Source organism: Cyprinus carpio, chromosome A24 (genome assembly GCF_018340385.1).
Source record: "Cyprinus carpio isolate SPL01 chromosome A24, ASM1834038v1, whole genome shotgun sequence".
Classification (NCBI taxonomy): Eukaryota; Metazoa; Chordata; class Actinopteri; order Cypriniformes; family Cyprinidae; genus Cyprinus; species Cyprinus carpio.
In genome coordinates this window covers 16,563,841-16,708,019 of record NC_056595.1, presented here as the reverse complement: position 1 = coordinate 16,708,019, position 144,179 = coordinate 16,563,841, and the positions used below count along the sequence as shown (strand labels likewise).

The window sequence follows — 144,179 nt, the reverse complement described above, 5'->3', positions numbered from 1 at the left end:
TCTTGAAGAAAATATGCATGTTGTTACATAGACAGATCCTTTTGTCCATGAAAGAGATAAAAACTCAAGGATTTCAAGAAAAAAGTCAGAATTGTAGTTATAGGGTTCCATACTAAACTGTGTGCGCAGCAGAATCATTCATACTTACACTCTATACTCAGCACACTATAGGCCTCTGTTTGAGTTAGTTGGCAGGGCCCCTTTTTCTCTTGAAACTCAAAAATGATCTAAATGAGCTTATTTATAGCTCAGGCTTCTACAGTATAGCTATGTGCCTGGCCAGCTCAGTGTCCAACCTCTCAGCAGTCAGGCAGTCATAACCAGTGGAAAAACTGACCTATATTAATAGGCACCTTTGGCAGTGGAGCACCATGCATGGGTTTCCCGCCTGAACTGTGGGTGCCTGCCAGATGACTGGGTCTGTCACTGCTGCGATAGCCTACCATCTGCTGTCTACGGCACACAATGGCAGCCAATGTGCACACAGACCCAAGGGAGGGGCTTCACGGAATAGTTCTGTACCACATGCTGCACTGGGACACCTCTAAACACACACACACATACATGCAAAGAGTGCATGGTGCTATATTCCCACTCATGAGATTATATATGGCTCACATATTATTGCATATTACATATTATTACATATATTAGATCATTATTGCAGTTAACTATAAATTTATATTAGGAAAAAGAGAAAATAAATATTCATTCAGGGTGGTTTTGTCAGTTTTCAGAGAATATACTTTGTCATATCAGTCAGTAATGAATGATACTATTTACATTTGATGCTCCTAGTTTGCCCAAATTTCTTTAATCATTTACTCACTCTCATGTGGTTCCAAACCTGTATAACTTTCTTTCCGCTGTGGAACATAAAAGATATTTTAAGAAATGTCTATGTTCTTTTGTCCATACAATGCATGACCAAATCGGTTTGGTTACCAACATTTTTCAGAACTAAGTCAACAGTTATGGAACAACATGAGGGTGAGTAGTGTTACAAATTTTCATTTTGGGTGAACTATCCTATTAAGTACACAAAAATGGCTTTATTCTGGGCAGGACATCACTAATAAAATCACAAAACAACCAGTGAGTTAGATTTTGATTCAGTAACTTGACAAATTCAGTGAGTTCATTTAGTGAAAGATTCATCATAATAATTAATATAAAGCGGGAACTCGCAAGTTTGCCGGTTCTTTTTGAGTGATTCATTACAAGAACCGACTCAGAAGAGTTATTTGTTCGTGATTCGAATGGGACTTCCTGAGCTGTATTATTGATTCACTAAAAAGAACCAGTTCATAAGAGTCGTTTGCCTGTAAATCAGAACACATTTGTTTTCTGGTCATTATATACATATATATATATATATATATATATATATATTGTATACTCATTAATAAAGACTGAAAATTCACATTGACTCTGGTAACTATAAAAAATTTGATAATTATTATTTTTTTTTTAATTGTTGCTCTAGATTCATCATTAAAAGAGGTGGTTAGCGTTTGAATTTCCATGCATTTTTCATTCGTTTATTACTAAAAAAAAATTACAAAAGGTCATTATTCTTAATATAAATTAATAAAATATGAATATAAATTTACAACAAATATTTTAGACCCTTGATTAACTAATGTATTCCATAATATGTTCCCATATTGTATGTTCAGAACTTCTCCTCCTGGAAACACATCAAAAATACATAAAGCCATCAGAAATAGTTCACATAAATATTAGTCATTTTATAAGCCAGCCAGTAATTGCAAAGTAATTTTTTCGGCTCGTAGACCAATAATCACATCAATCAAGGTCAAGGCTTGGATTCAACCTAAAGATTAAAGTTGTTTCTAAATTTACACATCACTGTCAGAGAATACAACAGGTGTTTGTTTCGTGTTGAGCCAAAATGGCTTCAGTAGCCATCAAGCACACAGTGCACTGTACAAAAGCCCAAACCAGCCAACCAATTTATCCCCTTTGACATCTCTCAAGCCTTCATTGACCATCTGAAAAATACAATAGCAAAGTGTTCTCTAAATTTGAAAAAAAAAAAAAAAAACATATAAGAGCACATGTGTTATAGGCTTGTAATGGCCGTCAGCAGCAGAAGGCATGTCAGTGGGGCCTTGTGCCCCTCTATTCAGGGGAAATTGAGTGAATGGGCCTGCAAAACCAACAGACATGCAGAACAATAGAGACAAAAGACATTATTTCATGGGCGAGTGGGCCTCTTTAGAGAGAGCAGCTGACCTGTGGAGAGCTGTGTTGCTCAGGGAGGGTGTGGGTCCACGGACCCCAAGGGCAGAGATTGCGGCACCCCACTGGTCCAGTGACAGCGGCTAGCCGTCAACTCAAGAGACCTCAACTTCCATTACCACTGTAAACACCTGGCCTCCAGAAGAGAACAGGACTCTTTGAGGACTTTTACAGTGTGACATGAATAAGAAGGTGATTATTAGATGAAAAATTTGGTCCTGGGAAGCATGGAAGTGCTGTCAATCAAAAAGTTAAATACTGTTTGAATCAGATTCAGAGAATAAGCCACAGCCTCTAAAGAAAAATACACAAATGGCACATTTTGAAGAGCATATTTTTTATTTTTAGGTATGTGAATGACAACATGGCTATTGGCGAGTTGGTTGTAATATCAAAGAAGCAGGTTATAATTGTTCAGCGGAAAATATTGTCAAATACGTAACACATTGCATGAGAAATGAGTATGTCAGATGAAGTGTGCTGCTTGTTTTCATGCATGTCAGTTTGCTACATATTCTTGCTTCCCTCAAGTCTACAGAGCAACAAACAAGAAAAACATTTTGACAGTAAAATGAAGACATATTAAACAGTTATCTACAATGTTATGTGACCCAAATATAAATTAATCTCTCGGTAACATAGATACGGTGAGGGACACGTATACAGATGGTCAGTTTTTGCATTCCAATATTGGGTTACAATTAGCAAAAATAAACTTTTTACAAAACAATTTCCTCAATTTGAATAAGACACATGTGTTAAAACCCAAAATGCAACTCTAATACTGCCAAATCCTTCAACATCAAGGTTTTTCTTTTGCTCAGACCAACTTATCATTGTGAATAACATGAAACTATTTTACATGGGATCTTCTTAGTGTGAAATAATAAAGCAAGACATTTCATTCAACATTTCACTTCATATGAGAGCAAAGCAATTGTCCTACACTTCCTTCAGCCAATAGTGCTTATGTCCATTCCTACTGTAACTCTCAGTAGCAGCGAGCAAAACCTTACAAACATTTTTCCAGAGTGAGAAAGTGGAAGAGAGAAACTACGTTTACACCATTTTTCCCTTCAGATGACGTCCTGACATGTCAGAGTTAATGATATATTTAAATACATTCAGCCACCAATAAAAATCCCCACATACAACAAAATGTAAACAGAGGGCATAAAACAATAGATATTAATGACGAACCAACATTTATATAATATTTTCAAAAAGTGCAATTTCCCCACATTTTGGAGGCTGAATGCTGCTTGCTGCTACTTTCACAGTCAACCAATTGGTGTAAAGAGGACGGAAACTTTGAAAGGATATTAAACTTACTGTACAGCCCAAAAAATTAGTGGCAGTGTTATTGAAATCAGAAATATGTAATGGAAGGTAGTCAAATCTTTAACAGAAAAGAAATAGAATTATTTTCTTTATATCTTTAAAATAAATAAATTAGTAAAGATTTAATAAATAGAACCTACAGCTCTAAACGAACAAATCTCACCTAAGTATCTGTTCTTGGAACGTGTTATTTATAATGCAACATGTGCATTAATATCAGTACCAAACATGATTCTGGCTAAACTGAGAACATTTTCATAAGCAGCGAAGATGCTGGATTTATACTTCAGTTGCAAACATGCAAATCAGCAGTTTTACGCCTCTCCAAGTACAATTCATTTAAACAACGTTTACTCTGGAGCAAAAAAAAAAAAAAAAAGAAAGAAAAAGAACACAAAAATAAGATGATCTAGGTACCTTCCAGTAGACGTTAATTTAGCAGATTCATGCTATACAATACATTCAGTGAGTGTCCTACTCGTTAAAAAAAAATAAATAAATAAAATAAAGTAATCGGGGTGGAACCTTTGTTATGTTTGGAGCGGAAACGATTACGTTGCAAGTGCTATCCAGTTACTCCTCGACACTGTCTCTGCTCCTCACCCTAACAAACAACCACAGTAGTGCAACACTGCCAGTGCTCCCCTATCCTTAACACCTGAAATCCTCTTAAAAGAGCTTAAAAACTAATCTGGAAATGTCAATTATATGATTTATTCCTTCTTAAAAAGTTCATTGAAAGCAGCCGTTAAAATCAGCACACTAAAAATGGATAAAAATAACTGTTAAAATACTATTAGCTAAATTCTGCAAATCTAGTGCTATTTGTATTTCACTACATATGACTACATTTCCATACATTTTTTTTCTTAAGCGGTATATTGTTATATTAATAGGTGTTTAGCAAACATCATAGTGAGTGTTTTTTGTTTCCTACACCAGATTGTCTGAGAGGTTAAATGTCGGTGTGATAGAGGAAAACAGTGGGGTTGCTGTAGTGCAGTAGTGAAGTTTAAAGGACGAGAGCTCTGGAAATGCAGGTGGTGGGGTTGGTGTTTAAGTAACGCCTGGCCTGCTCGGTCATGATCAGCTGATCCTCCGTTTTCCCAAAAACCACCGCCTCCCACTCGCTGTTGACCTGCTGGATATGTATAAAGGTATTTGAAAGTGAAAGTGACGTGACATTCAGCCAAGTATGGTGACCCATACTCAGAATTAGTGCTCTGCATTTTAACCCATCCGAAGTGCACACACACAGAGCAGTGAACACACACACACACACTGTGAACACACACCCGGAGCAGTGGGCAGTCATTTTTATGCTGCGGCGCCCGGGGGATTGGGGGTTCGATGCCTTGCTCAAGGGCACCTAAGTCATGGTATTGAAGGTGGAGAGAGAACTGTACATGCACAATTCCTGCCGGCCCGAGACTCGAACTCACAACCCTTCGATTGGGAGTCCGACTCTCAAAATAATAAATCAAAATTAACCCTTGTTATGTTATATTATTATAAAATAATAACTGAAATTAAACTAGGGGAAAAAATATATACATGCAACATTTAATGACATTTTATTTTGGGTTAATGAGAGTCAATTATGTGGTGGATATAATGGATATAAATAGATTATTGTCTTATGAGATTCTTTCCTGGGTGAAATGAGTGAATTACCAGAGCGGGTGTTTGGTAAGGTGGGCTCCTTTGGGTCATGTTTCCTCTCTTGTCCTGTGGGCTGAGGGAGTGAACTATGGAAAATGATTCCTTCAGTGACTCAGGAGAGCAAGAGTTCTCCTCTTTCTCTGTCAATGGCATCATGAGCATGGATCTGGTCAGTAGGTCTTCACTGCGAGACTAAAAAAGAGGCGAAGAGGGAAAACAAAAGCATTGCAATCTCAAAAAGGAAATAACAATAATGATGCATCATTAGTTTGTAAAGTACGAAAACAGCCTTACCGCTCCATTGTTGTTAATCTGCTGTTGTGGAAACAGCTGTACATTTAAACAGTCTTTTTCCCAGCTGTCCAATACCAAAGACTTTCTCACTTTCCTTGCAGGAGCTTCCATCTGCTGTGTACCCCAAATGGCAGTTTAAAAATAAAAACTAGTGTTCAGTTTAAGAGTTAACATTAGGTAAAAGCTGTTGAACATTTATGACTGTGAGAACAAATATGTAAGAAAGTGGCCAGTACCTCATAAGATCTGTACTGAGGTTGGTTCTGCACTTGTGTGAAGATGTCAGCCCCGGTTTCCTCTTTCAGAACTTCTCTGATGTCCTCCTCAAGAAGTGCCAGTGGCTGGGGCTGAACACACAAATGTAACATATCAAAAATCAAATTAATGAGCAAAGCACTGATAAACGCATGAATAGCCTTTATAGGTGAATCTTATGTAACCAATCAAGTCAATATTTAACTTAAAAATGAGGCCTGTTTTTGGAACTGTTAAAATATTATATATCATTTATATACAATTTTATTTTGACAAACAGCTGTAGGCCTCTTAATAATGACACAGTTTAAAACTTTTTTTAATTCGGACTTACCACCATTCTTAATGGGCCGTGCATCTTCTCCTGGGCGGCCAGGGCATTTTTGAAAGGAGTGGGTGTTCTTGGAGTGTGGACTATGATGTTCTTATGGAGTTTTGGGGTCCTGAATCTGTGAAGACAATAGTGTTAGTCATTCCTTGATTCTGAGATTGTCAACTCGATATTCTCAAACAGCAAGAGGTGAAGAATAATGCCTGACCCTGCATTCTCCTTCTGGTGTTTTGGAGTGGTCTCTCTATGATGGGGTGTGTTGAGGAGGCATTTCTGTCCACACACTGGAGTGGATGTAAGAGCTGGATTGTCAAGGATCAAGGGCTCACCACCAGACACATTGAAGTACTAAATGGGGGGAAAAAAAGTAAAAAGTTTTGAATGAATTCAAACATTTCTGTGGCCTAAAAGGTGTTTTATGATATAAATATAGCTATACCTGAGAGGGTGAGAATGGCAGGCCTTTGACAGGGGTGTTTTTTGGTGAGTTCCCACTGTTGTCTATGTATGCACAGCTCCTTTCATCTGCAGGTGACTGATCTCCTCTCTCTCTCCTCTTCTTTCTTACGATGGACGGTGGTGGAGAGCTGAATCTGGTGTTAGAAACAGCCACAGACTTGCCCTGGTTCACTGCGGCACACTGCCTGCTCATCGCTGGGACAGTGGGAGCATTTATTGGATAGGCCAGGCTTTCTGTGCACCTCTCCTGGGTCGTACAAACATCAGTGGGGTTAGTGGACTTTGGAGAGGGGCCTCCCTCAGTGAGATCAAAGCTGGTCACATCACTCCAGGCCAAAGGATCCTGAAGCATCAAAACGTATGCAAAACATTTACCTTACTTTTCATTAAGTGGCAAGTAAAAATATGCATCTTTGATATCATTTTACTAAATTGAAATAAATAACTAAATTTATGATGATGAGTAAATTATATGTAACCAGTATTGATATAAGTATACATTACAGTATTTATTCAAAAATATGGTAACAAGGCAACTGGGAAAAACAGAAAATGTGAAATCTATTACATCTGTTATAACTTCATACCTAACCTAAAATAAATACCACCTTGTTTTAAGTTGAACAGGGTGTGACACTTTCAAGACCAAATGCAATTTCAAAAACAATGAATTTATCTATTATTTTTTTTAGGGATGCAAATTATAGATACAGTACTATATCAGATATTTGACAAAATTATTATTATGATTTTTTTGTCAATATTGATATTTAATTGTGCATGCTCATTTCCCCTATTTTTCATCATCTAATGCTCACTTAAAGGTTTTTTTTTTTTAATAATTCAACAACACTGTTAAATGTAATCTTTCTCAAAATAAAAAACCAATAAGGATATATCCAATCATGTAATCTATATATATATATATATATATATATATATATATATATATTCAACTTGTATTAATTACAGAAATATTTAAATATATTTTCATAAATACAACAACATTATATTTGTTAACATTAGTTAACTACATTAGTTAACATGAACTAAGTAAGGGATAATCAACGGCTAGCCGTACTAAACTACAATAAACAACAAGAACTAAGAATGAACAATACTTCTACAGCATTTATTAATCTTAGTTTATATTAATTTCAACATTTACTTATGCATTATTAAAATCAAAAGTTGTTCTTGTTAACATTAGTTAATGCACTGTGAATTAACATGAACTAACAGTGAACAACTGTCTTTTCATTAACTAACATTAACAAAGATTAATAAATACTGTAATAAATGTATGGTTCATCGTTCGTTCATGTTAGTTAATACATTAACTAACATTAACTAATGGAACCTTATTGTAAAGTGTTACCGATTTTTGTAATTCTCTGCTTACAGAGTCAATAAGCTCCATGGTCTCTGCAAACTCTGGGATGGTCTCTAGTGTGGACAGCACAGCACTGGCCTCAGCAGCCAGGAACTTGCTGGGAGAGACAGGCAGAGGCATCGTAGCAGGCTGGCCCTCCTCTAAATGACGCAGCTCGACCCCTCTGTCCTCCACACTCTCTGTGGTGGTGGTGACAGTATCATCGGGCAGGCTGTCTGACCAGCTGGAGTAGCCCTCTGGATTCTGTATACAACCAAACATTCATGTCAGTGAGGAGAGAGAGAGATTATGATAAGAAAATAAAATAAAATGAATAGGATAAAACTGCAGGGATGTGGAGTTTGCACACATCTGAGCCAATAAACCTACACTCCTTAACTTATAATATGTGAATTTTATATTACTTTGTGACCATATCCTAAATTCTCAAAGAACAAAAGAGATCTATTCTCTATGGTAGAGAATATGTATAGTATGATAATATGTAAAATATGTATAGTGAATATAATATGATGAATATATTACGAATAATAAATAAGTGCAAAAAAAAAAACATGCTTTCATGCCTCAAAGCTGTCACTTGCTGTAGTTTTAGCTAATAAAACCACAAAGGAGGGTGTGAGGCAGGGAGGCAGTGAAGGCGGGTAGGATTTACTAAGCAGCACAGCTAGAAATGAGGGTATGGGGGAGTAAGATGGGAATGAGGGAAGGCGATGGGACCTATAGAGCACTATTCTACGCGCACACAGGGTTTCTTACACGAGGGCCCGACTGTCTTCTGACTTCACTCTCAGCTGACATTAGCAACAGCTCTAGTTCCTTAATTCTTTTCTCTTTGTCTGGGTCGTCATGGCAAGGCTGTGAGGAAGAAGAATTGGGGGGAAGAGGCGGAAAGAGAGACCGAGACACAAACTTTACTGACAATTTCACGAGACTTTTATGAGGTCCTGAATTTCACCAAGCAAAACCACTCAGGATTCAAATGCATTTTAAGTCTTTGATATTACATTATATTAATGCCAATATGTTACAAAAGCTATTTTACAATCCATACAAATTCGTAAAATTGCACTGGTGAAATTCAGGTAAGGAGCAGTTTAACACCACACCACACACATGCAGATTAAACAATTAAACAAACATATGAGATTGATTGTTTTTTTTTTTTTATTAATACAGAAGACAAACAGACTTCAGAAAGCAGAAAGTTCAGAGATATAGAGAAGACTGAAGCATGCTGTGAGAACTGCACCATGGGACTTACCGACATAAAGCTAGAGATCTCGACACTAATGTTTTCCATACACTGGCCACTTTGTGAACCATACGGATATCTGGGTGGCTGCCAATCAGAAACAACATGAAAGCTTGTATGTTAAATACTTCACATCTGATATTTATTGAATTAAACATGAATAGAGCTTCAGTTGAAAATTATTGTCAGATTAATGGATGATATTAAAATTCTATAATATTTTGTCTAATTAAATTTAAAATAAAATACCAAAAACTAAAATCAATTATTTTAAATGCTACAAGTGAATTTAGGTATCACAACATTATAATGTACAGTTAATCTAAATATAAAGATAAGGGAAACTAACATGCATAATTAATATTGATCAATAGCTATATATATATATATATATATATATATATATATATATATATATATATATATATATACATAAAAACTCTAATCCCTTAACATAAACTATAATCTATAAAATTACTGGTAATAGATTTCAAGTAAATTAAAATATATATGAATGAATAAGTATGACATATAATACTGATGCAAACACTGTGAGTTTTATCACCTGTGATTGGCCACTCATGATCACTTGATTCTGGTCATGTTGATATTCCACAGCTGGACTGGATTTGGGTCGTTTCTTCTGTCCAAGGTCACTGCTGAAGCTCTTGCTGCCCTCCTGCAAGTAACCCTCATGTTCCACCTTCCTGCGCATGGTGGAGTTCCAATGATTCTTAATGGAGTTGTCTGTCCTATAAGAGTCCGGTCAGGTAAAGGTCATTATTTGACCTACACAGACATTCTGATATTCTTCTATATTCTGCATAGGTTTTGAGTTAAAATAGAGCTTTTTACCGTCCAGGAAGCAGTTTTGAGATCTCAGCCCAGCGGTTGCCCAGACGTTTATGAGCTTCATAGATAATACGATCTTCTTCCTGGGTCCAGGAGGATTTCTTCACTTCTGGGTTGAGGTGATTGTGCCAGCGCTCTCTGCACTGTTTGCCTATGCGGCCCTGTAAGTGCTTGGCGATCACTGACCACCGTTTGGGCCCATACTTGTGAACCAGCTCAATCACCTGTTGAGATGTAAAACAGATGATCAGAACACAAGTGACACTAAAGACTGGAGTAATGGATGCCAAATGCAGACTTTATGAGCATAAGAGGTTTCTTTCAAAAACATTTAAAAAATCTTACTGACCTCAAACTATGTACAACCTCTAGATTTATATTTACATTATAAGCTGAATAGGGCAGAAAGTGTCCTTTCGTGTTGATAAAAGTGTCAGTTCTTCTGAAATGGTGTCATGCAACTTCTAAACAGTGTATTGTAGGATACTACAACAAAAGCTTTCAGTTCTTTTGGTGGAAGAGGAGGAGGACAATGAATTTTACACTCTAAATCAAGGCTATGAGATCATAACACCCCGCCCAAATCCGTCATCTTTTGCCATTTATTCATCCATCTCAGTCTTCCTCTGAGGACACAGAACACCCGGCTCGTCTTACCCGCTGATCCTCCTCTTTTGTCCAGGGTCCTTTCACCAGCTCCGGGTTGAGCACCTTTTGCCAACGGTGCTGACATTGACCATCTGTCCTTGTCTGTCAAAGTGCAACAAAATCCCATATCAACACCTGCAGCTAATACACCTACACCTATAATAACATCTTTACTAACACACAGGCCTGTCACTAACTATACAACATAAATTTAACAATAGTTGCACTGAAATCTAGTATACTAGTAAATCTAGTATTTCGACTGCAACTTTATTTTTCAGTCTAAAGATATTTATAAAGAACTTGATATGTAGCTCCTTGGATGTTTTAATACTAAAATAGTATAGTATGGTACAGTATAGTTTCATTATTTAATTTAATTTTAAAACCTTTTCAATTATACTTCCCAAAATATTCCAGCCACATTTTAAAAATGCTTTCAAAGTAATGATTAAGCATCTGATACAGCAAGTTACTTACTGGGAAATAATTGGCGATTAATTTCCAAGCATCAGATCCGTGTTGCTCAACAAGCTTCTTCAGCTTCTCATCCTGTGCATGAAACAGATATGAGGTTTTCATCTCAGACACAACTAGCGAGCTGTGACAGCAAAACAAACAGCACTTTTGTAATTCCCCACCCTTTCCTGTTTCATCATAGAAACCTAAGTAGTTTCCAAGTATTATCCCAATTGAAACTTAAAATATCATATACTGCCATTCAAAAGGTTGTAGTCAGTAAGATTTTTTAAATGTTTTTTTGAAAGAAGTCCCTTATGCTCAACCAAGACTGCATTTATTTGATAAAAATACAGTAATATTTTTGTTAAAACCATGATACATTTATATTCAGGATTCTTTGATAAAGGAAAGTTCGAAAGAACAGTATTTATATGAAATAGAAATATTTTGTAACAAAATAAATGTCTTTACTCTCACTTTTAAGCAATTGAATGCATCCTTACTGAAAAGAAGTACTAATTTCTAAAATAATAAATGTACTGACCCCAAATTTTGAATGCTATTCTATGTAGAAGAATTAGAATTAGCATAGAAATGCATGCATAAAGTACCTCATCCCGGGACCATTTAATTTTGCACAGGGTCTTTTTGGAATTCTTGGAGTCTCTGCTGTCAGGGTCCGTAGAATGACGTTCATCATCCTCATCTTCACTGCAGCCATATAACACAAACAGATATTACAGAAAAGGAAGAGTAAAACACAGAGTTTTCTACTTTGTCTAACTGGACAAACATTGTCTCAAAGAAGCCATTACTCTCTGTCTGACACAAACCGTTGAGCAGACAAGCATGAGCACTCATCTGTAGATATGAGATGCAAACAGTTTAGAAAAGCAGCTAGCTTGTTAAACAGGACATGCCTGGGTGTAATTACTCTGCAAGTTGGCAATGCAAGCTACAAAAGTGAATTCAAGCATTATTCAATATATTCCAGTGCATTAGTTTGCATTTTAATTTTTTATGTTTATTTTAATATTATTTTTTCCATTCTCCAAACGTTTCCATTCAAGTCATGTCCACACAAGTAAATCAAACTGACAATAACTTTGCCCAAGACTTCAGTCTATAGGAATGCCTTGTTGCCTGGTAACATTTCACCAACGCAGTGAGGTAGACAGTTTTTAATCAACACCATGCACTGGGTAGTTAAGTCTCCCTGGGACACCAGAGCACAAACGTAATGGAAAACCATTTATCTGATGCTAATAGTGACTGTCAACATAAACCAAGCTAAGAAAACCAAAAAGATTAAAAAAAAAAAAAAAGCAAGAAAGGATCAAGGAAGTTTAATCATTAAAGAAGTATGCAACGGCACATTCTACCAGAATGCCTTGCTGTAAAGTCAAATGTTGTGAGGAAATGGGTTTAGGTGTAATTTTAGGCCAAAGTCCAACTTTGACTAAAGCGGTACAAATATGGAAGTCCAAAACCCTTCTTGCTGCCAGTCTGCATATTCAGCATTGAAACATTGGCTCTCAGTATTACAAGCCACCCGATGAAAGAAGTGTTTCATTTAAGAAACATGCTTTAGTATGATCTCCACCCTCAAGGAAGGGGTGAGGTGATGAACAAGCCTGTTTTGCTTCAGTGGTGAGTTGCTTGCATAATTCAGTCAGAAGGCAGGCCAAAGTAATGCCTGGCCACTGGAAGTGCGCAAACAGGATCTGGACAAACTACAATTCTAGTCTGTCAGATTAAGACCTGCAGCTGGTCTCGTTTTTGAAATTACATTCAGATATCTTCCATCAATATGTGACACATAAATTTACCAAACCTCGATTTAATAGCAACAAAGAGAGGACAAGGGAGAGTGCAAACTAGCATGCACATGTTGGGTTTCCATTTTTTATGAGGTCTTTCCATAGACATAATGGTTTTTATACAGTACAAACTGTATATTATATCCCCTAACACTAAGCCTACCCCTAAACATGAGCCTTACAGAAAACTCTAATAAATAAATAAAATAATAAAAAATACAAGGGCCACACACATTGAAATCTCCATTCATCCATAAATAACAATGTTTTTTTTAGGAACAACAACCAATCTGTAGGTCACCTTCCTTTATAAACATCATTGCTTGGAAAACCGGACTCGCACAGTTTTATAAACCAAACTAGATGTGAATAAGTGCTTGTGTGTCAAACATTACGCACAAGATGAATATACTTAGTCCCTTTAGTTACAACTATAATACACATTAATATATAGTCCAATGCATCTTGTTTACCTCTAAATCTTATAAGTTATATATTAGTGACTTTATTATATAGCAAATGCTTTTCCTCCTTAATCAAATCAAGCTGAATTATATAGTATTATATATATATATAATAATGTAGTTATTATGTAATGACCTATAAATGCAGCAGGACACAACTGTTTCATCTAATACCATAATCCACTTGCACTTTCCCTTATTTCTGTTTTGTGATCACTCTCACTTGTAGATGAATTTAAAACTTTTTTATTCACTCGTGACTCGTTTAATTTTCGGACCAAGTTTACTTTCGATATTATGAAATAGCCGGTTAGCATGCTAGTTCACTCCAGCTGTGCATAATCAATAGGGAGCAGCTAGGCTAACCGCTAGCATTCAGGCTAACACACTAATTTACTTTAAAAAAGGTTTGACAAATGACATTTGGCATGAGGAAACATGATGGAAGATATAGCAATAAATATATATGTTTTTATAAATGGTTGAGTCAGTGTTCGGATCATGATCAACCTTGTGGATCAGCAGGTGCAACATGATAACGTTACGTCACAGGGATCGGACTGTCATATCATAGCAAATATCAATATTTATTAACGTTTTAGATGATATTGTGCAATTAAATTCTTAAGTACTCTTATTCCGAGCTTTACTGTTGCCATAGCAATTTCTGTTGTGACACAAAGAACTCATCTTGAGAACTCCAGATATAAACAATCTATACGATCTCCCGATGTTTTATAAAATCAAAACATAACATCAACATAAGATCTGTACATTTGCACACAATCCATAAGAAAGCAAATATCATTCTAATTTATATGATTTTGATTAAATTTACAAGGCACCAAATAAGATCCATCATCTCACCTGCGAGATTTCACATTGGCCATGACAGCTGTGTTCAAGTCCAGTTCTTTTCAAAGGGAACAATCTTTAAAACATCCAATGTTGCTATTCTTTTCGAAATCAAAACCCACAGTTGATATTTATCCACACATGCTGCTGTCACACGTGTCTATTTTCCGTGAAAAGCTTCAGATCCGTACAGTCACATCCCCGGGAGCGAGTATGCAATAAATATGACACCTTGAAACGTCCTTCCAAAATGCTTGTTATAAAATAATAAAAGTAAAAAAAAAAGAATACTTCCAATGCGATTTCAAAATGGTAACTTACAGGAAAAAAGTCCATAAATATAACTCTGTGTTAGTATTGCCCGCCTTGAACTCGCACACACCCCTCTGTATTGTCACTCTGAACTGTGTTCTCAGCGCGTGTGTTTTTTCCTCTCATTCTGTTTCTTTTTTTGTCCATCCCGCCGAATCTCGCGCCCAGCCTTCTTCCGGAAACGGGTTTGAATCTGCGCACGCGGCCTCGCCGCTGATTGGTGGAAGCAGCGCGCTCTTGTTGAACAGCGACTGCTGACCGACGCCCTTTGTATTTGCATACAGGTTGTGTTAATATGAAATTACTTATGTTTACTGGGGAAAAAAATTATGTTTAAATAAATCATGTAAAGGTATTTTATAGTGAGGGATACGCTTTATTGACAGGTTTTGAATATAATTCACAGCACTGCGAGGTAAAAATGTTCTTATTGAACGTTTTACAGAGCTTTCTAATATGTAAGTCCTTGCTGCCCTCTTGCGGATATTTTGTGATTTTATTATGTCTTATGAATTTTAAACATGAATATATCTGCTTTGTTTAATAAAAAACTTATTAAATTGTTTTAAAAAAAACACAAACAAATTACTTACAATTTAACAAACTTTTGCCTTGCCGTGTTACATATTTCCTACATGCCTTTCTATTTTAATGATGAATTAAAATATAAACAAACTAAAAAATCTAAAAAATAAAATATAATATAATATAATATAATATAATATAATATAATATAATATAATATTTAGTGTGTGTGTAACGTTATATATATAGTAATTAACATATTTAAAATAGTATATTAGTATAATATCCTACATGCTTTTTATTTTATTCATGAGAAAATGCACTTTCAACATATTACATACTCTCAATAATATAATATAATATATAATATAATATAATATAATATAATAGTTTAATATAATATAATATAATATAATATAATAATATTCATTGTGTTTGTGTGTATGTATATTATTTTCTATTTTAGTCATGAGGAATAGCACTACATCATATTATATAAAAGTTTAGAATGTAATATTATATATAGTAGTCACAATAGAACCTAAAAAAGTAAAACAAATATGAAAAAAATATAAATAAATCTAAATAATATACAATGTGACTGACAGTAAGCGTGTTCTGCCGCTAGATGGTGCTGTTGTTCATGTTCCTTTACAACGTTATTATTCTTCGTCCCTCGCGTTTTGTCGCGTGACTGATTGTTTCGGAACTTCGAAACAAACGTCAATGTGTCTTTATTTCACGGGCGGCTCGTTTGTAGCATGATGAATGCTGTCTCTTCAGTAAGGCTGGGTCAATATTTAGTTTCCCAGACACGCTGAGTTTGATTTTTGAATCGTTGCACTTCCTTTACTTCCCGACACGTCACTGGAGCCAGCTGGATGGAAAGAGTGAGAAAATATTAAGGCAAGTTGTGTCTTTACTCTCTTTGAACAATCTGAAGCACACGAGTGACTTTAGAAGTACGTCGGGGGTTGTAGTAAGTTTTGGCTGTAACAGGTCCATTCTCTGCAATAGTACACAATGTACATTACGTAATAAAATTATTTATTTATTTAAAATGGGCAACCGCCCAATGCCAGAAATACAGGGCTCTACAAAAAAGAAACAAATGTCAGCCACGGTCAAAAGGAGTTTGTTTTGAAGCTTTGGTTGGTTTTAATTTACAGTACCGTTTTTTACCTTCGGAAAACATGTAGGCTACAAGAAAACCCCTATTTACACCATATGTCCGTCAAGGATGTAGAAAATTCAGTATCCCTTTTTTCAGCCATTTATGTTGTTTTTAGTGTGTTGTGCAACAGCAGTGCTAATATTTTTTAGATAAATGTAAAAATAATTTGATGTAATAATTTGAGACCAGTAATCAGTTTCATTATCACTATTTTACTTAATTAGTTATTGGATCTTCAATAACGGATGCTAATATTAAGCACCCAACCATTGCGTATATATATATATATATATATATATATATATATATATGTATGTATATGTATATTGTTCTCATTTGTAAGTCGCTTTGGATAAAAGCGTCTGCTAAATGATTAAATGTATATGTATATATATGTATATATGTATATGTGTGTGTGTGTGTGTGTGTATAAATATAAAAATTGATGCTTTAAATAAAAACAATTCTGCATTATTGGACACTTAAAATAATATGTATTGGTAAAAATATATTGTTATATATGTAATATTATTATATTAAATAAAATTGATTTGCATATTTGTTATTACACCATTTAAAAAAAAATCAGTTATAAGTGAGAGAAATGTTATGGATTAGTTGCTTATTGGGAAATGAAACTATGAATCTTATGTGGGCTAGTCTGTGTCATTTATTAGTATCCATGAGCAATAGCCTACGCAATGTTAACCGTTGAAAAAAATTATATGACCAACAGGTGAAATATTCACCAAACTTTCTGTTAGAATTATTTACTGGAAGTTAAACTGAAATAAGTTTTATTACAGAAACAGTTGGTTTCTTTGACACACATTTTACTTATGGGTTTTAATGCACTGTTGTTTTAGATTGATCTTTTTTAATAGTGTAGGATTACTCTAAATGTGAGTAAAACCAGAGAGTCTCAAAGACAATCCTGTACTGATGCATTTGTGCACAGCATAAATCTAGATTTTAATGTGTCGTGCCCATGCAAGTTTATACGTGTTCCTTTGCACTTTCTTTTTGCTGCTCAAACCTGTTTAACGGAGTTGTTGTAATAGGATGAGGTCATGTTTAATACCAGTAACATTTTGACAGCTCTAATGTAGTGATGACATGAACTAAGTGGCTATAGTTTTTTTTTAATTGCATAATAATGAGCCTGAATCTGTTGTATCCTTTGTCCTTATTTAATTTAGTTAATTTGAAATATGCCCTTTAAAGTGATCTTTCATTTCTCATATGCATAAAGAAACCGGCTTCTGGTTTCAGTTTTAAAGTGAAGTGACTCTGTTACTTGGCTCAGACACTGGAACAGACAACAGAAATGAATGCATGCCTTGCTTCCTGGTGATTGTTTTTAGTTGAACAATGAGACATGAGACATCTTGTCTGCAGGTTAATATTTAGGACTGGCCAGAAATGTATTTCCGTATTTAAACTAATACCTATATATGCATGCACACACATGTAAATTTAAATATGCATGTGTTGTTTTCAGAAGTAGTCCATTGAATAGTCTTTGAATAGTTGACCACGTAGGCAAATAAACCTGTAACATTCCTCCAAGTTCGCAGGAATGTAGAAAAAAACAGATCGCAGTGATATGGTGAACTGTGTCTGCAACTGCTACAGTCTATCTCATCTTCACACATTTAGTTTGTATTTCATGTCATGCCATACAATAAAGAGTATTAATTATTAGTAATTAAAGTAGTAATTAAATAAAATTTCTGTTTCTATATTTTAACCTTGTACATACAGTATACATATAATTATATATGTTTAAAAGTATATAAAACCTTTCTTATATTATATATTTTGACCTGGCATCAAAGTAATATTGTTGCTGAATTTTTTTTTTCTTCTTTCAATTAATATACTGTGGAATGGCCATATTTCATGCTTGAACACCTAAAGGCAATTTAAGATGAAGATGTATTCATATCATGAGCTGCTCTTGAGAGGCTCCTCCTGGCCTTTAAATCTGCATTTTGTAGGTCCAGTGCAGCATTATCTAAAAATACCTCTTGTACAGAGGGGAAGGGGAAAGTCGCCCACCCAGTGAGCGTGAGGGAGTGGCATATGAGAGAAGAACGTCCCCGTTTGCTCCCTCCCAGTTGGAGAGAAGCAAGGGGAGGATGAAAGAGAGTGAGGAAAAGAGAGGTGGAGACTCATAGCTTGGCCGCCCAGACTGAGGGTCCCCTCTGTTTCATGCTACACTTGATTAGTGACTCTGAGTGGCCTTCCTGTCCTGTCATGCAAGGCCCAAAGAGACCTCTGGAGCTAAAGTGGATGCTGGACACTGCTGAAAAGAGCGCTTGGCTGTGATAGAACATCTCGCTTATGTTTTGGTATGTTTGGGTTCTGTGCAGGACCAAAATGGAGAATTCCCATCAGAATCAGGTGTGCCAGAGAGGCAGGGACGCGATCTGAGGACCTGTTGCATCTATGAGCGATTGCTTGTGAGATGGAGGAGCAACCTAGCTGCCCCAATGTCAGCATTCCCTGCTCCAATGAGCAGAGAGACAAGAAGAAACGCTATACTGTGAGTGACCTCTGATGCTCTTATCTACATTTTGAAAGCTCTGGCTCAATGTGTTTTAAATATGTTGTAGCATCGGATATGTGACTGTTTTAATCCTCATCTTGATAGGTTTACAAAGTAATTGTCAGTGTTGGAAGGCATGAGTGGTTTGTTTTCCGGAGATATGCAGAATTTGACAAACTGTACAACACAGTAAGTAAACTGAGATTGCACTGTAACTATTTGTTTACAGCTATTTTAAGTAACATTGATTTTGGTTTGAAACTGGTTTCTAATGAAATATTTACACATGACCAAATAATGTAAAATATAAAACATATGATCTTTTTTAAATGTATTTAAAAAACTTTATTTATACTTTATTTAGAAAACACCTAGGATATATATATATATATATATATATATATATATATATATATATATATATATATATATATATATATATATACACACACACACACATATATGGTCTTATGCTTACCAAGGCTGCATTTATTTAATCAAAAATACAGTAAAAACAGTAGTATTATTACAATTTAAAATATTGTTTAAAAATGCATTTTAATCTAATTTAAAATGTAATTTATTCCTGTGATGGCAAAGCTGAATTTTAGAAGCCATTACTCCAGATTTCAGTGTCACATGATCTTTTAGAAAACATCCTAACATGCTGATTTGCTGCTAAAGAAAATTTCTTATTATTATCAAAGTTAAAACTTTTATACAGGATTTTTTGATGAATAGGAAGTTCAAAAGTTCCTAAAGTCAACATTCACTTGAAATAGAATGTTTTTGTAAAATAATAAATGTCTTTACTGTCACTTTTGATCAATTTAATGCATAAAAAAGGATTCACTTCTTTAAATTTATTGTATTTTAAAATTGTTATGTGTCTTTCCACAGTTAAAAAAACAGTTTCCTACTCTGAATTTGAAGATTCCTGCTAAGAGAATATTTGGAGACAACTTTGACCCAGGTATTTTACAGTTCCTTGATTTCTCATGAAATAAAATGCATATTGTTCAGAGCTTACTGGAACTTGTCATCTCGTGCACATACGTTAGTGACTTTGCTTCATTTAGCTTAACAGAGATCATGTGTATTTACCAAATTAGATTATCCAACAGTGTTCCATACAGAAATTCAACCATGCTAAATCTGCCCTGCCCCGAGCCCAAATCTTTGTCCTTGTTTAATCTCATGTTATGCTCTCAGACAATGTGGCAGCAAAATTGTGTGCATTAAATAACAGAATGAGAATGCGCACCCAAGAACCAATTGTATTTAGCTCATGTGTGACCAATTATGTGGCCAGTATGTGGTCAGGATCTTTTTCATGGAGAAACCATGCATCTGACCATTGGAAGCACATTCAAAATTTGTGCACATGTTGTAAAGTCTTCTCCACCATTGGTAAGATTCTCTCCCTCTCTGCTTTTCCCTCTTCCCCTCATTCTTTCTGGATAATTGCTGTCTCACTCGACAATAGCAATCTAATTATTTGGTGCACATTTTTACAATAGTGGCCCATGCTTCACTGAGAGACTGAAGCCATTGGTTTTGATAAGTGACTGATAAATTAGTTATTTCCAGTAAGAGGTGATGGTTATCATGAGTAGTTCTCAAAAATGGGTCTTAGGTGTGTTCTGGTCATGGGCAGCATGATATATCAGACATATCAGATCCTTACATAATCCCTTTGGCTGAACCACAATCATACTCGCCTGTATTTTGGCGTAAATGTCACTTTCTGGAAGTTAGGCAAATTAGGTAATTGCCAGTTTGGACAGGTTGCTTGACATCTGCAAAAACCCTGAACAAAACTGTTTAAGGTTAAAAAATCACCCAGGCTACATCAAATATGGGTTCACTTGCAATGAGGATAAACACAAAACCACAAAGTGTTTAGTGCAGTGTATTATTGTCTACCAAAAGCGTGAAACCAAAATTCAAGAGGCATTTTAAATCTAAAATTGTACATTATCTTATTCAGCCTGTTTTATGGTAATAATTTGTCATTTTTTTGGCCTGTGCAGTTCATAATAATATTAATACATTAAAATTAAAAGTACATGCATTAAAAATGTAGTGTGGGCTCACTACTTAATGAACTTAAAATCAGTTGAGAACCACTGCTATGCACATTTTCATAATTTTTATTGTTAATTAAAATTTAATTAAATTTAATTTTGTACCTATATATTTTGTATAATTTTCAGAGTTCATAAAACACAGAAGAGCGGGGTTACATGAATTCATTCAGAAGATTGTGTCCCATCCACAGCTCTGCAACCAGTGAGTATATCAGCCAGTTACTGTTTCTTCAGTTTTCTTCACCACTCACTGTGTCAGTGCATCTAAATACATGTCAAATTTGAGTGGGCTTTACATTGGAAACATGCCAAAACCAGCCACAACCAGTTATCTCTCTGAACTTTGAGTACAAAGCTGGTCCGATTATATCTTGTGAACCTCTGCCAAATAAAAAATGCTTCTTTTTGATTCTCTGTGAAATTTGCTATGGTTACGGTTCTTGTTACAGAGAGCTGTTGATGTTAGCTCATATTCCTCCTCACAGCTGTGGCTTTGTGTCTTGCCTCAGTCAGACCTCTAACATGTGAATGTTCATTTCAAATGCACAGTCCCGATGTCAAAGACTTTCTGCAGATGGACAAATCTAAAAACTTCTCTGATGCCTCAGAGGATGAAGATGACAAGGTTGGTATATGTACTGATATTATGTTTTTAATATATGTGACCCTGGACCACAAAACCAGTCTTAAGTCACTGGGGTATCTTTTTAGCAATGGCCAAAAAAAAAAAACACTGTATGGGTCAAAATTATCTATTTTTCTTTTATGCCAAAAATCATTAGGATATCATGTTCCATGAAGATATTTTGTAAATTTCCTACCGTAAAATATATAAAAACTTCATTTTTGATTATTAATATGCATTGCTAAGAACTTCATTTGGACAACTTTAAAGGTGATTTAAAGTATTTTGATTTATTTGCACCCTCAGATTCCAGATATTCAAGTAGTTGTATCTCGGCCAAATATTGACTGATCCTAACAAACCATTCATCAATCGAAAGCTTATTTAGTCAGATTTCAGATGATGTATAAATCTCAATTTCGAAAAATTTACACTTGAGACTAGTTTTTGTGGTCCAGGGTCACATATAACACATCGAGTAAGTGGTCTTCATACTCTTCTTTTTGTCTTGTCTGTTAGCTGTATTCACAGCCATTGAGTGTTGTATAGTTATATTTTAAGCATTTTTAACATGCAACAGTTATTGATAAATTTATGGAATTATGTATCTTTTTTTTTTTTTTTTTTTTTTTTGGAAAATCCTTTTTAAGGACCCAAGATGCAAAATGGCTTGTGCTATAAACTATTATGCATCCTTTATTTCTGTTTTTCTGTATATGATTATATTTTTGTACAGTCTAGACAAATAAACTTTAAATAAACACATTAGTCTTACCTAATGAGTCTTACCTAATTTTGTCATATTTCTTACAGAGTACCTCTACCTCTAGAAATATAAACCTAGGGCCATCTGCAAATCCACAGTAAGAGTTTTATAATTATTTTAAATAATTTATTGCTTTTACATAGTGACAAATATTGTATTTATGTCATAACTTGGATGCAAAACATCCAACTGGTAGAAATGAATGATGCATATGCTTTAATTTTAGCCTTAATCACTGTGTGTTTTTCCAATAGTGCTAAGCCCACTGACTTTGACTTTCTTAAAGTCATAGGAAAGGGAAGCTTTGGGAAGGTAAGTTTTCTTTTTTAATTATAATGCCTAATGATAAAACTTATCTGAAATTTGGGACTTAAGTTTGTCAGAGAAAGTGGGTCAGTCCCTTGTGGTAACATTATGAATAAGTTACTGAAAGCTCTGAATGTCACTGAGACTTAATATTCTCTGTTTTCTTTGCTGTATGGTTAACTGTAGTGTTTGTTTCTGATCCACGGACTCTCCATTTAGGAAGTGAAAGTTTCTCAGTTTTGAAATCAGAGCTTGTCTTTTTTTATGCCCATGGGCAGCCCTATTGGAAGGTGAAACTGTCGCTAACCCACCGTGTTCTCTTTCACACAAAGGTTCTTCTTGCAAAGAGGAAACGGGATGGGAAGTGTTACGCCATTAAAGTCTTGCAAAAAAAGGTCATTTTAAAAAAGAGAGAGGTAATGATTTTCTTTGTTTTAATACCTAAACCTTTCTTTATGGTTGCTTTATGTTCTTTGACATCTGATTAATGAATTCCCTTCAATTTTTTTTCCATGCCAGCAAAAGCACATTATGGCTGAACGTAATGTTTTGCTAAAGAATGTTAAACACCCCTTCCTGGTTGGACTGCACTATTCCTTTCAGACAACAGACAAGTTATACTTTGTCCTGGATTTTGTCAATGGAGGAGAAGTGAGTATATTTGTGGTTAACAAGCTTAAGGCTGACGTCTGCCTTATCACATCTCAAAAGCCACTGTTTGGCAGATTAAATCAATATGTTATAAATACAGCTATTGTTGACAGTGACAGTTGTCATTGTACTGTATGTGTTAAAGGGACAGTTTACCCAAAAATGTAAATTCTGTCATCATTTACTCATTCTCATTTCGTTCCAAACCTGTATGACTACCCTTCACGTTTTAACTGTTTTTATTTGTACAATGAAAATCAGTGGGGACCTCATTGACTTACATGTTGTATTCCACCGAAGATATAAAGTCATACAGGTTTTAACAGACATAAGGGTAAGTAAATGATGACAGAATGTTTTTTGTTTACTATCCCTTTAACAAGGAAGCAAGGGACTGTCATGTGGCATGTAAATGAAAAGATGAAACCAGTGCATGACTTGCTAGTTTTTGGTCATTTAATTGGCATTTTGCATTGTTCCTATTCTCATGCCAGCTAATGAAACATTACACCAATATTTACTAGCTAGTGAGGCAGGCTACAAAATAGCCACGACAAACCATGATCTAATGGGTAACCTGACAATTTTTTGCATTTATTCAGTGAATATTAAAATTTTTGATTCTTTCCATTACAGCTTTTCTTTCACCTCCAAAAAGAGCGGACCTTTCCTGAACCCAGAGCAAAGTTTTACATCGCTGAGATGGCATGTGCTCTGGGTTACTTACACTCTCTTAACATTGTTTACAGGTAAATGCAGCTTTACTACATGATCAATTGTTTATAAATACACAGATTTGGTGATTCTCGGATGATGTTTAGCTGTTAAAGTGTGTGAGAATTCCCAGAGGCAGAGGAATGTTTAACAGACACATTCCCTCTTATGGTTTTCCCAGTTGCTGCCCAGAACGTATTTGAGAAAATTTTGATTGGTGAACTGGCTTAACTGGTGTCATTTAAAATTACACTCACGTATGAAATGGCCATCATGAGAGCATAGTTTGCATTCATAGGGTGTGATGCTATATGACCGCAAGGAATTGCTCTTCATATGAATTAAATGCATTAGGAATGGCTTGTCTTATCATATTATAAAACCTATAATTCATTGTTACGATTTTTCTGTGTAAAGATCTGTGTAATGTTTTTTTTTAGTTAAATTGTTCCTGCTTGGAAACATATGACAAAATGTCAACAAGTTAAGTGTTCTTGTGTTCCCAGGGATTTGAAACCAGAAAATATCCTGCTGGACTCTCAAGTAAGTACCCCTTTTTTTTCCACACTTTTATCATTGCCAGAGCATAGCCGATCAACGTTGAGAGAGTTCCAGGGGAAACAGAGTAGTCTACCCTCGCTGTGAAGTATAACAAACTGTTCTGATTTCCCGAGACGAGGTGTACAAAGTGTAGCTTTGGCCAGCCAAATGAAATATTGCAATGAAACTGAAGACTTGTTTTGAATTTGTATGAATGCTTCGAGTTTTACTTGTGCATTTCCTATCGAATCTGATGAAACTGTGAGATTACAAGGCCCTGGCAAATATTCCAGTCAGACACCAGATTCTTTGGCTCTGTGAAGAATAGGCTATTTGTTTGGAGACATGCTTCCTGAAAGTGTTCCTGTTGGCATCTTTTGTCTGTTGGGACATATAGTCTTGACTGACTTTGGACTGTGTAAGGAGGGCATCTCCCAAGCAGACACAACGACCACATTTTGTGGGACACCTGAGGTATTAAAAACACAAATATAATGGATGAATGATGCTTACATTACAGTTCGAACGTTTGGCGTCAGTAGGATTTTTTAATATGAAATTAATACTGTTATTCAGGAAGGACACATTAAATTGATCATTAAAGACATTTATAATGTTATATATATATGTTATAAATGTCTTTATGTCTTTATATTTATATATATATATATATATATATATATATATATATATATATATATATATATATATATAAAACCTCATTACATTTTCAGAAAATTAACTGCAAATAACACAATCATTTTAACATAATAATTGCTGTCTCTTGTTGTCACAATAGTATCTAGCTCCAGAGGTACTCCGGAAACAACCCTATGATAACACTGTGGACTGGTGGTGTCTGGGTTCTGTGCTGTATGAAATGCTTTATGGGCTGGTAAGTTACAAAAAAACATAAATGTGGATAGTTGTTTCTGAAAATGTTGGCAATGAAGCTTAAATCTTGTTTTACCTTTATGCCAACAGCCTCCATTCTACAGCAGGGACACACATGAGATGTATGACAACATTCTTCACAAGGATCTTATCATGCGCCCCGGGGCATCCACAGCTGCCTGGTCCATCCTTCAGGCCCTGCTGGAGAAAGACAACACCAGGAGGCTTGGCTACAGAGATGACTTTGTGAGCTATTTAGCACTGATATATCACCCCCTGGTGGATGACTTTGTTAAATATTTCAATAGCATCCTGTTTCCTATAATATATTACATTCAAGCAGGCAATGTTGAATTGAAAATTTCTTAGAATATTAAAAAGGCCTCATGTGTTATGTCCTATTTTTGCAGAATGAAGTCAGAGGACATGAATTTTTCGTATCTGTTAAATGGGATGACCTTGAACAGAAAAAGCTCCCTCCTCCATTCAACCCTAGTGTGGTAAGACTTAGTTGCTGAAAATGTACTCATCCTCAGGCTGTTTAAGATATAGATGATTTTGTTTCTTCATCGGAACAGATTTGCAGATGCTGTAAAATTTAGCATTACATCACTTGCTCACCAATGAATCCTCTGAATGAGTGCCATCAGGGAGTCCAAAAAGCTAATAAAAATATCACAGTAATCTAAAAATGATCCACACGACTCCAGTCCATCAATTAGTGTCTTGTGATATGAAAAGCTGTGTTTTTGTAATAAATCCATCATTAAGACCTTTTTAACATCAAACCTTAAAATACAGGTTTATCCATAATATTGCAATCTTCAGTGAAAAAACTGTCTCTTCTGAATCAGGAGACTCTCATTCTAATGGCACCCATTCATTGCTGAGAAAGTGATGTAATGTGAAATTTCTCCAAATCTGTGTCATCCAATACAAACTCTTCTTGGATGGCCAAATAAGTTAATTTTCAGCAAGTTTTCATTTTTAGGTGAACTATCCCTTTAACAACAAAACTATTTTGCTAAAGTTTAAAAAAGTACTGTATGCATAAGTGTATCAAAACATTCAACTCAAATTCAATTTAATGTTGTCTTGCAGGAATCCCAGTATGACATCTCAAACTTTGATCCCGAGTTCACAGAGGAAACCGTGCCAAACTCTGTGTGCTATTCTTCAGGGCAGTCAATCATCAACGCTAGTGTTATGGAAGCTGATGAGGCCTTCCTGGGATTTTCTTACGCTCCGCCGTCAGAAGATTCTTTCCTGTAAGAGTGACGCTGCTAATGGTGATCCACAGAGAGCTGAATGAAACGTCTGTGATCGCTCTCTCTGATGAAAGGGAAGAATTTGCTGAGTGCGATATCATGATCAGAGGATGGACCTTTGTGTTTCGTAAAAGAAGCAGTGCATAAACCTTTTGGGTTGCAGGGTGTTTCAAACTTTATGCATAAAAATAAATAACGTATTTTATGTAACATTGAACGCCTTCACTGAGAGTTTAGCTCAGGAGCTGAAGTATTGATGTTTTTTCTTTTTCGTAAAAACTGTTTTCAAGGGCTGATGATATTTGTAAACAGAATATCTACTTTGACACATTCCTTGTTTTGCCCCAACTCTTACACTTGATTGCTTAAATACTGTACAGTATATGACTAATTATGTTCTTGTAGTTTAGTCTCTTATTAGAAATTTGCTGTGGAAAAAAAATATTCTTATAATGTCAACGCAAGCAATTAAAAAAAAAAAATTGCTGATTGACAAATTAATATATATTCCATTTATGCTATGTATGTGAGTTAGAAAATAGGCAGAACTTTAAGCTGTTTTGAAATCAAAATGAATGTTGATAACCCTGTAAGGGTTTGGGTCATCAACAGCTATAGTACAGTGTAAATTGAACATTTGTGGCTATTTTCATCTTAGATTTTAATGAGTTAATAGCATGTAAATACTTAGTGACAGTTTCATTTCCTGCCCTTTGATTATGAGATGAGACACCACAGTGCCTACTGACTTATTATGACCTTTAAATGATGTACTGTACAAGTAAACACCCTTTCTTGAATTACTTGGCTTTCGCGTGATTCCTCTCATTTGCATATATTTGCATGTGTTATGGGTCAGAGCTTTGCACCCAGTTACCAAGTCTAACGGTACATTTTATATAATAATTTGATAATGTATTTAAATAGCTGTGGTGCATTACCAAACGCATTTATAATGCAACGACTTAAAATGTTTGCTCACGCAGGACAAAACTCATTTGCATATATTATACTGAGCACGAGCTTCCTGCCCAGCTATTCAGCTGTACTTTTCGGAAATAAGTTATCCCTTTTCTAAAGAAAGTGATAATAATGTATTTAAATATATGTCGTGGGTTACCTAAACTTGCTGAATACTGCACCGCCTTAAATTTTTTGTTTATAGGTTTAAGTCGACTTTTTTCGAGGTTAATGTATTTAATTTGGCCCACGCGTGATGCATCTCATTTGCATATATTATAATGAGCACGAGCTTCCCGCCCAGTTCCAGAGCCAGCCGCCCAAATCAGCGATATGGATGGTCTCCTCTCCCTAAAAGAAGCTATAATCATTTATTTAGACAGAAGTGGTGGGTTAAGTAAACTCGTTGAAGACTGTAAAGTCTTTAAAGGTTTGTTTATAAAGTTGGATGCCTTATTCGTTAGTTAATTAGTTAGTTACTTCTACATTAAATACGTAAAGTTACCTCAGTGAACTGGAGCTCTTGAGGACGTGACACGTCCGGGGTCCACATCCGGTTTTATCTAACATTTTAAGTTGATTATTACATTTAAATTAAAATAACAAGAACCCATATCTTCATGACTGCTTACACACTGAAAAGGGGAAACGTGTCTTTCAGGTGCACAGCAGACGGAGGCCGTGTATCGGTTCAGTTTTGATGTAAATCCCTCAGATGTGCTTGAACTGAACGCCACACTGGGAGACTGTGTACTGCACGACCCTGTCAAAGCCATTTCACTCTTTCAGTCTGTGAGTTTAACAAATAAAAATACAAAATACCCAACCTATTAGTCTTTCAAATACAGCTTTCCGTTGGTGAAATGTGAAAGTGCTATATATATATTATTGTGCTTAACATACATCAAATTTGTATTTAAACAAATAACTAAGAGTGCAGTGGTTATTTTTCAGGTTTGTTATCTGTCTATAAAAACACTGTCACTTATTGACCACATAGAAACAGAAAACCAGGTAAGGAGCAGCCTAATTAAACGCAGATTTAACTTTTTTTCATGTGTATGTGTGAGAATATATATATATATATGTTCTGTATAGGTTAATGTTGTTTTAAAGCCAACCCACTTGCCACCTTTTCCCAACTATTGTTTGGATCTCTCCGAGTTTCCCCGTGGGTATGGTCCAATGAGACCCTTAGCTTTGGAGGGCCTTGTAATTGCCATGACACGTGTCACCAAATACACACAAGGAGCCAGATTTCTCTGCTCAGAAGAGAAATGCCCTTGTTCTAGAGGTAGGTAACGTTATTAACATTATGGGTTATTTTTGTAATCGTTGTCCTACACGATTTGTCAATTTGTCCAAAGGGTTTCATCATATCAGAGTTCATGCACCAGGAGCCACAGAGTCTGCCACAGTTAGGAGTGACTTTACCTGCTTTCTCTGCTCTTCTCCGCTGAAAGAGGATATGAAGTCCAGGGTTTTAGGGGGTGAGACAACATTAGTAAAAAAAACCATTAATGGCATTTTTAGTTTAATAAACTTTATTGTTTATACACTGCCATTCAAAATTTTGGGAGTCATATGATTTTTAAAAGAAATGAATACTTTTATTCGGAAAGGAATAAATGCAGTGATCAAAAGTGACATTAACAACATTTATAATGTTGCAAAATATTTGTATTTCAAATAAATGCTTTTTAATCCACAGATAAACAGCTAGTTGAGCTCATTCATGTGAGAGCAGTGGATGTTTTAGGAGTTCATGATGCTGATTCCTTAAGATATCAATCTGTCACCCTTTTTCTAAGAGGTAAATGCTTGTTGTAATCTTAAATTACCCCTTTTTCTTTCTCATGCTATTGCAAATAATCTTTTTAACTAACCATTAGGAAATAATCCAGTTAGTGTGATTTTCATAATGTTGAAGCAAAGCTCTCAAATTAATAAACTGCTGAAACACATTCACGCACAGTGTCTTTCAGTATCAGATTGGGTGTTCCTGTCTCCTTCAATAATATTTTTCAGTTAGCCAACTGGAGAGACCACAGATTCTCTGGATGGTATTAGCATATTGTGTTGACCTAGTCTTAGTCTGGAATTCAATACGTCAGGCTCCAGTTACTGAACATATATGTTAATAAATGTAAGGTACCCTCATTAGTTGCTACAACCCATAGTGGAATCATTGTTTAAAAAAGCCTGCAGTGTTTCTCTTGGCAGTTATGTTGGTGGTGAACATGTTTCTCAAATAATAAGTGAAGACCCGCTCTAAGCTGTCATTGTTTTGTTTCTCTTAATGTAATTAGATGAACTGTGTAACTCCATGAGAATCGGCCATCTGTACCGAGTTGTGGGGATTCCCGCTCATGTACACCAGTGGCCCAATGTAACCTGGAGCGTAGAGGCTTGCAGTATCCAACCGTGGATCCCCAAATGTAAAGTCTTGTTTTGACTTTGATGGTATAAATACAACCATACATATTCACAGAATGTCAAAGTCATTTGCTCCTGACTGCCGCTCACAGGCCCCTGTCTGGTTAGCAACAACTTCCAGAGCCTTCAGACAGCCTCGGCCTGTTCCCCATGGAGATTTGCTGCCATTGTAGCCAACTCATTTGGTTCATCGGTGATCCCACCTGGACTTTACAACACATTAAAACTGGGGCTTCTTCTTAGTTTAGTGCAAACTGAAGATAATCCAGACTCTCCCAATCACCTGGATGTGCTTGCTCTTAACAGTGACACTCTAATCATTGACAGGTCTGGGTTTTTCAAATGCACGTCTCTTTAGATAATGGCCATCAAAATATGATGCATATTATGTGCATATTCATTCACAGGTTGATGAGATATAGCCTGCCATTGGCCTCGCGTGGCATTCATCATGCGCTGACAGGAGAGCTGTTGGCATCTCTATCTAGAGATGAACATGGAGCCGGTACTGCCAACATCCATGCAGGTTCAGCTTTGCTGGCATCTGGAGGTGTCTGTCTGTTGGGAGATCTCACATGCTACAAGAAAGACAAGATGGACTCGCTTCAGTCTGGTGCCAGTTGTTTAAATTATTTCTACCACAGATGAAGGCACAAGATAGAATACATTATGCATGCATTTTAAGCAATCAAGCAAAGCAAACCTGTTTTTCCCCTCAGCTCTCGAAAGCAGAACTGTGTCTGTTTTCATTCCTGGCAAGAAATATGGTGATGATATGGACCAGCACCTCTCCTTCCCACTCCAGTGCAACTTTTGGGCCCTAGCTGATGCGGCTTCTCCCTCCAAGAGGACAGCCAGATGTGATAATGTGGTGCTGGGTTCTGTGGTGGGTTCATATCAAATCTTATTTATAGTCAAATGTAGCTTTTCTTCTGGAAATAAGATGAGAATGTTATTCTGGGAATTTTATAAGCATAAAATACACACCATAGGACTGATCAGATGTAGAAGGAATGCAGCTCTGCTTCACATATGACCCCATCTCTTTCTTTATTTGGGAACAGGAACCAGAGACAATGCCATCTATTTTAGGAGAGTTCCTCATTGTGCTTAGTTTTAAATTAATCCCTGCGATTAAAGTTAAAATAATAAGGACCCATATCTTCATGTTTGCACACTGAAAAAGGGAAACACGTCTTTCAGGTGTACAGCAGACGGAGGCCATGTATCGGTTCAGTTTTGATGTCATTCCCTCAGATGTGCTTGAACTGAACGCACACACACTGCTTATTTGTGTCAGCTGCCAAATCCCAGTTACTCCAAACTGTCTAAACAATGACTTAGTGTTATTTTATAGTACTACATCAGTGCTTCTGTATAGAAGTCATGGTTTTGCAGCATCTGCTTATCTTACAGTAATTAAAATTTTTATATAAATGCAGGAAATGGGCTCAGTTCCTCTTCAGCTTGCAGAGTTGTTTGGACTCGTAGTCCAGTGTCGAGAGACAAGCAGCAATCATCCACTCCTGTCTATGACAGTGCATACCCTGAGACAGGCCATGTCCCCAGAAGAGCCCCTATATCCAGCATGTATGCAGTTTACCACACAAGACTATAAAGAGGTCAGTCAGTGCACACTTCAGATCAAAAGTTAATTCATTTAGTAAAATTATTCTGATCGGCATTCCGACTTATGATCCTCTGAAAGATCATGTGACAACTCTTTTAAATGGTAATATTTCACAAAATAATATTTTAATGAAATAACTGCTTTCGTGAAAAACTTTTAGAAAACAAAGCTTTATTCCAAACTTTTTACCAGTAGTAGTTTGAAACATTTAGAGAAGTAACTTACATAATGTGGTTAGTCTCAGTTACATGAAAAGTCTTTTTTCCAAACTTGAGTATTTTCTGCCAGCTATTGGCTCATGCAAGGGAACTAAAGGTGGACATGAGTCCTGAGGCTGAAAGGATGATCCACAGCTATTACTTTGCCAGTCGCAGGGTTCGCTCAGACTCAGCACAAAGATCCACTGTCTCAGTCACTTCTGTCAAACTGCTGTAAGTTCTACAAAACCAACATACTGTCAAGCTACACATGGCTGCTTTTCTTTGCAAAGCACTGCCGTATTATACCACTAGGTAGCAGAGTTTTTTACAATTTAGCACTTTCAGAGTTTCCAAAGGACTGTCAGCAAACTTTGTGTAACAATATTTACAATACCATGTCAGTTTATTTAGAGATACACAAGTCTTTAAGACTGTAATATTCATGACTGTAATATTCAGCTAAGCAGCCAACAACTGGTAGCAAATAAATAAATTTAGAGGTTTATTTAGGAATTACATAAAACTCTTTGGTTATGCAACACATCAAACATACAAAAATGATTTATGCACAAATTACATTGTTTATTGGTTCTGGCAGGATTGCTTTGGCCCATGCTCATGCTAAACTCAGTTTAAGAACACAAGTTCTGGAGGAAGATGCAGTCATTGCAGTTCTGCTGTGTGAAAGTTCAGTCACCCTAAAACATGGTTAGTTCCCCAAAATAATTTTCTTCTAAAGTCTGAACAAATTAATACAAAATTAAAAATGTACATTTGATCATAACCCATTTACCTTTTAGCACTTCATTACTAGTTTATTGTTAGGATCAAGCTCCTGTTACAGTGGGTGCATGATACGGAGTTTGGGAATGAAAAAGTTTGTCTTGGAAATTCAGGGGCCTCTGCGCTTGTTTTTCCACCCGATGCGGTGTTTCCCTGTGCTCTCCGTGACCTGGACTCCTTGCACCAGAGGGACCTCATGTTGGAAGAATCCCGCAAGCAGATCTTGCATTTTGTGCAAACCTATGCAACCTGCACAGTTGAGGAATAAATTAAGGTATTACACACAGGAAAACCAACATTTTTAATGGCCCAAAAAAATATAAACAAAAATAAAATAAACATACCAGACTTAATTTATCTGCACTTCTCTGGTCTCCCTTTTTTTCTAGTGGTAATCTTTAGACCTAGTGGGAGATAAATCAGGGCAAATTTAATGCTAGTGAAATCTTAAATGGGGTACTGAGTAATCAACTGTGTGGCTGCTTCAGATAGTCACAGTGTCAACAACCCAATCTGGTCTGATGGGTAAACGGCAAAATGCGACATTCATCATGGCAACAAGCATTCATTTTGCCTCCAAACCACACAATTAGCACTTAAATAAAACATTACATGGCTGAACTGCTAAAATATTTCAAATTCTCATTTAAAGCCATTATAACATACCAAAAATAAGTTAACATTCTTCATTTATCTGCAGTTCTCAGGTCACCATTTCATTAGTGGCAATCCTTGAACCTGGAAGGAAAAGAAGTTGGGAAAAAAAAACTTAAACGCTGGTGAAATCTCAAAAAGGGTACTGGGTAGTCAATTGTGCAGTTGCTTCAGATAGTCAGTGTCAGCAAACCAATTTGGTCTGATGGGTAAACGGCAAAAATGTGACATTCATCATAGCAACAAGCTTTTTGCCTCAAATATACTTAGCACTTAAAAGGGGTCATATGACGTTGTTAAAAAGAACGTTATTTTGTGTATTTGGTGTAATGCAATGTGTTTGTGGTTTAAGGCTCAAAAAACAGATTTTCCACATACTGTACATTATTGTTGCTCCTCTATGTCCCGGCTTTTCTGAAAAGCGTTGATTTTTTACAAAGCTCATTCTGAAAATTGAGGTGAACTCTGATTGGCCAGTGCGTTGTGATTGGCCGAATACCTCAAGTGTGTGATTGGAAATGTTACGCCCCTGTGATGCCGAGTACCCGGGGTGGGGAGACAAAACTAATAAAACCAATTACAAACGAGGCATTTGTTGCATCCAGTGAAGACATAATTACTGATAATGACTTATACCGTCTTTTTACATGTTGTGTATCGCGCTAGTCTACACTGCTCAAAACTCGTTTGAATTATCAGTGGCAAATGCTTTAAATATGAAAACGTACTTACAGGCTGCGAGTCAGAAGCATCAGACTGTCTTTGCAAAGTTGGAATTGCCCCACTTTATAGAAACAGCCTTTGTGCACAGACGGCAAACAGTCCTTCGTAAAATATGCTGCACACACTCAAATATTTGGGTTGAACCATTCTGGAACAGTGTTGTAAATACAGCTTAACCACTGATTTCTAGTCGTGTCCTCTTTTGAAAGGCCAAACAAAGTTTTGCTTTCACAGTGAAATGCACAGCATCTCCACGGCAACAATACTACAGCATGAATCAAAGTTGCACCTTCTTTCTTTGCGTAAAAATTGGGCGATGTTATGCAAATCTTCCCACACAGTGATGTAGACATGTGGCGGTGTGTTTAAACAAGGCATTTTAGGAGGGCGTGGACGAGTCTTAACTTTCATAAAGAATATCTCTTTGGGTTTGAGACTTTAGGGATCTAATCTATGCACGAACAGCTTGTAACACTCCAAAGAGAAAGGAAAACTTGAAATTGCATCATATGACCCCTTTAAAAAAAATAATTAAAAACCTCACATTTAAAGCAATTACAATAAGTACACATTATTAAATTACCAGTTATTCATCTGCACTTCCCATGTCACCCTTTTCCAGTGGCAATCCCTGAACCTGGTATGAGGGTGAGAAAAAAAAAAAATAATTATAAAAAGGGGATAAATTTAATGCTGGTGAAATCTCAACTGGGGTACTGGTTAATCAACTGTGCAGTTGCTTCAGACAGTCAGTGTCAGCAACCCAATTTGGTATGATGGGTAAACGGCAAATATGTGACCTTCATCATGGCAACATGGATTTATCAAAACCCACACAATTATCACTTAAGGAAATAAAAAGGCAGAATTCTCACATTACAAACTAGCATTTAAAGTCATTACAATGTGTATAATATATAGTTACCGGTCTTCATCTGCACTTCTCAGGGCACCCTTTTTCTAGTGGTAATCCTTAGACCTAGTGGGGAAAAATAGAAGGATAAATTTAATGCTGGCAAAATCTCAAACAGGCTACTGGATAGTCTACTGTGATCTTGCTTCAGACAGTCAGTGTCAGCAACCCAATTTGGTATGATGGGTAAACGGCAAAAGTGACATTCATCATAGCAACAAACATTAAAAGCATTACATTTAAAGCTATTATACATACGTTAAAATTACCAGTTTTTATTCATCTGTACTTCTCATGTCACCCATTTCCAGTGGCAAATGCCATGATCCCTTCCAATGGCTGCAGCAATCTTCATCTGGCTCCTTTGTGGTTCAAAAACAACAACAAAATGATAGATTTAATATAATTTAAGCTTCAGCTCTGCTTTGCAGGGAAAATCTTCCAAGAAAAGAAACAACAAAATAGACCATCCTAAAAAAACATCAATTACCCATGTTGTGTTTTAGCTATTGATTTTGTGCTTCAAATAAGCCGTGCTGAGGGAAATGCCAGTATATAAAAAAAACTCAAAAAGATGACTGATGAACTAGAGGTCAAAAGGCACATGTAACACAGGTTGAGAGTAGACCCTCCCACAGCGGCACAAAGGCATGGGCAGCGCTAGCTCAACTCAAGGTCAGGACCTTTATCAAGACCACAGCACCTCCAGTGAGGCAAAGCCCTGATTACCCAATCCAGGTCATAAAAGACCATTCCCAAACCCGCTGGGCCACACACGGGACAGCAGACCTTTGCCGGACAGAGCACAGTCCTGCTGACAGCAGAGCAAATGGCAAAGGAGCAATTTATCACCAGATCTGGGACACTCACCTGCCAAAATGATTTATAACAGTCCTCATGGGATACTTAAATCCTTTTTTAGGATAGGTCATGATTACAACATGATTTGGCAAAATCATGTCAATTTGTGTAGAAAGTGTGGCCTTTATAATATTGATCACACACTCCCAGAAGGAATTTAATACATCTGTATCCACTTTGGGTTCAAAATTAAGAGTAATACGAGGTCTCTTCACCACGTAATTGCAAAAATGCTCATTAATAAATCTACACGACAAACTAAAACTAGTGTTTAAAATTAATTTAAACCCTGCGTAGACTTAACCAAACTTTTAGGAATTATTCGATTTCGAAAAGGAGAACTTGAAAGTAAAATTTACTGGGATTTTTTATTTACCCATCCAGATAAGTTAATGCAAGGATTCCCATTTATGCCACTCATGTGATATAGAGAGACTATATGACACAGATAATGTTTGTGATTGATAAGATAAGAATGCTTCAAATCCCAGTAAATAAAGACTAATTGTGCTTCTACGGAACGATGTAGCAAGCATTTTATAAATTATTCTTGCATGTGCTGACTCACTCACCACGTGGCAAAACCAGGATGCAAAAACCTCTACACGAGCCTTTAACCTCATGAACAGTTCTACCAATATCTGCAATAATACTTCCACTTATGTTAAAATGCATCAACACAATAATTAATCGAAGTACATTTACCTCAAGTTACACTGCAACGTGTAAAATGTGTGACCAGCTCCTTCCGCTCTTGGGAAGAAAGGATGTGGCGCATGCGTACTTCACGTTTTAAAGGGGAACGTCCTAGTAGGAGCAGCGCATGCGTGTTGGGGTTTACTGAAGTCTGATTTGCGATAAACCTGTTTTTATCATAGACTGTTTTTATACAGTCTATGACGATAAAATACAGTCGACCGGAAGTGCTTAAATCTTGCATTCGTTCATGACACGTTTATATTTAAAGCACTACCAAGAGAGTAATTTGTTTTTTGTTTATATTTAGAGCGCTCCCAACAGTTTTCAATTACAAAACTTGAACGTCTAAAAAAAGTACAAACCCGTGCATTTAATAATCATATCCAAATAGTTTGTCTCTCAAGCATATTCAGTTCAAAGTAAACATTAGAGTAAACAGAGAGACACATTTAAATAAAACAAGTCGCATATTTAGCCCAATATAGTAGCCTATGCTCTCAGGTATATAAACTTTAAATCTAAAGCCTAAACTTTTAAACCTCCTTGGAGGGTTTAAAAAGGCTTTACAGAGTTATTCAGTACTTCCCACAGATTTCAGTGACTTCATTAGTAAGAGTTTTAAAGGTTTTTAAAAAAATTTCCATGAGCAAATTCACAGCATGCTGCCATCACATGAGATATATTAGAACTGTAAATAAAGACAATAATTAAAAATTAATTAAAATATTACGATATTAAAAATGTTCAGTGTATGTCAAATAGGCCTATTTTAAACCAAGGTATAATTATAAAGTTCATATTGGGAACACATTATAGCTTACCTAGCCTATTGCACATTGTGAAGGGCTTATATTCTTAAAACATCGATAACATTAATAATAAACTTGAGATCAGTGTAATTTTAAAGAATGATTTTATTTACTATTCCACATGTGCTATTTACATGAAAAGGAGGAAGGAGGGAAGGGAGGAGAAAAAGGGATGATGATGCTATTGTTGCGATTCTGACAGACCACTTCACATGACGAATGTTTAGGTTATTCACACATGCATTTAGTGCAAATGTTGTAACAGAAAGTGCATAGGCGACAGCTCAAGCATTGCAGCTCATTAACCCAACACACGGAATTTCAGACAAAGTACAAGTACAGAACTGCAGAAACCCACAGTTAAAAAGAACACAATTTGTTTAATATTTTAATCTTATTTACATATTTAAAATCATTTGGATATATTAATATGCACAATATTCACTTGTCATATGGTACAATAATGATAATCATTTCAATGAATCTGGTTCATTTGCCGCGTAAAACAACTTTGTTAAATTTTACAGACTGCAACAAAATTACTAAAACAACAACTCTATTTTTTACCTTCATTTTTTAATCATTACCTCCAAAAGTCTTATGTGCAAACTATCTATGTTTGAGATGATGACGAAGATGCCCCTTGATTTTCATTTGAGTTACCCAGGAACTGGCCAGTGGCACCGACATATAATCTTGAACGCATTGGCCATTTCTGAAAGACAAAAGCGATAAACAGAAACACTTAATCCACTGTTGTCATGCGTAAAGTGGATATTTTCATACAGACTAAACCCTAACCTTAAAGTCTCCTATTCATAACTTTTAAGACTAAATATAAATGTTTTAAATTAGGCTAATTAAAATGTATAAAATATCACATTTGCTATATTTTCGGCTTTAAAGTTTTATTTCATGCTAAAATATAATTCGACTTACTTTCACAGGATGCAAGTAGCCATCTCCCTTAAGTGAGTTCAAAGCTTCAGTTTGTTTTGTGTTTTCCTCTTCCATCCCTTCCTCTTGCAAGGTTCTTGTTAAATGCGCTATATATGTGGTTGCCAATATCAAGACGTCGAGTTTGGAGAGTTTGGTGTCCGGGGGCACCGACGGTAATGTTCTCTGTAGCTCGAGGAACGCATGTCTGAGCGTCTGCACGCGACTCCTTTCGCGCGCTGCGTTGGTTGCCCCGGGTCTTCCTCTGCCACCGAGGCCACTAGACGCGACCAACCTGGAGCGGGACAGGGCCTCTGCGCGCCGGCTGTCCGCTGAGAGCGTGTCAGGACTCGGGCTCGAGTTAGGGCTTGATGCTGGACTGTCATCCATAACTGTCACAATGCCATCCATATGGATCGACTGTCTTCCAACCACTGAAATCACTTCTTAACCTGCATGGTTAAAACAGTACATTTTCTGAGAATAATATGTCAAAAACAGGTTTCAGCCTATGCACTCATCAAAACTTTTGTAAAAACATTTTTCCTCAAGTGAGCCAAAAATCTCATGGCCAGTATGAGTCATTCAATGTCAAAACAATAAATAGGCTAAAATAAGCCTGCAGTGTTTATGACTGTCATTAAATAATTTCAGCCAGAACATGCAGTTTTAATACAACCATACAGAATTATAGGTTGCATTGTCATGAGCTGTCACAAGTTATTAAAATGTAAAAAAAACATAGGCCTACCTGTATTATTGTTAAAAGTGTTGTCTTAAAAACACATCAGTGCATGAAAAGCTCCACAGCTCGGCAAAATTCGTGTTTAAAATAATAGTCCCTCTCGTTGCAAAAATCTACGGATATATGTCCGCGCACACGCAGTGTCCTCACCTGAATGACTGCGTAAAGTCTCCCGAGCCTCTAATTTATCGGGGAACACAAAGAGCTGACAAGTGTTTCACTCCGGTGCAATTAATCAAAAGCCTTTAAAACTCTGGCAACTCGAGCCGTTCTCTACTGGTTTCCCTTCGCATCGGTCTGTAGGAGGGCACAGTCCATTTTCCGACGCCAGAGGCAGCATTTTTTTGGTCCGCACAGAGTTGCTTTGCAAACCACAGCTTCTGAATATTATATGAAATAGTGTTTATTCAAGAAATAAATACTTTATTCCTATTGATTTGCTTTGTTTAGTGAAAAATTATGTGGTTTGTGAGACTCAAGCATTCAACAATAAAATAATTTTCAAGCTGCCAAACAGATTCTATCAGATCAACTGCACGGTGCTCTCGACAATTTAACTCTTCTTTAACATTTTAAAAGGTATATTGATATTATAATTTTGAGCCGCAGACATCAGCTTCATTTCCTCGGACAAAGCAAATAAATAAACTCTGAACACTGCAATCAACTGGCATGCTTGAGGAAATTCTTGTGAGACTCCTAAATTAATCACTGTTTTCCGCAAACGGAGATGTGGGAGAATTAATGAACGGAATTATTCATAACGTATATCTGAGACTGTTCTTAATAAACATTGTTTTTGTAAGGATGAAGTAACAGTATTGCCTCCAGGCCAATAATTATGAAGCAGAGCAAACGAGGTTAAGTAAGCTTCTCTGTCTAATTACTCTACATCTTTCAGAGGTTATACCCTGGTGTAGATATTCACCCAAATACGCAGGAATTGCATTCATGCATTACTGTACTCAGCGCGTATGTCTAAACATTATTATAATATCAGTTCTATATTTCATATTAATTTACCGTTCCAGTCTAGAACGCAGTGTGATGTTGATAAGCTTTCTGTAAAAAGTTTGCAAGTTGAAATGAAGTCTCAATATTTTTTTTTTTTTTTTTGCTATTAATCTAAATGATACATCTAGCCTACAATTAATGTTAACGACTTTTTTTTTTTTACTTAGTAAATTAATGCTTTAAATTAGATAATTTCATTAGCTAAATTAAATCATGATGCAGTGAGATTGGAGCGTTAATTTGTTAAAATACTCCATACTTGAACAGATAAATAAAATACATATTAATAAAATATAAAAACATGAAAATACCCAAAACAATCAAAAAGTATGTTTGCTGACATAATTAACAAATAACTAAAAAGCATCATCAAACCTTAAAAACAGAAAATGAAACTACAGTTGTAGTCTGCAATTTCACAGGCATTTTCATTGACACCTAAAATCTCAATTTGAGATTTTGCTCCTACATAATGTAACTGGAAAAAAATGAAATCTCTTCAATATTTTTATTATATTTAATGAATAATATAACCTAATGTATCTTTACATCCTAAAGAATAATGTACAAAACATGATGGTATTTATCTTTTAAAACAGAATATGAAAATGGAAATTAGGCAGTGTAAAAGAGAGTATATTGTTACACGATGGAGAAGCTATTCACATTTTTAATCAGTAGTTTCAGATTTTCCAAATCCTCACAGTCAACACTTAAACATCTATACCTCTTAACACACCAAAACACCAAAAAATTAAAAAAAAAAAAAAAAAAAAAAAAACAAAAATCCACAAAAAAACAAAAAAAATACATAATACAAAATTTACAAAATACAAAATACAAATACAAAATTTTTTGACTTTCATGCCTTTGTGTTTTGTATTAATAGTAAAAAACAGCCAAGGACATAATAAAATGCTGGCACACACGGTTAAAAAAAATCTGTCTGTTACTGGACCCCTGTAATAACATATAGTAAACAGCTAATTGGGGCTTTAAACAACTGTCATTAAGCATTATCATTCCTATTACTCACACATAAGTATACTCATGCTCAATACAGTTTTTTCTTATTTATAAGTACAGAAACATTCAGTTCATATTTATTGTAATTACATCAACAAATCATTTCTGCATTTCAGAGGCCACACACTGATAAATCAACTGAAATTATAGCTATAGGATTAACATGTTTAGGATGTCAGACATCAAAGGGGTATGATTTGTGCAGTGAAACTGTAGATGATGTCACATTATACAGCGCAGCACAGAACTACGGTTAACCTCAGGCCAGTTCTAAAGGAGAAAGCTGTTTATTTGCATGTGTGGGAAAATAAGAGTCCTAGAATTTGACAAATGGCAGGCATTTATCCAGCATCTCTGAAGGCAACCTGCAACTTTACTCTGATAGTATTTATCTCATATATTTATCTCAGTATAAAATAAGTTATAAGTATTTGATAAAATAATAATAATAATATAAAATAGAATATTAAAATTAAAATACAAATTTACATTTGGCCCGAGATTATGTAAAGGATAAGGAAGTCTATTAGTAGACATGAAGTAGACATTTTGATTGTTCATACCTTTTATCCTCTGCTGTCTCCTTGTACTCGAAATGTAACGCCGGGCTTGCATATTCTGACGGCTTACTCAGAGAGCTGCTGCGGTCATGGGCAAAGGGATGTTGGGGGCCCATGCGAAAATCAGCTAGCAAAACATGGGTAAGTCACACATTGTCATAGAACTGACACAAGGGATATGCAAGGCTTACTTAACCACATGCTGATGATATACAATGGCAGAATGCAGAAATGTGTTAATAGACAGAAAATCTTCAAGATACTGTAAATGACTGGAAAATTAGAGAACAAAATGAAAGTGTCACTGCAATGTACTCAGCGCAGAATTCAGTAAATGAAATAACTGACAAGTTGGGGCACTTTTTTCATAGTATGTAAAGTCATATACTTAACATATTTAACATTTAATTTAAGTCTATATAATTCATTAATGTAAATAATTGTAAATAATTTAATAAAAATATAATGAAAACTGTAAAATATTGCAGCAAATATTCATACTTGTAAGTGGATTTGTGGTTTGTTCTTTGATGTCTTTTCCATCATCTAGTTTCTTCTTTGCATCTTTTGAAGCTTTCCAGTTGATTAGAAACTGCCTAGACAGCTCATTTATTTGTTTTCCATCAAGATCTTCTAAATATCAAGAAAAACATACCGTTTCTATGCATTTCACTAAATCATTTTATAAAATTCATAAACACAGTACAAAATAACTGTAAATTAAAATGTTAAATATAATTGAAATGTTATTAAAGATGATAAATACAAAAATGTATTTTATAAAGTAACAAAATAAATTACAAGAATAAAAAAATAATTAAATTACAAAATGAAGGACAAAAAGGTCATTCAGAGTTATTCAGAAGGTAACTGATTTTTTCACCATAAATAATAATATCTTAAATAGGCTGTCAAATGTGTTTTTTAATATGTATATATAAATACACACACATACATTAATATAATTAATAAATAAATACAAAAATTTAAAATATATATGATTTAATTTATATATACATAAAAAAAAAATTCCTATATATATATTAATAAAAAAATATAAAAATATACAATACATATGTTTCTTAAATATATACACGTATGTGTGTGTATTTGTATATACATTTTAAATTACACAGTACACACATTAATTGTGTAAACACACACTTTTATTTTGGATGCGAATAATCGCATTTTTAATCAATTTGACAGCCCGACTCCATAGTCAACACAAGTTAGCTATGCTATTTCTCACCTAGAATTCTGCAGGCAGTTATAAGTCTGTCTCTGTATTTGGGTTTGTGACACACAGGATTTCTATTCAGATTCAGTAACCGCAGTTGAGACCACTGTCTGAACACTGTCTCTATCTCCTGAAAGCATAAATAAAGGCATTACATTTTACTTTTAATCAGTATAAAATAAAATATTTATTAGACACAGTAAAGGACAGTAGCATCTTCTCCAAATAAGCTGCTGAATACTAGAAAACTACTGTAACACTAAAGAGATTTTGCAGATTTAACAGAAGATGTGCAAGGTTAAAAATGATAACAGCATCATATTTAAGACAAAGTGGCCACGAGCATAAAAAAAAAATCAGAGGGCAAAAAGTATAAACAAGACATCAGCTTGTTTTAATAAATACTGTCACTCGGACTGCGTGACTAACAAGTTCCCCTGGGCAGTAGTCCTCAAGCATGTTGCCTGCAGTGTATGTTTATCTAAGGACACATTAATCCAGGCTGGAAATATGAATACTCTCTGGACACGCTCTGATTGTTCATTGCCTTCCTGTCTCAACTAAAGTGCTTCCACTTTTCAGTCCGCGTGCAATCAGCTCTAGCGGGACCCCAGCGAGCCGCGCGGTCTCAGGCTTTGATAAATGATGGTGTCAGGTCTGTCACTCTGAGGGCTTGGCTAGGAACTGCCCAGCGCCAAATTGCCCTCCAAAGCGCGGGAGTGCTGAATGCACTCCTGACTGGGCTCTTTCCAGTCCCACACTGGGTTAATGATGGCCAGTTATGAACCTGTATTTGACCAGCGCTTCGATCCCTATCAGCACTGTCTGGTCGTGCGCCACTAACAGCCTCTGCAGTACCCATTTGTCACCCGGCTGACTGCCTGTCATAATCTATTTTAAAAATCCATAATGCTTCCTCTGGAATTGGACCAAACTGCGTAAGGGAGGAATTGATCCTTTGGGTGCTGTCACCGCTGAATCAATAGTAGCAAAGGGGTTGTATAAATTAAAGGAGATATCTGCTAAACATGAAAGCTTCCTCTGACACATGGATCACTATTATCAGTGGCAGTTGCTGAGAGGATTGTCTTTTGAGCTGTTTGACAAAGTTAACAAGCTGCTTTTCTAGTGGTGTTCGGAAAGTGTTCCTTAACCAATTTTTTTAGTAATTGAATGTGTGATATCAATAGACTGAAATCACTTTTCCAGAAAAGGTTACTTTTCAGCTTTAGTTTCACTAAATGTTTGGCTCAAATGGGTTTTTAATACAAGACTGAAGTTATAAGGGGCACTCAGTGTATTTCAGAGGTAAAATCAGTTGACTAAGGAAGGAGGAAAACTTGTGCTTGTTTAAATTGTCAGCAGAAGCTGTCCCTGGAGACCAGCCTGCTGATTTGTTGAATAATTCTGACCCTGTGCAAGTCTGGAGACTGCTGGAAGGATTTGTAGGATTAGGTTTTTGCACTGCTCTTCCCGTATCATTTCACACTTCATAGAAACATACAACTTTGTCATGTCTAAACGGAACAAAATATCTTTTTTATGGAGAAGATCATATTTACCTGTATGTCCTGTAGCTGGTTATCAGTAGCATAAAGATGGGTCAGTTTCCTGAGAGGGGCCAAGTCCCATATTTCATCAATGTTATTTTTACTGATATTTAAAATGCACAGAGTTTCCTGAAATAATTCAAATACAATATTAATATAATTAATAATTCACTTTAAATTGAAAACCAGTCCCACTTCTGGATAGCCAATGAAAATTTCACTGTGTTAGTAAAAGGAGAGCATTTAGGAATCTTTTGGCAGGGAAAAAATTGGGTGCACTTACACTTGTAATTTCATTCATTATCAAAATAAACAAAATTCCCAACTTTTGGTTTGTTTTCCCATAGCCTTGGCAGTAAACACTCCCTGTTGATTTGTCAGACAAGGAGGCAGCCACAGAGACCTCTTTTACCCTGATCAAATTTTGCACAGAACTGCTTTGATACACATCTTGGTCCATGAGTCCTACGTCTCTCATCTGATTCTGACAGCAAACTCACAGGACACAGTGCTATATCAATCTAAATATAAAGTGCACTAGATTGTAGATACCATGAAACACCTTCTGTAAGGCTTTCACTGAGGTGAATGTTAAAGCAATGAGCCACTCACAGAGAGGCTAGATATGGAACGGGGGTCAAAGACCAGCCACGGGGTCAACGGGGTAGTTTCTGACCTTCCACATGCAGCTCCTTCAGGCTTTTCAGCTCATCTAATCCCTCCACCACAGTGATGCTGTTTCCTCCCAAGAACCTCAAATATAGAAACATTAGTAGTTAACGCTAACACTCATGGCCTTTTAGTAGTGCTGTATGCATATTTTCAATGGAAAGCATTAACGTCACAGTTTAAATTTCAGTGCAATCAGGAATGTGTTAATATGCTTGAACTTTCATATACTTACAATTTGGAGAGCTTATGCAGAGAAGAGAGGTTCTCTATGCAAGATATATTATTATTTTGCATGTATAAGTTTGTAAGGTTTGAGGCAAACCCCAAGTTGCAGATTTGTGATATTTGGTTGTCATATAGGTACAGGACTGTGAGGTTTCTGCACATTGATAGATCATCCTACAAGTTAAAAAGGGGGAAATCATTAGTAAAGAAACTGCTCAAAAGTTTGGAATTAATCATTTTCATATTTGATGTTTTTAAAAGATGTCTCTTATGCTCACCAAGGCTGCATATCCATATATTAAAAACTGATAAATTTTCAAGTGTTTTTGACTAATATATATTTTTTCACTTTCGTTCAATTTAATGCATCTATGCTGATTAAAAGCATCTTAAAAAACATCCAAAAATCTTACTGACCTCAAATATTTGAATGGTACCGGAATATTTATTTAGTGGAAACTAGAATATTAAATAGAATTTACTATATATGAACTCAAAACTTACAATGTCCTCTATACTTTTGTTTGAGAAGTTGAGATGGGTCAGTTTCTTCAGATACTGCTGGAGAGATTCACTTCTGCAGGTTTTTGAGTAATTGCTTGATTTTGCGATCAGATGCACTGTTAGATGGACCATAATGACTCAGTGTGCAAAAATATCACAGGATAGATTTCTCTTCTGAAGCACAGCATGTCAAGGGAAGAGGGAGATTTATGAGAAAGCCAAAAACACTAAAAACTAAATCGATTTTAATCAGGGTTATAATGTCTTTAAATGGGGTTTAAAGGTATAATTGATGTGGTAACCATTATTTCTTTGATGATATCTACTTTAGAGACAGCATTGACCCTTAAACCTTTGTCAAAATACATTCTTTTTGAATAGTGGGAACGAGGCCAAAGGTGAAATAGACATATGACCTGACCTAAGATTATTATAAAGTGAGAGTATCATAAAGTAAGCTTGACCCTGCACATCTGCATGCTGTATTATATAAACACATTATATAAAGCCAGACCTACAGTAACAAGACCTTCTTGAAAAAGGACAATATTTTACTCCGTCTTCTCTCTGTATTGTCTTTACGTTGAACACTAGGACAGAAGTAAAGGGAATACATACATCAACACATGACAGCAGGTCGGTTTTACACTTGATCTCAGAGCAGCAGACTATGGGGAGATGACATGGAGAGCCTCTCAAAATCAATAACTTTCTGTGGTTAAACTCCAGGGGCCTGGATGGAGACAGCAGTTTGCCAATCATTATAATATATTGCCGTTTGTTTAACAATATATTGCAAATTTACACTCTTATTACCAATAAACAAAGACACGCAACTTGGACCACTGTTGGCAATTATAAATGCAAACAAAAAAGGCACATATGAACAGCTGATACAGTCGAAATAAAACGAAACAGCATTCCATCTTACCTTAATGCACAAAAGTTATGCATTAACTGTCGTCAGCTATAAACGCAAGGTGTTTTGCTGCTGTAAAGTCTTTCTCTTTTGCGTCTTGTCTTGGCTTTGTTTAGGAAGCGAGAGCTGATGTCGCCATGGCGACGAAAAGCGAGGGCAAAGTCATCTTGCACGCGCCAGAGCGGGTTCGAAGCGCAGTTCAAACGCGGCACGACTCATTCTCAACACAAATGGTGAAATGTTTTTAATTGTTTTAAATTCTGTGTAAAGAATTATTTTAGAACACGATTGTATTGTTGTGTGAAAATGTGAAAGTTATTTTCTGATGTTGTTAAAAATCATTTGTTAAACTACTAAGAGCTTTAGTAATTAATCCAAGCTAGCGCAGGTTTTTGTTACAAATAATTTAAGATGTAATTAACTTAATTAATTAATTAAAGGAAGAGGACAAATGAACGGTCGAAGTCTCTGATTTTAATCTTAAACCTACGCAAACTTTATTAAGGTTTTTTTTTTTTTAACATTCCTTATTTGGCTGAAGGGATATATATACATATATATACATATATATACATACATATATATACATATACACATACACATTAAATACATGTGTGCAGAAGATTAGAGAGAAGCACAATTGTTGGAAAAGAAAAACTGTTTAAACCAAAACCTAGGGCCACCCTTGAGGCTTAAAGTAGACAAGACCCTTAAGCATTTACATGTTGAAATCAGAAACCATGTTTATCAGCTTCAGCTGGAAAAACTTAAAATTTCCCCTCTCTCATTTCAAGCTCAAACCGCTGTCCCTAATAATGCATATCAGTTCTAGAGAAGGGCGGTGGGCTGAGTTACTGCAGTGACCCGTGTATTGTTATACATGGAGGAATGCTGAAAAATGAAATTTTGCTAAAAATGTACTCACTCTCAGGCCATCGAAGATATACGCGAGTTAGTTTCTTCATCTGAACAGATTTGGAGAAATTTAACATTACATCCCTTGTTCACCAGTGGATCATCTGCAATGCATGCTTGCTGTCAGAATGAGAGTTACAGCTGATGAACACATCATAATAATCCACAAGTAATTCACAAGACTCAATTCCATCAATATCATCTTCTGAAGTGGAAAGCTGCATATTTTTAAGAAACAAATATATCATTCACGCATTTTAACCATTTCCTCTGGCCAAAATACATTCATTGATGGACTGGAGTCTTGTGGATTATTGCGATGTTTTAATCAACTGTTAAACTGTCATTCTGACGGCACCCATTCACTGCAGAGGATCTACTGGTGAGCAAGTGATGTAATGCTAAATTTCTCCGAATCTGTTTCTTATGAACAAACAAACTCATCTACATTTTGGATGGCCTGATGAGGAATACATTTTCAATAAATGATCATTTTTGGCTGAATTATTCCTTTAATTGATTTAATCCTCTATGGAATAAAACATTGGTCGTCACTGCAAGAGCAAAAAAAAAAAAAAATATATATATATATATACACTCTCTCGTTACAACTACAAGCCAAAATCCACAAACTGCACAAACTTATGCTTTCTGGAATATAACAGAAAATCTTAAAATTAGCTCAATGATGTGCAGTACAAAAAAAATGCATAAATACTTAGTCAGCACTGTTGTCTGTAAGAAAATGCAAGCACGTGTGTGTGCATGAAACCACACGGGCGCTGAGTGTCTGCAGCGATAAAGAACAGACACGCAGAGCTGAATAGACTCCACTGTATCAAGCTCCCGTTTCTGTGATACATCAGTGACAGGCCACAGCGTAACGCTCAGAATCCTGAAGGATTATGTACAACACAGAGACAATCTGCACAGGGTCGTCCTGACAGATGCGCTGTGGCCATGCCAGGCTATGTTTATCTTTGGGCTGTTGAGTTTGTTATTCCATTATGTAATGCTATGACTGGCAAATATGAAAATGACCTCTTGTGGAGCACTGTGGTTTTTGTTAAATTTAATGTTGAATACTGCTGTTACAGCTCTTGACACAAGCTGTGGGAAATGGGAGTGGAGCGGTACCGTGTTACACACTGAACCCAGAGGAGAATACATTTCAAACATCTGCTAACTTACAACGCAAAGGAAAACTCATTTGTCTTGATCTAAAGGACAGCTTTGACGATGAGCTGCGCGAGTTATAATTTCAGACAAGACTTTAGCAGTAAATCTGATGCAATATTTTGAAGACAAAGTTTAAGAAAAGAAGCAAAAACACCTGATGTCTGTCAACTAATGAACCCGAAAAGCATTTATTTCTTTGTTTAAACAAATGATAAATGATGCAAACATTCCTACAGGAGAATTTTTTTAAATCTTTCAAAACAGAATCGTAATGAAATAAAATATAACTAAGCAAACACTGCATGTGAAGTCATCTAACTTCAGTTCCTTCCATGTTCAGTTGGCAGATGTGTTCACTTGATTGAAGAGTTTATCTTTGATAACTTGGGACATCAAACCATGAATTGCTTCAATGGTTGTCTTGCAGCTGAAAAACAAAGAAAGATTTTTTTTTTAATATATAAAAAAAAAAAGTTGCAATACACTACAAGTTAAAAAGTGGGGTCCCTTGCACCTAAACATACTCTCAAGTCACATATGAGCTCACACAAAATAAATATAAACAAATGTTAAATAAAATAAATAGATAAATAAACAAATAAATAAATAATCTATTATAAAGAAAAAAAGTGTGAAGTCAGTATTATATTCTCAATACCCAAAAGAAACAAATTTACCCCCAATTAATCAATCAGTGAATCAATTAAACAAAATAAATACATACTTTTTTTATAAATAAAAATAATGATGGGAAAAGCAGAAAAAGTTATCTATTTTTATCCAGCTTTACAAAGTTGATTTTGTATTCAATCCAAAAGTCTAAAACAACAACCTTTTAAAAGATTTATTACATTTTTTTTTATTATATGTATATATGTATGTATATATATAAAATAATGGGAAAAGAAAAACATTGTTTTACATTTTTTTTCATGTAGTTTTATGCATTTAATTTTTATATTTACTTAAATGTCTGAAAAAAAATTAGCATCCTTAAAATGTATTTAATGATAAAAATAAAAAATTCAGCATGGTCGAAATGTAGTACCTACTTATAATTTTATTTAGAACTATGATTGTCTATAAAGCACTTTTTTGTGTGCATGATATTTGGAAATAAACTTACCTTGGCTTTTTTGTTTATTTCCACTTATCCATAATTGATAATATATTATGAAAGGGAAAATTTAATACGATTTAACTGAAAGGGATTGTATTACCTGTCCCGTGTTGCCTTTGCTAGTTTGTCTTCAGATTTCCTATCATGTGTGTCTAAGCCCAGCATGAAACTGCCACGTCCCAGCTGAGCTTCTGCCTGCTCGAGCTTCTCAGACAAGTCAAACACCTGTCCAGTGGTGTAGTCTGCATTCTGAAGGAATAAGAGCCATTAACACCACCATTTCACTTGCTCTAGGTTAATGCACAATTTCACAACAGTACTTAAACCTTTACAACGTGCATTCCACAGATGGCCAATTCAGTAGGTTGTTGAATTGTTTGCTGAAGCCTCCTGAATGAGGTCTCAAAAGTTTGCAGAAGGTGATGTTGTACACTGCCCAGACGAGGATTCATAATAAAGACAGACTCAGTCTCTTAAGGTCTCGGTCTGTGGTGACAGCGTAATCACTGACAACATTTTTTGACAGGTACACAGAGCTCTGAGGCTGCAGTTTAGATAGTCTGCAGCCCATTGAAAGCATTAAACAAAGCTCATGACAGAATGTCATAATCAAAAATGACAAGCTTTCAAAACAAATAGGTAGGGAAACAAAAGCAGCATCTACAAATATTAATCATGTGCACAAGTTGTCAACAAACCCCTGTGATATTATCCATCTCCTGCACATAAAATACTTGCATCCTTCAGAATACAAAACATTTTCAGGATGATACAGATTATAACTGTGAATATTTTAATATAAACAAAAGAGAAGATTTTGTGACATCAATAAAATGATAAAGTTTAATATAAACAATAAATGTTATACTTTCCTTTCATTAGCCCTCAAGGTGTGTTCGGGTCATTTCCCAAAAATGCTAGTTAATGTTAAAACTTACTGACTTTGCTCGTATAGTGTTTAACAACTTGCCAAAAACTTGTGATGTCCATAATATATCATTATCCCAAAACATTACCAAACACTTAATTTCCCATAATATCTCATTATGCTAAATTATGACCAAATACTGAATTTAATATATTATCAACTTGTTTTCTTTTGATTAGAACAGGTTTTGTATTTCTTTTCAGAACTCACAAATAATGCTTATTTCACTCAAAAACTGTTTTTAATCAGTTATGCATAGTCAAAATGATCCATAAATAATGCTTATTTCACTCAAAAACTGTTTTTAATCAGTTTTTTTAAAAGTACAAATATTCCATGTAGTCTCCCAATTAATATAAGACCATGAAACCTGAATGCAGTATAATTATAAAACAATAAGTAAAATATTTTTAGATGACTATAGCTCAGAAAATCCCAAGATTCAGGATTTCTGCACATATTCCTATATGAAATATAATAATTTTAGTAAAAGACAGTACTTACTGTCAGAAGGCTGGAAGAGCTCAACGTGTTGACCCAATACTTATTCCACAACAGCTCTAGGAGTTTGCGGTCCAGGGAAGACTTAAAATAAGACACTTCTAAAGCATAGTACCTAAAAGCAGAAAACAGTTTATTGTAAATTTCCAATATTTTCAAGCCAAGTCAATAAAATCAAATCAATTTCCAAGTAGAAATACAGGTATGTGTGGAAAAAAAGCTTACTGTTTGCAGTGCACTCCAAAGTCCTCAATCTTGTTAAGTGGTATAGTTTGGTATTCAGATGGACCCTCATCTGGAGGCTTGTAACCCTAGCATTAAAATTTAAATATGTGATGAAAAATCTTATCACACTCATATATAAATGAATAGACACATATGAAATACTGTTGGTTACAAAAAACTAAAAAAATGTTCCTACCTTCGGATATGTCCTGAACGCTCCAAGATTGACCTTCCCTGCGGATATAGTTCTTGTGGGATCAATCTGAAAAGAATGAAAAATTACAAGGACTGTAATAAGCAAAACAGTTCAAATATAACAAATAAAAACACTGAGCTGCCAAGCTTCGCTAATGAAAGTTATGAGCACCAGATCGCTATTTGCCCTCAGCACAAAATAAGCAAAAGCAACGGTAAACTGTATAATGTATTTAGTTACAAAGCCAACAGCCATTAATCAGACACCACTACAAATGTCACCAAACTCATTTGTATTTTAGGGGTCAATTATGGATCACTGATATTACTGAATTTAAACTGATACTTTAACAATTTCGAAGCTGAGCTATTTTCCCCTCTGTCTTTAGAGATTGATGGTAATAGAGTTTAGAGAGGACTTTTGCAAAATCAGGCCTAATGCAAAATAAGCAACCAGTTTAACATTTTCAACAGCACTTACCACTACTGCGACAAAGGGTTCTTGAAACTGCTGGTTAAGCATCTGAGTGCTGACATCTATGCCTGAAAGCCAGCAGCCATATCCAGGATGACTGTGATACCATCCAATGGCATTCTCCAACCGCCCCACCTAAATGAATTCAAAAATGATGCGCCTCAGAATTACTAATATTTCATCATATGCTGGTCATGACATTCATGGGAAGTTAATGCATAATATCTCACTGAAAGTATAAAGTGTATATTTTAGTTCCTGTGACTGTTCACTATTTATTTTAAGATTTTTACTAATTTTAAATGACATTTTTGCCTTCATTAATTCATGTTAAATGGTCTTTTGATGCGAGAAATACATTTTTTTAAAGTGCAAATATTCCATGTAGTCTCTCAAATAATATATCATCATGACAAATGAATGCATAATAATTCTAAAAGTATTATTAAAATATTTTTAGATGAGTAGAGCATATGGAACCAAGATTCAGCATACACAACACAAGTATATTTTAGTTCCTTCCTGTGATTTTTCACCATTTATTTTAAAATGTGTACCATTTTAAAATCATTTAATCATTTTAAATGGTCTTTTTAAGTGATAAATATTTTTTTAAAGTGCAAATAATCCATATAGTCTCTCAGTTAATTTTAGATCATGAAAACTGAATGCATAATAAATAAAAAAACAAAAAAATTATTAAAAAAATACTACAACATTATAGCATATCACAAAAACAATACACAGCATACACAATACATGTATATTTTAAATCCTGTAACTAGTCACTTTTCGAAATTTTTTTCTATATTTTTAATCACAATCGAGCCTTTAATTATTTATTTTAAATGGTATTGTAATGTGACACAATTTTAGATGTGCACATATTACATGTAGTCACTCAACCTGCTTTATATTTAGAAACGAAGTGTGGGTTTGTTTGTATTATTTGCCTAATAGGAATTTTAGAAAATGTATGGTCAGTGTACCTGTTTAGCATTCTCTATATAAGCAGCCATGTATTCATAGGCTGCGGCCTGAGCATTGACCCGCGTCTCAGTGCCCTCCACGGGCAGAGCGAAACTGTCCATGATGATCATGGTCTCTCCATCCACCTTCCCCAGCATAAGTCCCATCACCTCCAGGTTTCCTCCAGATCGGGCGTGCATCACCATCTTCAACAGTGCCAAAGCTGATATCTTGCAGTATTTAAAATAATGATGGCTGTAAAAACAAAACAAAAACAAAACAAAAGCAGTATGAAGAACAGATATTCATCATTCGAAAACAATTGAGGCCTCTTGTAGAGGAATAAATCCGTATGGAGTGGTAAACTCACTCTTTAGTCCACGGTTTGGCTGCCAGAATCTCTTGTTGTTGTTTTTTATCATACTTATATATTTCATCAATGCTCTGAACTTCCTGCATGCTGTTTGACAGCTCCCATGTTTTCATCGCTGTGCTACTGCCAGCCATAGCTAGAGTCGGCTTTTATTTCCGGATGAACGATGACGAACTATGTTAAATACCACTTGTGATTTACGAGATTTAAAATACTAGACAACAGCTCAAGCGTTTAGTTTATCTAAAAATTAAAACGCAGCATTTAACAATCATTCACAAAGCTCCTGCTTGTATCCCTTTACTGACCAACTCTCCGACCGGAGTGAAGCTAGAGACTATATGCGTTACTGAGGAATTATATTGGTGTCAAAATAAAAGTCAAAGTAAATTTATTTTATTCATTAATTTATTGTTTATTTACGTATGGTCAGTTATTTTATTTATTTTTAGTTTATTTATATTATTATTATTTTTATTATTTTTACCTTTTACGTTTCTACGATTACGTTTATTTTATGTAACGTTATGTTTTTTTTTCTCTCGTTTGTTACATTGGATTTTTTCTATTGATGCTCTTTAATGTTTGTACAGTATCATATTTATTTATTTACTTGATTGATTGATTGAATATCGTTTTAATCTCAAAAACATGGCCGGAAAGACTACAATTTATTATTATTTTAGACTACCATTTACTATTATGGGACAAATAAAATTTGCAAATGTGAAGGAAAAAGGCCACAGTGAGTATATCATTACATCACATCAAAATGTAAAGTGCAATTTGGACTTTTTAAATATATGCTCCTGTAAAAATTAGAAGACATTAGTCTTTTTATGTGTCTTACATAAAAAAAGGTATAATCAAATTTTAAATTAATTTCATAGACGAAAAAACACTGACATTATTTTAAACTAATTAAATTTAGATTTTCTGTCGTTTAAAAAACACATTCTGTTTTCCTGAAGGGGGAAAAAAACTCACCGGGCGCAAACTACATTTCCCAAAATGCATTGCATGATTCCAGTTCAAAGGTTACTAATACAAGGAAGTGAAAAGAAAAGTTCTCAGTTAATCTTCTTACAAATTATTTTGTTTAGTAGCTCAAAAGCCAAGTTGTTCGCCAGACATATAACAGTACGCTAAAACATTTGTTTAGAGGCTGTGTTCTCGCAGACTGACGCTCACTCACGCTCCGCCAGCGCTTTCATTGACAGGACTGGTGTACTGATCAGTTAAACGACTTTTTGAAATTAGCAAAAAGGTAAGACTTTTTTTACTCACTCATACTATTGTTAAAATATCTGCAAATGTTACTTCTGAGATGCCTATGGATTATTTAGTCCCTTTGAATGTGGTCAAAACTCAAAAGACTTTTAAATATAACTGAATGCATTTCAAATGTCCATCTTTTCTCTTGTTTCTCTTTCATTTTCTAAATCAGTGCCACAGGTCTGATAGCAGACAAGATGAAGATGATGATATTCTTCATCGTGGGCCTCATTGTCCACGTAGTCTTCTTTCTCTCAATATTTGACATCTATTTCACATCCCCTCTTGTCCATGGGATGACACCACAGCGTGTCCCTCTGGCCCCTCCGGCCAAGCGCCTGGTGCTCTTTGTGGCAGATGGTCTGAGAGCCGACAGTCTTTTTAAGCCAGACGACAATGGGACAGGCAGGGCTCCTTACCTAAGGTGATGAACGTGGAATAATCTTGTCATACATGTGCTTGTCCCATTCACGGATGTGGTCCAGAACATTCAGTAGCTTATTTTACTGATTAAATGCTTATTCTTCAAAATATTCACTGTCCTTCATGATTTCAGATAGAACGATTCAGAAAACATTACACTTAGAAACATAAATTGGATACCTTTGTTATACTATTGTGTTTTAATCTTAAAGAACACAGTTTAGACTTTAATTTTATGCTCCTGTAGAAACAAGGTCACTTCAGTGTTTTACATGGATTCCATGAAAAGGCATTTAAATGCATATTATAAACAGAAAATCATGACATTATTTCAATCTAATGGAATTTGATTTTCTATCTGCTATGCATGTGTGCCTCAAACAAAAATATAGAAATATTTTTGTTCTTTATAGTGTATAAATGCATTTAACTTGTGCTTCTTATTGGGTTTTTTTGTCATAAGGGGTGTGATTGCGGAGAGGGGCACATGGGGGGTGTCTCACACGCGAGTCCCTACGGAATCACGTCCAGGTCACGTGGCTTTAATAGCGGGCTTTTATGAGGATGTTAGTGCTGTTGCAAAGGGTAAGCAGCAGTCACATGTGTGTTTGTGTATAATCTGTACATGTGTAAATTCAGTAATGTGTCTCTTATTTCTGTGCTTACAGGCTGGAAGGAGAATCCGGTGGAGTTTGATTCTGTTTTTAATGAGAGCAGACATACCTGGTGTTGGGGAAGCCCTGACATATTACCGATGTTTGCTAAAGGTATAACCCCACACCTGTGAATAGAACTATGAGAGTACAGTGACCTTACCTGATAGCTTTACCAGCATGTGTGTTTTGTAGGAGCCACTGGAGATCATGTGTACACTTACACTTACCCTTCAGAGCGGGAGGACTTCGCCTCCACTGATGCATCCAGACTTGATACATGGGTATTTGATGAAGTGAAGGTAGGATACTTAATGTGCTTTTACGTAATCACTTTTCATGAACTAAACTTCAAATAACACAACTGTTATTTCAATTCACTGTCTGTGATGTATAGTAAAGCGTTGTCCAGCATTTAGAAGTCTGACATTCAAAAAATCATAAACTTGAACAGAACAACATGCTTTGTCTCACATTATTTTAAATACAATTTATAAATAATTTCCTAAATCTTGGATAATAATTATGCATGCATTTTTGTGACTTCATATTAATTCAACTACACACACACACACACACATGTGTTTCTAAGATGGCTATTTGTGTTTCTAATATATATATATATATCATATATATAAACACAGTAAAAACAGTCATTATGTGATATATTTTTTTCAATAAATAATTATTCATTTAATTTTCTCTATTTTAATATATTTTAAAATGTCATTTGTTACATTTTAGACCATTACTCCAGTCTTCAGTGTCACATGAATCGTTTTAATAAAACATTTCTTATTTTTAGCAATGTTGTAAACAGTTGTGTTGCTTAATATTTTTGTGGAAACACTGATGCATTTTTTTCAAGATGCTTTGATGAATGGAAAGTAACAGTATTTATTTGAAATATAAATCTTTTGTAATATTTTATGTCTTTACTTTCACTTTTAATCAATTTATTTCATCATTACTTTTAAAAAAGTATTACTTTATTTAAAAAAAAAAAACTGTTATAAACCCTGAAACCATCAAATTAACAAATAATAAAAAAAAATAATGTTTTTTTTTTTAAATTGGATTTTCTCAATGTTGCCAAAAGCAATGAAACTCTACTGAATATGTTACATGAAGAACAGAATGTGTTTTTCCTTCATCTTTTGGGGATAGACACCAATGGCCATGCCCACCGGCCAATGTCAAAGTAAGTAAACATTTCACCAACATTAAACATTGTAATGTCATTAACAACACTTTTTCCCTTTTATCTTTTTTATTTGACTGTTTTATCTAAAGCCACTTTGAAGCAATGTTTGTTATAAAATGTGCAAGAAAAATTGAATTGGATTGCAGTATCATGTGTTGAGATACCTTACATACGGAAATGCATTTATTCAGAACACCTTGAGATACGATGTACCACTAGGTGGAGCTACTACCATTGTCATATTCTCAAATGTAATATTTTCTTTGGGATTTCTGCACTTACAGGGAATATCTAGAGAACATTGGCCTTGTTGATTCTGGTGTCGCTGAAATTGTCAGTGTGATGGACGACTTTTATGGGCATGATGGAAAAACGGCTTATATTTTTACATCTGACCATGGCATGACAAATTGGGGTAAAATATCTCTGACCTAGTCTTTATAACTTTAAAACCCTGCGACAGGAAACTTTGTTTAATAAATTACTTTTATCGCTCTGAATGAAGCCAATCTTTTAAGAATTAAATAACATTCACCTGATTTATATTACAGTTCAAGTTCAAGTCAGCATTACAAAATAACATTTCGTATAGGATAGGTAATTTATCACTTATAAATCTGTTCAGTGCAGTATATGGGTATATGTTTTATAGGATCTCACGGTGCGGGACACCCATCAGAGACGCTGACCCCACTGATAGCATGGGGTGCTGGGGTTCAGACAGCACAATGGGAAGGCTCTCACAAATATGATGATAATTATTTAAAAGGTTTGTTTAATCTCCTTTATTGGTCTCACACCACTTTATTTCCATATTCTACAAACCTAATTACATCATGGAAGTAATTTAGTCAATATTTCTCTAACCCTTCTTACATTTCAGAATGGGGGATGGAAACATCAAGGAGAGAGGATGTCAGTCAGGTGAGATTTTCTGTCTTGTTTACTTACAAAATGTCTATAAATGTCAGGAACATAGCTGATCTGATCTTTTTATGTTATTGCAGGCTGATATTGCTCCACTAATGGCATCTCTTATAGGAATTCCCTTTCCTGTGAACTCTGTGGTGAGCATGATTTTAGAGCTTTCAGATCATGAGTTTATATCACGGTGCTATACAGACATGTATGCACTTGTTAAATTATTTTCTGATGCATTTGTTGCAACACAGGGTGTCTTACCGCTGAATTATCTGAATAACAGCCAACACTTTAAGGCTGAGAGCATATATGCAAATGCAATTCAGATCTTGGAGCAATTCAGGGTAAGGTACAGTACATTTTGGTCTATTCTGTCCGTTTTAATTAGAAATAACCAGCAATCTTTTGTTTATTAAATCAACAGGTGAAAATGGAACAGAAGAAAGAAACCACATTATCCTTTCTGTTTACACCATACCAGTGAGTAAAAGTCATAATTAACCTAAAAATAAACATTCAGTCATCATTTGCTCACTCTTACGTCTTTTCAAACCTGTATGACTTACTTTCTCCTTGGGAAAGAGGAATTTTTGAATGTAGTTTTTTGCGAGGAAGCTGGTAAGGTCAGATCAAGTTGTAAGATTCTCTTTTATTACTCCTAGGCCTCTGACTGACTCTAAACAGATGGATTTTGTGCGTAATGCAAGAAATTTGATCCAGAAAGGACAGTTTGATGAAGCAGTGAGTGTTGATTGGTTGTTGTCATGAACAAACTGACTTGTTGATTATCTTTATCTTGTCTTGCCATACCTTTTTCTATCTATCTTTTTCCCCAGATCCGTTATTGTAAAGATCTAATAGACCAGGCCATGGAGGGCTTGTCATATTATCACACATATGACCGACTCTTCCTTGGCAGCAGTGTGGTTCTGGGTTTTATTGGTTGGACATCTTATGTGGTTTTGTTCATCCTGAAGACGCATGCTAGCCTACGCAAACCTCCAACTAACATGCACATGGTAAGTGGGGGATGTTGTAGTCCAATATGCAGCATGTTTGAAGGTCATGGTTGTTGTCACTAATATTGAGGTAAGTGGTTTATTGGTAAAAAAAAAAAATAACAGAGGTCAAAATAAATGTCACTTTCTGTATCTGTTTAAATCTGTTGTATTCAAGTAACAGAAAGGAGTCTGGGCCAGATTTTTCTATGTATAGGTCTGCTTGTGGCTCTGTTCTTGATGGTCCAGTCCAGTCCTTGGACCTACTACATCTACTGCTTAATCCCTGTGGCTGTGTGGTTTTCTGTCATGAGGGAGTAAGTTATTCATCCCTGTTTATATTAAAATATTATTTTGAGATTTTCTAAAGATTGCATTTAACAGTTTTATTAAATTCTTAGCTTTTAATTGATTAAAACATGATGGCAAAGGTACTTAAATGTAACAATATAGGAGAAATAAGCATGCACGATTAAATATCCAGTATTCATCGATTATATTATATACCATTAAATTATAATTTCTGTCCAAAAACCATTGCTATTCCGATATATTGTGTATCTATAATGTTAATTAAAAAAATGTTGATTAACTACACGGACCCAACAATGTGCACATTTATTAACATGACCAAGGATGAATAGGAAAATAGATGCATTTCACAAAAACGCTTCCATAAACAAATTCATATTTGTTTATCGTATTCAAATGTATTAATACATTTATATTTGCATTGAATAATTTAGCAGACACTATCTAAAGTGACCTACAAATGAGGACAGTAGAAGCAATCAAACCAACAAAAGAGCCACAGTATATAAGTGCTTTGACATGTCTAAAGCAGTACACTTAGCAAGGTTTTTTTATAATAAATAAAAAAGAAAACAAGATAGAATAGATATAGAATAGAGAATGCTAGTGTTATAGGGTCATGTTTTTAATAAATAAAAAGAAAACAGAATATATAATAGAAATAGAATAAAGAGTGCTAGTGTTAGAGCCTCAAATTTTTATAATAAATAAAATAAGAAAAGCAGATATAATAGAAATGGAGAGTGCTAGTGTTAAGAGGGTCAAGTTTTTTATAATAAATTAAAGAAAACAGATAGAATAGAAATGGAATAGAGAGTTCTAGTGATAGAAGGTCAAATGTAGATGGAGAGATGAGTCTTTAGCAGTTTCTTGGTTGGGCAGGGAACCGTTAAAGTCAATGAAAGTGATTTTGCGAGATGGCACTGTAATGCGCTGTTCATTTGCAGAACGCAAGCTTCTGGAGGACACATAAGTCATAAACATTATACCATGTCTGTTTTTCCCCCTATTTTGATTTTTGGAGTTTGTGTGTTTTCTCTCTGTCACAGATTTGAAACTCTTGCCAGTCTGGTTCGATCAGTCCCCTCATTACCGCTCAGCAAATGCTTTGGATATTTTTTGCTGGTTACGTTTGGAATTGAGTTACTAGTAAGTGCTCGATTAGCTGAACTCTGTTGTCCTGTTTGACTGTTAGACTGTTTAGCACTTAGTAATAATTAGAGGTGTTAACTATTTCACTTCTTTCATTTCCTCTCTGCTGGTGTTTATTAGGTTGTGAGTTTCTTCTATCGGGCCATGTTGACCTTGGGGCTGGTCGTGCTGGGACTCTGGCCTGTGCTTTCTGGCCTTTACATAAAAGCAAAGGTAAGGTGACCTTCTCAGGGCTTGTTCTGATTTGAGGCCTGAAAGGAGTGTTTTTTTAAGACTTGTTTTTGTCTTTTATTCTACTGTAGTTCAGGTCATTGAGCTGGATGTTGAGCTGTCTCTTTCTGGCTGTGTTTCCACTGTTGCCTGTCGTGGGACGGGAACCAGACGTTAACTATGTGTGAGCACTCTTTGTTCACTTAATGATGCCAAATCCTGTTACACACACAATCATTTGAGTTAATTGTCTTCTTTTAACCTGTAAAACACATTTATACTCTCTGATTAGTGATGCTGAATGGTGTCAGGAAGGTTTATCTTTTTTTAATTTAATGTTTTAATGCAGAATTTGCGCTGGAGTGCTGACCCTCTTCAACTCGTCATCATACCTCTGGTCATCATGGAGATGCTCTCCTCTGATCCGAAGGGATCGTCAGCTGTTCATCTGCCAGGTCATTTTTGACACTTTATTTTTGTCGTTTTTCACTCTCCTAGGACATTTTTACCATAAACATTTTGGTGCTGAGATTTGAGGTCAGATTCTGGCTCTGAACAGCATCTGAATGTGAGATTCCCAAATGTTTTTCTCAGCCAAATCCCTTTCACGTAAAATATTTACCCCTGAGATTTTAGGTGAAATATCTGAATATTTTAATATATATATGCATACATATATATGACATGAGGGTGAGTAAACAATATATATATATAAAAATATATTTTTGCCAGATATTTTATTTATTCATTTATTTATTGCTGTATTGGCTAAATCTAAATTTAACCTACTTTAAACTCATCTGAGTATCTTATTTGTGTGCATTTGTTTCCAGATGATGCAGGTGGTGCTGTGTGCTTACATCCTGACCAGCACACACTCCAGTCTGCAGCTGAAGCAAGGCTTGCCACTCTTCAACCAGCTTGTTAGCTGGCTCACACTAGGTTTGCCATCTCATACACTGTATTAAAGGGATAGTTCACCCATAAATTTCTGTCATCGTTTACTCACCCTCATGTCATTCCAAATCTGTATGATTTTTTTTCTGCTGTGGAACACTAAAGAAGATTTTTAGAAAAAAAAATTTTTTTTCATGAATGTTAAAAGGGTCCAGTGTTATTTTGAAAGTTGGAACCCCAAAATATATTCTTTGTGTAGAAAAAAATCATTAAGATCTGAAATGATATGAGGGTGAGTAAATGGTGTGATGAACCCTTGCATGCATGATTTAACCAGTGAACTGCACTTCTTCTTTTCTTCCATCCTGTTCATACTTTATCCCCTGTTCTCTCAAGCTGTTTTTTTTTCTTTTCAGTTTCCTCATTTTTGATACCGTTGTTGAGTTCCACGAGGCTCTTTCACAGACTTCTGAGTATCCTGATGTCCTTAGTTTGTGTCTACCTCCTCCTGAGCACAGGGTAAAAGCCACTGACCATTAATCTAATGCCATCAATCTAATCATGCTATGCTATGTCCATGCTATACTTAACAGTAATCCAGCATGTTAGATTTAGTCAAATTCTCCTTTTGAGGTTGCCTGTTTAAGGAAATGGATTTTCAAAAGAAACCACATAGTGCTTGCAGTAAGCAAATAAGTTGCAAACGTTTTCAGTTCAGCTGCTGACCGGTTTGACACAGTTTCAGTTATACAGACAATATTCTAATGAATAATTAGTTAAGAACTAAATAATACACTACCGTTTAAAGGTTTGGGGCTGGTTATTTTTTAAGGAAGTCTTATATTGCCACCAAGGCTGCTTTAATTTGATCAAAAATGCGGTAAAACATTAAAATAATAACATTAAAATAACGTCTCTATCTAAATATATTTTAAAATGTAATGTATTGCTGTGATGGCAAAGCTAAATTTTCAGCTGCCACTATTTTGAAATGGAAATCTTTTGTAACATTATTATTGTGAAGTACCTCTTTTTTCTTTCTGACCCTAAACCTTTGAACCATTGTGTATATTCTTAAAATATCACATGATGTTCTGATTAATAAATCAAATGAATTACAAATAATTTTTAGATGTAAGATGTAGATGTTATACTTATTGAGATATACATTATTAAAAAAGCTTTTATAATTTATTCTAAATTCATATTTTAAAATGAAAGCCCTTATTCTAATAGATATTTGGTTTGTAAATTGTGAAGGTATGAGGCTCTTTTTCCTCCGGTGCTGTCATGGCTCATGTTTGCATGGATAAACATTGAGCAGGAAACCATGAACACACAAGGGAGTTCAAATCGGACTGAGGTGGGTCGCCTCCTCCTCTTCTTTAGGGGCTTTCCTTCAGCCTCTTTAAAAAAAAAAATTCAAAAAATGTGGTTGAAGCATATTGCATTGTGTAAAGGTTATGTATCAAATTAATAGTGGACAGACCACTGATTGTGCCGTTTCCTTTTTTTTTCTCAGCTCTCCAGCACTGATTTTGCTGAAAACATTGACATTGCCAAAATCAGGCAGCTGAGGCTGGATGACATTCGGAGATCTTACTTCTTTGCATCCTTTTGGACTACAGACTGTTTGATTTGTGTCTTTTGATTATTGAAAAATGCTTACACTATTTAAAATAATGTAGTTCCTTAACTGTTGGAATAGGTGTTTTTCATTATAATTGCATTCTTTGGCTGTGGTAACATTGCCTCTATTAATAGGTAAGCTGCTTGTTTATAAGTAAAATAGTGCTATAAAATAAACTAAAATAAATTAATTGTGCCTTTATCTTCCCTCACAGTTTTGATCCGGCCTCAGTTTACTGCTTTCTGACCGTCTTCAATCCTTTCATCATGGGCGGCCTGCTGATGTGGAAGGTATAGCACTTGCTCAACATACACTGTAAAGTGTCAGATTGACATTTTATTTATTTTTAATTAGTGCTATGGGCGCCACAGCTATTTTTGCTTCTTTTAACTGTTGCATTCTTTTTCAGGTGTTAATTCCATTTATAATTGTGATGTGCACATTCGAAAGCATTCAAGTGTCAACACAGCTCTCATCACGAAGGTAATTAGCAGAATAATTAGAACAGCAGGAAACCAGCTGGTATTTCTATTTTTGCCCACGTTGTCTGCAGACTGACTACTTCTTCAAGCATTTCCAATATTTGTGCTCATGCCCTTCACAGACACTTGTTGACAGCAAACAACTAGGCTTTGGTATTTAGGGTACTTATTAAAAACAACAACAACTAAAAAAGTCCAAACAAAGATATGTTCTTGCTCAGGCAGAGCCGCAGAACAAAATATTGTATATTAGATTGCTTTATGACATTATTTTGCATAAGTTTACATAAATTCTGCATTTATTTTCTAGCCTTTTCCTCGTTGTGCTTGTCATCTCCGACTTGATGGCATTGGTAAGCTTAGCATAGAGAACATGACAAATAATGGCCAAATTAAAATGCAAGAAATATGCATTATTATTAATTATCTTAACTTATCTCTTCTTTTTCACCAGCACTTTTTTTTCTTAGTAAAAGATCATGGAAGCTGGCTTGACATAGGCACTAGGTGGGTTAACTGTATTGTACTTCTTGTTTAATCTTCCATCCTTTTATCCAAACTGATCACAATTTCAGTTTGGTTCGTGTCGTGTCTGATCAAATGTTTCTTCTGTATTGCAGTATTAGTCACTATGTCATCGTAATGTCCATGACCATCTTCCTCATGTTGCTGAGTGTCATGACGCACATTTTAACCTCCAAGAGAATCCTCATTGGATGGAAACGAAAGATGCACTTTAGGTGACAACCTAGTACAAGGACTTCCCACCTAATTTTTACAAGGTGCAAAAAACAAGCATTCAATACTACAATAATATGACTGATGTTAAGTGTGGGGTCTTCCTGTTCCTGTTTCTGGGTATTTCTTAACATCATTGTTACTTAACACGTATGACTTGACACGCATCTTATGATAGAAAGACTCTGTTTGGTATAACTAATAAAGAAAGTGATCTGCTGTTAATACATACAGCGGATTTACAGGTGTTTTAGTTCTGGGGCTTAAGGGGGAAAAAAGGCCACAAGACTGATTTAGGGTAAAGGGAAAGTACTTGATTATGTCTCTGTATATGTACTGTATGAGTTATGCCGAAGGCGAGGCATGTTACTGTACTTATTTCAGCTGATTTTAACTGGGATCTAAATCTAAGATGGTATTATAGTAAATGTGTAGTTTTATAATACTGTGTTTTAATACTATGTAAATATATAAAATTATTTATTTACAATAAACATTTAGTGTCTTGCCTTTAATAATAATAATGGAAAAAACAATAACACTGACCTTGATCTTTGTCAGCACATTACCAAATGACGGTGCAAATAAAATACACCGCACATACACAACTGGTCAAAAAATTGGAGCCAATAAGATTTTTTTTTTTGTAGAGGAAGAAATGTATACTTTTATACAGCAAGGTTTAAATTTTGTTATTAGAAATTGATAACGGTAAGAAATGTTTTTTGAGAAGCAAATCAGCATCTGAAAATGATTTCTGAAGGATCACATGACTCTGAAGACTGGAGTAATGGCTGCTGAAAATTCAGCTTTGCCAAAACAGGAACGAATTACATTTTGAAATGTATTCAAATCTAAAAGTTATTTTCAATTGTAATAATATTTTACAATATTTTATGAAATGCAGCCATGGTGAGGATGTGACTTCTTTAAAAAATTCTAAAAAATATTACTAACTCCTAACTTTTAAATGGTAGTGTAGCTAAAACGGTCATTAATAGCATTGACATGTGAATTAAATTATAGAATATGAAATTATATACTGAATATTTTTTTTTATATGTACATGTTATTATAGTCTATTTAGAAACACAGTTTAATTCATATTATCAATGTCCATTAAAAACTTAAGCACATCTCCTGCAGCTGTGACAAGCACATAGGGGAAAACCACAAACCATGTCAGACCCGTAGTGCCTACCAACAGAGAATTTTATGACAATAAATTCAGACTCCTCCATGTAGAGAACAGAAATGCCAGATGGCTGTGATCTTGCAGTATTTTTAATCAAAACTAGAATGTGAAGGTTTGTTTGAGGTTTTTTTTTTTTTTGGAAGGTGACTCATTGAGGTTGGCCACCTAAACTGTAGTGTCAAATGCATCAGTGTGAACCATGAAAACAAACAGCAGGATCACTACGTCATCGAGAGAATGTTAAAACAGTGGTTACTAAATGAGTGAGGAGCAAATGCAACAAACATTACTTCCTCATCTGCTCTGCCATTGTGGACTTATGTGTTGCCGTTCTGAGGGTACGTATCTTGCTTTATTGTCTCATTAGACTGTTAATTTTGACAAAGTAAACAAAGTTTAACATTTTAAGTGCACTGTGTTGAAATAGATAGTTGAAATGTCTTGCTTTCATCTGATTTTCTGAAGGGATACACGTACATATAAAGTAGTTTGTAGCTTGTTTGGCACTTTCAAAAGAGCTACAGAGAGATGCATGAAGTACTTTAAAGGAGTGCAAAAAGGATTTATAAAATACATTTACTTATACATTGGCTTTTTTTCTACAGATCTACACTATGGTAAAACTGTTACCTATTCAAACTAAACTTATATAGCTAGTAACAGTCTACAATAAGGTTCCATTAGTTCATGCATTCACTTACATCAACTAACAGTGCGCAATACAGTTGTTTGTATTAATATTTAATCTTTGTTAACTTTAGATTCAGTGTTGGTTCATGTTAGCTCAGGTCAGTTACATAATATTAACAGATACAACTTTTCTTTTAATAATGTATTAGTAAATGTTGAAATTAACTAACTAGGATTTAAAAATGGTTTATAAGCATTTTTCATGCTTAATACATGCTGTCTAATGAAGGTAACTAATGTTAACAGATGAAACCTTACTGTAAAGTGTAGGCTAACAGAATAGAACATTTTGTTGATATTTACTCACCCTCGTGTCCTTCCAAACCTGTAAAGCTTTTTTCTCCTGTGGAACAAAATTATTTTAAGTGTTTTTTCTTCACACAGTGGAAGTCAACGTAAACTAAAACTTTGGTTAACATTCTTCAAAATATATTTTGTGATATTACACCGAAAGAAAGTTTAAAAGGTTTGGAATGACATGAGGGTAAATGATTACAGAATTTCCACTTTAACTATCTTTTTAAGCTTAAATTAATAAAAAAAAAAACTTTTTGAATGATTGCTTAGCCTATCAATAAAATTGAGTTAAATCATTGATTTTATTTGTCACAAAAATCATTGACAATGTAAATGAACATGCGGTTATAATGATTAAAACATTCTTTAAAATGTAGTAAGCTAATACTACAAATTTTTAGCCTACTCATTTTATTCTAGGCCTATTAGAAAAACAGGTAACACGTTTTCATTAAAAACAACAGCAGAATATATATATAATATATCTTTACTTAAGTTTTCACCATAATTAGTCTACTGTAATTCTTAAATCCAAATTATAGGTTATACTTTGGAATTATGAACTGAATTCACAAATTCCGGGGATGATGACAGTATGAATAGAGTGTGAGTGTGACCACATTACTTTTTTTCTTTTCTTTTTTTTTTTCGGCTGCTGCATGTTATTGTTTGCTGCATGTTAAAACAGAAATGACTTTATTCAATGGCATTTGAATTTTACTGTATGTGATCTACAGTGACATGGAATAGGCCTATAATAGCCTACTGATTTTTAGTCTACTCATTTAATTCTATGCCTATTTAAGTAAAACCTCACAGGTAACATGTCTTCATTTTCTATTACAAACAACAGCAACTGAAGCTATATCTTGAAGAGCGCAACAAGTAGTCTACTGCACTTCTCCGGTCATTGGATCCCGATCCGATGCGCCATCCCGATAACAGTGGAAAGAGCTTCAGCTCCATCACTTTTGGTGGTAAGACACCCTCAATATGACAAAATGTTACAAAACTCTGTTGTAAAATAAAGACACCTAAAAGGGTGTGCTTTCTGCCATTTCGGTCTGTCTCCCTGAAATTCCTTCTGAAACTCGTCAGAAACTAGGCTCCTGCATCACAGACATACAACCACGTCTAGCCTATATAGATAGCTCGAAATGTCTACTTTTATAATCAACAATTTAAAAAAAAAAAATATATATATATATATATATGTTTAGCCTATGTTTATGCAATTCATATGAAACCAATGAGAGATGCAGTGTTTCCCGTCTGAACTCATTAGCTATCTGTAATGTGGTCACACCCACACTCTATTCATACTGTCATCATCCCCGGAATTCGTGAATCCAGTTCATAATTCCAAAGTATAACCTATAATTTGGACTTAAGAATTACAGTAGACTTATTATGGTGAAAACTTTATTATAGTATTTTATTATAAATATTAATAGAAATATATTTATGTGGGGTTGGGTTTTTCCCACGAAACTGTGTTATTATGTAAAAAGAAAAAAAAAATATAATGTTACAGTTAACATGTTACCTGTTTTTCTAATAGGCATAGAATAAAATGAGTAGGCTAAAAATTTGTAGTATCATATTTTATTCTATGTCGTTGTAGATGTCGTTGTAGATTCAAATGTCGTTTTATTGGTTATGAATAAAGTAATTTCTGTTTTGTCAATAGCATGCAGCAGCCGTGGAAAAAAAAAATTAAATATATATATATATATATATATATATAGACATATATATATATATATATATATAGACACTGCTCAAAAAAATTAAAGGAACACTTTGAAAACATCAGATCTCATTGTTTAATGGAAATGAATATTATCAACCTACAGAGGGCTGAATTCAAAGACACTCAAAACTAAAGTGAAAAAAGGATGCAGCAGGCTAGTCCATTAAGCTGAAATTTCATTGCAGCAACTCAAAATAATACTCAGTAGTTTGAATGGCCCCCACATGTTTGTATGCATGCCTGACAACGTCAGGGTACGCTCCTAATGAGACGAAGGATGGTGTCCTGGGGTATTCCCTCCCAGATCTGGACCAGGGCATCACTGAGCTCCTGGACAGTCTGAGGTGCAACCTGGCGACGTCAGATGGACCGAAACATAATGTCCCAGAGGTGTTCTATTGGATTTAGGTCAGGCGAGCGTGGGGGACATTTAATGGTATCAATTTCTTCATCCTCCTGCAACTGACTGCATACTCTCGCCACATGAAGCCGGGCATTGTCGTGCACCAGGAGGAACAAGGACCCAATGCACCAGCGTAGGGTCTGACAACGGGTCCAAGGATTTCATCCCGATACCTAATGGCAGTAAGTGTGCCATTGTCTAGTCTGTAGAGGTCTCTGTTTTCCTCCATGTATATGCCTTCCCAAACCGTCACTGACCCACCACCAAACCGGTCATGCTGAACAATGTTACAGGCAGCATAACATTCTCCAATGCTTTTCCAGACCCTTTTACATCTGCCACACGTGCTCAGGGTGAACCTGCTCTCATCTGTGAAAAGCACAGAGCGCCAGAGGCAGACCTGCCAATTCTGGTGTTCAATGGCAAATGCCAATCGAGCTCCATGGTGCCAGGTACCAGGTGCACAGAGCCCACTAGAGGACGTCAGGCCCTCAGGCCACCCTCATGAAGTCTGTTTCTGATTGTTTTCTCAGACACATTCACACCAGTGGCCTGCTGGAGGTCATTTTGTAGGGCTCTGGCAGTGCTCCTCCTGTTCCTCCTTGCATACAAAGGAGCAGATACAGGTCCTGCTGATGGGTTACGGACCTTCTACTGCCCTGTCCAGCTCTCCTAGAGTATTCCTGCCTGTCTCCTGGAATCTCCTACATGCTCTTGAGACTGTGCTGGGAGACACAGCAAACCTTCTGGCAATGACACATATTGATGCGCCATCCTAGAAGAGTTGGACTGCCTGTGCAACCTTTGTAGGGTCCAGGTATTGCCTCATGCTACCAGTAGTGACACTGACCCTAGCCAAATGCAAAACTAGTGAAAAACAATCAGAAAAGATGAGTAGGGAAAAAAATGTCAGTTTTCTAATGGTTGCCCATCTAGTGCACATGTTGTTAATTTTATTAACACCAAAGTAGCTGAAATGAATTAACAACCCCCTCTGCTACGTAACTGACCAGATCAATATCCCAGAAGTTTAATTTACTTGATGCTATACTCTGATTAAAAAGTGTTTCTTTAATTTTTTTGAGCAGTGTATATATATATATATATATTTAATCTCATCTTTTTACCCATAAACAAAAATACGAAAAATCCAGCTAAATTTTCGTTTTCCATTTCTTAAACATATATATATATATATATTTAATCTCATCTTTTTACCCATAAACAAAAATACGAAAAATCCAGCTAAATTTTCGTTTTCCATTTCTTAAACAAAATAAAAAAACATAAATCAAACCAAATTTCTTTTTAAGTAGAAAATCAAATGACCAAAAGATACACGGACCATTTTGCATCAGTTAAATAACTTTATCATGCTTGTTTTCCCGTATGTTTTATCACTAGGAACCATGACGATGAACACCACAGTAGACAACATCACCAGCCCCGCAGTGACAACCAGCCAACCTCCAGCAGCAGCCCTGGCCCACCTCACCGAGCCCTTCAGAGTCACCCTGCTCATTATCTACACTGTTGTCCTTTTGGTGGGCATCACGGGCTTAAGCGTCATGATCAGCCTGCTAAAAACCAACATTCGCTCATTAACCACCATCGCCTATCTGAACTTGATGGTCGCACATTTTCTTTTCCTGCTCACCGTGCCATTCAGAATCTACTACTACGCGTACACGCCCCTACAATGGCAGCTGGGTCTGGAATTCTGTAAACTGGTCAGCGCCATGGTGCATATCCACATGTACATGGTGTTCACCATCTACTCCATTCTTCTTACGGTTCGCGTCCTGCATTTTTACAAGAAAACGCAGCGGACCGAGTTCTACAGGCGGCTGCACGGACTGGGGGCGAGCGTTCTAGTTTGGTTGATCCTGTTCATCATCGTGGTCCCACTCGTGGTATTACAATACGGAACCAAAACCAAAACACAAGAGCAGTGCTTCCAGTTTGGGAATAAATTACACGAGGACAGTGTCTACGCCCTGAACATGGTTCTGTCGATCCTTATTATCACCGTGTCATGTTTTCAGGCCTGCATCCAGGTGATCATCCTGTGCCAGATGATACTCAAGTACGGACCCGCAAGCCGCTCCCAGCATGAGTTTTGGGTCCAAATCAAAAACCTCAGCTTTGTACTCATCATGCTCACCTGCCTGGTACCGTACCAGCTTTTTCGGATAAAATACCTGAAACACCCTGAAGACCTTCATCAGATCAATGAAGTGTTTCTGGCCATCACCGGGCTTACGTGTTTCGACATGCTGACGTTCACAGGGAAGAGCATATGTAAAATATGCTGTACATAAAGCAGATAAAACTGTACGTATATAGACGCTATTTTCCGCATCACTAAAGGTCTGAAGATGTGAAGCTGGAAACCGTTTTAACAGAAAACGAGTGTTCTAATTTTAATACGGTAAAGACAGTAAAGGTTAATGAACATCAGTCTTAGCAAAATGTAGCCTATACCATGTTAACCATATTTCGCGCCAAAATAGTGGTTAATACAATCATCGGTGACTCTAAAAGCATTTTACATTGTTTGAAAAGCAGACCGTTTATTTTTTTCTGATCATGTAATTTCTTGTACCATGACGGTCGCCTAATTACAGTAAGGGGGGGGGGGGGTTGTATTGTATTGTGTTTTTTATTTAGGCAATACACAATAACTGAACTAATTTCTAAAGAATGCATCTCAGTGAATTTAAGGCTTACGTTCTCAGAACTTTGGCTAATGTTCTGGCAAAGATATGAATAAACGTTCTTCCACATAATAATACAGAGTTCGTTCAAATGTCGTGATCGCAAAGCGTCTGCACAAAATATAGCCTACATCGTTCATGGAAGGTTTTTTTTTTTTCCTAAAACGTCTAAGTTGGACATTCCTCTAACGTTTTTGAAACATTTTAAACTTACTTATTAGCCTAACGTTACATGTTTCAAAAGTAACATTCCCAGAACGCTTCCATTTTGATAAAATGGAACGTTCACTTATTTTTTCTCTATCTAGTGTTTATATAACCTAAGATTTAAAAAAAGAAAGAAAAAAAAGATGTTTTGAAGATTCAGAGACCATGTTCGTAGATTATTAGGAAGTTGCGAAAGTTTATTAGCACCTAGACTATTATTGTGAGCTGGGATGTGGTGTCATTCCTATTTTAGAGAGCATTTAACTGTCTGCATAAACATCAGAGTAGTGCAGAATGAGTCACGATGAACTAAAATGACCACACTCTTTTGTGTTCTCTATTACGTTTATCTCTCTAGGTTTTATTTTTAGGTTTTTCACATTTTTAGCCAATAACTCGCGTCAGTTGGTTTCATTTTTGGGGACGATTTTAGACTCGTGCAGAAATGAAACCACTCGATGATTTAAATATATGAGTTTTAAATATGGTTTTATGTTCAGTGATAAGACAATGACCAAACGATGTCTGACCTTTCATTGAAAGAGAGAGGAAAATAGAGATTTGGCGCCCTCTTCTGATAAAATTGTGGAGAACGTGAAAGACCCGATCTGAGGTAAAACGGTATTTCTGTAAAACTAGGAGTTGAGCCATTAGGGCTCAACCAGTGTTTATAAGTAGGCGCACAAAAGTGTCTGTTACATATTTATGATATTCCTCCTAGACTTTAGGCTTCTTTTGTCCGTGTTCTTTACAGTGTGAACCCACGCACAGGCAAAACGATTCATGTCGTGTGTTTTATTGGGGCTAGTTACTGTTTAACATCTCCACCCAACTTTCAGTTTGTTTAGTAAATCGATCTAATGAGGCTCCCCCAACACCACCAAAAGTATTATCCAATGTAAGGATTTTGACATGTCAAACACTTCATTTGCTCTCTATAAAAGCCTAAATATCATATTTATTAGCATACATTTTTGACACAGGGCGTTTGGGTTTTGGTGGATTAATGCAAATCTTGTTGAACGTGGAGAAGGTAAGACAGATAGCTTGGAGTTGCGGTCATTAAATTGTGGGTCAGTTAAAGGCGAAAGAAATCCGTTAAAACGTTTATTCCTACCTTTTGTCTGGATATGCAGTCTTAAAGAAGTCCTTGCTACAACATTTTGACGGATAAAGAAAGTATCGCTCGTGCAGGTGTGACGTCAGCATTCCTTAATTTAGGTTAGTCTCTATGTGTGTTTTATTATTATTATTATATGTGAAGGTGACTCATATAGAAAAAAGTCAGGATTTGTATATTTTCTGATATTTTATTTCGTGAAAACAAATAAGCAGTGCTTAGGCTAGGCTATATTTCGTATTTCATAGCCAATATTGCTGAAAGAATGTTTTAAAATATTTATTCTGTCACAATTATATTTACTTTGTTAATGTAATACTATAAAATGTCGCGTTTTACATTACAAATATGCTTTTATATAATTTAGGTCAGGTCGTAGTTATTTCAGGTGCCTGTGTAGAAGTGACATTAATGGACTCTTTTATGTAAAACTGAATGTACTGCCTTGATACTGTGAGTTTTTCACAGTTATGGGGTGATATTTTACTTTTAAACAATTCTAGTTTGAACTTGAATTTATTTTACTGTTGAAGTGGTATGATAGATCAACTGGTTAGTAATGTAGGGAGTATCATGCAATGTGATTTTAAGTACAGCATTCATCTTTCTGCATCGGAGCTGATATTGAGGTGTAATGTTATTGAAAATAGATGGCATGAATGGCCTCACCTACCAATACTCTTATCACGTGAGCATGTGAGCACTTCCTCATTTAAAACATTGTTTGTTGGAGTGAAGTTAAAATGTAACCTGTGTGATGTGGCCTCAGATTATCCCTGCGCTTACTGAATCTAACTTCAAATCCTTTATTCTGTTTAATATTTTTCATCCCTTTATCCTTTTTTTTGTTATGGTCACTGCTTGTACAGCAATGGTGCTATTCTGTTTGACTTTCTAGTTTATTAAATTGCACCCCAAGGCAATATTATGTACAGAAAACACAGTACTTGTAAAATCACAGATCTTTTAAAATCTTACAAACTCTTAAAGAAACCAAATAGCAAAATATTTAATTAATAGCTGCAGTAATGTGTCTTATTTTTGTTTTTATTTATTTATAATCAATATATTTTTTTTAACTCTTAAAAAGATAGTTTACCCTCATGTCATTCCAAACTCGTATGCATTTATTTGTTCTGGGGTCAAAATAACAAAAATAAAACATTTGGACCCCATTGACTTGTATGGCCAAAAAAAAAAAAAAGAAAAAAAGGGCAATTTCTTAGTGAATATTGTTTGTAATATATTACTTTATTTTTTATGTGCAACAAAAAAGCAATATACACAAAAATATCAGTATAAGTATAATTTACTAAAAATATTCACTACTAAATTACTAATAAAATTCTCTATTACTTACAAAGAAATGGCTAGTGACACTGAATTAAATGTGACATTTAGAAATAGAAAGATAATAATAATTTTGTAAAACCTTCTCTTTGTTTATTTTTTACATCTTTGAAAAATCATTTTTACAGTGTATGTTTGGAAGGAAATGAGAGTGAATAAATAAACTCTTAGAAGAATGGCTCATCAATGACACATAGATTCAGAATATTACAATCAAATATTTATTCTAATTTAAATAAACGTTAACATGCAAAACAGAATTGGTGTCAGACGAATGTAAATTATGTCTATAATAATTCGATAATTGCAACAGAATTCTGGAACTGATTTATTTTATTTTATTTTTTACATTTTTGTACATTTATTTGACCAATTAAAAACCACCACTGATTTACAATAGAACAGTTTTGGGTAAGAATGTCATTTTGCCTGAGAATAGGCCCTGTTGGTTTGGCTGCACCAGTAAAACCTTGTGTTACTTTCTGAAACGAATACTGTTATCTCTTCATCCTTCTGATAAGTATAGGATAAGGTGAGAAGATAAGTTCTGTTCAAGGAGGTGAGGAGTCTTGGCCAAAGCTCCTCCCTTGTCTTAGAAGATGACAAATCAGCATTCTAAAGAGATGGTCAACCTAAGGCTGCCCTCAGTTCTCTCTCCAAGAGACACTGTCCCGGGACGACTTTAAGTAGAGATAGTCAGGCAGGGATGAAGTTTTCACCAACTCCTGTTCCTAAATCCTTGTTAGACATGGATGTAGCCAATTACTGCGAGGGCCTGGACCCGACCTATAGCACATTGGGCTTTGAGAATGCAGAAGTGCTTTATTGTGGTGGTGAGTGCTGTGCATTTTGTCCAAAATATGTGTTTTTAAGTACTTTAAATGTTGCAGATGGGGTAGACGTTGCTGCTTGTACTAATACACAGATGATCATTCTGCTTGAAGTCTGTGTTTGCTATAGTGTTGTTACTAAAATGCTAACTGAATTAGTGATTATAACTGATGTTCTGCATGTGTTGTATTTTTATCTGTTTGTTTTATTATGTAAAGTGTCATGAGAAGCTGCCTTAAAGGCGCTATATACAAATAAAGATTATTATTATTATTATTATTGATCTGGGTGTTAATTTGGCTTATTATGACTGTCTCAGACGTGTCTGCAGGGGACGGATGCCGTGTTATGGCTGGTTTAAAAGCGGTCTGAACTGTCTGGAATGATTGGTTCCAGAAGAATCATTCACCTCAACCTAAAGGAGATAATTGTTAGCTAACTATTTTGAAAGTCTTTCCATTCGGTTTAAAATTCAACAGAGGGTTTCGGTCAAATCCTGAGAAAAGAGTTCTGAGTCTCGGCATTAGAGAGTGGGATCTCCGTGGGTTCATAGGTTGGGAAAGTAGGACAAAATGGGATACATTTAGGTGTAAATTTGTAATATTTTGTACAACTGCAAAGTTAATTCAAAGCAATAAGAATTCATTCTGAAGCATGAAATGATGTTTGTCCTGTGATGTTATTTTGTATTTTTATACATTAAATAAAGGGACAGTCACCCTGGAGCATTGTGGGAAATGTGTTACTCAAAGGTACACTATGGATAGAGCAACTCTTTTAGACTGGCCCAATTACATCACTACAATCTGATGTGATTTATCCACTTTGGTTCTCCATTAACCTAATGCTGCATGAATAAAAATTGCTGAAGAGATTTCCCAGTTATCTTTACAGTTCTTTATAGTACATCAAAACACAGAGATAGAGAAAGGCCATAAAATAACTGGAATACAAACTATTTAAAGGTAAACGCACAATCTTAGGCATGCAGATGGACAGCTAGACAAAAATTCTTTGGCTGAACTTAATTCAGTTGGATTTTCCTAAAATAATCAGTAAACTTTACCCAAATACCTTATGCAGTGGAAATAGAACAGAGTAAACCTGATAAAATTAGATCTGTCATACTGGCTAGAATTAATCTGCTGCAGTTAAATACTAACTAGTAGTAGTACTGGTAGTAGTAAAAATTAACCAAATGTGCTTTGTGTGCTTACATCTACATTAATTGATTCCAAACTATATGCAAATGAAAAAAATACATTAAACAGATTTAAATGGATTGCACACAATTAAATTATGACCAAAAACCACCACACCTCGTACTCGCTCCGAGTGGGCCTCGAACCCGGGTCTCCGGGATGGGAGGCGGACACATTAACAAGGAGGCTAAATGACTGCAGCCACTAGCGCGTCTCTCTGAGATCAGGGGAGTGAGGTTTACCTGCACAGCACCTACTCGCTGGCCTCCGTTACACTCACCCCCTTAAACCTCACTCCCATCCGGGTCACGGCACCAATGTAACCCCTCTCTCCCGGGTCCTCACCGCCACACCTCGTACTCGCTCCGAGTGGGCCTCGAACCCAAGTCTCCGGCATGGGAGGCGGACGCACTAACAAGGAAGCTAAATGACTGCAGCCACTAGCGTCAGTCGCTAGTGCGTCTCTTGAGATCAGGGGAGTGAGGTTTACCTGCACAGCACCTACTCGCTGGCCTCCGTTACATGAGTATAAGCAAAATTCATGTTTTGAGCTGATATTTACAAGCAAATGTTTGCATACATTTGATATTGTAGGAAAGTGTTTGGATGGACTGCGTTTGGCTAATTTGTATGCACATCTTGGCATTCTTTAGCTTTCTTGTGCTTAAAGGAAGAGTGCACCCACAAATTAATATTCTGTCATCATTTACTCACTTTCATATCATTCCAAAACATACATTTTCTGTATTCTGGGAAACACAAAAGAAGATATTTTGAGAAATGTCTCAAATGTTTTTTTGTCCAAGTTGTCAATGGTAACTAAAACTGTTTGGCTACCAATATTTTTCCAAATATTTGCAGAAGAAAATCATAAATGTCATACAGGTTTGGAACAACATGATGGTGAGTAAACAATGACAGAATGTTCATTTGTTTTTGGAGAACTTTTTCTTTAATTAAACCCATAATTCTGTGAATGTGTTGAAATTGAATGCCAGCTGATTTTTGTTTTCAAGTGTAAGTTCTTTATCACTTTACTCTGAAACTAAATTCTTCAAAACATGCTCTGCAGATGTACGAAAGCCGACCAGATGAAATTGCTCTCTGCAACCACACGTGCCCTTTGCGTTCGAATTATGTTTTATTCTGAAATGAAAAGGAATCACTTTGGGAATATACTGAATCAGAAGAGATTGCTTTCAAGCCACATTAACATTTATCCACGAGATGTCAATCTCCACTGAATATCTATCCATGCGATAAAACAGAAGCTAATCCTAATTAAGTCTGTCCTACAACAGCGGGAAGCTCCAATCAGTCTCAGTGCATAAAAGGCTAAAGTCCCCTGCTGCATTTCTTTTGTTGAAATGTTATGATTTTGGATGCACAAAGGAATGATTGATTTTTCATCCTGGTCTATGAACAGAAGGGTGCCGCTCTCTGTTGCATTAGAAGGTCTTTTAGGATGAGCATCCTTTGTTCACTTATGCAGAATTCTTCCTCATTCTCCTCATTAGTTGTTATCATTGAGAGACTGAGTAAAAAGGCTGAGATTTGATAGACGCATGGTGCTGTTGCTTTAAGAGACTCACTAGGCTCTTTGTTTGTTAGCCTAACTTGAATTAGCATGCTTAGCTTAGCATCTAGAAGCTTAGCAGCAGTAGATTCCCACTATTTAACATTTTGGATGTACAATGGGCGTGATTCTGTATTTTAAATGATCTAAAACCTTTTATGAATGAGCCACCCAAGTGATTCATCAAGCCCTCACTTGACTGAACTGTTGTTGCAACTCAAACCAAGGTGTTCAGGTGGCAGTAACATTATGTGCGATGATCCCAGTCTTGACTGTCCATGTTGTTTTTCACAGAAAACATGCCGACAGAGCCAAACATCAGTCAAGCAGAAAATGGCGTGAGCTCCAACTGTGCAATCTGTGGTGATAAAGCCACAGGTAAACATTATGGCGCCTCCAGCTGTGATGGATGCAAAGGCTTCTTCCGCCGGAGCATCAGAAAGAGTCACGTCTACTCCTGCAGGTACCTCACACTCATCCAGCTGAGATGTTTCCATTATAAAATGAATATTGTGGATTGAAAATCCTAAGAAAATGTGTTTAGTGCTATTTATATATTATTATAATATTTATTAATTGTTATATTTTGTTTATATACTTTTTAATTATATTTTTAAATATATTTTTAAAATATATTTTGTTTTCATTTTAGTTTAGCTTATTTATTTATTTAATAATTTACTTAATTAGTTTACTTTTTATTTCAGTTTTTGTACTTTTAGTACTTAAACTGTATTTGTGAGTTATCAGTTTCACGACTGAGAACATTTTTAATAGATTTATTGCTGAGATGTTAATATGGTCCTTATAAGGATCCATATTTATTTATTTTTACTTTTGGGCAGGTTTAATCGTCAATGTGTTGTTGATAAAGACAAAAGGAACCAGTGCCGTTTCTGCAGACTTCACAAATGCTTTCGAGCTGGAATGAAGAAAGAAGGTAAACATTTTATATGCATACTTTTCCCCCACAAATACTCCCTTTTCCCACAGTTTCAAACAGATAGCTCATGGAGTAACAAGGAAGAGGGAACTCAAGAGAGTAAAATGGATGATGCCATAAAACTTGCCCTGATTACACAAGGATGTATAGTTTATTGGATGTATAACCTTGGCTTAGACTTTTATGATGGACGATCATGTGCTCTCCACCTCACTTTCCGTGCGTACACGTTGTTCAGGACTGCAGTCAGTTAAAGTTTTACCTCTAGCTTAGGCAGGGATTTGCACGGCATTATTTTTTAATTTGTCACTATTGTTTCCTAAAAAATTGCAGAAACCAGCCTTACATGGTTTACCAGTCTAAGCTGGTTTAAGGTGGTTTACCTGGGTGACGAAGCTGGTATTCATAGACTGAAAACTGGTCTTCCAGTCAAAAGTCTAGATATGAGAAAAATCACACATCAACAATATAATTTATAGAAAGGTTACAAAAGATCCATTTTGATAAAGAAAAGTGTTTATTTAAGAAATATTCAAAAATAAAAATTGTATTCCAAAACATTTAAAAGTAATGCAAAATACAGTAACATTGCCAGTAGGAAATATTTATGGCTTGTAAATTTTCCCAATGCAGTGTTTTACGTTTAATTACGTTAAAATAGATGACAATGAATGCTTCGTTTGGCCAATGTGTGAGATTTTCTGTAAATAAACTTGAGAAACACACCCATAATCTTGGCTAAACAGTAATTACTCTTAACCGTTATTAGCTCACTAATCAGCAAAATTGTTTGTGCTTGTTTGCAGCCGTGCAAAATGAGCGGGACCGTATCAGCTCGAGGAGGAACATACAAGACTCACATGACCTGCCACCAATCACGGCCCTGGCTCATGCTGAAGCTCTCTCGCAGCAGGTAACCTGTCCTATCAAGGTTAATCGAAACGCTCTCCCTCTCTCACACACACACACACAAAAAGAAAGAGAGTATCAGCAGAAAAGGGCAGAGACACGGAAAAAAACATGCATATAGTTACGGTATCTGCAGCAGTAACATTTATTGCTTTTGAGCAATAAATCATTTCTATGATTGTCAATTAAAGCAAAGGTGTAGGGTTTTAATGCATTATGCTAGAGATAAATAGTCACCAAAAACAAAAATTAACCAACAGGGCTGATAAAATATGGAAGAGAGGTTTCATTACAGCAACTCTGATGAAGTTCTGCTCTGTAGTTATTAATGACAGTGAGAGATAAATAACAACTGAGCGCTGCTTTCTTTAAGCATCAGTCTGTGACATCAACATTTCTAATTATCTGCATGAGTACCTGCATGAATTTATTCTGAGAGAGAGGTAACAGCCTGTGTGAAAGCATTTTTAGAGGACATGGTAAATTCGGTTCTTCTCTGGTTTGTCTCCCAGCAGATCAACGCCGCCAGCCAAACGGGCCCTGCTGATGTTTCAGAGAAAAAATCAGCCACTATCAGTGACGTCTGTGAATCTATGAAGCAACAGCTGCTTGTTCTGGTAGAGTGGGCTAAATACATCCCAGCCTTCGGCGAATTGCCACTTGATGACCAGGTAATGGCTGTTGGAAAGCAACACTGGCAGTGCTAATTGGGGAGGCCCTTGGGTTAAATTGCAGGGCCGTTCACTGAAGCTCAATATTTGCTATTCTCATGGCTGACTCAGTTTAGCCTCCATTTAGCATGCTGTCTGTGTTGCTCTAAATTTCAGATTTTTCCCCTTGCATTTATTGTTATTGAACCTTCAAATGTATAAATATGAGCTGAAAGAATAAAAAAAAAATATCATTTACTCCATGTCTGTAAGATTTGAGGTCTTTAGTAATACACTAGCATACTATAAACAGTAAAAATTGATGAAATAATATTTAAGCATTGTTTTTTATGCACTAAAAATTTGCAGTCTTTTTCTTCCGGACCAAAATTAATTACTCATTTTGCATTATACTATTTTTTGATTTTGATTTTTGGACACATGCAGTCAACCAATTAGCAGGGCACCTGCTGGTAGAGACTGTAACTACACAGTGTTTCTAAAAATCAAGCTTTTCTAATTCCAATTAAAATGTTCTGAGAAAATGAAATGAAATTATTGACGGTGATAACTGGAGTAATGGCTTCTGAAAATTCAGCTTTGCATTCACATTCACATATATCATACATAAAATATATATATATATATATATAAAAAAGAAATAACATTTACAATATTACTTTTTTTTTTTTTTACTGTACTTTTTTATCAAATAAATACAGCCTTGTTGTGCATTAGAGACTTCTTTCAAAAACATAAAAAATCTTACCAGCCTAAAACTTATATTTTTTTTTTATTTCATTATAGTATAGCAGACATTCATTTCATTGTATTTTACAGAAACATGTTAAACCAGGCCTTATTTTTTTCCAGGTTAGTTTATTACGAGCTCATGCTGGGGAGCATCTTCTGCTTGGCGTGGCTAAGAGGTCAATGCCATACAAAGACCTCTTGCTTCTAGGTAACTTCTAATAGTTATTTTCAACATACATTCAACATAATTATACTGTAGATAGACAGATTTCCATTCTCCATGCAGGAAATGGCTGCATTGTCCATCGAAACTGCCCTGAGCCAGAAATAGGTCGTGTATCTGACCGAGTCTTGGATGAACTGGTTCTTCCCTTCCAGGACATCCAAATTGACGAGAATGAATATGCAGCTCTAAAGGCCATTGTGTTCTTCGACCCTGGTATAACGAATGAAACCGAACATTCATTTAACACCCAGTATCAATCATAAAACACAGCCATACATTTTACCATCTATGTTTTTTTTTACTTACAGATGCCAAAAGCTTAAGAGACCCCTCTAAGATCAAGGCGATGCGCTATCAGGTTCAAATGAGTCTGGAAGACTACATTAATGACCGGCAGTATGACTCGCGTGGGCGATTTGGGGAGCTTTTGCTGCTGCTTCCTACTCTGCAAAGCATAACCTGGCAGATGATTGAGCAGCTACAGTTTATCAAGCTATTCGGTCTTGCCAAGATAGATAACCTGCTGCAGGAGATGCTTCTTGGGGGTGAGTATGAGGTGAAGCATTCAATTTCAGTGGCTTTTGGAGCCGAAAAAAAATGCTTCATGATCATTTTTTAAACTAGGTGAAAGCAGAGAGATTATTCGGAAACTAGTCTGCTTAATCTTTCTCTTATAATACTGCATATTATACTGCAAAATGATGTAAAATGATGAGGCAAAATGATGCATTTGCTGTATTACTATACCATATTAAGACATTAATTCTGGAGCAGCTTTACTTGACTAGGGCAGACTTGTGCTTGCTAAGGCTAACTTCACTATTATCAGCTTGAATCTAATCAACAGCCAGTGGATAGAACCAAGTGATAACATATTTTTGTAGGCCAAGCTGAAAGTAAGCGTCACATAAGAAGAAAAAAAACAATGAATTTTACCACTGGCTTTTGGATTATTATAGAAAATAAGCTCTGTGACCAAAAAAGTTTATGATTCTCACACATTTTGTTAAATTTTGCTAAATTAAAATTTGCAGCCTGCAGCATTCTGTTTTCATTACATCGAGACTTTAAAGAGAGGTGTAATATTATGTGCACTTTGTGCATTATATAACTTTGGTGTCTCTATTGCCATCTGTGGTTGTAAACTGGAAGTAGCATATATGCAACAGTAGTAAGCAGATTTTCTTTTCTTTACTTTTGGACATGAAGTAAACAGGCTCAGATGAATTAGGTGAACTTAAAATTTCCCACCAAATCTGACCTAACTACTCAAAATATAGATCATTATTGTAACGTTATATTTTTTTATGTATGGAATTTTGTGTAGGGAAATGCCACATTAATCCACCTCTGCAATTTATTTATTTAATTGTTTTTGCAGGTCTGACCACAGAGCAACCTCACTTACATCACAATGGTCACCCTCAGGTTCCAGTAATGGGACAGACCATAGTCATTAGCTCCATCCCAGGACCTGCACACTCACAGCAGATGGGTAAGACATAGTCTTTTATTTATCTGTTCCTAAATATAGGCAGTGGTTTAAAAACCAGACATCGGACATTGGTGAGAAATAAAAATGAATCAGTGAAGCGGTTTAGGTTTAGTTTTAGTTAATGATAATAACCCTGATTTGAATCATTTGCTCATTATTCCAAGCTACACAAAATACATTCTATAGCTTTTTATGGGTTTGTATAGCTTTGGCTTCTGTTTCGTTTTCTTCAGCTTCCCCAGATACCCCCATTCCATCTCCCACTTCAGGACAGAACCAGGAGGCCTACCAGCCCCCCGGCAGCCCGGCTCTCCTGCTCCAGCCACAGCCCATGCCAAACAGACCCTCTCCTGAGCCTCCCCTTTGAGTCTGCTATCTGCTACAGTCACTGTATGTTTGTATATGTGTAAATTGTGTGAGTTATGCCCTTCCCCACATCCAGTGCAAAATATTTATCTGATCAAAAAGGGAACTTTTCAAACAAATTCCAAATTTATCCTAAAGTGGATCACCACTAATTGAAAAATGTATTTCATTAAAGCATCTGTCATGCTGGCAGACCTGGGTTTCTCCTTGTATCAGCCTACCGCTGGTAACTTAGTAAATGTGGACAATATTTGTTTATTAATAACAAATTATCATCAGTTACAAGGTACTTATCAACATTTTTGTATTAATAAAAAGTCAAGATATAATTTATTAACAAAATTATACTATGCAACTCTAAAGAGATTTTAATTTTAGTTTGAAAATGTGACCTTAAACACAATAAATAAATGCTCTTAGTGCCTGAGTTTATTTTTTTTAACGTACGGATTAATTTGTTACGACTTAAATTTTATCTATCTATCTATCTATCTATCTATCTATCTATCTATCTATCTATCTATCTATCTATCTATCTCTCTCTCTCTCTCTCTCTCTCTCTCAACATCTCTATATATTGCAAGATAAATGTAACTCATGCTGTGCTCAATCTGCTACTTTTAGGAAAGCATTAACAGTTTTATTCAGTAAAACAAGTTTCTTCAACAGGGGGTCTGCAGTATTTCCAGCAATTAAAGTTTGATATATTATTTTGTGAAGAATTAAAAAGAAAAAAAAAATAATAATAGAATAATAAAGAAGATTATTTTTTGCTAAAAGTTCATTACCCATCGGACATTACATTTAAATTTAAAGCTACTGAATCAAAAATACAGTAAAACGGATAATATTGTGAAATATTATTGCTTGTGCTGTAATATTAACACTTGTGCTGTTTAATTGTTGTGGAAACCATGATACATTGGATTCTTTATTTAATTTTATATTAGTTTAAATTAAAAATAATTAAGTCAAATATTTGTTACAGACCCCAAACTTTTGAATGGTAGTGTGTTTTAGTTTACAAATATATGACTTTATAAATCAAGGTTGCCCCGGCAAATGTTGGATAAAAGCATCTGCTAAATGGCTACTTAGTAAAATAAGGTTACTTCATTAATATATCAGAATGTGTTAACTTTTTAATGGCAAGAGGAGCTTCTTGATGTAGTTTATACTAAATACTGACATTGCATTTTAAAAGTTTTTCATGTAAATATCAAAATGTCACTTGCATTACAACTAGAAGGCATATCCTGGCAAATGTCAATAGACCCTGCATGCAAAGGCAACAGTACATTCATACAGGTGATTCATGTGGGAGCCATATAAATATGAAGCATAAAACGACAGATGGGACCTAATGCTTATACAGTGCATCCCTTTTTGCAACTTTTGTCAGTTTTCTAAAGCAAACCCTGAAAGTGAAAAGCCACTGCGAGCTATATATGGAATGTATGCAATTATAACAAAACGACGAAGCTGAGATGGGAAAGCAGATGATCATAACATCTCATCTGAGCTCGGTGAAACGGAGCTGCTCTCTGACATATCGTGAATCTCTGCCACCTCATCACCTCCAAATGAGAGGCAGACAGACGGAGAAAGAGCAAGAACAGTAGGCTCATTCGAAAACACATCAAATCAGGCTATTTTCGGCATCTAAACAACAGCATTTGGTGCAGGTGAAGTCCATGTTGTCAGTACCACGGCGTTCATGGGAAGCTGTAATAAGTTTTGGAGTGTGCCCTGTTTGGATGATTTTCCAGAAAGCAATCTGATATCACTAGGTGTAAGTGCACAAGGCCTGGGGGCAGATGAGTCGGATGCTTCCGTCAGTAGTAGCTGTCTATTATACTGCGGGAGAGCTTGGAGGAAGTGGAAATAGAGAGTGAGCAAGCTAAGATAAACATTGCAAACCCTCCAATCAACTCCATAATGGAGTGGCAGCTCGATGGGGTTAAACGGCAAGCTTGACGGGAGAAGGCTGAGCATCCAGTGATCTTTAATGAACAAGCGCACAAGGCTGAATGCACTTATTTGTATACAAAACATTATCTTGGTATTCAAGGCACACATCTCTTCTGAGGCATTCAGCTTTGTGTGACGGTGTGGTATTAAGGCTCGGTAAGCCTCCTCTGAGCAATGTGGAGTGGATGGAATAAGCATATCTGTTCTTCACCTTTCTGGTGAAGGAAACTCTCACACACTACACCTTGACATTCATGACAGCGAGGATACTCAGAGTGATTGTAATCCACATCGCCGACAAGCAGAATACGAGGAATTTTTCTCCCTTTTCTGGTGTAGAACCATCATTTGTTTGCATAATGACACTTCCAGACTAGAGACGGCTTCTGTTGCAGTGCTGCCCTTTAAACCCCTGCTTTGATTTGGCAAGGTCTCAGGCTCTTTTCATCTCTTATATGAGAGAAAATTTTGATTTGGGGATGTTTCATGTACATTTTTTATGTCATATTTTTTAGAATTAGTAGATTTTTAGTATTAGAAATAATATTTTAGGAAAGTGATTTCCAACAAAAACAAACAAACAAACAAACACAATTTATTAATTTATTTAATAAAAAAATCAAAGAAAATAAATGTATCTGGTGTATTGATTTATTCGAATAACACTCATAGCAGAATATTTTTTTTTTTTTTACTGTATGTTAATAAATTTAATAATAGGCCTACGTTTATACTGAATTATATAATATCATTTTAATGGAACCTAAATGATAGAGTTGTATAACTATAAAAAAGATTATGAAACGCTGTATAATGAACCAAATAATAAACAAACGGTGACTTGTTGACTTGTCAGTTGTGGGCGGGGCCTCAGAAGGCAACTTGGTCCACTAATCGCAATTAATTTTATTTTCTTAAACAAACAAATATACATTTGGTAAATGCATAACATAAAATTTAAATTGATTAAAAATTGATTAAGTATATTTTATTCTTAATAACTTGCATAGCTGGCACATGGCATTAAATTTCACGACGGAATTGGCCTGAGGCCTGCTTGATTATTAATTAATTAGGCCTAATACATTTCACATATACAAATTTATATGATAGTCGGATAAATATTGAAATAAGAATATGAAATTTACCCCAAAATGACGCATTCTCCAGCTTCATTGTGGAAAGACCGCGAAGGTGAGCTACTGTTTGTTATTGTATCATTTTTCTTTGGATCCTGTAATCCGTAATGTTTACAGTGTTTACCTCGACACTCTATTCTGGTCATATACGTTAGTAAACGTCTGAAATTATATAATGTGTTTCTATAGCAACATGAATGAATATTTCACTGAATATTTTACATTTATTCCTCTAATTAGTATATAAATGGTGATATATTTATAATTGCTGACAATAAGGAATGTTTTTTTTTTTTCAGTTTCAACTTTTTCAATTGCTTTTTTATAATTATTGCAATAGCGACTAGGAAATATTTAGTATATTTATTAAATGCTATTATTTTGCATCTACTAGTCACTATCCTAAGTATTAAATTGCTGGTTAATATAGCATTTCCCCCCTCATTGAATACTGTGGGATACTTTTTCAAATATCATACTTATTGCTAAGCTATTAGAATCGTTATAGTTTTCTACTTTGCAACTAAATAGACACTAATGTGTTTTAGTTTCAGTTGATACTAGTACTTGAATATAAAGTTGCATTGCTTAGTTGATATGTGAAGCACCATTAAATCAAATTACAAAAATTGTCCACTAGGTGTCATTAAAGGCGCATTGTAAGTGCAGCTACTGTAGTGATGGTTCTTATTGTGAGGAATTTCTAGCAAGAGTCTCCACAAATCTCACTTGATCTTTTATTTTATAACGTATGCAAACGTGGATCAGAATTGCAGCTGCCTTCAAGACTCTTAGCTTAAGTGTTCCACGCTGGGTTGTTTAATAAAGCGTTTGTTGATAGCGTGTTCATTTATTTGTGCCACCAGGGAATATTTTTGATTAACTCCGCTCTCCATTTAAAATGAATGAATGCTGGTCTATTAGCTGCGGTGGGCTTGAATTCAGGGTAGGCTGACATCGCAACCTTTTCAGGATCAAGGTTCAAGCAAAGGAAAGAGAGAGAGAGAGAGAGAAAGAGAGCAAAAAAAAAAAAAAAAAAAAAAATCACCACACGCATAGACTTGGTAATGTAAGTACAGTTTAAAATTAATGGCGTCTGTCAGGCTGGGGACCAGCTTGCCACTCAATGAGGGATTAAGGGTAAAGATTGCGCCCCATCATTTTTCAGCCACACTTTTTACCCATAATTCCTCTCCAGATCAACAGAATTTTTTCTGTGGCTCCCAGCATTGAAGGGATGCATTTGGAACTTTAATGATTTCCACCTTTTTTCATTGCCTGCATGTCTTACCTGATTAAACCGCAGTATTGCTTTGGAAAAAGAACGTGGTAAAGCCATTTAGGATGGGCTGAAATGCTGGTTTCTCTCATCAGCGTTGCACCCTCCCTTTGAGGAATTTCATAAATGTGGGTTTAGTCTGAGAATGGCCGACTGTTCCTGGCCTTCTCTGACACCTTGCGTTCTTGCATTATGCCCGTGCGGCACAGCAGAAAATGCTCATGAAATGTATTCAATTCAAATCAAATTGATGTAGCGCAGAGTAATCTTTCTCTATTAGATGTGTCACTTTTGGCAATTGTTCCCTAATATCCTTTACTGTGACTATATAAGATTAGTGCTCTCCATGCCGCCAGAGTTTTCGTGCCTTACTGAATTATTCACCGAGGCGTAACCTTCAGTTATCAGGTTAGAAAGACCTTGATTATAACAGGAAGTCAAGTGTAGAAAATCACTCTCTCCACTAAAGGAAGTGTTTCAGCCCTTTTGGAAATTTGAATAATTGTGAAATGTACTCACAAATAGTATAAGAAATTAATTTCACAGGCACAATGGCTTTCTCTATACTTGCAAAGCCTAATTTATGAGCAAAATAATTAGAGTTTATCTTTAGGTATTTTTTTATTTTATTTTATTTCATAGCAAATGGAATGTGGCCACTGTTATCTGGAATTTCCTCCTATTAATACTTAATTTAATACTCTGAACTTTAATACTCTTAAATTAAGACTCTGTTTGATGTTTGTCTCTTAAGTGACAACACTCAAATGCAGCCAAAGTTTTGTGAGTTATTTAATTTCAAATAATGTGCTTACCATCCTATTCTATCATATTTAGTTGGGGAATCGTTAATCAAAAAGAAAATGATGATGACTCCCTGCTGACTAGACTGATGTGTTGCTCTCTGCGGGGCACCGTGCCGCGGCAAACTGCTCCACAGGCGTCTTCTGGAAATAAGGGAAACGGATAGCCGATCATTCCACACACCTTGAAATTATAGCCTTCCTTGCATTCCCCCCCCCTCCCCTGAATAATCATTGTAAATGAATTTAAGTTCATTACCTTCCACCCTGCTGGAATAATGCAACTCTCATTATATCCCTGATAGACAACATTTGATGAGGACATTTCTATTAGCATTATTCCATGCAGAATAATACACCCTTTATTATTTACTTGGTGAAGGAACAAACAGAGATGTGGTCCAACTCGTTGATTATGTCCTTTATGTCCTTTTCATCTCCTTTATGGTGTCATTAACTCGTGTGGTTTAGATACTGCACTTAGTGGTTTTGTGTTGTTTGTGTTTGATTCATATATGGGTCAGTGGTATATAAGGGTCCACTATAAAGATAATAAGTAATCTAATGTGCTCTTTGTATTCATGATGATTTCCTATGGTTTTGATGTCATTTAATGTCATGTGGTATAACCTTAAAGTAAAAGTAGTATTTTGCTCTTACCACTTGAATACATGTGAGTGGACATTATATTATAATCATTATTCTCTCTCTTTCTCTTTTTTTCTCTCTCTCTCTTTCTCTCTTATTTTATTTTATCATTCTACCATTCAAAAGTTTGACAAGATTTGTGTACATTTCACAGGTAAATTTATTCATTTAATCAAATGTTGAAGTCTCTTGAAGTCACCAAGGCTGCATTTATTTGATCAAAAATACAGTAAAAATAATATTAACTGTTTTCTGTTTGAATATATTTTATAATACTGACTTTTCAGTAGTTTTCGGTGTCACATGATCCTTCAGAAATCATTCTGATATACTGATTTGGAGCTCAAGAAACATTTATTCATTTTCAAAGGAACAGCATTTATTTAAAATCTCACACTTGAACTATTCATTGCATCCTAAAATTATTAATAAAAAAAAAAAAGGAAAGAACTTTACTGGCTCAAAATGTTTGAATGCTAGTGTAGTATTTTTATTATTATTATTTTATTAAAATTTAATAATGAAATAATAACTAATTATAATTGTATTTTACTAGACTTACTGATTGTTGATACGAATTGGTCAAGAAATTTTATCTGATTTTTTTTTGTTTGACCTTGGTAACTTTAATGATAATTGTAATTCTAACAATTATTCAATTATTCATATTTTTTAATTCCATTGCACTTTACCCCTCAAATATATGAAAATTAATTGTAATTCTGAGATGTATTCAAGTATTCATATGTGTGAATTCCATTGCACTTTAGCATTGCACTTTCCTGTGTGATCTGTGAGACTGTTTGCTACATCATTGGGTGTTTTTTTTTTTTAAGCCTGTTAATTGAGATGCAACACAGTCCCAGACTAATACAATATTCAGATGCATGCTGCATTTTGCCCCTTTAGAACCCTCGTGTGTGTGTGTCTGGGGGAAAAATGCAAGGTGCATTTTAAATGCATTTGTGCATTTAGCATGGTGCTCTGTCAGGCATGTGTCTGGGACAGATAGTCATGACTGCTTCAATACTGCAGAGTGTGCTCTGGAGGTAAATGACCTGCCTGGCAGAGAGAGATTGGTACCCAGCATGTCTCCTGATAAAGTCAAACGCTTCTGCGACTTTGCCTCGCTGCATCTATTTGCACTCCATATTTCAACACGGCACACATGTAACAACTTAATTTGCCAGCAGTCATAATTCTGCCCACCTACGGCATAATGAGGTGATGCTGGTTATTTTAGACTTGGCTGCATGGACGCTTGCGGTAATTCGAGTTCTGAGGTGCTTGCAGTTCCCATCTAGAATCGGCACGTAAACAGAGGTCCAACATATGTGAGGATGTTTCTCCTCACAACGCGACTGAGTTTAAGTAAAGTTCCTGACCATAAAATTTGACTAATGTTTTTAAAACACAACCCCGATCCCACAATTCATCTTGGCACATTCTGGAGAAATCCCACCACATTCTTCACTGTATTTGCAGGCCACCTCTGCGGGAAGCATTTTTGGGGCTTTTTTCCTCGTCTTTCTTTCGCAGATGTACGTTTCTTTGGCCCGAGCTGTAAATTGAAAACACCGGTTGTGTTGCTCTCTCATCGCACACCTCGGAATGGACTTCATTCATTCATGTGAACTTCCCATAACCCCTTATGTGTGAGACACTCATCATCAAGCAAAGGCCTCGTAGTGAAGGCCGGTCCATCACGACAATAGCAGGAAGAACCCAGCGAACGACACCGGCACCCTTCTACCCTCTGAGATCTGATTAGTTGCCTCCATACAATCTAGCACGACACAATGCGCTTTCATTACCTCACAGATGTTGTCATCTCTTTCTCTCTCTCTCTCTCTCTCTTTCTATTTTTCCATCAGGCTCTTTTTTTTGAACAAGTGTTCATCTCAGAGCTCTGATCAGCAGCCTCCCTTTCATCAGTCTAATGCATGTGCCTATCCCCGGGCCCAATCTTGTGGTGGTGGGGCATGGGGCCTGGTCCTTAATCTCATTTCTTTAACCTCCTTCAATATTGGTTCCCCCTTGCGAGAGAAGATCTGGAACAATTCGTTTCCATATTGTAAATCAGCTGCTCCTGCGGTTATGAGGAAAGGCGTGCAGAAGCTGCAGGGGGGATTGTAGCGTCTGATTGGGCCGCCGTTGCCCTCTGCCCGAGTGACATCATCGTTTCTGGTCAACTCTGTGGGTTTGAAAACCAACAAATGCATAAATATATAAACATGTCAGCCAGCTTTGATCAAATATGTGTGTAAAAATACCAAAATAATGGTTTTATGTGGTGTCCGGGTGCACCGTAATCATGCAATTACAATAAGAGCCCTGTTAATATTGCGAGCTTCTCGCCTTCACAGTACTCAGGTGAATTAATTTGCTCAAGCAAACTCTGCTGATTCCGCTGCCCCCTCTGCCCCCGCCTGGGTATTCATGCTTTTCAACTGCCACACTCTCTCCACAATATCCTTTATAGTACAGGAACCCAGACTCTGCCTCCAAAATCAAATGCTTCATTCATTATTCATTCTGTGTGGAAGACTTCCCCGTCATTAAAATCCCCACAAAAGCAGTTTTAGGGCAAAGACTTGGGTTTTTAGTTATGGTGGAACAATAAGCTGTCATGTTTTGTGTGTTTTTACCATGTGGGTCAGCGCATATTCTTTTGTGGAGCAGCCTTTTGTTGCTATGTCATCTTGAGCTAATGTAGAAGGGTGTGTTTCAATTCTGAGTTCTGATAAATGAATATTGTTTTTCTCTGCTAGTAATACCAAAATTAAAATCTTACAAAAACAAAACAACACAAAAAATTATACACACACACACACACACACACACACACACACACACAAACACATATATATATGTATATACACACACACACACATATATATATATATAATATATACTGTATATGCTGGTGTGATAGGTTTAAGTATGGGAGTGTGAATGGGTTTAATTTTGATTCAGTTCCATAGTGCTTCAGAGTTGGTTAACATTTTACTCAGGGGCTTTCACATGGAGATCTTTGTTGCTAATTAAGGTTTTTCTTTTATTTTCTTCCTTTTTTATCTCTTAATTTATTTTCTTAAATTTAAATAAAAAAAATATATATTTCCTAATTTTTTCAAACAATACACAAAAATATAAAAATAATAACAAAATAAAAAAAAACTATATTTAAAATATTCCCCTTTGATGGCAAAGATGAATTTTCTGCAGTTATTAGTTACTTTAGTTTTGAGTGTCACATGATTTCTACTTCAGAAATCGTTCTAATATGCTGATTTGGTGATCAAGAAACATTTGTGTAAAAACTTAATTAGTCAGATATATGCTGCATATTTTTAATATTATTAGGAATATTACTACTTTTATATTTCATTTAACAAATATTTACTGTAACAATTTGAATGAAAATTTAAATCGACAGTTAACATGAATTTTTAGCTTATCTCTTAACAACAGCACTTGAGCTACATAAATTTGTATACAGTAAAAGTTTGTGTAAAACCTGTTGATCATGATCTTCATCATAATGATCCAAAGAACATCTAGTGTTTAAATAGAACATTTGACCGTCTGTACTAAGTGTCACATGATCAATGTCAAGTTTTCGTATTTGATTAATAGTGACCTTGAAGTAGTGAATATTAAATATTTATTTGTGTTAGAATCTTCAGAATGCCATGGTTTTTGTCTTTTTTATTTTTTTATTTTTTGGTCTCATGTAGTGGGATCCAGTAGTCTGTAGAATGTATAAATTTCCACTTTTGTTACAGGCTTCTTTGTCCTCTAGGGCAGATTGAGGCACACCTTACCCCACGTGGGTCATCCTGTACAATAACATTTGCGAAATTCGTTTGGTCATGTGTCCACACAGCCCAGATTCATGACCTTTATAAGAATGTGCTCTGTCTGTCTTGGGCTAACAGCTGCTGGTCTTGGTCAACTTTGTTGCGCTCATGTTTGCTCAACGAATCCCATGGCCATTTGGACCCTCTTCCCAGAGCGGGCTGGATTTCCACCCAAAAACCCACTCGAAACCCATTTTTCTTTTTCGTAAATGTATGCATGAATACCCAAACTAATTAAAATATTCACGATTCGTTATTTCCCACCCAACCTGCATCACTTTCCCACATTATACATGAACCAATACTAGTGTTTCCTCATGAATGGAATCAAACCCAAGTTCATTAATCAACGCAGGCCCGAGGGGGCGCATTAAAATGTTTGTTAAACAGCGCATCAGGCGAGCAAGTTTGACCAAGAGCTAATATAAACAATGGAAGCGGTGAAAATGGGTGTGTAGGACGGGTCAGCACAATCTACATAACCATTCCAGCGGTTAAATCACTCCTTGTTGGTCTTCCTTACGCGATGCGTGGTGCTCAAAACACGTGACTTTAAATTACAGCGAGATTCTCGCCACTGTACCATTGTGGTGGCCCTCTCCCTGTCTTCATCAGAGCTGGCTGTCCAATAGGATTACTGTAAGCCTGCGGTAGGAGCAGCCGACCCGCCACTGATCAGAAATTCATATCCCTGGATGCTAGATTGCTCCTCTCCCCACTTTGCCCTTGTGACGGCAGAGGCTGCTGTCATGGTGTCAGACGAGAGGGGGAAGAAAAAAAATTTGCATTCACAGCCCCCCAAATTTCGCTGTCCAGCACATAATCACAAAAGAAAGTAAATGAATAGTAATTCAGTTTGTCAGAATATGAGAATCGCCGTGCCGTGGAGGAGAAGAATCTCTGGTTGGAGAAAAAAAGAGAATATTTGTAATGGCTTCCCTTCTGCACACCTCCATTTTGACTGACTGGCTGCTTTTTCTTCCTCTAGATTTTTCAATTTCTGTTCCCTTCCCAACTATAAATGCACATCCAATCTACATATACACATTGTTTTGTGTTTATTTTATTTGAATTGAATTGACAAAAAACTAAACCTCAAGTTTTATTTGTGCAAATGTGACATTTTTGGGGACAGTTTTGGGGGCCAGCTGAGCACAAGGCAGAGGGAATTAATCATAGAAAGAGCGGAAGGTCACTGACTGGCTCCTGAAACATCACTGTGGGTCATGCGACTCGGGGCCACGGCTTCATACACACACCACACTTGTCTTATCCCCCGTCTGCTTTTTCCCCGGTCCAAGACGAGGCTAGCTCAACCCCAGACACATGCAGGCGCTCGCACACACTCGCTCAAACACAGTGAAATAGGGCGGTTCAGAAGACGGAAATGTTCTGGTAAATATTTTTAAATATGTCATCTCTCTCTCTCTGTCATATTTCAATCAGCGAGTTGCCAAAATATTGCATGAACCCTCGTGCCGTGTGGTTGTTGTACTATCTCATCTCCGTGGTTGCTTGCAGTGTGCGTGTAATTTGGGTTAAATGGTGGTTGCTGTCGGTTACTGCTGTGTCAGAGTTTGGAGTGCTGCTTTAGTAATTCCATGTGCTTGTAATTCTGCGCCGTTCCTGATGAGGGATGTATTGTTGTAGCTCAGGGGGTACTGACTGCCCATTGTAATATACAGGAGGCGCCCTGTTATTTCCTTCAACTTAATCTCCCTGTGTTAATTCTCCTTTTATAAGTGCGAGTGAGTCACGCTGGCTGACGTTTAGGGCGAATAGATTTACAATTGGGGGGTCTCTCTCTCTTTTTTTTTTTTTTTTTTTTGTTGGTGTTGGTAATCAACCAGGGAGATCCATCATCTTTAATCACGTGTGGGGCAGTGTTAGTATCTGCCATTGGCCAGCCAAGAGTGCACATTTGCATGAGCACAGAGTGATGTGTGTGACAATCGCAGTCAAATGATCATTAAGCAATGTAATTTCCTGGCAGAGGCTTCATTGGGTTGCTGATGCTCGTTCGGGGCAGTGATGTGTATAAGCTGAAATGTTCTGCTGAGGGGGTCTTGCGCCTGTTAGAGCGCACTTTCCTCAAGCTGAGTCTTAGCGTTGGATGCTACATGGTAATAAGCCATGCTTGCTCTCACCGCTCACAGGGCTTTAACAAACACAATGTCAGTCAGCTGCTCGTAGCGGCTTGATCGACATGCACATTTCCTGTGCTCTGATTCTCTTCATCTTTACCCACGCCGTTTCTATTTGCATTCTGATGAGGGCACTTGCTAGGAATGTAGTCATTTGTAATTTGCCTTTTTAGTGTTCAATGCTTTGTATTTTTTTATTTTTTATTTTAATGCTGCATGATTTTATACAAAATACTGTATTTACATGTTGTTAATATACTGTATAATAGAATAGTTTTATGCAACATCCATGAGTGAGTGACACAATCCTTCCATTTCCAAATTCATATGCACGCACACCTACTAAAGTACTATGATATATATTTTATTTAAATGTGTAAATTTTATTCCGTTCCACTCCTTCTCACAGAAACATCTGGTTTTGTTTTCACAAGCACCACAAATTCAAAAAATATCTTTTGTTTAGTCATATTCAGAGATGTTTTGCAAATATGTTAAGTGAAAACAGATGGAATAAGAGATCATTACATAATTGTTTATTATGGACTGGGAAAATGCAGTTTTGTGTTTGAACTTGATCTGATGAAAAATGCTAAATTGTCCTTTTTTTGTGTATGATTTTAAATTTAAATTAATATATACAACTGGATTTACATGTATGCAATTACCAATAATATTATTAATTGTTTTTCGGTTTAAAATTGTATTCACACACCATAAAAATGAACAAAATAAATTATACACACAAGCTTTTAAAATCTTTTTTAAAATGTATTTTTGATTTGAACCAGAAGAAGGTACCAAATGTTTTTTCCAACCAAGCTTTTAAAATCTTTTTAAATGAAACCTTTTTTTCCCCCTAAGGGACCAAAAGGAAAAAAAAAACATTAAAAGGTCCTTTCTGGCTTAGGTTCCCAGCTGCATGCTGTAATATAAAGCATATAGGTAAAAAGGAAAGAAAATGCATCCTCTCTCTTTCTCTCCCCCTCTCCCTCACCCTCTTTCTCTGTGGTTGACATGAGGTTAATGAAAACAGGGTGTGGGTTTCCTTCAGCTCCTTTCATACGCTTCAATAAAAGGTGCGGCAGACATTTTGGCTACTACCTCCACGCTGTCACCCTCCTCTTCTTCCTTTACCTTTTTGTCTTGGAACGTGTGTGTGAATATGGAAATTCAAAACACCTAACTACAGGGATTAAGTATAATCACACCGCCAGTGTGGAGAGACTTATTTTACAGTTAACTGCTCATTTTTGCAGTAATCCTTAGATTATTCTTAAAGTATTACTACACCCTTCATTTGAAGACTACTTCCATATGATGTGGCCTGCGACAAATGCTTATTTGTATAGTGACTTTTAAACTAACTTACTGTAGTGTGGCTTATTGAAATTAACCATATCTGCTAATTTTAAACCAACACTTCTCACTTGTAGCTCTTGCATTTCTTTATAAAGGGTTTAAAAAGCAGTAAAGTTGTGGCTGTTTGGGTCTCAGTGTATTTAATGTCTCTTTACAGACATAAAACTGTCATTGGTTCCACCGTGCCATGCAGCAAGAACTGTGCTGAGCTGTTTTTAAGGCTGAAATGTGCATGCAATATGTGTTGCACACACCCCAAGGAGCTCTGTTACTTAACATGTAGGCCATTTGCATGTTTTCCTATGCATTTTCAATAGGTAACCCTCTAACATGTTGTTTTTTGCATGACCAATAGATGGCAGTGTTTCCCCAAGCATTACAATTGTCGGCATGAGACAAGAAATTAACTTCTTGAACCTTTTTTTCCTAATGGGAAATTGTAAACAAGGCATTCTTTAACCACAATTTCTTCAGATCTTGAAAGTGACGAGCGCAACTGTTTGAACTATTTGTGTCGATGAGAGGGCATTAATGAATTTAAGATTATAAGTGTATTTTATGATAAATGAAACAGAAATGTAAATTACTCTGAAAATGATGTTTCGTTGGTTGCTATTTATTTCTTCACTAAATCTGCTTTTTGAGTAACATGATTCAGAACAAATTAGGACATCACAAAATTGTAAAATTCACAGAAAAGGCTCACTGTAGTTTCCAAGCCAGGCTTGAATGATGATGATGATGATGATAATAATAATAATAATGCTGCCCACCCCCTTATAGTTCTTAAATCTACAGTTTGCCCTAATCAAATCCATTTCTAATTTCTGTGGATTTCTTCCTGTCTGTACCAGCTCTGACCCTAAACTTTAGGATATAATGTTCTTAATATCCAGATTAAATTTTCTTTAATCTGTTTTAGAACATGTCAAATTATTTCTGCAATAAAATGCAAAAGTCCCCAGAGCCCTCTGATTGCAGTCCAAGGCTATTAATATTACTGTTTTTTTTTTAATATATATATGACCAACCCACAATCAAATCCAAAAGCCACAAAGGTGGCATTCTGCAGTTATCTCCACTAATGAAAGCGAGATTAAAAAGAGGTTTTAAGATGGATTAACAGTGCCCACACTGAGACAAAAGATCTGAAAGGGCCTTAAAAACAAGCTAAATGAACACACACTTCCCAAAGCTTCATTAGCATAATGCTAAAACACTTACACTAAATGCTTCACACGGCAAGAACGGCTTAAGAACCGAGCACATGAATGTCAGCTTTCCGTAAATCAAGCTTTCTGTGCCTTTTCACATGTAGAACTGAAACCAGCTGTGTTCTGAGGGCGAAATTTGTGTTTTATGTGCAGACAAAGATGACACACACACACACACACACACACACACACACACACACACACACACACACACACACACACACACACATACACACACACGCACATATATATCCAGTGAACCGTATGGGGACTCTGCGTTAAGGCTGTGCCCTTTATCCTTGGTTTCCCTGTAGCTCCTGAGCCTAATGAACAGTTGTTTGTAATGTACTCTAAAGAAACAGAGGTTTATAAAGAATGTGTAAATCTCTATGAAGTGCTTAGAGAAAAATAAAACACACAACATGCTTTAATTCAAATGATTTTAGGGACTCTTTCTGGTAGTGTGTGTATTAATGTACATATCATCTTCCTGTCAGCTCAAGGTGTTTTTAAGGTCCCGCGTCATGGAGTGTGTCGGCACAGCAGTTAGACCGGACAGCTGCTTTTTAAAAGCACTGATAAGAGGCACCCTGATGCTGAACATTGCAAATTGGAAGTGAAGATTGCCTTCCTGTAGACTTTATCTTAAAGCAGTAAAACAAGAAGCTGTGACTACAACTGCAGGTATTGATTTCGCAATTTCAGCAAATTAAGAACAAGACAGAAAACCTATTTAACCTTTCAGTGATTGCTATAGGTACTTTTTGGTGATGTTGAGGCTGACATTTAAATTAGCCCCCTGCCCCAGTTATAGGGTCTGGCACCTGACTCCCAAACCCTCTGCTGATTATTCAGCTGAATGGGGGAAAAAAGAGCAGGTTAGGCATGAATATGGAGGACCGTGTATGTTTACCCCCCTATATGCATTACAGTGTCACCCGGTATATATTGCGGATGTATAATATTTCCATCTCACACATCAATTCATGCATGTGGCTGCAGCCATATAGTGCAGTAATAAGGGAAGGTGGCCATCTGCACAGTAATAACATCTGTGCAATATAAAGAATAATGAAAGGAATAAAGGACAGTCAGGGTTGCAATTGAATTAAGGCTCCTAATGTGAAATAATAAGTGGTCTTTTAAAATTTTACCTTGCTTCTAAAGTCTAGCACTCTGCAGGGAAAGAAACCACATGTACAAACTGAATCTGGCTTCTTATCGTCGATTAACAAACCCGAGTGACGTGAATCTCAGCAGTGTGCTGTATGTTTTGAATGTGCAAATTTTTAGCCATACAGCTTGACGTGTGCCACTTATGGAGATGTATTTGCGACATGATTGATGGCATGCTTTCGTATTTGGATTGTTTTTAATATTGTTGATCAAAACGAATGGAACACAATAGGGATGAAGATCAGTTTCAGGGCTGCACCTGGTTCAATAGTTTTGTTCAAATCAAATTGTACAGTATTATTTATAATAAATGGCTCTAATATGAGGAGAATGATGATGGAGGAGAGTCAAATATTGAGAATTATTCCTCGCAAAAACATTGTGGACAAAAGCAGGAGAAGAAATGAAAAAAGTGAGTGGGAAAAAAAAAAATCAACACCACAAAGGTGTGAAAGGTGCTTCAATTCACAATTGGATATTAGTAATCTTAATTGGTACAAGTGCAAATGACTTCTTATTCTGTGCACAGAAGGTGTCAGTCTGGAGGGCTGCTTGCTTTTTAAATGAGCAGAACAACACTGAACATGTGGGAGAGTCTCTAATTCATTGATTGCCCCTTGGAACTGATGGCTGCTAATTGTTAGGTGATTAACATGGAGTCGTAATTATGTCGGCCCAAGGGGGCGATTACTGTTTCAACATGCCATATTATCACAGAACGGAGCTTCCAGGGTTCGGATTTGGAAACAGATGGCATATTGTTAACAGCAGCAAGGCTGTGTTTTCCTCAAGCTGAAAAAATGCGCCAGGGGAGCTGTGTCTTTGTTTCAGCCTTATTAATTAAGTGCTAATTGTGTGTAATTATTTACAACACTGCTCTCTGAATAGAGACGTCAAGTGGTTGTGGCATAACTGAGGGTCGTATCTTCCTAGCGTATGGTATAAATGTTTCTTTGTAGTGATAAACATGGTGATGATTAAATAAACTAAAAAACTGTATTTAAATATTTATATTTAAAAAATGGGATATTATTATTATTAGTAGTAGTATTGTTCACTTTTTTTTGTTCTGCCTTTTATAAAGCATTTATTTTAAATGGCTTTTAGCAAATCCTTACACTGTTAATGTAGTGTTAAATATGTTTATGAACCGTGAAGAAATGCATTTATTTATCACTTTTATTTATTCATTTTAAATGTAAAAGTTTTTTGAATTTATTATTATTATTATTATAAGCATGTATTTTTCTTCTTTTATAATGCATTTATTTTCAGTGGTTTCTGGTCAGTCCTCTTGTTAATCTAGTGTTAGATATATTTATGAATTGTCTCCTATGTGTATGTTGTGAATGATACTGATCAGTCTGCAAAATCACTTTGGCAATATTTCAAACATTAACTTCTTTATTTAATGGTCCTTGTGGTTGCATATTTTGCTATTTAACGTATTCGCTGTTATCATAACCTGCTAAATCACAGGTGGACCAAAATATGCCCTTTAATTATTATTTTTTTTTGTAAAAATAATAAACATGGTATGTTTTGGTCCATATGTACCTAAACAGCTCATCATGATGCTGTAAAATGAATGAATAAAAAAATTCTCATGCAGTTGGATGAAAATATTTTATTTGTGACCATTAAAAATATTTTTCATTTAAATGTATCTGTGACTCATGCTAAATATATTTGAATATTGTATTCATGCTGAGCAATAGGTGTGTGTGTGTGTGTGTGTTTTATTTTTATCTTTGAAATATGAAAAACAAGAGTACATGTGCAATCAAAACGGTACACTTTGAATCTGCTCCCAAAAATCTTGGATGTCAGGTCGCATAGGCAGGAACAATTATTTTATTCTGACCTCTTCAGAATTGCCTCGGGAGCACAAAGGCAGCCACAGAGAACAGCTCCAACAAATATACCTTTTCGTAGGAGCGAAGCACCACCATTTTCTTAATGGCACTGTGAGGATCTCAACTGAAATATTTTGCTTGATGTACGTTTTCGTCAGTAAATGCTGGGAAAGTGAATTGAGAACAGCATGTAAAAGATAAGGCTCCCTAAATATTCAAGACTTGTACAGTAGGTGCGGTAGACAGCTTCTGAATCCCGCCTCGAGTCAACTGCAGAATTAATTTCAGCTGGCAGCATCATGCTGTGGTCATTTTGTCTGGAGAGACATGTTGTTATCTTGATTTGGCCATCACAGTTCCAAAATGAACACTCAGCATGCTGGCGAGCGCTTGAATTTAAAACATAACTACAAAAGACTGCGAGTTTCCTTTCAGAATTTATATAAGAGGAGAGAGGGGAAAAATCATGCAAAATTACAACTGCCATCAAACAACATATCCAGAGCAAGGAGAAGCAAACTGACATAAATGCTACCTATTTTCATTTCCAAAGGAAAGTCTGATTTAGAGGTTTTGTAGCCTGAAACCGAAAGGGACAAGTTTATCCATGAACATATTTTGTTTAGCATTATATAGTATTTGAGTATTAGCATTAGTATTAGTAAATTTAGTGGTTGTTTCATGTTACAGGAAAATGCATCAGATTTAATTTGAAACCTAAACTCCTTCATGTGGTGTTTTTTTTTTTTAAATAAAAGTTGCTTTTGAACATTTTAAAATATCAATTTGTTAATATTGAAATATTGAATGTGGCGTAGTAAGCACATATTTTTTCCTTCTGTCATTCAGAGCAGAGAAAAAAAAAAATCTTAATTTAGAATAACATTTTCTCTCTATTTTAATATTTTTTTCTTTTAAAGTTGCACCAATAATTTGTTTTCCTCTTAAAGTAAGAATTGACCTAGTAATTAAAATGTTGCAGAGATTAAAATTTTTCCATGTTGGTAAGATTGCGTAGGGTTCCCATAACCAGATGTTACATTTTAATCAGGTGAAAATTGAATGTAAATGATAGATTTTAATACAAACCTGTATATGTAATGTTTTCACAGAAATCCAATTCTTCAGCATACTAAGAAGCTTAAAGCACAGATGCATTGATTCAGGATGAAAAATGAAAGTGTCTGATATTTAACATTCAGGATTATGACCAGATTTCCAAGAATATAATTGAAAACACATAAGTTGTCTTTCTGTCCTCCCATAACTTTAATCCATGTGCAGTATGCAGGAAAACTGCTGTGTAACTATACATATTTCTTTAAACCGTGATGAAGTATGGATTTTTTTTTTAGTGTTTTCTTAGCTGTCAGTTTGAAAGTTGGAATATGAGCTAAACAAAATTAAAGTGATCTTTTGCCCTTCGAGCAAGATATCAGCTTAATTTACATACAATCTATATACATTTGCAGCATGCTTATTAGTTAACACACATCATGTTGCCTTAATGCTAAAATGCTGTTGGCTTTTACCTTTTGTTCACAAAATGTGTGTGTCCACTACCACTTTTATTCAGCGAGGTGCATTAAATTGATTAAGTGAAGACATTTAATTTTTTTTCAAATGTTTTGTATTTTGGATGCTCTTCTAAGTTTCTTATTAAAAACAATCACAAGTAAAAAACTCATTTGAAAATATATTAAAATAGAAAACATGTTTTTAAAATTGTAATTTATTATACATCTTTAGTTTTTACTGTATTTTTGCTCAAATAAATGAAGTCTTGGTGAGCATAAGAGATGTTTCAAAAACAATCTAAAAATCTTACTGACCCCAAAATTTGAATGTATATACTATTTGTGTTTTTACAATATTATCATGTTTGTTCCAATTCAAACTACATTGTCATTTTTAACAGCCATCATACTTTCTGTAGTAAGTTTGATTACTGTTCTAAAAAGTTTTGAAAAATACACGTGTCAGTTAGGAATTTAACAACCATCTCTAGACAAATGAAGCCTTTTGTAAAGGCCTTTAAAGGTCTCCATAGATTTTTCTCTCTTTGTCCTTTGTTGTTTGAAGCATTGCAAATGGAATTCATGGTCTTTATGTCCTTAAATTGGTTTCACACTTCTCCAACAGTTTGCTCATCCAAATCTGGCCATGATATATCATTATCACCACTTTTGGAGGAAATCCATAGGATCAATACATTTGCCAACTACTGGGCTTTGGATTGCTTACATGCTGAGCGCTTTGTTGCAACACAAGTCAAGTAGATCGAGCCACAGGCAACCGCAGCCCGACTCGCAGCTTCTGTCTGTTCCTGCTCCTCATTCAGAAGAAATGAGCTAAGAAATGTCAGGAGTTAGTGCTTGTCGATTCACTGAGAAATTCTGTGGGTGGGAGATTTTGTTTTGTTTTCAAATCTTAGTCAAGTGCAATCGTTACAGCAAAGCAATGGTTTCACTTACAAATATTAACCTCAATCTTTTGCAAAAATCGTCATTGTCTGGTTGAGAGACTGAAAATGACTGTTGTCAAGTGAGAATGTTTTCGGCATCAGTCAAATGTTCCGTAAGCGAAGGGAATGATGGATGGATTTTGTAATTAAATTTCTTTCTTTTTTTTTTTTTTACACGTTTCATTGTCTAGCTGTAATCAGCAGTGACCCCATCATTTAAAATGCAGTGGTCAAGCTCACGGATGGATTGATTGCTCAGGCCCTGTGTTTTTTTTTTCTTTTAATGCGCTGTGGTCAGTGAGAGCCAAAAGCTGGGAACTTCCAAAATAATTACCATCCCGTAAACAGGTCAGCAGTGTGTTCGGCCACAGCTGCTGCCACTGCGGTGGTAGACACTTCAGCCAGCTAAGATTCCAGTATTGATTGGGCAGTCTGTGACATCTCCTAAGCCATGTCACCCAACTGAAAGAAGACTCCAAATTGTCCAATAATAAAGTGTTGGAAGTTGTAGCTGCTTCCTCCTGAGACTTGCTCATGTTATGGTGGGGGTCGGGGGGACACCTTCAGGACCATCAATCCTCCCTTGAAGGCTCAATATAGTGCTAAATTAGCCAAAGGGAGAACAGAAAGACCACTGGACATCTGTTACAGACCTTTGACATATTTTCTCCTATGCTCACTTATTTAAATGCTGCTGTAAAACAGTCAAAGCCTGGAGGAGTATAATACCAGGATTTACTGTTGAAAAGAGCCAGATTTAGGGAATCTTTTAAATCCCTTATGGCAGGTCTATAAATGCAAGGACTAGCATCCAGAAAACAAAGCCAGATGCCAAATCAACACAGGAGACTCCTTTTTTGCATCTATTTATTATTATTTTGCTGCATCAAAGCACATTGATCAAACACAAATTGAGAATTAGTTGCAAAACATTTACTATTTATATTTGATTATATTAATGATTTAAAAAAAAAAAATCATTTGTTTTTTTAATTTGATCATTTACTTCATTTTATTTTTTATTTTTTTTAAATTACATTTATTCCTTTTTTCCACTAATTTATTTATTCATTTCATTGATTTAATTTTTAAATTAATTTTATTAAATTCATTATTTATTTAATATATCTTAATTTAATTTTTAAAAATAAAAATATTAACACAAATTAATAATTTGTTTATTAAACATTCTAAGCATTTTTTTCCATCATTGGGTCAATTTAAGCTTTAAGTATCTTTAAATTGACATGCAATTAATTAATCAGCCTATTATGTGTTTGAGTTAAACTTTTTAATCACTTGAATCAACTATTCAATAAAAAATTTTCAATCAAAAATAGACTACAGTGACAACACTACAGGGTCACATCATTTTTTTTCCAGGTTGGTGTTTCTCCTATTAAGCAGAGATCTAAGCAGACATGGTTTTAAATACTCATTTGTGACGAAAATTCCCTAAAAGCAAAGCAATAGCCTTTTGAGAGAATTAGGTCTTATAAAGGTCTTGATTGGCATGTCATTGACAGTGGTGTAAACACAAAGTGACAGAACTAGAATGAGTACATAGTCATTTAACAGCACAGTTACTTTCCTGCGCCCTCCACATAGCAATATGGCTTGATTTATACGCTCCTCGTTTCTTCCTGCCCATGTAAAAAAGGGGGAAAAATGCCAGTAATTGTTAGCTATTTCATGTTGATTCTGGTACTTTTCTGATTGCTCTGTCCTCCCCGTTATGGGCCAGCAAGCATATGAGCGTCTTACAGTATCTCACATCATAGCAAAGAGCAACAAGCGTAGAAGTTGTTGGTGTAAGAACGGAGAAAGGCATCCACTATAAATATTTAATCCGGTACGACTGGCTCTGGATTTCAGCTTTGTCTTTCATTGGATTACGCATTTAAGACTTCAAAAGATTAATGGAACTGCAAATAGAAGAGGGCTTCTCATCTCCCCACCACATCTCAAAGATAAATGGAAGAATTACCATACAAATATCTGTTTCAAGACACTAGGCTTTGTTGAGCATTTCGAACGATCAAAGAAGTATGTTTACAGATCAACGTGTTTTCATTCAGCGTTGAGAAAGCGAAATTGTATAATTTTGTTACTCTGAAGTCACCCTCATTATTTGGTCTTTAAAACCAAGAGTATTGTATTATCAGTGTAGTGAGGAGACCCGTTTGTTTGGACTCGCTGTCAATTTAATAAGAAATCAGTGAAATAGCAGTTTGCGTTTAAGGAGATGATAGCTCTGTTTCTGCTCATTGATTTTGCATTATTGCTAAAGACATACCATGGTTCCACTCAACACTAGGGGTCTATTGGGAAAACCAGGTAAAAAGACTGCTGATGTATTGATAGCAAAAAATCAATTGTTTTGTCAAAAAAGAAATTGTTTTGTCTTGGGCTATCAGTAGTTAACAAAGAATACCAAATAACTATTATTTGCCCAAGTATATCAGAAATATGACATCTAGGACCAGTTTTACAACGGAATAGGCAATAATTATTTTTTGCCCAAGTATATCTTACATCTGATATTTTGCCTCCTCTACAAGATTAATGAGATGAATGCACCAAACACTTTCTTTCATATAATTCTTTTTAATATGTATTTGTATTATATATAATAACAATGAAGTCAGATCACTCTAAACCATATTGTGTTCTCAGGCTTTTTTAGAACAAATGAAAAAAAGATACTGGCCATCTGGCGAGTAACAACGGTTCATATACTCACAAATGCGTTTTTTTTTTTTTTTTTTTTGGCACTTGCCATTAATTTTAGCCCCTGTATCAGGGTGTATAATATCAACCACTGTTCTGCCACCATTTCTTCAACAAAAAAAACACCAACAAACACACACGCTAAAAAGACAAAAAAACTGAAAACACACATTTTTTTTTCACATAATTTGCATAACATGCATTCAGGAATGTTACAGTGGCAATTACAACAATTAACATCTTGCCTAGATTTCAGTTGCCCCATGCCACAAGGCACAGCAATTATGTCTATGCTAATTAGACTTTATGCCTATAGGGAGCAATTAAATGATTTAACTTCGTTATAAAGCTGGGGGACATCTCCACCCCCCTGAACAACTTGACACACTCTGCTAGACATCTTGGCCTCTTGGCTTGTCCTTCCAGAAAACACGATGGACTTTGTGAAAGACAAAAGCAATTTCCATCTGATCTCAAGAACCTCATTAGTATGATGGGCACAAATGAAAGTATGTGTTTATTAACACAGTGCTGTCAGCGTGCATGTTGACATTAGGATTTGACACTTGTATCAGAGGCAGCTTGTGCCTGGGATCAAAATGACAACATGTTTGGTGCATTTAGATGTACTTTTATTTTTTATTTTGTTATAATTTAAGGGTTTTTGTATGCATCTATTGGTTTGAGCTGATTGCATTCATTACATAATCATCAAAATCAACTGCCTTCATTTTAACTGTATCTTTTTGAACTTTTTTAACTTTAACTAAAATTACTAGGAATATTTGCAGAATTTTTAATAATACCAAAGGTAATATCAAAACATTTTTGAAAATATCAGGTAAGCAGATCTGAATTTTTTGTCATTTTTGTCTGTTGGATATCAAATTTGGCAATACTGCATTTAAATTACAGTCTGAAAAAAGGCTCAGCAAAAGGTTTGCCATCCTGAGAGTCCTGGTTGTAAGTTGAACAACATAATTCTTTGTAATCTACCTCAATAAAATCCATAGACATTGTAAAAACATTACAGCACACGTGGCGCTGCCCTCGGACCTCTGGAAAAAAAGGTCTTGTTTTGGCAAATTTGTGAGTGTTGCTAGCATTTACGCTGATCGATACCCACATGTCCCTGTATTGATCCTCACATCTGTAAGGGAACTTGAGAGAATGGATCTGTTTGAGTTTTCATTTAGACCACACATCGGGATCAGGAGAGATCAGCACTAAAGAGACTAGTGAAGGTCTCTCTCAGTAATGCCATATTGGACATGACAGTAGAAGAAAAGGATGATAGATACAGTCAGGTTTATTTATATTTTTGATAGCCCTGTTTATGAATCACATAAAGGGTCATTGCACTGTTGAGTGTGATAAGTTACTGCAATTTATGTCAGCACATCAAGTGTGACCGATGGCGTTTGTTAATTAGCTTAATTGCCAATGTAAATATTTTAGTAGTAATTAAAAGCATCTTCAGTCTATGATTACATCATCGAGACAACAGTCCTCAATGCACTCAAACTGCCATGCCGTAACATCAGTCTTTATTTGTCACAGGCCATTTGAAAGCGGTTAGGATTACATCAGGATTCATTACAGAGCCCCTGAAGACATTATGGAAACAATCCTTACCACATAATTTTTCTTAATTACTTGATGTCAGATCAAGCATATTCAAGACCAGTCATTCCTCTAATTTTCGGTGGTGGTGGTGGGGGGGTGTCCTGGAGGGACCTTTTTAACACCCCATCCCTCCTGTCGCACTGACCTCCCAAAATGCCTAGCGCTTCCTCATTAATCTCAACACGACAGCCCTTGACCATTTGACTGTGCATGTGACTTCTGTGAAACAAAATATCCGTCCGACAGACGATGATGGGACTATTCCCAAGTTTCCTTCCTCGCTTTGAAGCAGCACCCTTTTAAATGGACTGACATTGTTATCATGTCAGAGTGTCACTCATGTGATTCCTGGACAGAATCTGGTGAAATCCAATTAAATGTAGTTTTTTTTTTTGTGATTTCTATTTGTATTTGGGCGTTTTAATTAATTGTTTTGGGTATTTTGGGTCTCTCGATGTGAATGTTTGATTCTGTTCATCTGATTTTGCGTGAGATGTCTTAGGATAATCTAAACGCACCTGTCCTCCCTCTTGTGTGTTTTTATTTTTATTTTTTTATTACGTCTTCCCTGGCCCCTGATCCTCCCACAATGTTTTAATCATGATGCCACTTGTTTGTAATTATAAACACCTACAAGCTACATATATGAAAAACTGTTTGATGGAATTTGAGCCTATGGGTATCTCCCATTTGCTTTGAAAACAGGGCTCCTCAACATCAAAAGCCGGTCCTCTTTTGAGGTGTCCGTGTTGCTGTTTGCATATACCTTTAAGGCCTTGAGTTTTGAACAGCAAGGTCAACATTTGTTGATGCATGGAGCCAAACAGGCCTCTGAGGCCAAAGGAGAGAGGATTACAACTTTGATCTGCCCATCCCCTTTTAAAAGCATAGAAATTAAAATGCACCCGGAACATCTGAAGACTTTAACCTTAGAGAATTAACGAGTTTACAAGCTTTTCCAATCAGAAACTAATCAAGGTGTTATTTTTCAAGTTATGTTGTTGTTCACTTTTTTTGCGTTAATTTATTTTGTTATTAAATGATATTACTACATGTAATAAAAAATTCATAATAAAATAATAGCATATAGCATAATTTTTTTTGTTTACTTATTTCATTATTAATGATATATCTATCTATATCTATCTATCTATCTATCTATATATATATATATATATATATATATATATATATATATATATATATCTATATATATATTTATATTATTTTTCAATGTATTATCAACAGGTTTAAAAGCTTTTCCAATTATTAAAATTTCTAACTTTTAAAAATATTTTAAATGTATTTTATTATTATTACTATATATCAAAACAATACAAAAAAAACTAAATATCAAAACAATTAATAATAAATGAATGGACTGTTAAAATACTTTTTTTGTTTATTTGTTTACTTATTTCATTTATTAATAATATATTTAAATATTAATTTAAATATATTTAAAGCTTTTCCAATCAGAAACTAAAGTATTATATTATATTAAAAACAATCTATCAAAAAACAAATTAATGGCAGATTATTTTTATTGTTATACTGAAATTCCTGGCCAGCAAGAGTAATATGTCGCTTGAGTGGATAAAATAAACAACAATCATGGACTTCAACAGATGCCAAAAATATGATCAACATTGTCTCTTATGAAGGATTAGGAGCTCCGATTGAATCAAGTAAATAGATCTCAGGACCTCCATATAAAAATGCATCCTGGTGCTGTGCTTCAAATTAGATATGTTTACAGCTGCACATACTGTCATCACAATATTGAAATACATCAAAGTAAATACTATACTAAGTATTCATTGGCAGAGACCGGAAATGTGACCTGTTGAACTATTAACCTCTTCCACTCTGTGTGAAAGAGAGATTAAAAACATCATAAACTCTGAGATCATTTTAATGTAACTGAATAAAAATATTGTAAAACCTTTTCCCATCAGTGTACAGTATAGCGGGCTCCTATGGCTTAAGAAAACTATGCTAAAATTTGTTCTGTTTTGCATTTTTCTTATTTAATAACTTATAATGAAAACAATATATGGGTGGGAGTATTTACTTTAAAAGAGTCCTTTAGAGTTGTTCTGGTATACATAGATTGATCATACAAATCTATTAATCAAATGATAGAATTGAGAAGGGTGTTTTTTGTTATATTTCAGTGTCCTGTTATTGGGAGAGGTCATTGCCTACCCTTTTGCGTTGCGCAAACTCTATATGTGAGAATAAGAGTTGCAAGTAGTTTTGTACCCAGTGCACCTTTGATTTCAAAAGAGAAAAAAGAGCGACATGCTTCAGGTAGTGTGAATGCTAAAATGGATTTCTTTGACAGTGACCTTGGTTGCATTTCAAAGCAATTTGAATGGCGAAAATATGCATTTTTAGCCGAGCCAAAACTTCTCGGTGTCTCTTGAGTAATTTCCATTCACCTGTAAACAAGCACTTCTGTTCTGGTAAACAAGTCAGTGGATTCACAGTCAGAAAAAAAGTCTTAATAGTCATAAAGGATTTTTTCATTACAATGAGTAAAGATCAAAGCCGTGCTGTATTTCTGAAGTAGCACATTGCCTGAAGCACTGAAGCATATATTCACAACAAATCTGGTTGCTCGTGTAAGGTATTACTTTAATTTGACTCCTCTGATTGAAGGGAGGGGAGCGATATATTACACATATTCTGCGTAACCTTATTTGCTATCAAAATATATAATGTACCACCTGCTCCTTATTTTTATTTTTTTGCATCAAAATGAAAAATAATTTTCCTTTATCTATAATCCTCTCTAATAGTCAACCAGCAGTTTTAATCTTTAGATGCATTTTAAATCCAAGCTGTAATGTCTTAACTCTTTCACAGGGTCAGATATCTTAGCAAATAGAGCTTAAGCTTTGTTTTATATGAACAAAGTACATGATTAATACTGAAGAATTAATCATGAACTAGTCATATACAGCAGATTGGGTAGTGATGAAGATTAGATTGATAGTTCCTGGCCTACTTTTTCATATGACATCTATCTATCTATCTATCTATCTATCTATCTATCTATCTATCTATCTATCTATCTATCTATCTATCATCTATCTATCTATCTATCTATCCATCTATCAACCTATCTATCAAACAAACAATCCATCAAACAATTGAGAGCTTTTAAATTTCATGTTTAATTCATTGTGGTACCTGCCATTTTTTTACTTTTTGTGTAGACATACACGTCTTAGAATTGAGAGCTGTGCATGATCCAGTTAAACTTGCATATGTTTTGACACAAATATTGTCTGATGTAATGTTTTTTTTAATTCAATTAATATTTAAATGTCATTATTATATCATTACATATCAAAAAAATTGTTTATTTTTGTAACTTTTTTCCAATAACAAAGTTTTTCCAATAAAAAACTAATCAAGTTTTGTGATATTTCTTTTTAATCTTATTTATTTATATATATTTTAATTTTGTATTGTGTGTGTGTGTATATATATGTATTCTCTTTTGAAATCAAAGGTGCACTGGTAACAAGACTACTTGCAACTCTTAATCTCACATATACACTTTATATTTATATACATTTATATGTGTGTTTATATATATATATATATATATATATATATATATATATATATATATATATATATATATATATATATATATATATATATATAAAATCATAATAAATTAAAGGGAAATGGAAATACTTATTTATTTTTTTTTTCTTAATAAAAAATTTTTAAAAATTCAACAAGATTTTCCAAGCAGAAACTAATTGTTTTGTTATTTTTTTATTTTAACTTTAAAAGCTTTTGCAATCAGAAACTAATCAAGCTGTATGTTTTGTATTGTTTTTTTATTTAATTATTATTATTATTATTATTATTATTATTATTATTATAATACAGTATAGTGAAATTTGTTTGACCACCTATTTTTTTTTTCAGAGTACAGCTTTATGTAGATATACATGTTCATAGAACTGAGAGCTGTACAAGATCCAATACATGCAAATTTATACAGCGATCATTGTGCGTTTTGCGTGCTGTGACAAAAGTTAAAGTTGTGGATGTTTTGACGCAAATATTATCTGATGTATATGTATTTCAGTGAAGTGTTCACAGTGTGGTTTCTGTGGATGGTCTTCAGCAGCAGCAGAATCCTCTGAGGAACTGGCCTGACTCATCTGCGTCTGTGACAGGTAAGAAAAGAAACCAAACAACTCACAGCAAGACAAGCAGAGAGCTGCCCTGCACAATGCGCCCTATTTTTTTTTCCTTTCTTTTTTGCGGTGACTAGATATTCATTTTCACACCTCGCTTCTCCATATTTATGATTGCCCATGAGAACATTTTTTATTTATGCTGACTTCTTTCATAAACTGGACAGCGGTTTCTTTTTTTTTCTTCTCCATGTGTGTCAAGACAATCTCAGATTTATAATTTATGTGATTTATGATCGCTATAAGCTATCAAAAAGTGTCAAAAGAAAAGTTTTTTTTTTGAGTACAAAGTGAAATCAAATGTTTAGATGGTTTATAATTCACAATCTGACTTCTTAATTAGTCTAACTGAATGACCAATGTTTCATTTGAACTTTTTTAGCTTTTGTCTCAAAGTGTGTTTTGTAGGCCAGCAAATTTTGAATTCATATCCACATAAATGTGTATAAAAAATCTTTTTAGAGTGAGCTTTTGCCTTTAGGGGTTTCTACCGGAATCTTTAATGTGGTGTGTAGTTATGCTATGTTATATAATCTTTGCAGTCTATGCCATGAGCAAAGAGTGCCTAGAGAGAGTAAAAGGGAGTTAGAGATTTGAGTACATGTTCAGTTCTCTGTTTATCATGTCACCTGACCTGCACTTTGAGCATCTCTCACCTTCACTCCAAATGCTATGTGGAATTTATATAAAGTATGCTGCTTCTGTGGGTGGAATTTTTTTGTACCATGTTTTGTGTAAATGTCTTTAAGGCCTTGCGCTAATGTTAACACACCGTGACAGTTGACTGCCATTTTTTGACAACGATACAGTAATGCATCAGTGTGATCTTTTTGGCAGTGGAACGAATATAAAGCACAACATTAAAATAAAACATCCAACCGGTGCATTTTTCCTTTTTTTCTGTTTGCACATGATTGGTGATTTGTTAGCAGGTTTGTGCAGCTATTATCATAAAGTATGTCAAAATATTTGAACCGTGCCTCTGACAAATGGAACTCACTGTACTTTTTATGTAAAGCGCTAGTGGTTTTCACTTACTGTGAGTTTCACCCTATGAGGCCGAGTCAAATTGACTTTCATGTCTGCATTGATTGTAGATATTACACAATGCAAATATGTGTCCAAACCTGGCTATTTGGCATAATTGAGGCTGTTTAACAATGCGTTGTGTTCTGCTGAATAGTCCACCTTTCTGGATCCTTCCTGCTGCATTTAATGCTAAAACATATTGGCAACTGACATTTGTGGACTCCATTAAAAGACTGACAATTACTTAAGGAAAAAATATCTGCTCTCGCCCAGATGTTTGCATTTGATTGGGCTGATAAGCTGCAAATGTGGGTGTTTTGAGTGCTTGGTTTGAATTTCATGTAAAGTGTGGCACTGTGTTTATTTCAGATAAAATGAATTGATTAGTTGTGGTGAATTATGTTTCTTATCAGCATTTTGTTAGCAAGTGATGTAGTTTAGATGACCGTCAGACCTTTTCTTTCTCTGCCATTCCTGTAAAATGTGTAATTCGCTTCCTAATGTTTGCTATATGCACTCAAAAAAATAAAAAAATTCAACTAAAATCATGAAAACCTTACCTTACAATTAAATTAAGCCTTTTCAACAAACATAATTTGTTTTAGCAGATTTGCTATTATTGAAGAAATTAATTTTAATTTTACTGATTAAATGCAAATAAAAGGAAGTGAACAGTTTTTCCACCATAATACTAAATAAAAAAATATATTTGTTTTAAGTATTAAATGATTTTAGATATAAAATTCAATGTGTCTCTGTTAGTCTGCATTGCCTATAAAAAAAATAAAAATAATAATAATAATCAAAATTTGTATTGTTTGAATGCAAATGAATCATAAGTACTTGATGTAACACATTTAAATTTGTTCTGTACAGTAAATGTGTTTGAATAAATCTTTAGAATTTTCACTCATTTTAATTTAATCAAAATAAACTAAGCAACAAAACCCATTTTTGATCTGGAAAAGGACTTCTCAAGTTGCACTAGGATGATCTAGTGCAAGGTCTTTAAAGATCCACTCTGTTTGGCCCGGCGTAGTCGGCTGCTTGGTTTACAGCTTTCAGTCATGGAACTAGGGCAAATGTTATTAATAATAACATCTGTCAATCAAACTACTTTGAGTCAGATTTGTTGATGAAATTTGGTTGTCACTGCATGGGGGGTTTTCTGCTATGAGAGGTTTTCTCAGGACATGTAGACCTTTTTTTAGTGGAACCAAACCTAGATCAGGGCTCATTGGAGCAATAATATATTCTCAGGAACATCTCCTGACAGACCAAATCAAGTGTGTTTCTCAGGATTTTTCATATTGGAATAATTGTGAATTTGTTTAATACCGCACTGTCTGATACAATCTGAACGTCCGTTGTTCTGTTAAAAAGACTGATATCAGTCTAAATCTTGATATTCCTAAGAGGAATGCCATTGATTCTTTGAAAGTAATTTGGTTAAATCTAAGTTTTCTTTGAAATCGATTATTATTTTCTTTTATAACCAAACTCTCTTATCATACACACTTCAATAGTACCAAAAACATACATGGTCCTGATTGTTGATTTGACAAAGTAGCTCAACAAGAGGTATTGAAGTCTAGACTACATTGTTTTCATATGACTAAACCGTGTGCCATTGAAGCCTTACGTCATTCGTGGCATTGTGGTATATTCTCACTAGTACCTCTAAATGAATGTCAACTTGTTTTACTTCTGCTGCAGCCGATCGATACTTCATTAGGCTGAATTGTCTTGTGTCCACGCAACCTTGAAGCTGTGGCTTAATTACCTCCAGTATTATGCAGGGGGCTCTGGATGTGAGGCAGGCTCAGCTGTGTCCCCCTCCAACAAAGCCTCTCGGCTTCCTAAAGGTTGGGCTTAGGGTGGGGGCGTGGGACGTGGGGGGGTGTGAGGAGGTGGAGATATGAGCCATAGATTCAGCGAAGCTCAGGGGGCTGCCATTCTTTCAAGTCGCCTGGCTGTTTTATTCATTCCAAATGGACGATTGAAATAAGGGGAGATGCACATTTGGAAATGTCACCAAGCTTAGGGTTTGATGGTCTGGCTGTGTGTATTGTGCAGAGTGCAAATCTAATTCCCCGTCTGTCCACCGAAAGATTCAGGCTTCGCGGAAGGCAAAGAAGATGAGAGTGGAGGGGAGGAAAAATGGAGAAAGCAAAAGGAAAGCATTGATAAATTTGATTTCCACAAGCATGCTAGATGCAGTTAGGCAAATTTGGATAATTTAGAATTAATGGCTATCAATGTATCATTCATCTGTAGGCAGAAAAGCCGGTGGAGGAGGGGGACTGGGTGTGCAGTCAAATGGCAATCATGACAAATGACATCTCCTGTCTGAGAGCCACTTCTCCTCACTGGGCTGATTTGTCATCTCCACTTTTGACATTTTTCATCCTAGTATCAAATCACAATGACAGTCTGATATTTTCTAATTCTCTGTAGCCAGGAGCGCACAAAAATAATGCCTTATATATGCCTTTGCTGCTCTTAGCTGCAGAAAACTGCACAAAACCCATATCAGACCTGTCCTTTAAATATAGCATGCATGTTATACAAGCAAAGTACACAAGAACAATATTATAATTAGTACGTTTGTTACTAGTATGTTGTTTTTTTAGTCAAAAAGACTTGCATGATCTGTTTAACATAATTTAAATTTTTATCCAGTGTCATAATTTGTGACATAATTTATAAATATATAACATTTTATAATATGTGTGTGTTATTGAGATATGAGATTAATATATCATGATATTACCATGTTGATAGTAATTATTAAATAATAATTTGTACACAACTAATATTGTCGTCTTAAATAGAAGTAGATGTTAAAACATTTATCATGTATGGCCTGGAATATGCATCTGATCATGGCCTTGATCAACCTTCTTGATTTTGGTGCAGTGTGTGTGAAGATGATGATTTTTTTTATATTGTTTCTGTGTGATGGTAATGATATTTGACATTTTAATTACATTTTTCAGTTTTGGACGAAAAAGTTGGATAAGCTGTGGATACAGCAAAAAACTATCAAAAACTAAAATAAACTAAATTAACAAAAAATAATAAAAATAAAAAATAAAAAAAAAAATAAAAAAAATAATAATAATAATAGCAACAATAATAGTAATAATAATATATTATAATTCTTGAAAAAAATATACATTGAAATTCATAGTATATTATTATTATTATTTTAACTAAATCCTAGACCATAAAATTCCCCTAATTGAGAATTTGACATTATCTGATTTATGGGGATTGTTGATACTAAAACTTTAGCCTAATAAATATTTAAGTTGAATTTCCACAGTAGTGTTAAACTAAGCTTTCAATAAGTCTGAAATGAAGATGCATTGTCTTAATACATTTCTGTAAAACGCATGCGGTAAGATTGTGTAATGCCTGTTGTGTCTATGGCACATCTATCTATAGCACGATCAGAGCGAGAACTGTAGGGCTCATTTAAGTAACATGAAATCTTTATGAGTCCTGCTCAGTGAGGGGAGATAAACATTGGCCAGAATTAGTGTCATTCCCCAGCTAAAGCAGAACTCAAGTCTCACATTATCAGTGATGTCTCTCCAGGGTGGTGGCAGGCCCTCCAGGAAAGCAGATGGCAACTAATTTATTTTTTCCTGCAGGTCTCTTTCATTATGGCTGATCCCGATCGTGTCTAAATGGAGTAATTATGCAGCAAGAGGTTTTTGCTGCTTATTGTTTTATGTAATAAATGTCAAGTATGCATGGCTTCACATGATTCGTTAGCATCTGCCCAGTCTCCACCATTGCAGGCCACTGCCTGATTCTTGGCATTAATGACAACTGCAATTATTTCAAATCCGTACACGGGCTAAAGACAGTATTTGGCTCTGACAAGGATTGTTAGGTTCTCTTTTTCTTTCTCTCCATCCTTCTACAGTAAGAGATACCGGTATGGAGGTTGACAGGAGCATTGGCTTTCTGGTGCAGGAACACGGTCCCATGGTAAATCAGGTTTCTCTGCGGATCGCCCTTCATTTAATGAAAGCTTCATGTGAGGGAGCTTAGGTCCCGAGCGCCCTCTCCCTCGCTCATTCTGCCATAATCTCTTCCTCACCTACTCAGGTCATGTCCATGAGTTGGAGTGGATAACCCAAAGCGCCTGAACCAGTCCGTTAACACTGAAATCCATGTTTAAAGATGCTGTCAGGTTTGAGTTGGAAAGGAAGCGCATGGAAAAGTTGCTACCAAGTAATTTCAGTGCAAGAAACATTGTTTTGAATCACCTATGATGATGTGGTGATGCAAAGGAATATCTGTGTTGTATAATACAGTAACATGCAAAACTTGAGTCTGTAAGATTTAAAAAAAAAAAAAGTTTTTGAAATAAGTCTTTTATGCTCACCAAGGCTGCATTCTTTTGATCAAAAATACAGTAATGTTGTGAAATATTATTAGAATTTGATAGAACTGTATTCAGTTATAATATATTTTAAAATATAATTTATTCCTTTGATGGAAAAGCTGAATTTTCAGAAGTAATTTCTCCAGTTTTCAGTGTCACATTATGCTTCAGAAATCACAATGTCATATGCTGAAATTTTTTATCAATGTCGAAAAGAGTTGAGTTGGTTATACATTTTTTCAATATTCTTTGATAGATGATTAATTTCTATAGATGTGTATCCATAAAGTGCTATACTTTCTCAATACAAGATTTTTTTTCAGAATTCTTTAAATAGAAAGTTAGAAAGAAACAGCATTTGTTTGAAATATCCTTTGCAACATTATAAATATCTTTATCTTTTAATAAATTTAATGTATAAAAATAAGTAGTATAAAATAAAAGTCTTAATTTAATAAAAAGAATACTATGTAAGTGCCTACAAGTCCCTACATTTGTTCAGTCATTTTGCTATTTAAAGTTGTATTCCACCCAGTAGAAATTGTTTCTGTCGTCTTTTGTTTTTTCTTTGTTGTCTGTGAGTAACAATTTGATTAACTTGCGTAATATTAGCCTGCTAACTGTAGCTACCAAAAACAGTTTTTTTTTTAGTACACAACTACAAAAAATACAACTGAGAAATGAGAACAGGCTGACGGGGAACACAAATAAAAAGCAGGAAGCTGGGGAAGGAAATATCTATGGCAATTCATTTTGGAGCCGAACAGTTTTGTGTTGCGCAGATGGCAGCCATTGCACTTGTTTTTCATATTACTTTTCTCATCCTGGAGGAGACGTGATTGATTTTTCCTGGCTGTGTGATGACTTTCAGTTGGAAAGTTGAGATAGCATCTAAGTCGTGCCCAGAACCTCCCAGGCTAATCCGTTTGAAATTCGCCTTGATTGTTTCTGAACTGCCATTTCCAAATTTCTTCCCGCTTCTCCACACGCCTGTGCCATTCTTAAACACTCTTTTGGAAAACCCTGATTTGACTCAAAGGGTAGACAGGGGCCGGTGGTCACTCTCACCTTGGGGGCCTTGGGGAGGTGTATACTGTATATGTGTCTGTGTGTGTAAGTGTACCCTGGCTCACTGGCACCTCCTGGGAGCCAATGTGACTGACTGCTCCTGGCTGCATAGACTTGCACACGCACCATCATTAATGCGTATTATTGCTCTCCCACTGTCAGGCACTGAGACAAACAGCCACTGCCAGAATCTTTTTTTTTTTTTTTTTTTTTTTTCCCTCCTCTCCTTAGTATCCCTCCCTCTGATTTAGACTGCAGAGCAGGCAAAACACACAGTCGAATTATTCGGAAGAAGCTTCATTTTTCTGTTATCTCTGCCGTTGGCTGATAACAAAGCTACAAGCTAATATGGTTTGATTTGTTTGTCAGTCATTTATCATGTGACCTTTCCTAGTATCGCTAATACTGCTGGAGGACTGCAGAGCATGATGGAGAAATTAAAGAGGGTTGCCAGATTGCTTTTACAAGTAACGGTGGTCAGCTTTGGCAGTTTGTGCATTACAAAGAGGCAGGAGAGGGATTGTTCTCACAATCTATTGTACTGTACCTTGAATTTTTTTTCTTCTCAATTCAGTCAAAATTATAATAGCAAAAATGTCTAAATTTTACTGAAGTGAATCATACTAAGAGGATAAAATATAGTTATGTTTTTATCTTAATATGATTTATAGAACTTGTATGCATGTCGGGTTATATATCTCATATAGGAGTCTGTTTGAGCTTCAAGTAGGCTGATTCAGAAAGCAGCTAAATTAGATTCAAGAGGTGAACTTGGATACATTTTTTTGGACATTTATATGGAAACCAAAGGGGAATTCAGCAGTCAATTCATTTTCAGTGCATCTCCTGAATTGATTTAGAAATGGAAGTGAAATTGACCTGAACCTGAACAGGGTCAGTATAAATCAAAATGCTAATTCTTGTAGTCTGGGTTGGTAAATAATTATGAATTGCAGTATGATGGCCTGTAAAACAAGCCAAGTCCATTGACCCCCCCCCCACCAAAAAAAATATAATTGTCAAATATGTTATCCATTTTTTTCTAATATATTAATATCAGTATGGTAACAATTAGTATTTTATTATATGTTTTAATTGGAAACAACAATTTAAAGACATATACAGCACATTTATTTTCAAACTATTTGCCACAGAAAACCATTTTGCATATTAAACATAAACCACAAACCAAAACCTGATTTTTTTTTTAAATTCCTGTTAAATTGTGTCTCATGCAAACATATAATGCTCAACAAAGACAGCCAGAACTACATTTCTTCTTAGTGTCAAAACCTGCCAGCTAATAGTCAGCACTGGGTTGCCATGGAAACCGGGTCAGGAATAAGCCTTCACTTCTCAGATGTCCGAGACATGCTCTTGTCACTTGTGGAACTATGAATTTTGAATACAGGTCAGGAGATGTATATCAGGGAAATAAGCTGGGAATTGGACCATAATGGCAGCTTGCGTTCATAGGTCCTTGAAATTCATGATTCAATCTTAAACACAGCCATTTTAGATTACCTTTTTATTGCTTTTAGGTGTAATTTGTGTATAATTTGAGAGACAAACTATAGAAAGAGGCGTAATGAGAAAAGAGAAGATGAAATTAAACAAGTAATATAGGGAAGTAGAATAATAGTAATACAGTAAAACACCATAATAACAACTCAATTAAAGCAATCATCATAAATACAATGCAAAATAAGCAAACATCAAAAATAACATTTTTATTTTGCCAGATTCTAATAATGAGGACATTTTGAAATGGACAAAAGAATGGGTTTAATGTGGATAATAGAGATTTGTCATAAACCCTTCATATGGATCAAGTGCTCAATCTCTTTGTGTTTCTTCACCAGACCGGTCTTAAGAATTTAATACTGTAATGTCAACACAAGGATGTTTATTTTCAGTTTCATAATTGATGTACAGTGTGATGCTACTGTAAATTTAATATCTTTCAATGTTTTTTTGTTTATACATGATTTTTACCACAAAAAAGTTAAAACTAAAAAAGGGTAATCAATGACTGAGTTTCTCCAGTGAATGTGCGATGTATTTATACTTAATTTTTTTCAAATCCGCAACATATCTTTCATAAATTAATGGTTGTTCTCACCTTCAAGCCCCCTGTCCTTCATTTAATTGTCATTAAATAATTCAAACAGCGTATTGATTGCACTTCAAATTCGACCCCTATATAAATTTCTCACCTGATGGCTGACGACGGCTTCCTAATCAGAAATGTTTTATCTAATGGCTTACAGAAATTCATCACTTATTCTCTCAATAATGCCGTTTTATGACAGGATCCCTATTATTCTGTCTGCTCGGTTTCACCCTTTCCTGACCTTTGTGATGCCCGAATGTGTCTGGGTTATATATTTTCTGTCCTGACCATTAGCTAGTCCCTAAACCGCTAGTGAAAAGGATCAACTCGGAGCATTTCTACTGTTCATTCATTTTGTGGCTCCCCAGTGATCGGTCAGCCTGCCTTTAAATCCCTCTTTTATTGTACACTGCACTGACAGAGGCAGCCTTGTCTTTCATTTCCTTGATGTGCTTTGTACAGCTGTATGGCCTGTGTTTGTATTGATACTAACATTACCATAAACCACCACCCAGGGGCCAGAAACAATCGACTAACTCTTACCAAATCCAATACACTTTAGCTTATCAACCTCTTAGTTTTAGTTTGGTTTGGATGGTCCACGCTGTATACGGTGCGAGCTTGAGTTGGCAAGCGTAGAGCCAATGTGCCCGAGTGTCAAAAGGGAATCGAATCAGTCACATAGATCACTGTCTTTATTTCTGATGACTCAGATTACCAATTTTTATTTTTTTGTCTCTTGCCACTTCAGTGCTTCGTTGGCTTACACCTTCTGTTCAGGTTCAACAATAGCAGGATTACTCTTTAAAAAATAAAAGCAGCAGTTCAGTGCAGAAAGAGGGATTTAGTAGAGATATTTAAAATGAACCACCTTTGAAAAGAGGGACATTAATTATAGCCCGTGCGATTCCATTACCAATGGAAATGTGCGGGGGTTTGTGGGGGAATTTCAAAAAAGTTTCTTGTATTGTAAATGCAATAATGGTGCCTGACCCTTTTTTTGTGTGTTCTGCCTAATGGTAGGGTCATATGCTTCTTGGAACTTGGTGGGATCCGGGAGTCAAGCTTTCTAAAATGGGGCCATTGAGAGTTCAGTTTCCGATACATGCTTCAAAGGCGTCAGCTGCATCTTTGATGTGGCCTCTTAAGTGAAGTAATGGAGGAATTGTGGCAGGCTGAAAATAATGGAGGTGAATCTAGCATCATTACATGCTTCATTTCTTTAAACATTCTAATCCCTCTGATTCTATACATTTATGCTGTCATTCTTAGCGTGCATCAATATTTATTACTATACTAATGCATGGTGTTTTGGCCCTAATGCTGAATGCACGTGCGTTTGGTGATTTTAACACTGATGTAGTGTCCTCACTGGTCATGTATGGAGCTTAGAATAGTCTTGTCTATTTTACTACATAAAATGCACATATTCCATCTGGAGCTTTTGGATTGAACAAAAGCGTAAAATTAAAGCTGAAAGTCTGGTTCCTCTCATCAGTATGGAAAATGATCAGAACCTTACTTGATTTTAGAATTAAAGTTAAATAAAATTAAAATAGCTAATAGCTATCTTTTTCTTTTAAGAGGTACTGCTTCACTTTTTTTAAACAAAATGTGGTTTGTATGATGTTTATCATGTTATAGTTTTTTATGAAGCCAGTACATACATTTCAGGTGTATATATCAACAAAATAATATTGGATACAAACATAAAGCTGTTTAAAACATTTTTCTAGCATTCAAAAGTTTAGTTGGTAAGATTTTTTTCTCTAATGCTCAGCAAGGCTGCATGATCAAAGTACAGTAATATTTTCAATTTTAATATATTTTAAAATGTAATTGTGACGGTAAAGCTGAATTTTCAGCAGTCATTACTTCAGTCTTCAGTGTCACATGATCCTTCAAAAATAATTCTAATATGCTGATTTTTGTTTTTTTTATCAGGGTTGAAAACAGTTGTGCTTTTTTGAAATATTAATCACATATTTGTGTTTATATTATTAATTTCTATATATTTTTGTTTTTTGGGGGGTTATTAATGTGGGCTCTGTTATCAAAGTTACAATAAACAGGGATAGACTTCACAATACAAATGGATTTACAAAATACAATCTTTGTTTGATCAGAAAGGGATCAGTAGAAGTAACACAGTTTAAAATCAAGATTAAAATCAGTTGAAGGGTTAGTGTTTTTCTTTTTTTTTTCTAATCAAGCTTGGAGCCATTTCCCCACTTAGTACTGTTAACACTTATTTATCCATGCTTATTCATATTGTGTACCTATATATATTTAATATTAAACAGTTTTGCATCTCTTTGTTTCTTTTAATCGTAAGGCATGTAAAAATTTCAGTTTCAAGTAGACAAACGCTGATGTGAGGGTAATTTAAAACCTATAAGCGTGACTTGTCTCATCATGTTTTGCTGTGTTTGGCAGCTATCATTCACTGGACTGTGTGTGACACACCAAGCCTGATGATAACTGGGGCTCCCTAATCTGGGTCCGCCATCTCCTCTGATGTTAATGCTTTTAAATGACATTACTGAATCAGACTCCATTCTCCAAGCCTCAGCAGCAAAAGTCTCATTTATTGTACTTAATGTGCAGATTTATGTAAAGAGACAGTGGTCAACATTCATAATATATCATTCTTTCTCTGTTTCTCTCTTAACATCATCTCCCTCTTCTTGCCTCCACCCTCAACCACCTCTGTTTCTCGCTGTCTTTCTGTGCTTTTAGATTGAACTCAGCATGCAGTGTAGGGTGACTGAATGAAACAGGCCAATAGGAGGCATAGGTAGACCGTGGAAATTAGAAGTGCTTTAGGGCCAGCCTTTAACAAGAGAATGACTTTCAGAATGCAATGCAGCAAATCCAGACAGAACAACAGATCACACATACCTTGTATAAATATGGTTAATGTATTATTTAAATTTTTTTGTAACACTATTTCAGCGTTTCCATATAAATTAATTCAAATTATATGTGAAGTTTTGTTGACACAAAAATCACACTTTTTTTTTTTTTTTTTTTGAGTCACCTGTTGATATTTTTCACTTGCCATATCATTTTTTTTTTGCAACATATTTAATTTTTATTATTATTTTTTAATTATATGTGAAGTTTTGTTGACACAAAAATCACACTTTTGTGGTATTATTATTATTATTATTATTATTATTATTATTATTATTATTATTATCATCATCAGTGTATTTTATTGATATACTTTACAAATAATATTTTTTAGTGTTAGCCATTTTTTAAGTCTGCTATATTTCCTCCTTCATTGAGAAATCATATTTAAGTTTTTCCTTTTCCTGAAAACACTGGTAGTGCACTAACACAACATTTGTATTTTTATTCTAAAAAATACTCCTTGAAATGATATTTTGTTTGTGTGATGATGAGCAGTGTGAAATATTTCATCTGATTTATATGTAGTGTCATGCACAAGAAGTGGCTAGAAGAGAGAAAAATCCTAAATGAAACTCAGTACAACAGTAACCGCATGATGCTCCTTTGACAGAGGATTCATATTATCATATCTTACATAGTTAAAACAAGGTGAGCTTGTCACAGCATTTAATGAAGGATAAGATTCACTCCCATTTAGATGCCTCATGACTAAAAGAGAAGCTTAGATGCTCTGTTGGAGAACAAAGAGAAGTCTTGTAGGAGAAGTGTGAAGAAGACATGCTTAATTACATCAGCTGCTGTGAAGACCAGTGCTGGTCTATTAATTTATGATGGTTGTGGGAGAGGAGACTGTTTTGAAGACTGGGAGGCCAGAGACGGAACTGAGAGGAGATGATTCAAGAGGCAGAGAAGGAATCAAAAGAGTTTTGAAATGATATAGAACACAATGAACAGTGCTGCACTGCCACCAACTACCTTAAGAATCAATGCAAGTCACTGTATTATTCAATTCAAGATTTTTATTCATAACTAGATTCATAACAATGCTTGTATGGCAGCAAAAGTAGAGTGTTAAAGTTTGAGGAGGCTTAGGTTTTTTTTATTTCGTGCTTTTATTTCCTGTCTGGCAAAAATCATCACACAACATTACGCCATCTTTATAGTGTAAAGGCAGCTACAGACGGTAGATGCAAGAAAGACCAATCACAATTTGTCTAATTCATTTATTAATGTAATTTTTTTTTTCAGGTTTAATAATTTAAATTAGATGCTTTAATTAGTGGCACAACGTACTGTATTAATATGAAGGAATCCGTATTTATTTTTTACAGCTGAGCTTTAGGTTTAACAGAAATGTCTGTAGAATTAGACACTTTAATTAACGGTTAGGAAAAACAATTTACCAAAATAATTTTTTTTTTTTTTTAAGTTGAATAATTTAAAGGTTTAAGAAATGTTAGGGGAAAAATTAAGATGTAAATGTATTTTATTTTGTCGATTTGTTTCAGAAAACCCCTGTTTTCCTGTTTCCAGATTTGGCTAACAATGTATTTATATAGGTCTCAGACATTATTTATAACATAGGTAGCTGCTGGGTATTCATCTAAGAGCCTGTATCTTTCTGAGCTTAGCATGCTGGGATAGAAAGGCATGCTAGAGCCTCGCACCTTTAGCCTGGGTATCAGTATGACTGCGGCGTCTCCATGCGACGTGCTTTAAAGATGAACTGTTTGGTGTGATCCGAGCCTGTACGGGGTGGAAGGCCTCGGGCAAGGAATAAGACATGCTCTGCTTCAGGTGCTGTGTGGATAGCAGAAGATGAGCTCCATTGTCCTCTCTCTTGTCTTTATTGTGCAGGTAAAGAGCAGAGGAGCATAATGGCTAGCAGGCTCTGGCGTAATGCTTGTAGGTTAGACTTTTAAAACCAGAGGGCATTTAGATCAGAGGACATTTGTTCCCCCAGCTGTCTTGCTGTGGCCTAGCAGGGCCCCTACGTCATTTGTTTCCCATTTCGGTGTCAAAAATTTTGCATCTGGGGAGGAGTACTTTACCCTTAGATTTCATTTATTTCCCTAAACATACATTCAGCCATTGTTTTTCTCTCCCTCTCTCTCTTTTTTTGCAGTGGACTCCATTGCTTCAGTAAGATGGATGGCGAGTGTGTAAAGGAGCTGACATCACAACACTTACTGGGAGGCAGCGCAAGCAGCCCCCCGGTGACCTGCGATTCAAGCCCCAGATTATGGTTGTTCATTGTTTGTTTCTGCTCCTCGTTCAGCTCAGCGACAGACCGCTATCCTAACGGCACACACAAATTAAAGCCTCATATCAGATCGTAACTAAATCTGCGATTGAGACTTGCGTAGAGAGTCTAGTAAAATAAAGATTGATTTATTCTTTACCCATTTGGTTAGTTTTCATGACTTTTTCGTGAATGGCTTGTTATTAATAAGCTGGAGGTTTGAAATGTGCTGCGATCATCATCAGCGCTAAATATCAGTGGGCAGAAACTTTAATTCATAATTTAGATATTTAGTTAGGCGGCTGTTTGTGGTGCACAATTATCACATCTATGTGAGTATTAATGTATTATTCAAGCGATTCAACTCTCAAAATAAAAATCCATTTTTCAAAATGTACATTATAATGTTGTGATGCCTGAATTCAAACATTTAAATTAGATTTTTTTAAAAAAAAATTTGTATTTACAAAATAAATTTAGGCTTTGTGCTGTTTTAGAATATTAATAATTTTGCTTCATATCAGATCATAACTAAATCTTCAAGTGAGACTTGAGTAAAGAGTTTAGTAAAGTAAAATTGAATTATTCCTTACCTATTCAGTCAGTTTTTATGAATGCCACAAGTTATGATTATGGTAGAATTGTGCCATGATCACCATCAACACTAAACATATTTAATGCACAAGCCTTGAGTGTGTTATCGATCGGCAAAAACTTTCTTTTATAGATATTTAATCAGACAGCTGTCTATGTTTGCACTATTCCCACAAATATGTGAGTATTAATGCATTAAAGCAATTTCAAATCTCGAAAAATATAATTTTTTTACACCGACATTTATAATGTTGTGATTCTAAATTCACATGTAACATTTAAAATGATTGATTTTATTGATTGAATTTTAGACAAAATGGCATTTTGATTTCTAAAATAGAGTTTTAATATTGGGGATTTATCTTCATTGGCCATGACATTATTGCAAATGTTAATTTTGTTGCATCCCTAATTATGCATTTAGCAGTGTATTTGTTAACGTCAGATGTTTTGCGTCTAATCAGACTCTATGCTGTTTTAGAATATTAATAATTTTGATTCATGTCAGATTATAACTAAATCTACAAGTGAGACCTGAGTAAAGAGTTCAGTAAAATGAAAATCAATTTATTCTTTACCTATTCAGTCAGTTTTCATGAATGAATTAATTAAAGACCCACAAGCTATGATTGTGGTTGAATTGTGCCATGATCACCATCAACACTAAACATGTTTAATGCACGAGCCTTGTGTGTGATATCGTTGGGCAGAAACTTATTTCATTGATATTTAATTAGACAGCTGTCTATGTTTGTGCAATTCCCACATCTATGTGAGTATTAATGTATTATTCAAGCGAACACTAATGACAGATAAAATTAATTAAATCTGTTTCAGTCATCTGTGTCATGGGGTTTGCATTCCTCAGCCTGGCAATGTACAAATTCAAAGCAGCATTTTCTGCCTGTATAACTAGTGGAATCTAAGCTTCTACAGTATTACGGCTCTTTGAATTTCACCCATCACCATTTTGCTTGAACTGAAGATTGAAGTCCACTGTATGTTTTTTTCAGATTTGGTTGCAAAAGAGAGCGCAAGTTTGACTTGTATCAATGATTTATAGTCTCTGTGTGATTGGATACTCATTTTCACATGGCCAACAATCTATTGTGGTGTGTGTTATATATAACTGATGAATTCAGTTTTCACTACAGCACAGAATAATGTAGATTACTAGTTTGGTCCTGATTTTTAGCCCTTGTGAATTGGGAACTCTTAAATGTAATCTTTAGCAAATCTTTTACATATCAGGTTTGTACATTTAGACTAAATTTAAAATGTAATGTGTAAATATAGTGTGTATTTTAAAGTATAATTTTAATATTGGGTATCGTCATTGACCATGACATAACAATACTTATTTGAAACTTTAATATTGTTGAACTCCCAATCATGCATTTATCAGTGTTTTTGTTGACAAGGTCTTGCATCTAGTCAGACTCTATGCTGTTTTAGAATGTTGATATTTATTGTATTTATTGTATCAGTGGATTATACATGTTCATTTTCAAAATTTTGACATACCAACATATATTTGCCAGATCTCATAACATTTACATTTTTTCATATTATACATTATAATGTGATGACTAAATTGACATGTAGCATTTAAAACAATCAAGTTTTGGTTTTTAGTGTTTTGGTTTGATTTATTTAGACTAAATAATTTCAAAAGAGAATTTTAATATTGGCCATATCATTAAAATAATTATTGAACAATTTTAATATTGTCGCATCACTAATCATGCATAATCTGATCAGACATTATGCCGTTTTGGAATATTAATACATTTGAGTGTTTAATTTGAAATGACTTTTTGTATTACCTTGGGTGGCATTTGAGTTTTTTGGGGCAAAAGCAAGAAATTAGGCAGAACCTCTCATGAAGAGGTTGCTTGACATTTTTATTTTACTCTTGTATGATAAACAATTTTGGTACTGTGTTTGGGGTGCCACTTGATGTCCGATGTAAAATCTAAGTCCTGAGGCAAAACCAGTTGAGAAGCGCCACTCTAAACAACACGTTTCTTCCTAGTGTTGATGAGTACACCCAGGATTTGACTAGTTCCACCTTACAAATGATGAGGTGAATCTTTCATCAGGATATATCCCCCGCTCTGGCTGTCCTGCTGTTGTTGATCTGATCTGGGCCAGTCGGTACTTGAGCAAAGAGGCTTTGGACTTCACATGAACAGCAGGTGTGCTGCCCTCTGAGCCAATTTCCCGCCTATGGCTACATCCCACGGTGACTTCTCAGCATTGCAATATCTAGCACTGATATTTCAACCTCCTCTGAGGTCACGCTATATATTATTGTAGAGATTGCACTTTTTTTTTTTTTTTTTACATTTGAACCATATTTTGTCTGATTGTGCTGTCTGACTTTTATGCTTGTTTTGTCTTGTTTCAGTCGGACAGACCGCAGCTTTAGCCGACGGATTTAACTTATTACTTTTATTTTGCAAGCCATTATGAATATAATGCCTGCTGACATACTTTTCTGACTGTGTTATTGTGATGTTTACTGTGGATCAAACAGGATTGATTATCAGATCTTACTCCATTGCATTTATAGACAGAGAAAAACAGAAGAGAAAGGTTTGCATGTCCAGAAGGATGAGTCCGTATCCAACACTGAAATAGTCTTCAGTCGCCCTGAGATCTCCATGGTAGCACTTCATCTTATACTCTTAATGACTTAACTCATCTAATTATTTGTTCAGTGTGAAGTCAATTAGGAGATTCCCCAGGTCTTGAGCAACTGCTGATGTGAGAGATCAGTGAATGTAGGTTGAGACAAGTATAAAAAGGGAAGAAAATGTCTCTAAATGACCCTGAGAATCACTGTGATATTACCCTGACGGTATTTGGGATGGAATGCACTGATTCATAATTTTAATGGGAAAAATATGAAACAGCTGATACAATGTCATTTACAATAACTCGTTTTGTTCAGTCTGTCTTTGTTGTTTCTCTTCAGTTGTTTTTAATCATGCGCTGGATTTATATAAAAAAAAAAAAAACGAGGACAGGACGTATTGTAGTTCATTTTCATGAGCCAAACTAAGCATCAATTTGAATCCAACCTCACATTCAGTATTAATTTCTCATCAGCTTAGAAATAATCTTTATTAGTTTGGATTTACCGATCCATTAAAGCTGATTTTTGCTTGTACCATATGCAGATTTAACATTAGCACGTAATCCCGAGCTCGTCTGCTGCCGAACGCTCCCTGCACATGTCCTGTCAAAACATAATCTCACACGTATGACAGTATCATTGTTTTTTTTTTTGGCAAATAAACAAGGGTAAGTCATGACAAAAACAAAAACATCTTTGCCTCGGGTTTGCTGCATCAACATGAGGCACCAATTGCAAAACAAAGCTAATTATTTACATGTTGAAAATAACGAACGAGCATGACCTAAGATTTTTCTTATTTTCATCAAAGCAAACGTTCTCATTTGCCTTTAATTGAAAGTGAAAGCCTGGTAGATGTAGGCATGGCCAGGGCAGTGCTTGAAGTAAGCAGACTCACAAAGGTCATGCTATGAAAGAATGGCTCATCTGTAATGATTGGCCACCAGCGCTCAGTCGTTCATAGAGAAATAAAGAGAGAGCGAAGGAGATGGAGAAGTGTGTATGTGTGGAGCAGCCTCACAAATGTCGTAATGTGTGTAGCCACATGGCTCAACTTTCAAAGGGACTAATTAATAAAACTGCATTGGCCTCCTCATGTTGCTTGTCAGTGTGGACAAAAGCAGGCCTGTTAAGCTCTGGACGCCCTATTCCCCTGCCAGCTAACTCAAGTCAGCCAAATGATGGGAGGCCCTATTTTGCCACAGGCAAGGCAATCGCTAATCAGCTGTTAATGAGCTTAATTAGACGTTAAAATATCTCAGTGTATCAAACAGCTCCATGTTTGACATGTGTATGATACGCTGCCCAGCTCGCTTTGAAAATGAGCTTCATCCGCATCTGTATAATTAGGCCTACTAGAAATATCTGTATATTTATTATTAGGGCTGCACAATTAATCAACTTCCTAATCGCGATTACAATTATGGATGCAACAATTACGTAATCGTTCAAAGCGGCAATTAATCGTTCAAAGTCCACTTATGTTATTCTGCACGCTTAAGATGTTTTTTTCTTTCTACATGTTGTCTTAAGGGTTTTTCCATTGTTTTAGTTTTACTATAACATTATAATATCATTCATATTTTTACTTTTATAATTTAAAGAAGAAACCAATCCGATGTATATATGACATTAGAGGCTTAATACTATAGAAAAGCACTAAAGGTTTTCAATTAGTGTTTTCAGCTTGTTTATTTTCATATAAAAATATGGCATGCAGTTGCATCAAACAACATCATTCAATGTAAATTGTGATAATCGTAATTAATAATTGCAATTGCAATTTCAAAGGAATAATCGACAATTTATTATTGACATAATCGTGCAGCCCTATGTATTATAATATTTAAATGCATGTTTACTTAACCATGCATTTAACTGTTAACCATGTCTTTTCTTCAGTTTCATTCTGTCTGAAGTTCATTGTGGAAGGAAGCTATTTCCAAACCAGGAAAATATTATGCGACAAATTCAGTGAGTGGTGCTAAGAGTGTTAAGTTTTATCTAAAACAGATAAGCGTTTTATTGTGTTGATTATTGTACGTCTAGAAGCAGTTCAGAAATGAAATGACTGTTGAGTGGTGCTAAGAATCATGTTTGAAAAAACCTACAATAAACCCTACCCTCGACCTAACTGATAGTGTTAAAAAAACGAAACTTGAGAGAAAAAATGTTTGCCAGTGCCACCATGCCGTTTTAGCTTGCTTGTACAAGTCTTTGAGTTCTTTTATCATGACTTGCATTTCACAGGACTCGTACCTGGGTGCTCCGCATTGCACTCAGTGCTGTACCAGGTTAGCGACTGAGCAAGTTTACCTTGTCAGAAAAGCCATACATATGGAGCTGCTTATGTGATTTAAACATAAAAATGTATTAGTTTAAAAATCATGCAGTGTTTTGAGGCCATGGCATAGTATTGAGCAACAAATTAGTCTTTATAATTCGATAGTCTGCACCTGCAATAATTTGTGTGAACAAGAATAAAACTTGTTGCTGTTTTACTGACACTAGTGGGCATTTCAGCTGGAAAAAACTGTGAATTGTATTTGTTTTTGTAACTTTGGAAACAAAATTGTGTAGAAGCGTGTTTTCCTAGTGAGCTTATGATAGCAGGGTAAGAATCAGGTCATTATTTGTTTATGTCATGTGATTACCCATAGATTTGTATTTAAGCCTTCATGTTTGCCACGTTGTTGTATTGAAGTACGTACAGTATGCTGTTCCAGGTCATTGTTTAGTGTCGAGTCAAACTCATGTTAGTCTTTTGTTTCATGTCATGGATTAAGTTCTTAGTGTATGTTTATGTCCTGTTATGAAAGTGAATGGTGACCATAGCTGTCCCTGGTCTCTTAAATCTGCAACTATATAACACATTTTGTGTATAAAACAGATCATGCAGTTTTAGAACAGAAAATGATAATAGCAAATGATGACAGACTTTTCATTTTTGTGTAAACTGTCCTTTTAACATGATATAAGTATTTAAATAGAAAAGTCCTTTAATAGCCCAAAATGGTTTAAGGCTGTCTAGTGAAATTTTTTTTTTTATTTACAGTATGTGCCATCTTGCTCTGCATGCTCCACAGCCAAGATTGTTAAAAGCACCCATTATGTTATAAATTAAATGTTCCTGCATTAAATTTAGGGTAGGTGATTTCGGAAAGGCTAGCAATAGCAAGCTAGCTTTAAAAACAAGATCCCACCCTCCTTGCATAATCACTCTGCAAAGCCACGCCTCCAAAACACACTCGCACAGGCAGAGCAGAGGCTAATCAGCAACGCTATGAGAGACGGCATTGGTGGAGGATTGAATGCAACGCTGTCAGATTACCTCATGTCTCATTCACCTGTGAGAAAACATTATAGTAAAAAGCGCATAATATAAAAATAATAACGCCTTCCATTCTCTCTCGGTCTGCAAAAGTGTAATAGAACGCACAGATGACGTATCATGTCTGCGCGAACAAGGTGCACAGAGGCATTCAAATACATATGTTGACAGGCAGGTAGGACAGCCTGTCGTAATGGTTGGTCGAACATTTTATGGTCCTACACCTTCCACAGTTGATATTAATACAAATAAATACATTTAGACCACTGAATTTATTAATTGCTATCAGGATGTGAAGATACATTCAACCAGCATAACAATTTTTTTTTTAACCAAATCACCTACCCTGCCTTTAATTGCAAGCTGTGATGCTTGTACCCCTCAATACAATTGGCCCTGACCTGGGACTGACCTCACCCAAAACTCAGACATGCACACAAAAAAATCTAATAAAGCATATTATGGAAATAGAACATGTTCAAGTGAAAAGATTTATTCTCCTCTATGCCTGCTAATATGTTTATACATGATGATGCCGTATAATGGCTCACTTTGAACAGATGCTCAGTGGCAAAAGGGGTAGAAAATACAGCTCTGTGTTTGTAGGCCAGACTTGCATTGATTGCTATAACAGTGCCACAAAGTCATTGACAGGTATCTTACTGAGAAAATGAAACCGAGAAGCCTTTTCTGTAGTGGCAAACCACTCTGTAGAAACGTCAATATTTTAATCCCCCACGTTAATCATTTTCTTCAGTCTGGTTGCATCTTAATGTAAGTCGACCAAGTTCTGATTTTTTTTTTTAACTCATGTGATTTATGAGCTTCATTTTATTAATTGATAATGCTTGAAGACTGTGTGTGCTGCACTGGTAACCGCTGTCCGTGTCTCTTCACATACACAGTAGGGCAGGTCTGGATAAAGTCGTGTGTTCTTTAGTGATAATGCTGGTTTCATTTGGAGTGATGATTTACTTTAGGGTTGATATGCGGTGACTGAAAGCAGCCGCTGTCAGTAAGATAGGCAGATGTATCAGAGATGTCGTGACTTTAATTGTGTTGATTATTGGAGATCTTTCATAGTCGTATTGACTTGCTGTCCCAGCGCTTACTCACCTGATAGTTTCATTGTTTAAATGTAGATGTATATGGATATTGACCAGTGGCACTATTATTCAAGATGAGAAACAAACGTCCAGCTGGACATAAGAGTGATGGGGGCAATTTGCAAACATTGTATGCATGATTTGGTTATGCATTTGCATGTTCACGTGAATGCAGAATAAAAATATAATCTTAGAGAGATGAAAGTGTTTATTTAAATAAAGAATTTTATGTATATATTTATTTATGGTAACATTTATTTTATTGGCAGATATCTTGCATTGTTGTTAATATTCTTTTTTCATTAAAACATTAAAACTCACTTAGAATTTAAATAAATAGTGAATAATGTGAATTCAGTAATTTTTTTTAAACATGTCATAGAAGAAGTCTATACTGTTTGAATAAAAAAAAAATCAAATAATTTGATCAAAAATTACTGCTCAAGATGAGAAAAACAGCGTTTATTTGGAAAGAAAAATCTTTTTATAAGGCATTATAAATGTCTTTACTTTTTCTTTTGATTTATGACATTCTTGCTGTGTACAAATATACATTTTTATAAAAAATAAAAATATAAAAGCTGTGTGTGTGTATATATATATATATATATATATATATATATATATATATATATATATATAATAATAATATACACCAAATTGAATACAGCATCTTTTAATGATCCCAAAGCAATCTGTAATAAATGTCCCTATTTTTCTTGTGATTTTGTGACTAGCGTGACTAAAAACTTTTTCATGTTGTGTTATTTTTTATTTTTTTTATATTATCATGAAATAGATTTGTGAATCATTCTGCAACCACACTATCATTTTTTTTTCCAGTTTTTGGAATTTTATAAGCACTGGCTCCTTTTTTTCAGCACAAGTGTAAAATGCAATTTCTGAAGCAGCATGGCTGCTGGTGGCGCGCCGGTGTTGATGTATTACGGATTCATGCGGTGTGAATCTCCTCTGCTGATTCCTGTCTGGGCCTCATTTGCTTTGGGGGAGATAGATGGGGTGGTGGGCGGTGGTGGAAACATGCAATTTTGCTTCAATCTCCGCCTGTGAGCAGTGAGACCTAACAGAGTCCAAACCTTGTTGCAGAGAAAAAAAACGAATCCTTTGCAAGTTGATTTTTGGTCGAAAAGATGAGCTCCTTTCCAATAACACACAGTCTCTTTGTGGTCAAACGGTTTTTCTCTTGGTTGATCTGACCCCTCGTTCATTTCATATAGCTTGAAATAAATAAACCAAATCAATGTTTGGCATAGGATAGAGACTATAAAGGGACTGCATCACTTATAATGCTGATACAACATGCATTTACTCAGCTCTGCAGTTTTTAATGCGTTCTTCTCTTTGCCTGAAGTAGCCAAGTTCTCGACCTTTACATCAAAACATCAAAAAGTCAAGGTCATTTTTGTCGGGGTATTTAATAGAATTCAACCTGTACTGCAAATAAAGTTTCTGTCCGGCCAGTGCTGAATTCTGATTTGATCAGCAAGCCCCTCAAAGGTCAATCTAAACATTATTTTTTTTTTTTTGTCCTTGCTGGATTCCTTGTGTGAGATCTCAAATGTTAGATTAAGACACATTGGTCTGTGTTTACTGTTGAGGTTATCAATGAGGGAATGCACATGTATTATGCTTTTAATAAATCAGAATTAGACCAGATAGCAGAATGTTTTTTTACTGTTTTGATTTATTTTGTTGAAATGGTGGTCCATACTTGACGTTTAATTTGTAGTATTTATTTAGAGAAGTCTGACTTACTATGGCTGTGCACATGTTAAATAAAACCAACTTGAGACAGGCAGCTGTCATTGTTGTGATATGTTAGGTGATAGCTAGATTATCATAATATAGCAAGTTTTTTGTACTAGAAAGAAATTCACACTAATTCATGCAAAACTAATCTGGTCAAGAGTGATTGGATTGGACTGGTAGATAGTTGTTAAAACCAATTATTCCATACAATATTAATGAATCTAACATGTATACAGTTTATATTTATTTTGTTACTATTTATTTATTTATTTGTTTGTTTCTCCAGCCTTACAGTTATAAGTCTAGATGCACAAATCATCTTGTATTCATTTATTTCAACCCGATCTCACGGAAATTCGTACAGGTGGCTAATTCATATGAATTCATACGACCTTACTCATACAAATTCATACGATTTGTGCTAAATCGTATGTATTTTATGAGTTGCACAATTCGTATAAATTTGTATGAATGTCCTACACCTAGCCCCGCCCCTAAACCTACCCATCACTGGGGTCTAGACAAATCGTACAAAATCGTACAAAATCGTACAAAATCGTACGAATTCGTATGAATTAGCTTTCTCGTAAAATACATACGAACTGGTCGTTAGATAGCGTTGTTTATTTTGTATATGAAACGCCAGATATTAAAACTGAAGCAAGCCAGCTTGATTAAGATAAATATTTAATTGTCATTTTCATTGTGTACTCAACTTTTTACACAAATCTATATTATTTTAAATAAACAAAACAAACCTTTGCTTACATGATAAAATGCTCAGTAGTGAAGTACACAACTATAAAATGAATCAGTATTGAGGATGTATATTTAAATATTTTAATTTTATGTTTTCACAAAGAAGAAACTGAAAGAGGAGCATATACTAGAAGACCACAACCATCAAGCTATTATGGTAAATAAAAAAGTTACTACTTATGGTAGCTTAAGATGCACATCTGACAATAGATTTATTGCTCGGTTTGTTTGTAGCGGCTTTTCAAAAGGGACATACGGTGGCCATCTCTGGGGGAAAAAGTAATAAATATAGAAAAAAGTATATGGAGAGATTATGTGTTGTGTGCTAATGTGGCTTTCAGACATTGAAGTTGACTTTGTGCAGCAGATGCGAGATATGTGAGACGATGTCAGCAGTTTCTCAGTAATTGTTTGTCAGTAATTTCAGTATTTTCTGAAGTGTTTTGTTATGACAGATATGCAGACAAAGTTTCAACACAAAAATGGACTGAAGTGCATCTTAAAACTTATTGTGCTTGCAATGCAGTTCTGTGCAGTCTAATTTCCATGAAGTTTTAGCACATATCACAATCATGAGCTATCAATCCGTTTTTCTTCTTTAAATATTCAGTTTAGTTTATCAGTGATATTTTAGTTCACATTAGACCCCAGATATCTATTGTATTAAACTATGAAATGTTCCCTAGAAATAGGGAGTCTTATTGCTTCGGCCTATCTCTAAATTCAGACTAGCTGGCAGGGATTAGACCACGTGGGGAGGATTATCTGCATGTCCTCCTTCGCTCAGTTTTTCCTGCTTGGAAAAAAAAAATCATAGATAAAAAAAACAAAAAAGTCCAGCTGTTCCTTTTAAAAAAAAAAAAAAAAAACCTGGCTGAACATGCTCCACTTTATGTTTGTCCCTCTTTTAGAAGTCCGCCCGTATTTAACATGCACAACAGACTGTGTTAAATGCTTTTAAAAGCTAAGCCAATAATTAATTCTCAGGACTGTTTTGACTATATACTAGGGCTGCTGGGAGGTGAAGAGACCTTGAGTGTGTCCCATCTGACTTGAGTGAATCAGGATGCTAAAGCGTAACACAGCCCTGAGAGGATTAGTCGGGGCTCATGGCCTTGCATCCAGAAATCAACCCCATTGTCTCGATGGCATTTGAATAACAATGCGCAAAGTAAGCTGACATTTTTTGGATTGTACACCGGCAGGCACAGTATGGAAATGCAGTTGTTGGGAACATGGCTGGAGTCTATGAAACATGAGATAAGGGCTTGCTGAGCTGGTACAAAACGGCCCGTGACTGGTCTGGCATGTGACAGGCAGCAAGGCCGATCTTCAATAAAGCCGCATGATGAACACGTATCAGTGGAGTACATATCATTTGTTAATTGATTTGTTGAGGGTAATGCTGTTCAGGCGACCTGTAATCCTGATTAGAGGTCCAACCCCGACCCTTTAAATGCATATTGATATATTGATTGTGTATGTTGCTCTGAGCTCTCCCATCCGATGGGGATCTTTACACCTCACCCTTTGGCTACTCATCAGCCAATGGAGAATTATGCTTTTACATAACAGCTGTTTTCTTTCAGTCTTGGTATGATGTCACCCTGTCGTCCCACTGTGGGGTATTTTTTTGTATTATTGACAGATTTTGATTTGGGCCGATCATGGGTACGCATACACAAGATGTTTATGACCTGCTCCAGCTAAGCAAAGGTGGATCTGGGTCAGTAAAACACATCCCTTTGTCACCTGCAGAGTATGTTATATCTAATTTATGCATCTTCATGGCCTCTGGGACAAATCTTGATGATGTAGGATGCTTCTTGGCTGCCTAGATGTAGGTAAGGTGGTAGAAATAGAGCACACCTTTTTCTTTTCCTTTTTTTTCAGCATGGTAAAGGGCCTATGAACTTGAAAAGTGTCACTTTTTGTACATGCCTGTTTTGACGGCTATTTATGCTAGTGTGGTCCTTTTGAATTTGTCGAAATGCTCTTTCACAAACATTAAAAATTTTTTTTTCTTTTTATACATTTTGAATACATTTGAATTCATGTTGATATGAACTGAGAGCAGTTTTTATGATCATAGTTTTGATTGCGGCCTTTCTTATTTAAATTAAACTTTTAATTGATCAATGTGACTAACACATTAATATTGTGAAAAAATTATTAAAATGTACAAATATTAATTAGAAACTCATTACTCCAGTCTTTAGCGTCACAGTGTCACCTCCAGAAATAAGCACTTTTCCATAATATGTTTATTTGGTGCTCAAGAAACATTTCCTATCATTATCAATTGTTCTACATAATTTATTAATTTTTTTGTGGAAATTATAATACCCTTTTTCTAGGATTCTTTCTATTGAAAGTTGAATAGAATAGAAAATTAAAAAGAACAACATTTATTTGAAATATAAATGTTTTATAACATTATACATGTTTTTTATATATATATCAATTTATTGCATTAACTAAATAAAATATTTAATTTCTTTAAAAAAATCTTTTAAAAGGTCACTGTATTAAATTTACCTTCATCTTGACTTTTCATGTTTACCCATAACATTCAATCTTTCTTTTCATAAAAAAGGAACAAAAATAATGATGCATCGTTCTGTACTACAAAGTTTTTTTGTCCAATCAAATGTCCTCTAAAGTGAGGATCTCCCTCTATTAAGTAATAAATCATAGTTCATAGATGCATCATAAGTAAAGCTGATTGGCTGTCTAAAAGAAAATATGTCAAACTTCAACTAGTTTCAAAAGGAAGTATTTCATGGAAATCTGATAGTTTTGTCTAATTAAAATACATCTGTTCATAAAACAAAACATTTCCCACATCTTCAGGTCCAGCAAAATCTGTTTCCAAAGAAGTAGCACAAATGAGGAAAAACAAGGCAACAAATTCATCAGCCTATAGGTCAGTCGTGCACAAAAGGTCTGTTCCTCTCCATGTAGAAGGTGTCTGCTATTTTCACTTTTCCGTGAGACCCACAACCTTTATGCTGATGGAAGTATGGCAGTACATTTCTCTTGATCAGTCACTTTCAGATGCATTTGTAACACTTGCCATCCCTGCCTCGCAATAAGAGCCTGGAAACAATGAACTTTAATATGATCAGGAAAGATAAATTATTAAGAGCATTAGTCATACATTGTAAAAATTAGTTTGATAAGGGCATGAAGCACTGCATAGATGCCAAGAATTGGTAATGACTCTCTCATTTACATTTTATCATCCCTCCGGCAGCTGAAAAACAGAGAGAGCAATTAGTTAATTCGTTTAAATAAACTCCTTAGTCTTTGCAATTAGCAAGTAGCTAATTAATCGGGTCAGTAATCTCAGTTGTTGGATCTCAAACTACTCTTCACACAATGTTGCAGCGCTTTTTTTGTGTTAATTACGAAAGACAGCTTGGCTTATGATACAGAGCATATTGTATTATGAGCAAGACATTAAGTAATTAAACATTTCAGTATTGTTCCCAATTAATGTCCACAGATAATTAGAGCTCTGATCTGAACAAAGTAGCTAAACTGAAGAAAAGTGTTCATTTGGTATGCGGGTGACACATAGTGGCTGTGTTCATTTGGATGATTTGATACAGTGAAGTACATTTTCCTCTCAGCAAAGGTGTCTTTGTCTTTGCTGCCATTGAGGTTGAGAACTCTGTACCTGTTTTACGTACTGTATGTGTCAAGCATACCGAGCAACCTCAGAAATATACAGCGGAGACCCGTTTGATGGCACTTTGGTGGGGGGTTTACAGGGTGCTGTAATTGAAAACAAATCCAGACCAAAAGAAAGGGCTTTAAATGTCAAGTCAAGGTCAAGTTTACAAACTCTTGTATGTGTTGATAACACAAGTGTATTACTGGTGGCTGAAGCAGTACAATGGACACGGTAGTGCAGCTTACTGAAAGTGAAAACAATGTTTTCAAGAGCTGGAACAGTAGGGGAGAGTTGGGGAAGATGTGTTGCTCCCTTTTTCTAGTAAACATTGTGCAAGGGCCCATTGTGCACAGCTGCACATAAGAAGTCTTTTTAATGCAAATGCAATTATTTATTTATTTATTTTGGAATTTCAGTCAATTTTCTAAATGGCAGGCAAAAAAATTTTGTCAAAGTGACTTATAAATATGGACCCCTTCCCATTTCTGGGGTTCATATACAGTATTAGAAATACACCATGGACAATGATGGAGAGACTCAGGAAGAGGTTACAACTTTTAGACTGCACCAGGACGTTTCTGAATGGTTAGTGGATAAATTTATGTAGTTGTTGTGGAGTTAAGTTGATTCAACTCATTGACTATCATGTACCTTCACATTAATCTAAAAATTGTAATACAGGTGCTCGTGTGGGAACTGTAGTAGGATGACTACAGAGCGAGATAATATATGCTGCATGAAGGTTTAATTACGGTTACGGTTAATTATGGTTAATTCCGCTTATAATTTACAAATATATAACACTTTACTGAAATTCGGCACATTTCCTTAAAAAAAAATGAAGTTCAACCACAATGTCCTCAGTGGCTTGGATGTCGGGAGTCTATGGAGACTCATATGTTCGACAACAGAACATTTGTAAAGTTTTTTTGGCGCAGACATTGGAAATCTCTAGCTGCTACAGGGAGTAAATAGAAATGGCGATCTGCTGCAGCTCACTCACGGAGGGATCTATGGTAATAGAGCAGATCATCACCAGTCATGGGCGGGGCTTCTCCCTACTCTTACGTAAGAGTAGGAGGAAATCTGGAACCGCATGTTTAGAGAGACTGTTTATGATTTATGGGGATTATAAAAAAAGGTGTGGGTGGATTTTTACCATTATAGGCTGGTTATTTTCACACACTGCGGGCACACATCTGTGTTCAAACACCTTATAAAAGTGAATTTTGCATAATGGGTCCCCTTTAAATGAAAAATATTTTTTCAAATTTTTGTTTTTTGTTCATCAAATGTTTTTACTGTATTTTTAATCAAATAAATGATGCCTTGGTGAGCATAAGAGACTTCGTTCAGAAATCTGTAATTTATTTTATGTTACTAAGACATTTTTATGGCCCTATTTCAGCTGAAAGCAGACATGAATTATAATTCAACATATATACACATCTACCTCCAACTCATTTATCCTTTCCTGGGGATAGGAACTTGAATACATTGTGACACAGCTTACCTCATTCTTCCCCTTGTTATGGTATGTGTAAGATGCCTACAAGCTGAACTTGAATAAATCATAGCACTGCACTGTTAATTAAAAACACAGAGTGAAAGAAATAATAGCATATTTTGCAAATGCTTACATTAGACTCAAACTCTCATTGCAGGAGATTTTAAAACACTTTTTTTCTTTGTAAAAGAGCTGGTGTTGTTTCTGGAGATGATGTTGCAGGCAAAGACGGGACACTTGCCCTCAGACCAAAGGATACGATGACCTAGAGGGAGATCGGCAGTGAACTCGCATGCTAAAGCGGCATGAAAGTTACAGCCCTCATATGGGACAAACAGCGGAGAAGGGCTTCACACCAGGCTGCACATGCAAAATTGACAAGAGGATGTGGGGAAAAAAGGGGTTGGACGAGGATGAATAAAACAAATCATGGTGCTTGACTGGAGGTGATTTAAAAAATTTCTTTGTCTTCATTTACGCTTGAGAATAATATAACGTCCCGACAGGAGACCAGGCTAGCGAGGGGCTCCAGTCACACGCAGGGGATAAAAAATTAATTAAAAGATGAGAGAAAGAAGAAAGGATGGATTGAAAATAAATACAGACTGCAATGCCAAACAGTAGGGTCGTTGTTTCATTTTGAACGCGGTGAGCCCACTGTAAAAAATGGATCATACCCTGCCTCAGAGAATTAAACTTAGTTTTTGGGAGTGTTTGTATTTCTAGAGAAACTTTGTCAGGGGAGATGAAAGCCACATCTGCTCCACTTCTTTCCAACTATACATATGTGTGAAAACTGTTGGTCTGGCAGGCTAGTATGGACAAGCAGGAACACCACCATGATGAAAGACAATGGACCCAGGCTTAAGCCTATTAACAGTTGGCAATGTGGGGCCTTTACCCAGGGCGCTGAGCGGCCCCCACGCCACACCTTGACCGCCTGTTAGATGAAGCCACCGCTGGACCCGCCGCTGCTCTAAACTGTGAGGTGATGCTTTCGTGAGCTGATTCATTTCCACCCTTCGCTAAGTGGACAGGGGTTTAACTGGAAACACATTACTTGCCATAGAAAAGTGTTTCACGTGCTGTGACACACTGCAGATGTGGTCAGACAGGCAGTGGGGTGTTTAGGGTGTACGCTACGGACATGTACACTATGCTGATACACCCTCGGTTCTTGCTTTCTGCCTGATAAGGCAGTTTACACTGAACTTGTGTGGGCTGAGCTGGACGCCGTAAGCAGTGTTACATTTGTTTGTGTGGTGTACTGATACTATACGACTATGTATATGAATGTATTGCAAATTTAGGAATGCTAGATTAGATCACCATATGAATCGTTCACTGTTGTAGATATGCAATCATTGAAAAAATGTAGCATGCATTAGCATAGCTAGCATTTCATGTTTTAGTTCACGTCTGTTAGAAATTGAAGAGAGACAGTAAAACTTATTTTTTATTTTTAAACTTGTTAAAAAACTGCTTTTTAATGTTAGATTTTATAACTAAGACTTTTAGCATGCAATTTAAATCTTTTTATTAATTTTTTTTAAAGCACCGTGGCTAAAAATAGAGCTCTAGATAAACTAACTGATGTCACTAATTGCCAATCTGGTTGTTGGATAACTAGTTGACAATTTTGGCCATCCTTACATCCAAATTGACACCCTCACACTCTATTTTCAGAATGAACGACTGCAGTTTTTGAGGCTGACTCTACTGTGAAACCACAGTGGTCTGACAAACTAGTCGACAGCAGAAATCCGGCTGTTATTTTACCAGCGGCCAGTGAGTCAGTTCTTGCATGATCTATGAAGGTGTGAGGTTTTATAAAAAGTCACAAGACACTAGGGTATTTTTTATTTTGAAGAGCATGTGGAGCTGTTCAGTATCAAATTGGCTAATGTATTGCAATCCACATCGGTCACACTAATATAAATTGTTTGGAAGCTCAGGCCGCCATCTGAAAAGACAGGAGAGCTATGAGGTCATTAACTCTGTCCTCACAGTAGGGAACAATTTTAGGCAAAACCCACTCTCTGGCCCATCTTTAGAAACCAGACCATGATTTACAGTTTTGTCAAAATGTCCGCAAATTTGCCCTCTCTAACTGGAATTTCTCCATGACTTATTTGACCTAATGATGTAGAACATTGCAATTGCTCCACCCCAAAGGCAATTTCAGAGGCTCACTGGGCCGATTTAAATGGACTGTGGTTACTCTTCCACCCCCGTCAACACCTCCACCTCCCCAAACAGAGGCTGGTAAGATGCACCTTCCTGCAGTGGATGCTGCTCTTTCTCTCTTAGTAAACACATGAATGCACAAAGGTCTATGGAGACCACATCCAGGGCTGAGGTGGCAAAAGCTTGAAATGATACTCAGAGCAACACTATGAAGGATGACTATGCGGAGTTCATTGAAATGACCGTGCGCCTTTCCGAGAGCTGAGGGCTCACTGATGGCCATGGTGAACTTGCATGCATCAGAAGAAACGAATAACACAAAAATTTCTTTTGCTCAGTGTTTTGATGGATTTGATGGGCCTTACCCCTATTTCAATGCCCTGAATTTGATGCAGAACCCAAAAAGTGCTTTGTTTGATTAGTTTAGTGTTACTTTTCCAGGCTTTTTAAATGTTCAGCTTCTGTAAATACATTTATTGAGGTAAATGTGGAATGTAACCGAGGCATCATTTGCCAGTTTTTCAGAGGGGCACCAATGGTCATCCTAAGTGCAATTAATTAAGTGTACAAAAAGCTGTCACTGTAGCAGTATCCCTTCAAAAAGTACACCTTTGTACATAATTAACGCATAAAAGGTGCATAGGTATACATATTAGTACCTAAGTGGTGCATCTTAATACCAAAATGTTACATATTAGTAGTTCAGTAGCTCCAGTGACAGATTTTGTATGTTTTTTTTCCTCAGAGTGTGGGGTAATTAACTTCGTAGAGTTTTTTTTTTTAAATGAACAAAGCGAGATTGGGCTGAACTTGGCAACCAGTGATCACTGTGCATTTTTTTTTTATTAACTTCATTAGTAATGCATTTTGTGTTCCATAGGGGAAAAAAGTGACAGCGAGAGACATGAGGGTGGATAAATGATGACAGAATATATAAAGCAAATCTTCTGTGGAAGGTGCATTAAATAATTTAATGATCTGTTTATTTATTTTTACATTTTCCTTTGTATTAAAGATCCTTTATTAGATTGTGTAAAAA

At 35.5% G+C, this 144,179-nt stretch overlaps 9 protein-coding genes and 2 long non-coding RNA genes across 24 annotated transcripts; 6 read left to right on the top strand and 5 right to left on the bottom strand.

The window, feature by feature from the left end:
* Positions 1 to 2,119: 2,119 nt before the first annotated feature.
* Positions 2,120 to 14,840, bottom strand: LOC109087011 (v-myb avian myeloblastosis viral oncogene homolog-like 1). Of its 5 annotated transcripts, none has more exons than XM_042714392.1 (16): positions 14,369 to 14,840; positions 11,829 to 11,928; positions 11,236 to 11,307; positions 10,765 to 10,857; positions 10,111 to 10,331; positions 9,821 to 10,007; positions 9,265 to 9,342; positions 8,760 to 8,858; positions 8,010 to 8,243; positions 6,588 to 6,950; positions 6,357 to 6,496; positions 6,152 to 6,266; positions 5,799 to 5,909; positions 5,563 to 5,673; positions 5,281 to 5,460; positions 2,120 to 4,744 (listed from the first exon to the last, which is right to left on the bottom strand). In XM_042714392.1, the coding sequence occupies exons 1-16, from the start codon at positions 14,389 to 14,391 to the stop codon at positions 4,619 to 4,621; spliced, it is 2,253 nt and encodes a 750-aa protein (XP_042570326.1). In that variant the 5' UTR covers positions 14,392 to 14,840; the 3' UTR covers positions 2,120 to 4,618. The 5 variants fall into 5 exon arrangements, with proteins under 5 accessions (XP_042570326.1, XP_042570325.1, XP_018956824.1 ...); XM_042714391.1 differs by having other exon boundaries at positions 2,120 to 4,747; positions 14,369 to 14,838; XM_019101279.2 differs by having other exon boundaries at positions 2,121 to 4,744; positions 5,563 to 5,676; positions 14,369 to 14,835.
* A 996-nt stretch (positions 14,841 to 15,836) lies between these two features.
* Positions 15,837 to 27,572, top strand: LOC109087012 (serine/threonine-protein kinase Sgk3-like). The gene is made up of 17 exons (XM_042714394.1): positions 15,837 to 16,099; positions 18,743 to 18,915; positions 19,024 to 19,107; positions 19,819 to 19,891; positions 21,135 to 21,210; positions 21,558 to 21,633; positions 22,447 to 22,496; positions 22,654 to 22,711; positions 23,038 to 23,121; positions 23,225 to 23,356; positions 23,993 to 24,105; positions 24,577 to 24,613; positions 24,998 to 25,084; positions 25,410 to 25,505; positions 25,595 to 25,750; positions 25,915 to 26,004; positions 26,606 to 27,572. Exons 2-17 carry the CDS (start codon positions 18,838 to 18,840, stop codon positions 26,774 to 26,776), a joined length of 1,461 nt encoding a protein of 486 aa, XP_042570328.1. The 5' UTR covers positions 15,837 to 16,099; positions 18,743 to 18,837; the 3' UTR covers positions 26,777 to 27,572.
* Positions 27,573 to 28,021: 449 nt separating this feature from the next.
* LOC109047819 (minichromosome maintenance domain-containing protein 2-like) lies at positions 28,022 to 33,186 on the top strand. Of its 4 annotated transcripts, XM_042714388.1 has the most exons (14): positions 28,023 to 28,162; positions 28,394 to 28,524; positions 28,687 to 28,746; positions 28,831 to 29,026; positions 29,100 to 29,222; positions 29,444 to 29,545; positions 30,042 to 30,170; positions 30,261 to 30,495; positions 30,576 to 30,781; positions 30,888 to 31,054; positions 31,611 to 31,790; positions 32,087 to 32,229; positions 32,597 to 32,706; positions 32,895 to 33,186. In XM_042714388.1, the coding sequence occupies exons 1-14, from the start codon at positions 28,066 to 28,068 to the stop codon at positions 33,047 to 33,049; spliced, it is 2,034 nt and encodes a 677-aa protein (XP_042570322.1). In that variant the 5' UTR covers positions 28,023 to 28,065; the 3' UTR covers positions 33,050 to 33,186. The 4 variants fall into 4 exon arrangements, 3 of the variants coding, with proteins under 3 accessions (XP_042570324.1, XP_042570322.1, XP_042570323.1); XR_006153464.1 differs by lacking the exon at positions 32,087 to 32,229 and having other exon boundaries at positions 28,022 to 28,162; positions 32,895 to 33,091; XM_042714389.1 differs by lacking the exon at positions 28,023 to 28,162 and having other exon boundaries at positions 28,396 to 28,520.
* On the bottom strand, positions 32,488 to 36,787 carry LOC109047847. Of its 2 annotated transcripts, none has more exons than XR_002010825.2 (7): positions 36,638 to 36,787; positions 35,330 to 35,433; positions 35,084 to 35,137; positions 34,742 to 34,795; positions 33,448 to 33,519; positions 33,126 to 33,185; positions 32,488 to 33,030 (listed from the first exon to the last, which is right to left on the bottom strand). It is a non-coding gene; the product is annotated as an uncharacterized LOC109047847 (long non-coding RNA). The 2 variants fall into 2 exon arrangements; XR_002010826.2 differs by having other exon boundaries at positions 35,341 to 35,433; positions 36,638 to 36,786.
* A 691-nt stretch (positions 36,788 to 37,478) lies between these two features.
* Positions 37,479 to 40,256, bottom strand: LOC109047835 (transcription factor 24-like). The gene is made up of 3 exons (XM_019065513.2): positions 39,128 to 40,256; positions 38,380 to 38,828; positions 37,479 to 38,155 (listed from the first exon to the last, which is right to left on the bottom strand). Exons 2-3 carry the CDS (start codon positions 38,785 to 38,787, stop codon positions 38,054 to 38,056), a joined length of 510 nt encoding a protein of 169 aa, XP_018921058.1. The 5' UTR covers positions 38,788 to 38,828; positions 39,128 to 40,256; the 3' UTR covers positions 37,479 to 38,053.
* Positions 40,257 to 41,643: 1,387 nt separating this feature from the next.
* LOC109113437 (protein phosphatase 1 regulatory subunit 42) lies at positions 41,644 to 47,293 on the bottom strand. The gene is given in 10 exon segments (XM_042714386.1): positions 41,644 to 41,848; positions 42,223 to 42,354; positions 42,974 to 43,091; positions 44,524 to 44,640; positions 45,124 to 45,174; positions 45,177 to 45,264; positions 45,416 to 45,582; positions 45,913 to 46,086; positions 46,531 to 46,645; positions 46,844 to 47,293. Coding segments are annotated over 8 exon segments (966 nt in total). The 5' UTR covers positions 46,045 to 46,086; positions 46,531 to 46,645; positions 46,844 to 47,293; the 3' UTR covers positions 41,644 to 41,687.
* Positions 47,294 to 49,083: 1,790 nt separating this feature from the next.
* Positions 49,084 to 54,055, bottom strand: LOC109047826 (COP9 signalosome complex subunit 5). The gene is made up of 8 exons (XM_042714385.1): positions 53,709 to 54,055; positions 53,359 to 53,593; positions 52,376 to 52,504; positions 51,896 to 51,961; positions 51,700 to 51,785; positions 51,478 to 51,589; positions 50,146 to 50,294; positions 49,084 to 49,352 (listed from the first exon to the last, which is right to left on the bottom strand). Exons 1-8 carry the CDS (start codon positions 53,843 to 53,845, stop codon positions 49,262 to 49,264), a joined length of 1,005 nt encoding a protein of 334 aa, XP_042570319.1. The 5' UTR covers positions 53,846 to 54,055; the 3' UTR covers positions 49,084 to 49,261.
* Positions 54,056 to 54,731: 676 nt separating this feature from the next.
* Positions 54,732 to 65,100, top strand: pign (phosphatidylinositol glycan anchor biosynthesis, class N). The gene is made up of 29 exons (XM_042714384.1): positions 54,732 to 54,978; positions 55,159 to 55,410; positions 55,873 to 55,994; positions 56,078 to 56,176; positions 56,258 to 56,364; positions 57,139 to 57,263; positions 57,551 to 57,681; positions 57,919 to 58,035; positions 58,150 to 58,190; positions 58,274 to 58,333; positions 58,439 to 58,531; positions 58,612 to 58,667; positions 58,850 to 58,928; positions 59,024 to 59,206; positions 59,363 to 59,502; positions 60,547 to 60,646; positions 60,770 to 60,862; positions 60,952 to 61,043; positions 61,209 to 61,314; positions 61,693 to 61,801; positions 62,173 to 62,275; positions 63,017 to 63,119; positions 63,279 to 63,365; positions 63,465 to 63,520; positions 63,601 to 63,676; positions 63,796 to 63,869; positions 64,179 to 64,221; positions 64,323 to 64,375; positions 64,489 to 65,100. The coding sequence occupies exons 2-29, from the start codon at positions 55,184 to 55,186 to the stop codon at positions 64,610 to 64,612; spliced, it is 2,799 nt and encodes a 932-aa protein (XP_042570318.1). The 5' UTR covers positions 54,732 to 54,978; positions 55,159 to 55,183; the 3' UTR covers positions 64,613 to 65,100.
* Positions 65,101 to 65,637: 537 nt separating this feature from the next.
* LOC109068795 (probable G-protein coupled receptor 141) lies at positions 65,638 to 71,265 on the top strand. The gene is made up of 3 exons (XM_042714383.1): positions 65,638 to 66,139; positions 67,642 to 67,765; positions 70,349 to 71,265. The coding sequence occupies exons 2-3, from the start codon at positions 67,714 to 67,716 to the stop codon at positions 71,263 to 71,265; spliced, it is 969 nt and encodes a 322-aa protein (XP_042570317.1). The 5' UTR covers positions 65,638 to 66,139; positions 67,642 to 67,713.
* Positions 71,266 to 72,690: 1,425 nt separating this feature from the next.
* On the top strand, positions 72,691 to 83,708 carry LOC109068793 (hepatocyte nuclear factor 4-gamma-like). 6 transcript variants are annotated; one of them, XM_042714379.1, is made up of 11 exons: positions 72,723 to 72,766; positions 72,852 to 72,901; positions 78,242 to 78,410; positions 78,793 to 78,887; positions 79,697 to 79,803; positions 80,312 to 80,470; positions 81,323 to 81,410; positions 81,489 to 81,641; positions 81,737 to 81,973; positions 82,810 to 82,923; positions 83,157 to 83,708. In XM_042714379.1, exons 1-11 carry the CDS (start codon positions 72,729 to 72,731, stop codon positions 83,288 to 83,290), a joined length of 1,344 nt encoding a protein of 447 aa, XP_042570313.1. In that variant the 5' UTR covers positions 72,723 to 72,728; the 3' UTR covers positions 83,291 to 83,708. The 6 variants fall into 6 exon arrangements, with proteins under 6 accessions (XP_042570316.1, XP_042570313.1, XP_042570314.1 ...); XM_042714380.1 differs by lacking the exon at positions 72,723 to 72,766 and adding an exon at positions 73,005 to 73,089 and having other exon boundaries at positions 72,787 to 72,901; XM_042714382.1 differs by lacking the exon at positions 72,852 to 72,901 and having other exon boundaries at positions 72,691 to 72,766.
* A 2,466-nt stretch (positions 83,709 to 86,174) lies between these two features.
* LOC122135357 lies at positions 86,175 to 125,963 on the top strand. Its single transcript, XR_006153463.1, has 3 exons — positions 86,175 to 86,454; positions 111,682 to 111,772; positions 125,450 to 125,963. It is a non-coding gene; the product is annotated as an uncharacterized LOC122135357 (long non-coding RNA).
* The last annotated feature ends 18,216 nt before the right edge of the window (positions 125,964 to 144,179 follow it).

Bases quoted from the DNA above. Each gene is read 5' to 3' on its own strand.
- LOC109087011 (XM_019101278.2), bottom strand. From the start codon at position 14,391: ATGGCCAATGTGAAATCTCGCAG. The intron at 10,008-10,110 runs GTAAAAAGCTCT...GGACTCTTATAG, and splicing joins TCAAAACTGCTTCCTGGACG to GACAGACAACTCCATTAAGA. The intron at 5,677-5,798 runs GTACTGGCCACT...TGGGGTACACAG, and splicing joins CTCAGTACAGATCTTATGAG to CAGATGGAAGCTCCTGCAAG.
- LOC109087012 (XM_042714394.1), top strand. From the start codon at position 18,838: ATGGAGGAGCAACCTAGCTGCCCCAATGTCAGCATTCCCTGCTCCAAT. The intron at 19,892-21,134 runs GTATTTTACAGT...TATAATTTTCAG, and splicing joins TGGAGACAACTTTGACCCAG to AGTTCATAAAACACAGAAGA. The intron at 23,122-23,224 runs GTAATGATTTTC...TTTCCATGCCAG, and splicing joins TCATTTTAAAAAAGAGAGAG to CAAAAGCACATTATGGCTGA.
- LOC109047819 (XM_042714388.1), top strand. From the start codon at position 28,066: ATGGATGGTCTCCTCTCCCTAAAAGAAGCTATAATCATTTATTTAGAC. The intron at 29,223-29,443 runs GTGAGACAACAT...TTTAATCCACAG, and splicing joins GAAGTCCAGGGTTTTAGGGG to ATAAACAGCTAGTTGAGCTC. The intron at 32,230-32,596 runs GTAAGTTCTACA...TGGTTCTGGCAG, and splicing joins GTCACTTCTGTCAAACTGCT to GATTGCTTTGGCCCATGCTC.
- LOC109047835 (XM_019065513.2), bottom strand. From the start codon at position 38,787: ATGGATGGCATTGTGACAGTTATGGATGACAGTCCAGCATCAAGCCCT. The intron at 38,156-38,379 runs GTAAGTCGAATT...TTTGTCTTTCAG, and splicing joins GCTACTTGCATCCTGTGAAA to AAATGGCCAATGCGTTCAAG.
- LOC109047826 (XM_042714385.1), bottom strand. From the start codon at position 53,845: ATGGCTGGCAGTAGCACAGCGATGAAAACATGGGAGCTGTCAAACAGC. The intron at 51,590-51,699 runs GTAAGCTTTTTT...TTCTGCTTTTAG, and splicing joins TTTGGAGTGCACTGCAAACA to GTACTATGCTTTAGAAGTGT. The intron at 50,295-51,477 runs GTAAGTACTGTC...TTATTCCTTCAG, and splicing joins GCTCTTCCAGCCTTCTGACA to AATGCAGACTACACCACTGG.
- pign (XM_042714384.1), top strand. From the start codon at position 55,184: ATGAAGATGATGATATTCTTCATCGTGGGCCTCATTGTCCACGTAGTC. The intron at 55,995-56,077 runs GTAAGCAGCAGT...CTGTGCTTACAG, and splicing joins TGTTAGTGCTGTTGCAAAGG to GCTGGAAGGAGAATCCGGTG. The intron at 58,036-58,149 runs GTTTGTTTAATC...CTTACATTTCAG, and splicing joins TGATGATAATTATTTAAAAG to AATGGGGGATGGAAACATCA.
- LOC109068795 (XM_042714383.1), top strand. From the start codon at position 67,714: ATGCGCCATCCCGATAACAGTGGAAAGAGCTTCAGCTCCATCACTTTT. The intron at 67,766-70,348 runs GTAAGACACCCT...TTTTATCACTAG, and splicing joins CAGCTCCATCACTTTTGGTG to GAACCATGACGATGAACACC.
- LOC109068793 (XM_042714378.1), top strand. From the start codon at position 75,045: ATGAAGTTTTCACCAACTCCTGTTCCTAAATCCTTGTTAGACATGGAT. The intron at 79,804-80,311 runs GTAACCTGTCCT...TTTGTCTCCCAG, and splicing joins CTGAAGCTCTCTCGCAGCAG to CAGATCAACGCCGCCAGCCA. The intron at 82,924-83,156 runs GTAAGACATAGT...CGTTTTCTTCAG, and splicing joins TGCACACTCACAGCAGATGG to CTTCCCCAGATACCCCCATT.